The sequence below is a fragment of the Panulirus ornatus genome, chromosome 47 (assembly GCF_036320965.1).
Source record: "Panulirus ornatus isolate Po-2019 chromosome 47, ASM3632096v1, whole genome shotgun sequence".
Taxonomy (NCBI): Eukaryota; Metazoa; Arthropoda; class Malacostraca; order Decapoda; family Palinuridae; genus Panulirus; species Panulirus ornatus.
The window spans coordinates 6,246,941-6,391,119 of record NC_092270.1 but is presented as its reverse complement, the minus strand read 5'-3'; the positions used below and the strand labels follow the sequence as shown (position 1 = coordinate 6,391,119).

Here is a 144,179-nt window from a genome sequence, read left to right as displayed (position 1 = left end):
TACAGAAGGTGACTTTTCACACACAGTGTAACTTCATGCAGATGGAGTCCAGTAACACACACACACAGTTGATAGAATTCAACCAGAGCAAATGCAAAGTATTTTGGATAGGACTAATTGGAAAAAGACCTTAATATTTACAATATCTAGGAGGAAATAAGATTCAGGGTTGTGTGTGTGAGAGGGACTTAGGAGTCAACATCATCCCTAACCTGTCACCTGACCCCCACTTTAGGATTATAGTGAAGGAGAAAAACTGCCTTCTGGCAGATATCAGAATAGCTTTCAGGTGATATAGTTAAGGATATATTGAGCATATCTGCTCATATCTTGCATTTAGGCAGAACTAAAGCATGCTTCTCAAGGTTGGTCACTGCACCTCCACAAGCACAAAGAGATAATAAAAAAGGCCTTGGAGAGTGCAACAAAAATGGTTCCAGAGTTAAGAGAGCTGAGTTACAGGGAAAGGCTAGATGCTTTAAATTTGCCATCCTTAGAAGAGAGTGAGGTGTGATTTGGGCTAAACCTTTAAGTTTTTGAAACAAATCAACAACATAAATATTGAATAGTTCTTCACTGTAGGGATAATGCAGCCAGAGGACATAACATGAAAGTATGTAAGAAACTTGTTAAAATCGATGTAGAGAAATATTTTTGAGTATGTGTGGTGAGCAAATGGAAGGAAGTAGTTGGTAGGCAGCCACTGACCAGGGAATTATATTACTGGTAATACCCACCTGGGTATTGGGAGGGTTAGTGATGGCTGCATAGTGAGCCAGCACTTCAATGTTTGTCAATTTGCAGTCTTTTGACCCAGGTAACTGTCTTTACTTTTTGCCTCACCCACGTGTGGACTACTGTTATTCTGTTCCCAAACATACAATCTCTCCTTTTCACACATAACACTTGACAACACTTAACTCACACAACTCATTCTTTTTAATTTTAGATTTTTCTGTGGTGAGTGCTGTGTGCTGGGTCTGCCTTTTGGCAAAATGGTAGGAGCACTAGATAAAAAGGAGCATTATGTAGAAACATTTGGTAAAAGTCGTAGGTGGGAGCATTAAATAGAAGTAGTTTATTGGAACATTGGAAAGGAAATTTTGGTAGAAGTAGTCGGTGGGAACATTAGGTGGGAGGCTCTGAAAACATTGCACCAGAGAAGCTCTCTGCCAGTGGCCTGATAAGGGTGAGATACTAAAGGCTAAGAAGCAGCAATGGAGTTCAACAGTTAAGGAGAATCTTTTGCCATGGTCACCCCTTTGGGTGAGTTCTCAAAGGGAATGGTTGTTAGAGATGTAGATAGATAGGATGAATGGAATGTAGAGATTAAGGATGTAATCATTACTGAGAGCATACATACATTTAAGAAGTTGATATTGGAGAGTATTGAGGTGGTGCACATGTGCCCCCTCCCCGAAAAGTGTAAAACTCCTGTTCTATATTGTACGAATAGGTTATTAATATTTCACACTACTAGAGTGTTGCCATTCTCAGCAGAATAAAAGTTTGAAATATTGTTCATATAAAGGATATCCTAGGAACAATTATTTTGAGTGGCTGATAAGAGGAGTGAGTAAATTCATTTAAGAACTGATGTGAAGAAATGTCACTGTAAAAATCTAGATGTTGAAATATTTACAACCTTTTGCAAATGTGACAGCTTTCTTTTAAAAGATATCCCCTCTGGACAAGTTCTGTTTGTGTGCCAACTGTCTTTCACTTTTATTCTAGATATAGGGCAGAAGTTTGAGACCTTTAGACCATCTGAACCGAGAAAATAAGAGGCTAATAAGAGTAAGGAAGGTAATTGGCCCAAGTTAGTTTGGATGGTGGACCAATAAAGGCAGTCAAGTTATAACTTTCATATTGCACGTTGAACGTCTTAAATTTTCATCTTTTCAGTTTGATATTAGCTAGAAATGGGTTTAGATACGGGAGAATATTAAGACCAGACAATTGTGACAACAGCCTCAGAAAGGAAGCAAGAGGAAGGGATGAAACATGTATCACTAGAGAAGAAAAGTTTGCAGATAGTTGAAATAAAAGACAGGATCAGATAGTAACAGTTAGAAGTAGAAGTAAAGAAACTCGGAGATCAATCTAAAAATCATGAGATGTGTCATGATATGAGACAGGAACTCAGGGAAGTAAAATTCTGGATAAATGATCCTAAGTTCAGATTGGCATCAGTTGAGGGGGTTAATAAGGCTTGTAAGTAGTGGAATGAAGGTAAAATGACTAAAGAGGAAAAGTCATAAAGATTATTCTAGATGTCCTAGGGCTCATGAACAAGAGGAAATGCCTATAACTGATTACAGAAAATGTTTAAAATAGTGGGAAGGGAGATGCAGTTTTTGGGGCTATTCAACAGACTTAGAGCCTGTTGACTGATGCACTGGAACAGGAACCTAGGAACACTGAAACTAAGGTGGCACGGGCATTGAGTGAAGCTGTATATGAGATGATACTGTTAAAGTTGGGAATTTATGGTTCGTAGATGAGAATTTAAGAAGAGCAAAAGGCATATAGGATCAGTGCCTACGAGTAAAGATGGAGATTTTAGAGAAAGCCAGAGGTATGAGGTTTGATGAACCACAACTGATGGACTTACGTGCAAAGTGAGAGAAAGAATTTTACCTTCATATTCCCCATGTCAAAGAAGGTGGCTAGTGGGGTGGGGGGTGGCTGGAAACCCTCTCCTTGTATTTCAATTTCTTAAAGAGGAAACAGAAGAAGGAGTCGAGTGGGGAGTGCTCATCCTCCTTGAAGCCTCAGATTGGGGTGTCTGAATGTGTGTGGATGTAACCAAGATGAGAAGAGATGAGAGATAGGTTGTATGTTTGAGGAAAGAAGCCCGGTTGTTCTGGCTCTTAGTGAAACCAAGCTCAAGGGTGAAGGGGAAGAATGGTTTTCAAATGTCTTGGGAGTAAAGTTAGGGGTTGATGAGAGGACAAGAGCTAAGGAAGGAGTAGCACTACTTCTGAAGCAGTTGTAGGAGTGTGCGAAAGAGTGTAAGAAAGTAAATTCTTGATTGATATGGGTAAAACTGAAAGTGGATGGCAAGAGATGTGATTATTAGTGCTTATGCTCTTGGCCATGAGAAGAAAGATCATGAGGGGCAAGTGTTATAGGGGCAATTGAGTGAGTATGTCAGCAGTTTTGGTGCACAATACCAGGTAGTAGTGATGCGAAGGTAGGCAATGTCGCATTTAAGGGTATGATTGGTGCACATGGGTCATTCAGTGTTATGAATGGAAACGGTGAAGAGCTTCTGAAGTTGTGTGCTGAAAAATGACTGATGATTGGGAATACCTGGTTTGAAAATGGATATACACAAGTATATGTGTGTAAATACGAGAGATGGTCAAAGGGCATTATTTGATTACATGTTGATTGATAAGCATGTAAAAGAGAGACTTTTGGGTGTAGATGTGCTGAGAGGGGCAGCTGGTGGGATGTCTGATCACTGTCTTGTGGAAGTAAGGGTGAAGGTTTATAGAGGTTTTTAAAAAAGAGGAGACAACGTTGGGTAGAAGAGAATGGTGAGAGTAAGTGAGCTTGGAAAGATTTTTTTTCATACATATTTGCCATTTCACTCGTTAGTGAGGTAGCATTAAGAGCAGACGACTGAGCCTAAGAGGGAAAAGCCTCACTTGGCCCCCTTCTCTGTTCTATCTTTTGGAAAAGTAAGAACTGAAGGGGAGGATTTCCAGCCCCCCTTCCCCTGCCCTTTTAGTTGCCTTTTACGACATACAGGGAATACATGGTAAATATTCTTTCTCCCCATCCCCAGGGGTAAGAAATGAGACGTGTGAAGAAATACCCATAGAGATTGAGTGTAGAATGGCAAAAGGTGAGAGCAAATGAAGAGAGAGGAATGGGAGGTATTTAAGGAAGCAGTGATGGTATGTGCAAGAGATGCATGTGGCTTGTGAAAGATGGGTGGTGGGTAGATTTAAAAGGATAGTGAGTGGTGAAATGAGTAAGTAGAGTTGCTAGTGAAAGAGAAAAGAGAGGAGTTTGAGCAGCACTTACAAGGAAGGAGTATAAATGATTGGGTAATGTAAAAGAGAAAGCAGCAAGAGGATGGTGCAGAGTTAAAAAAAAAGGGCAAATGAGAGTTGGGGTGAGAGAGTATCATTAAACTACAGGGAGGATAAAAAGACGTTTTGAAAGGAGGTAAAGATTGTGTAAAAGACAAGAGAGCAAATGGGGACATTGGTGAAGGTAGCAAAAGGGGAAGTGATAACAGAGAGTGATGGATTGAGAAGGAGATGGAGTGAGTATTTGGAAGGATTGTTAAATGTGTTTGATGATAGAATGGCAGGCATGGGATATTTAGGTTGGGGTGGTATGCATAGTTAGAGAGTCAGGGAGAGTGGTTTTGTGTAGAAAGAAGAGGTGGTGAAAGCCTTGCAGAAGATGAAGTCTGGCAAGGTGTTGGGATTGGATGGTATTGCAGTTGAATTTATTAAGAAAGGGGGGACTATGTTGTTGATTGGGTGATAAGGATATTCACTTAATGTATGGATTATGTTAAAGTGCCTGAAGATTGGCAGAATGCATGTATAATGCCATTGTGTAAAGGCAGAGGGGATAAAGGTGAGTGTTCATAGAACAGAGGCATAAGTTTGTTGAGTATATTTGAAAAATTATATGGAAGGGTATTGAGAGGGTGAAGGTATGTACATAGCATTAGGTTGGAGAGGAGCGGTTTTTCTGAAGTGGTACAGGATGTGTGGATCAGGTGTTTGCTTTGAAGAATGTGTGTGATGAATACTTCGAAAAACAGATGGATTTGTGTATGGATCTGGAGAAGCATATGATAGGTTTGATAGAGATGCTTTGTGGAAGGTCTTAAGAATTACATGGTGTGAGAGTTAAGTTGCTAGAAGCAGCGAAAAGTTTTAACCAAGGATGTAAGGTATGTGTACAAGTAGGAAGAGATGAGAGTGATTGGTTCCTGGTGAAGTTCGGTCTATGGCAAGGGTGTGTGATGTCACCATGGTTTAATTTGTTTATGGATGGGATGGTGAGGTAGGTAAATGCAAGAGTTTGGGAGAGAGGGGCAAGTATGCAGTCTGTTGAGGATGAAAGGGCCTGGGAAGTGAGTCAGTTGTTGTTCACTGATGATACAGCTCTGGTGGCTGATTCAAGTGAGAAACTGCAGAAGTTGGTTATTGAGTTTGGAAGAGTGTGTGAAAGGAGAAAGTTTAGAGTAAATGTACATAAAACAAGGTTATTAGGTTCAGCAGGGTTAAGAGACAACTTCGTTGGAGTGTAAGTTTGAATGGAGAAAAACTGGAAGTGAAATGTTTAAGATGTCTGGGAGCAGACTTAGCAACAAATGGAATCAAGGAAGAGGAAGTGAGTCATAGGATGGGGAGGGGGTGAAGGTTTTAGGAGCAATGAAGAATGTGTGGAAAGAGAGAACATTATCTTGAAGAGCAAAAAATGGTGTATTATATGGTTGAGAGGCTTTAGTAGCTATAGATAGGGTTGTATGGAGGAAGGTGGATGTGTTGGAACTGAAATGTTTATGGTCAGTATCTGGTGTGAGGTGGTTTGATCAAGTAAGTAATGAAAAGATAAGAGAAGTTTGTGGTAATAAAAAGAATGTCGTTAAGAGAGCAGAAGAGGGTGTGTTGAAATGGTTTGGACATATGAAAAGAATGAGTGAGGAAAGGGTGACAAAAGAGAATATATATGTCAGAAGTGGAGGGAACAAGGAGAAGCAGGAGACCAAATTGGAGGTGGAAGGATGGAGTGAAAAAGATTTTGAGTGATTAGGGCCTGAACATGCAGGAGGGTGAAAGGCATGCAAGGAATAGAGTGAATTGGAACAATGTGGTATACCGAGGTCAACGTGCTGTCAGTGGATTGAACCAGGGCATGTGAAGTGTCTGTGGTAAACCATGGAAAATTTTGTGGGGCCTGGATGTGGACAGCTAGAGACTGAGTGTGAATGAATGTGGCCTTTGTTGTCTCTTCCTAGCACTACCTCACACATGCAGTGGGAGGGGGTTGTCATTTCATGTGTGGCGGGGTGGCGACGGGAATGAATAAGGGCAGATGGTATGAATTATGTACATGTGTATATATGTATATGTCTGTGTGTATATATATGTATATGTTGAGATGTATAGGTATGTATATTTGCTTGTGTGGATGTGTATGTATATACATGTGTATGTGGGTGGGTTGGGCCTTTCCTTGCTGGCTTTCATCTTCCGCAAAGCTTTTACTACTTCTTCTCTGTTTACCAAATCATTTTCCCTAACCCTCTCAATTTGCACACCACCTCGACCAAAACACCCTATATCTGCCACTCTATCATTAAACACATTCAACAAACCTTCAGAATACTCACTCCAAATATATATATATATATATATATATATATATATATATATATTTTTTTTTTTTTATTTATTTATTTTATTTTTTTATTTTGCTTTGTCGTTGTCTCCCGCGTTTGCGAGGTAGCGCAATTGTCCAAACATGTTTACCAAATGGCGTCCTAGCTTCGTCTCTTCGATGTATATCAACTGACTGTTATATTCCTCTCTTGTGTCTCCCCTGATGATGTGATTATTACACGAAAGTGCACTTGGGAACTTTTCGTGTTTCATTTTCCCCGTGGACTCATAGGAATATCTTGATAACGCGCAAAATTGTGATCCTTTCCAATATATATATATATATATATATATATATATATATATATATATATATATATTTTTTTTTTTTTTTTTTTTTTTTTTTTTTTCATACTATTCGCCATTTCCCGCATTAGCGAGGTAGCGTTAAGAACAGAGGACTGGGCCTTTGAGGGAATATCCTCATATGGCCCCCTTCTCTGTTCCTTCTTTTGGAAAATTTAAAAAAAAAATGAGAGGGGAGGATTTCCAGCCCCCCGCTCCCTTCCCTTTTAGTCGCCTTCTACGACATGCAGGGAATACGTGGGAAGTATTCTTTCTCCCCTATATATATTTATCTATTTATTCACTTTGCCCCGTCGCCGTCCCCCGCACCAGCGAGGCAGCGCAAGGAAACAGACGAAAGAACGGCCCAACCCACCCACACACACATGCATACACATACACGTCCACACACACCACATATACATACCTATACATCTCAACGTACACATACACATACACACACAGACACATACATATATACCCATGTACACAACTCACACCGTCCGCCCTTATTCATTCCCATCGCCACCCCACCACACATGGAACAACAACATCCTTCCCCCTCATGTGTGTGAGGTAGCGCTAGGAAAAGACAACAAAGGCCCCATTCATTCACACTCAGTCTCCAGCTGTCATGCAACAATGCACCGAAACCACAGCTCCCCCTCCACATCCAGGCCCCACAGAACCTTCCATGGCCCACCCCAAACGCTTCACACGCCCCGGTTCAATCCATTGACACCACGTCGACCCCAGTACACCACATCGCTCCAACTCACTCCACTCCCCGCACGCCCCCCACCCTCCTGCATGTTCAGGCCCCGATAACTCAAAATCCCCCTCACTCCACCTTTCCCCCTCCAATTTGGTCTCCCACTCCTCGTTCCCTCCATCTTCGACATGTACATCCTCTCTGTTAATCCTCCTTACTCATCCTCACGAGTCCAAATTATTTCAACAAAGCCACTTCTGCTCTCTCAACCACTCTTTTTATTACCACACATATCTTTTACCCTTTCATTACTTAGTCAATCAAACCACATATATTTTATTTCATATATATTTGTCATTTCCCATATTAGTGAGGTAGTGTTAAGAACATGAGGATAGAGGACAAAAAGGATATATGCATCAGAAGCTATATATATATATATATATATATATATATATATATATATTCCCTGGGGATAGGGGAGAAAGAATACTTTCCACGTATTCCCTGCGTGTCGTAGAAGGCGACTAAAAGGGAAGGGAGCGGGGGGCTGGAAATCCTCCCCTCTCGTTTTTTTTTTTTTTTCTCCAAAAGAAGGAACAGAGGAGAGGTCCAGGTGAGGATATTCCCTCAAAGGCCCAGTCCTCTGTTCTTAACGCTACCTCGCTATCGCGGGAAATAGCGAATAGTATGAAAAAATATATATATATATATATATATATATATATATATATATATATATATATATATATATATATATATATATATATATATATATATATTTATTATTTGTTATTTTTATATTTTGATTTGTCGCTGTCTCCCACGTTAGCGAGGTAGCGCAAGGAAGCAGACGAAAGAATATATGTATATGTATATACATGTATTTTTGTATATGTGTTTGTATGTATGTATGTATATATACATGTATTTTTGTATATGTGTTTGAGAGTGGATGGGTCTTTCTTCGTCTGTTTCTTGCCTCTGCCTCGCTAATGTGGGAAATGGTGATAAAATATAATGAAAAAATATAAGATATAATGTCTAACTATGAACTTAGCAGATGTAAGTGTTTGATTATTTTGGAATGAATGGAGAACATACAGTAGATAAAGAGTTAACAAGGAATAAATTTTCATTAAAGGGTTGCCAGAGGCAATAGACTTACTAGATGCAGTCTTTGCAATAAAGGAAAAAAAGAATGAGTGGTTATTAAGATATTAAGACTTAATGGGAAGACCAGTTATGGTTACATTTGATTTGGAGTCATCTTGCCAGGATGTACCAAGTGGGGCTAAAACACTTGGAAGCAAGTTGGAATTTAGAATTGTAGTCATTAAACTTGATAGACCAAGGGAAGAAAGAGAAAAGGAAAGGATACAGTCAGAAGGCAAAAAACAGATGCCTAATGAGGCAAGAGGAAACACCATAGTGCCAGTGCTGCAAGAATCAGGAATCTTAGTTGATGGTAGTGTTGGACTGAAAATATTGTATACAAATACTTGTGGATTAAGAGTATATGATAAAGAACTGGAATTTAGGATTGTATAAGGGAAAACACACACAGCCTACTAAAGAGATAAGATCTCACCTTTTCCATCCAGAGGGGAACATATGATTGTTAAAAGGAGGATTGTCTCCTAATGAGAGATAACCGTAGTTCCAGGAAATGGCAGTAGATGGCCCATTCAGACCATACATAATGGAATGGTAGCTGAAGGAAAGAACTGTTTAGTGGTGTTTATGATACATAACCCATCAGAGACCACAAATCACAGCAAAGATACAATGACAACAATGAAGGAGCAATCAGGATGGTACATGAAGCAGTAAAACAAGTATTTCCCAGAAAAGGTAGAGTATTGATAATGGGGGAGTTCAGTTATAATGAGATAGACTGCCCTGATTTGGATTCTCAAAATGACATAGAATCATGGAAATACATTTTTTTAGGATGGGAACTTGAAAATTTTCTACAGCAGTTGAACATACTAAGATTAGAGAAACTGATTCACTGTCATTACTAGATCCTTTTTTCGCATATTTTAATATATTGAAAATATTTCATGATAAACCTCTTGACGAAAGTGATCATGTAATACTTAAATTTGATTATGTAATAAATTAGGAAGTCAGAAGAGCAGAGATGAGACAGGACTTGAGGAGGAGACATATTTGTGGAAACTACGCAGACCTTAACAGTTTCTGTGGTAACACAGATTGGGAAGTGGACATCAGTAGCCAGGTAAAAGGTTACATAAAGTTTATAATGGGGGAACTTGTATACCCTTAGCCTCATATACAGAAGGAAGGTTAAAGAAGAGGAAGAATGAAGGATGTCTAATAGCGAGGGAACTTTGAGATGCGCAGATATAGGCAACCCTTCAGCCAGCCAGATGAGTGTATGTGGTCAAGAAATGAGGAACAGAGAAATTTCTAAAAGAATATATGTGGATAAAGTAGGTGAAAATCTGAAACTTTTATATAATTTTATCAGTAGATTGTCAGTTAAAAGACCAGCTAATCAGGTTTAGGGATTCTAAAGGAAAGATTGTTGTGGGGATTGTCATGATATGCGAGGAACATAATAAGGTCAAAAGTGTTCTTAAAGTGAAAAACGCTATAGCTCCATCACTAGTGAGATGTAATAGGGAGGAAGTTCTACAGATGTCAAGAAAAGGCTTTAACAGAATACTATAAGGTCTTAACTCTTATAAGGAATATGGTCATGATGAAATTTCACCATGTTTGCTTAAAATATGGCAGATACAGTGGATGGATCTCTTGAAATGCTGCCCAAGAATATTGCTGGGGAAAGGCATGCATGTCATACCTATTTGTGGTAAAAGAGACTGGGAAGAGGTACTGAACTACAGATGTGTTTTGTTGAGTTTGATCTGTAAGGTACCAGAAAATTTATTTAGAAAGCAAATGACTGACCTACCGAAGTGAGAGGCAACATGGTTTTGGGGAAAGGAAGTCATGTGTAACAAACCCCCAAAATTTACAGAAAGCTTTGACACTCCCACATAAGAGGCAGATTAAGAGACTATAATACCAGGCAAAAGTAAAGGGAAGACCTTTCCATCAGATAGAAGATTATCTTAGGAGAATCGAACAAAGGACACATGTACGAAGAGCCTTGTAATGGGTGTTCACCTTTGGAGTGCCCTAGGGTTCTCTTTTGGGACTTAATCTTCATGATCTATTTGAATGACTTGCCTCAAGGCATGGACTTCTACCTTGAATATGTATGCAGATAATGGTCATGAGGGAAGTGAAAAGTGAGCAGGATTGCATATACTTACAAGATGACCTAAGCACTCCCCAAAGTTGGTCTGGTATATGGTTTATGAGATTCAGTCTGAGAAAATGCAGAATACTGAGGATGGTGCAGAGTGAACGACAACCTCAGTATGATTATTATTTAGAAAGAAACAAGTCTTAGGGTTGTGTTTGTTTGAGGTACTGTAGAGTCGACATTATCCCTAACTTGTTGCCAGTCCCACCTTAGGAACCAATAAAGGAGACAAACTGTCATTGGCGAATATTGGGATAGCTTTTAAGTATATGGATAAAGAAATATCTAGCAAGCTGTTCATGTCCTGCATAATGCCGAAACAAGAATATGCTATTCAGGGTTGGTCACCACACCTAAAGAAGCACAAAGATCTGAATAATGAAGGTCCAGAGGGTGGCAGGAAAGATGGTACTTGAATTAATAGAGCTAAGTTACAGGGAAGGGCTAAAAACATTAGATGTACCCAACTTGGAAGAGAGGAGAATAAGGGGTGACCTAATCAGAACCTTTAAAAGATTTTAACATGTCATTGACATGGACAGTGAACAGTTATTTAAGAGATTTGGGGATAGCAACCTGAGATATGATTATTATCTAACAGGGAATATACTTTAGGATTGTGTGTTAGAAGGACTTAGTAGTTAGATTTGTTTCTAACCTGTCACAAGAGTCTCTTATTTAGGATAATAGTAAAGGCGACAAACCGTTTTCTTGTAAATATCAGAATAACTTTCCGTTATGTTGATAAGGGAATATTTAGCAAGTTGTCCATAGAGTAAATGATTTGAATATGTTTCTCAGTTTTGAGTATCTCCCCTAAAGCAGCACAAAGAGGAGGTCCAGAGGAGGGGAACAAAGATGCTATCAGAATTAAGATAGCTAAGCTTATTCCCTACCAGATATTAATAATTTTGAGGCCTTCTTTCACTTTGTCATATCCTCATTATCTTTACATTTGCTCTAGTTAGATTCCATCAGCTTCCTATTAGACCACCTTTGGAGTATGTTTAGGTCCCCTTGTCAGCTGAGGCAATCCCAATGCTCTAGCCTCACCAAAGGTGACTTTTTGATATTGTTGTAACCTTTTGTTAGTGGAACATGAATATGTACATGTGTATAAGTCTGTGTATGTATATGTACGTATAAGTTTAGATATATAGGTATGTATATGTGCATGTGTGGGCTTTTATGTATATGCATGTGTATGTGGGTGGATTGGGCCATTCTTTCATCTGTTTCCTTGCGCTACCTCGCTAACGCTGGAGACAGTGACTAAGTATAATAAAAAGAATTATAGAATATATATATATATATATATATATATATATATATATATATATATATATATATCCTCCCCTCTCGTTTTTTTTAATTTTCCAAAAGAAGGGACAGAGAAGGGGGCCAGGTGAGGATATTCCCTCAAAGGTCCAGTCCTCTGTTCTTAACGCAACCTCGCTAATGCGGGAAATGGCGAACAGTATGAAAGAAAAGAAAGATATATATATATATGTATATATATATATATATATATATATATATATATATATATATATATATATATATATATATATATATATTTTTTTTTTTTTTTATACTTTGTCGCTGTCTCCCGCGTTTGCGAGGTAGCGCAAGGAAACAGACGAAAGAAATGGCCCAACCCCCCCCATACACATGTACATACACACGTCCACACACGCAAATATACATACCTACACAGCTTTCCATGGTTTACCCCGGACGCTTCACATGCCTTGATTCAATCCACTGACAGCACGTCAACCCCTGTATACCACATCGCTCCAATTCACTCTATTCCTTGCCCTCCTTTCACCCTCCTGCATGTTCAGGCCCCGATCACACAAAATCCTTTTCACTCCATCTTTCCACCTCCAATTTGGTCTCCCTCTTCTCCTCGTTCCCTCCACCTCCGACACATATATCCTCTTGGTCAATCTTTCCTCACTCATTCTCTCCATGTGCCCAAACCACTTCAAAACACCCTCTTCTGCTCTCTCAACCACGCTCTTTTTATTTCCACACATCTCTCTTACCCTTACGTTACTTACTCGATCAAACCACCTCACACCACACATTGTCCTCAAACATCTCATTTCCAGCACATCCATCCTCCTGCGCACAACTCTATCCATAGCCCACGCCTCGCAACCATACAACATTGTTGGAACCACTATTCCTTCAAACATACCCATTTTTGCTTTCCGGGATAATGTTCTCGACTTCCACACATTTTTCAAGGCTCCCAAAATTTTCGCCCCCTCCCCCACCCTATGATCCACTTCCGCTTCCATGGTTCCATCCGCTGCCAGATCCACTCCCAGATATCTAAAACACTTCACTTCCTCCAGTTTTTCTCCATTCAAACTCACCTCCCAATTGACTTGACCCTCAACCCTACTGTACCTAATAACCTTGCTCTTATTCACATTTACTCTTAACTTTCTTCTTTCACACACTTTACCAAACTCTGTCACCAGCTTCTGCAGTTTCTCACATGAATCAGCCACCAGCGCTGTATCATCAGCGAACAACAACTGACTCACTTCCCAAGCTCTCTCATCCCCAACAGACTTCATACTTGCCCCTCTTTCCAAAACTCTTGCATTCACCTCCCTAACAACCCCATCCATAAACAAATTAAACAACCATGGAGACATCACACACCCCTGCCGCAAACCTACATTCACTGAGAACCAATCACTTTCCTCTCTTCCTACACGTACACATGCCTTACATCCTTGATAAAAACTTTTCACTGCTTCTAACAACTTGCCTCCCACACCATATATTCTTAATACCTTCCACAGAGCATCTCTATCAACTCTTATCATATGCCTTCTCCAGGTCCATAAATGCTACATACAAATCCATTTGCTTTTCTAAGTATTTCTCACATACATTCTTCAAAGCAAACACCTGATCCACACATCCTCTACCACTTCTGAAACCACACTGTTCTTCCTCAATCTGATGCTCTGTACATGCCTTCACCCTCTCAATCAATACCCTCCCATATAATTTACCAGGAATACTCAACAAACTTATATCTCTGTAATTTGAGCACTCACTCTTATCCCCTTTGCCTTTGTACAATGGCACTATGCACGCATTCCGCCAATCCTCAGGCACCTCACCATGAGTCATACATACATTAAATAACCTTACCAACCAGTCAGTAATACAGTCACCCCCTTTTTTAATAAATTCCACTGCAATACCATCCAAACCTGCTGCCTTGCCGGCTTTCATCTTCCGCAAAGCTTTTACTATATCTGGGAGTGGATCTGGCAGCGGATGGAAGCGGAAGTGGATCATAGGGTGGGGAGGGGGCGAAAATTCTGGGAGCCTTGAAGAATGTGTGGAAGTCGAGAACATTATCTCGGAAAGCAAAAATGGGTTGTTTGAAGGAATAGTGGTTCCAACAATGTTGTATGGTTGCGAGGCGTGGGCTATGGATAGAGTTGTGCGCAGGAGGATGGATGTGCTGGAAATGAGTTGTTTGAGGGCAATGTGTGGTGTGAGGTAGTTTGATCGAGTAAGTAACATAAGGGTAAGAGAGATGTGTGGAAATAAAAAGAGCGTGGTTGAGAGAGCAGAAGAGGGTGTTTTGAAATGGTTTGGGCACATGGAGAGAATGAGTGAGGAAAGATTGACCAAGAGGATATATGTGTTGGAGGTGGAGGGAACACGGAGAAGTGGGAGACCAAATTGGAGGTGGAAAGATGGAGTGAAAAAGATTTTGTGTGATTGGGGCCTGAACATGCAGGAGGGTGAAAGGAGGGCAAGGAATAGAGTGAATTGGATTGATGTGGTATACCGGGGTTGACGTTCTGTCAGTGGATTGAATCAGGGCATGTGAAGCGTCTGGGGTAAACCATGGAAAGCTGTGTAGATATGTATATTTGCGTGTGTGGACGTATGTATATACATGTGTATGGGGGTGGGTTGGGCCATTTCTTTCGTCTGTTTCCTTGCGTTACCTCGCAAACGCAGGAGACAGCGACAAAGCAAAAAAAAAAAAAATACATATATATATATATATATATATATATATATATATATATATATATATATATATATGAAGATGAACCCCACTTTGGAAAAACAAAGGAATAATTTTAGGAGCTATTTATTCCTAAAGATGTTACTAGAGCATGGACCAAAATTTAGGGCTCCTTGATTTTTTCCTCTGTCTAGTATAGGTTTTATCTTCATTGATCAACATGACATTATGGTTTTTTACACTAATGCCCTGGTTAGCTCAGCCTCATAGAGCAGTGTTTATTTATAGTGCTGTTAGTGCATCTTAGTGCTCTGATTTTACTAGAAAAAAAAAGGTGAAAAACCTTAAAAGAAGTCAAAATTCATGAGTCCGAACACTGGTCATTAACCTTAAAAGAAGTCAAAAAGTCAGAAGCCATGAGTCCAAACTCTCATAGCACGTTGAAAGCAGCTCACTTTGTTTGTACTCAGTTGGCCAGTTAGAGTGCCATAAAGAAATACACAAATATGCAATCAGCACCAAGTGCTCTCTGTTAGTACAGTACAAATTTTCTGTGCTTACACAGTGCACACAATCTTGCTGATTCACTGATTTTTGGGTATTATTGTGATTATTTTTAAACTTTAATGTATAGAAAATTGCCTACAAGATCTAGTGTACTAGTGCATCTAAAGTGTCAGGGAAAAGTCTGTCCTTGGATGTGAAATTACAAGTGTTGAGGTGGTTGGAAGCTGGTGAGTGTCAGGTTGATGTCGGTGATGGTTTCAAATTGACTACATAAGTGCAGACGAGAAAAGCTTCTGCCATGATGGACATGAAGTTAACAGCAATGAAGGCGATTTGTTCAAGGAGCATTTTGTTAGAAAAATGGAAGGTTGGCTAAGCAAAGCTAGTCAAAGTGACAGGTGTGGTGATAGGTTGACTGTCAGTTGTTGTGAGGAGTGCTTGGCAATGCATTGTTACCACACCTATCTGCTCTCTCTTCATAATACAAGATATTACATAGCAGTGTTGAAGAGATACTTGTTGCTCATTTATACTTGCTTTCAATTTTGTGGGTAGACATTAGCTGTTCGATGGCATCTTTCAGTGCTGTTGCACAGAGAAACCAGTAGATGCATCACTACCTCACCATTTACCACAATCTCCCCCACCTCCATCTCCACCATCACCATTTCCACTATATCACCACCTAAGTCATAATTTCGGTGTTGCAGAGATGGATTATCTTCATCTAGAGCAGAGCCTTATGATATCCTGTGCCCACCTCCCTCCCACCTGCCATTTCTCACTAACACACTGCCTTTTTTTCTCATTCTACTGCAATCATCATTATGATTCATCAAATGACTATCGTTCATGAGACAATACTGTACATTGTTTATTTGTTACTCCGTAATTAGGGAAGATATGTTACTGTAATAATTTTTGTTTATTGTTACCTCTACCCTCAAACACAATACTATATATTTCTTACATGTAAATAAAATGTCAACAGGAGCTCGTCTCCATATATGCAGTAGTATAATAATCCCTTAGAGAAATGTTTCACTCAGCACTCCATTTTCTAGGAACCCATTTTTGCCCTCCCAAATAACAATCTCTCCACACATTCCTTAATGCTCCCAGAACCCTCACCCCCTCACCAACCCTGTGACTCGTGTCAATGGTTCTGTTTGCTGCCATGACCATATCCAGGTGTGTAAAACATTATACTACCTCCAGATTTTCTCCACTCAAACTGACACCCCAACTAGACCAGTTCTGCACTGCTAAACCTAATAACAGTGCTTTTATTCATATTTAATCTTAATTACCTTCCTTCACACACGCTCCTAAACTTCTGCAGTTTCTTGCTTGAATCTGCCACCAGGACTGTGTCATCAGCAAACAACTCACTCACTTCCAAACCCCCCCCCCCCCCCCTTTCACCCACTACAGACTGCTTACATACCCCTCTCTCCAAGACTTTGGCATTTATGTCCAAGACTTTGGCATTTATGTCCCTCACTACCCTATTCATAAATGAATTAAACAGCCATGATGACATTAGACATCCCTTCCATAGACCCACCTTCACCGGGAACAACTTTTGTCTACCTACTCGTATGCATGCCTTACTCGATAAAAACTCACTGCTCCTAGTAGCTGTCTCCTATGCCATATATTTGTCTGTCATCCCTATCATATTCTTTTTCAATATCCAAAAATGTCTAATACTAATCCTTCTGTTTCCCTAAGTATTTTTCAGACATATTAAAGCAAACACCTGATCCACATTGTATCTCCCAATCATATGCTCTGTACATACCCTTACCCTTTTAGTCTCAGTCACCACACTCACATACATCTTGGTACACTTAACAAACTTATCCCTCTTTAGTTTGGATGTTCACCTTTGTCCCAGTGCCTTTATACATAAAGTGGCTCTATACATGCTTTCCAGTAATTCTCGTTCACCTTACCATGATCCATACATACATTGAAAATCCGAACAAACCAGTGGACCGCACAGTCATCCCCATTCTAAAGAAATTCAACAGTGGTACCATCCACTTCAGCTGCCTTGCCACATTTCATCTTATGCAAGGCATTTACCACCACGTCTCTTTTCACCACACCACTTTCCATCACTCTTTCACTTTGCATACCTCCCCAGTCCAAACACCTTGCATCTGCCACCCTATCATCAAGCACATACAGTAGTCCTTCAAAATACTCACTCCATCTCCTCTTCTTATCACTATCTGTTACAAATTCCCCATGTGCCCCCTCTGATGTTCCCATGTTTTTTTCATTTTTTTCACACTATTAACCTCCCTCCAGAACATCTTTTTTTCCCTGAAGTTTGCTGATACTCACTCACCCCAACTCTCATTTGCCCTCATTTTGAACCACTGCACCTTCCTCTTGACCTCACTCACCCCAACTCTCATTTGCTCTCATTTTCAACCACTGCACCTTCCTCTTGACCTCCTTCCACTTTCTTTTGCACATCTCCCAGTTACTTGCAGTCCCTCTCAGTAAGTACCAACCATACAGCTCTCTCTTTAGGAACTGTATTTCATCATCCCATACTTTCTTTCCAACTCACTTGTGTATGTACTCTGTTTATACTAGGTATTCCCAGTCAACAGTCTTCCTTAAGCATGCAAATCCATAAGTTGTTCACTATTCTTGTTCACCTCACTAAATACCTTATGTTCCCCAATTATACTCTCATCTGCTACTTTACTTTCTTATTCAAAGCACCCATTACTAATACCTTAACTTGTGCATCAAAACTGTTGACACAGTTACTCAGCTGTTCTCAAAGTATTTGCCTTTGGGAGCAGCTAGTTGCATGGATGCATAAGCCTGAATAATCACCCATCTCTTAAAGTTCACTTTGATTTTAACCCATATCAGTCTGGAGCTCACCTCCTTACACTGTGTCACCCATTTCCACAACTTCCGCTTCAGCAGTTGTTCTCAAAGTATTTGTCTTTAGGAGCAGCTAGTTGCATGGATGCATAAGCCCTCACAATCACCCATCTCTTAAAGTTCACTTTAATTTTAGCCCATATCAGTCTGGAGCTCACCTCCTTACACTCTGTCACCCATTCCCACAACTTCCGCTTCAACAGTTGTGCAACTCCATTCACACTTGAGCTTTGTTTGACTCAGAGCTTTAGCATCCAGGTTCCTTTCCTCAAACTTTGACCTGTCTCTTCTTTCTTATCATCTTAATTACATCCACACATGTTCAGCCACCCCAGCCAGAGTCTTCAAGAAGGATGAGCACTCCTTGCTTGGATCCTCCTTCTGTTTCATCTTTTCTAAATTAAAACACAAGACCTTAGTGACTTATGGAAATTTTTCCATTAATTTTTATTTCAACATCTCAGAACTGTCATATTTTAAAATACGTAACAGTGCTTGAAACATTAACTGAAGAATTCTACATTTTTATTTAACACTAGTGAGATAGCTTCCCACTAGTTTTTAAGTTTTGCTAACCCTGAAGTGCAGCAGCATTTATCTATTTGGCTAACATACAATGGAAGCAGCCACTTGTTGAATGTTTTTGGTTAATGCATAAATAAAGCATGTTTCTTTCTTTTGTTTTTGAAGTCATAAGTTACTTAGCTTACCTTTTGTTAGCCTGGCTACCACAAGTGAAGCTGCTGCCTATGTGTGTTTGGTTCATATATAGTTGAAAGAGTTCCTGTATTTATTACGTTAGCTGACAAGCAATTAAAACTTTGGCCTTCTTTTGTTAGTGTTGCTAACACAAATTAAGCAGCTTTTTTTTTTAAGGAGAGAAAAGAATACTCACATGTTGTGAAAACATGGATTTGTATATGCCAGCAAAATCAGCTTGAAGAATTTCAGAGCGAATATCTATGTTGAGTCTTTTGCATCCAAAGGCATGGAGTTATTAGTTACAAAAATGTGTTGAAAAGTTATTGTGTGCATTACCCTACTATGAATGTATAATTTGGCATATTTTTACACAATCTATATAGAAGTTATGTATGGTAACGTTGATTGTTGGTCCTGATGAGTTTTTATAGTACATCATATAAGATAGGAAGGCAGCATAATATTATGTTTGTTTTCACTGCAAACCAAGCCAAGAGAAATTTTCAGTAATTTTCCTAGCAGATTTAATAACAGATATGGAACTTAACCACAAATAAGGTAAACTAGCATCTGAATGATACTAAGAGGATTTCACAAGCAAGAATACTTTATTTTTGTTATGTCAAGGCACATTGCACTGCCTTTTAGTGTTTAGGGAATTTCAGTACTTAAATGTAAAGAATTGGGGAAACCACATGGATTGTCAGGCATTTTTATTCTTATAGGGAAATGTCTGGAGCTAATGAATATCTGTCTGCTTTTTGAAAGAAATGCCACACTTAACTGTTTACACTTTTTTCTTATTCATGGACACTTGGACTGTTGGATGCAACATACACACCACCTAGGGCTTGCTCGTTCTTCATTACACAAGGACATCATAGGGACCATGGAACACACTGAGACACTGGTGTAGGACTCTTGGTGCATGGCTGTGTAGCTGTGTGGTGCCACTCGACTCTGGCGCCTGGGGCACTGGTGGTGGAGGCTGTCTAGATGTTTCATGACCACATGGGGAACACATACAACTGACATTTATATTGTAGTTCTCTTTGATATTTTTTATTATCTCATGAGATTTTACTCTGAATTTAAATTCTCTTCTTTTAGAATTATTTGATTTCAAGATGAATTAGTAAGTATTGCATGCTGTACTTTAGAATTCTAAGATAGAAATTTGTCAGTTGTTGATGTGAATGTAGGATGTAGGTGTTCCCCAGATAATGGGAGCTGGCCACCCAGAACCTCTGGTGGGCCAACCCACTGAACTGTGTAGATGTAATCATTTCTCAACTCTTACAGCTGGCAGGATCACCTATTGTAAGCCTTGGCCATTAATTATAAGGCTTGTTTTCTTTTTGTTGTAAATGAGAAAACAAACATTATAGCCACTTTGAGTACTGCTGGCAATGGCTGATCTTACCACAAAGAAATGGGTCTAGTCAGGTTTGAATATTTTCCCTTGTCAACTGCAGACCTCTGTGTAGATTTTTGCTTTGTTTTGCATTTTTTTTTCATCCGATACGAATTTTTTATCTTATATTTTAAAGAAAAAACTTTGATAAAGACATATGGTTATTAAGTTGTGGTGTGAGTTACAAGTAATGGTGGGCTTTATGCAGAATATGCAGTCTTATAGCACATCCTCCTGACAAGACCCTACAGATCTGAGCCACTTGAATTGGTTCTCAGCACACCATTGGTTGCCTCTCTTGAGTGTTCTCTAATGTACCTCTGTAAAGTTCTGCGTATATGTAGACTTCACATGCTACACACTTACGGTTAATGCTATTATTATGCAAGATTGCAAAGTGGATTATATGTGCCACCTAAAAAACTGCCACACCTACATGGTAAAGCCTTTTGGTCAAGGGCCTGGCTTTTAAGCTTCTTTTGTTATTTTTGAGGACTAACCAGTATTTTATTATTACACCATTTTACTGTGTTTGTGTTGGTTTACTTTATTTGTCCAGTACATACCAAATTGTTTTGATAGTTTTATATATATATATATATATATATATATATATATATATATATATATATATATATATATATATATATATATATGTATATATATATTTTAAGTTTAACAATAGAATATCAGAACAATCTCAATTGGACATGACATCTGAGGATTTGTGCTTATCTCATTTCAGGACCAGAATGAGTCAGCTGCCATTCTAAAGATCAAGGAGAGTATGCAAGAAGAAGCAAAGCGATTTGAAAAGGACGTTCCACCAGATCATCCAGACTACTTCATGCCGTGACGTGACCCTCTCCCATCCCCACTTTACCCTTTGAACTAGCTCTCAGCTCCCTGCAGAACCTGTGACATGGCACTAGTCTGGGGTTGACAAGCCCCCCTCATCCCCAGCTGTTGAGGACATGTCAAAGCTCGGTAATGAGGGCAACATGTGAGTGCAAGTGTGTGGTGACTGTGTCTTCACAGTGACAGTTTGCCACATTATTATGGTGATGTGATTCTGTGTGCGGTGGAGTGATGATGGGACGATGGGTCCTTGCTTACTCTCACGAGGAACTGGTATCTCAGCCCTCAACACAGTTCTCATCAAGTGAATCAAAACGCAGAACTCCGGTGATGGAGTGCTATCCTACAGTGGAAATGACGTGTGATTAGAAACACTAGTGATTTACCTTACAAAGTCTGGAAAAGGCAGGATGAGCACCAAAAGAAAATGGCTTAAAAGTATGACTTCTTGCATACCCAGTTCTAAGAGAAGTGAAAAAAAAATGGCTCTGATTTCTGCTGTTTGATGATAAGTCTGTTGTGTCATTCATTGTGCTTTCTATGTGAATCTTGTAGGAAACAAAATTATTATTATCATTATTTGATATGTTTTCTCAATTTCACTCATTTAAGATCCAAGAACCATAACCTGAACAGCAGTATCAGGAGACTAGGGCAGCCAAGGGTAAAATGGAGATGTAGATATTTTCATAGACCTTCATTGCTCATGGGTGTCCACATGCCTCAACTGGACAACCAGTGCTGCCTGTCTCCTGGCTGGACCCTTGTAAGAGTGCCCACAATTTTCTCCTCATGAGAAAACTCCCCAGTCCCAGGCATCAGCAGTTCCCCCTCACTACCACCAACGTCACCCTGGGATGTGCTCCTGGGAAGGACCGGAACATGGACCCGACCCCCCAGGGTGTTGGCCCAGAGCCAGCTGGAACCTGAAATTTAGGGCCCAGCACTCATGTACAAATCCCCCAGCCTGGGACCTCTGGGACCTTGGCACGTGATCTGCCCTCCACATGTGCAAAAGACAGCAATGTCTGTTCTCACTAGTATTACTCAGACTGTTCTGGCCTCAGGCCCAACTCATGTAATATCAGATGGGAAGTCTTTTATTCAGACTACTTTGTGTTAGCTTACGTACCGGACTGGAAGTGATGACCTGTCTCTATTCTGTACAGATCTATCCAAGTGTTGTAGATGTAGGAATAATTTATTATTTGTCATGTCCAAATCTATCTCTTTATCTTTCTTCTAGACTCCCTATGTTAAACTGTTTTAACCACAACGGCCACCCCACCCACTCTGTCCATGACCCAACACCACCATTATTACCTCTTCAATCACCACCACCACCATGACTATCACCACTTCCACCACCTCACCACCACCTCACCACCACAAGTACCACCACAACCCTTAGTTCAGCAGTATGATTTACTTCACTGCTGCCCATTCAACCAACGCCAAATGTAAATCACTAAATATTATTGCCCAGGATGCACCACCACCGCCAGACTCGACTACCACACCTGGGGTGTTGACTCTGCAACACATTCTGTTATCATCTTGGGTATATGATTTTATCATCACCAACCCCTTATCTGCTTGAGAGATTTCACTGTTATGTGTGTGATACAATGACCCATTATTAATTTATTGAACTTACAACCTTGAATCCAACCTCATCTCACTACACTTAGCTAGCCACAAAACACCTCACAGCCTAGGTTAATCTCACCTCCTCAGCAACAAATCTCATCTTGGCCTAGGTTAAATCACACTTTCATCAACAACAAACTGACTCATGACCCAGTTGAGTCAACTGGGTATGACTCCCTGGGTGTATGTCGCTCTGGTGGTGCGACTGCTCGGCCCGGTTTGTCTGTTCTGACCAAGACCCCTTGTACAGTAGAACATAGCAGATATATTATGTGTAGCAATTTTCAATAAAATGGCTAAGGCAATAAGACATCCAACATTGAAATTATCCTTTTCACATTTCTATCCATTATTTGAATAAATATCTTCTATTATTACATTTACAGTAGAACCTTGAAATCCTGTGTAAATATATGAATTGCGAACTTGAAATTTTCTTTCAGAATTTTTTTTTGTAATAGCTAGTTTTGCTTGTCATGTGCTCAGATTTTCACTCAGCTGATGCAGCCAGTAGCCCAGTTTCACTGTTTATTCATTTGATCCACTTCAGGTTTTTATACTCTAAATGTTATGTTTCCAGTAGGTGTACTACGGTGTCATTGTGCTACTCGGTAAATTTTAAGGACCAATTGTTTGTCCGAATGTAAATATAGCATGAGTGACAATGAACTATTCCATATGCATCAGGTGATAATAGTGTCATGAGCACAATGAGAAAGCACTGTACTTAATCTGAGTATTAGCTATCTCATATTCATTTATAATGCTATTGTTTATTCTTTTATTATATGTTTATTTACATATTATCATTATAATGTTTATCTTTCAGGGAGACATTACTGCTGTTGAATGCAAACAAAATAAAGTTCCTAATTTCTTGTGGGTATACCCCTGAGTGTATCTTGGATATGAATGCCACACGTCAAAAGATATTTGATTTCATAAATTTGAAGGTTCTACTGTACTGAATAAGAAACATGTCGTTACTTCAGACATAAATTCTGCTTTTATGATTTTACTAATTTTGATTTTTAACACTAAATGCTTAAGAGTTCATCCTACTCCTAGTACAATTTAAGATAATTTTGAGACATGATTATACTTTTGAATTTTATGTAATCCTTATCATTAGAGTTTATGTCTGTGGTTGCGAACAGTTGTAAACTGTATCTTCTAGAACCATATTCAGTGTAATCCTCAGGATGACAGATGAAAAAGTTACTGTATGTCTACTTCCAAAATATATTTTGAAGTGGTGCCGTTGGTGGAAATAAATAATATAGTTATATCAAGTAATTATGCTAGGTTTATAATATCCCAGCAGAACACCAGGAAAATAGTTATAGAAAGAAGGAAAATGGGAATCCTCTTATATTTGAATTCACTTCATAATTGTATTTTCATTTAGAAATGGTGTTTAGTTTTGTACTATTTTCATATAGAACTGAAACCATGGAAAGAGCAATATTAACAATATAAATGAATTTATTGAATATATAGTTATATGGTTTTTATTTGACTTCATCAGAACTATCAAGATACATTAACATACTATCAATGGTCATCATACTCCATAACACAGTCTTGAGTATGTGTTGACCCAAGATTTTGCACATTTCTTGCATATTTCCCTATGTGCCTTTCATCAGAATATTACCATATGTCCCATGTTCAAACCAAATTCCAGTTTGATTCATTGTATAGTAAATATCTGCATTTTAGTTGTTATTGTATACAAGGCTCTATTGACACGAATAACTATCTGGCTTCTGTGATTAGTATACTGAAATTGGAACATACCATCCATAGCCAAGCCCTGCAGATAACCCTAGTTTACTTTGACTCCATTCATTCTATCCAATACATACCTCTCACTGTCCTTCATGGTCTGGCCCTAATACTCCCAAGTCCATCCATCTCCCAGGTCTCCCTATCCCCCTTGCTTCCTCTACTTTTGGCGCATAGATTCTGTTAGTCAGTCTTTGTGTATCTTTTCTATATTTGAGTAACGCTTTGCCACATCCTGGTCACCTCCTCAATAAGTTGCACTGCACTTACTACTGCACCCATCTCTTACACCTCACTCTTCACCCAGTCAATTCAGTTTACACATCATGTCATCTTAAGGCATTTCATTTCCAGTACATTCACCCTCCTTTCATTTGCATTCAAGCCCTAACACTTGCTTCCATGCAATACTTTCAGGACTGCTATATCTCCAGACACCCTTTTGCCCTTATAGACAGCCACTGTCCCATACCCTCAAACAGGCACCATAAACCTTTCCAGGCTTTCCTCAGCTTCTTTATATGCCCTGGTTCAGTCCATTTACAGTACTTTGCCCAATGTATACCACATCACTGCAGTTAACTCTACCTCATAAATGCTTTTCACCCTCCTGTATGTTCAGGCCCCAGGCATTCAAAATCTTTTTGACTCCATCCTTCCAACTTCAATTTGGTCATCCCTTCTCCTTGTCCTTTCCACTTCTGACACATATCCTCTTTATCAGCCTCTCCTCACTCTGACTCCTATATCCTTTCTGTTAACCTCGCTTTGCTTATTCTCTCCATATGTCCAAACCATTTCAGAACATCAGATTGAGCTTTCTCAACCAAACTTCATATTACCACACCTCTGTCTTGTGTTTTTATTATTTTCTGAGTCAAACTGTTTCTTGCTCTGTTTATTTATAATTACCCTAGGGTTGATTTCTATGAAGTAGTTCTTGTAGCTGGTAGGCAGCCTCCAAGCAGGGAGGTATATTACCGGAACTACCCATCTGGGTATTGAGAGGGTTAATGACGGGTACATAGTGAGCCAGCACATGGCTGTCATGTTGCACTCCTCTAACCCAGGTAGCCATCTTTTCTTTCTGCCTTACCCACACGTGAACTACTGGCATTCAGTACACAAACATGCAATCTCTTCTTGTTATACATAACATTTAACAACACTTAACTCATATATCTCATTCTTCTTAACTCTAAATTTTCTTGCAGTGAGCACTGTGTGCTAGCCCTGCCCGTGGCAAGGTGATAGGAGCAAGAGATAAAAGCAGTGGCTAGGAACATTTAGGCAGGAGCGTTTGATAGAAACATAGATAGGAGTATTAGTCAGAAGTAGTCAGTAGGAACATTAGGTAGGACCCTCTGCAAACACTGTGCTTGAGTTGCCCTGTGCCAGTGGCCTGTTAAGGATGAGGCATGAAAGGCTAAGAACTGGAGTTCACTCGTTATCAACTCTATTGTCATGGCCACCCCTTTGAGGGAGTTGCAGATGGGAACATGCATCAGAGATATAGGATAGATAGAGATGGTATTCTGTGATATGATTGGAAATTTTGAACAACTTGTCGAGTTGTGTGCTGATAAAGGACAGATGATAGGGATACCTGGTGTAAAAAGAGGAACATACATAAGTATACATGGAGGGAATAGGAAAGATGGTAAGCGGGCATTATTTGATTACATGCTAATTGATCGGCATGCTAGAGTGACTGTTTGAAGTGATTGTGCTGAGAGGGGCAGCTGGTGGAAAGTCTGATCTTCACATGGTGTAGATGAGGGCAAAGATTTGTTAAGCTTTCAGTAAAATGGAAATGATACAATCGAGAATAGAATGAAGAAAGTAAGTGAGCTTGTAAAAAGAGGTTTGTATGAAGAGATACCAGAAGAGATTGAGTGAAGAATGGCAGAAAGTAAGTAAGGCTAAGGGTGTGGGTGAGGAATGAGAGGTATTTTAGGAAGCAGTCCTAGCATTTACAAGAGAAGTAAGTGGTAGGTAGGCATGTGGTAAAGGGTAGCTAGTGGTGACATGATGAAGTTAAGATGATAGTAAAAGAGAAAAGAAACATACATAGGCATTACATACTCGGAAGGAGCATGAAGGATGGAAGGTGTACAAGAGAAAGCATCAAGATGTCAAGAGGAAGAAACAAGGACTGAAAAAGGGAGATAATGAGGTTTAGGTGAGTGAGTATCAGAGAATAAGAAAATGTTTTGGTTGGAGGTTGATAGTGTAAGAAAAACAATGGAATGAATGGGAACATGAATGAAAGGGGAAAACGGAAGTGTTAACTGATAGAGATTAAGTGAAGAGAAGATTGCATGAATATTTTGAAGGTAGTCTACAAAATGTGTCATGGAAGATGGTTTGGTGAAAAGAGAAATGGTGAAAACTTTGTGTCATGAAATGTGGCAAGACGCTTCAAGTGAATAGTAATGTGATTGAATTTCTTGTGAAAGGCAAGGAAAACAAAGGTGCTCAAATTAGTTATAATTTTGTTGAATGTACCCGATAAGTAGTATGGAAGAGTGGTGATTGACAGGGTGGTGGGATGTACAGAGCATCAGACTGGGGAGGAACAATGTCATTTCAAGAGTAGCAGGAGATATGTGGATCAGCTGTTTGCTTGACTTTCCAGTCTTTCTAGTAACAGTCTATATTAACAGAAAGGTGTGGCAATAAGAAAAGTATGCTTCAGAGAGCTAAAGATGATGTGCTGAAATTGTTTGGACATGCAGGGAGAATATGTAAGGTGAGGTTGACAAAATGTATATTTACATTTATGTCAGAAGTTGGAGGGACAAGGAAAATGGGTAGGCCAAGTTGGAGATGGCATGTGGGGTGGATAAAGTTTTGAGTGCTTGATCCTAAACATGCAAGAGGGTGAAAGGCAGCATGCACTGGATTTAATGAACTGGGGCAATGTGGTGTATGGGGTTGAGATGGGGTGACATGCCATCAGTGGACTGAATTAAGCCAGAATGAATTGGAACGATGTGGTGTACTGGAGTCGATGTGGTGTCAATGGATTGAACCAGGGCATGTGAAGCGTCTAGGGTAAACCATGGGAAGTTCCGTTGGGCCTGGACGTGGAAAGGGAGCTGTGGTTTCGGTGCATTACACATGACAGCTATAGTCTGAATGTGGACGAATGTGGCCTTTGTTGTCCTTTCCTAGCGCTACCTCGCGCGCACGCGGGGGGAGTTGGGTGGCATTCCATGTGTGGCGGCGGTAATGGATGAAGGCAGTATGAATGAATATGTGCATGCGATATATGTATATGTCTGTGTAGTATACGTTGAAATGTATGGGTATGTATATGTGCGTGTGTGGGCGTTCTTATATATATATATATATATATATATATATATATATATATATATATATATATATGTGTGTGTGTGTGTGTGTGTATGTTGGTGGGTTGGGCCATTCTTTCGTTTGTTTCCTTGCGCTACCGCGAAAATGAAACACGATACGTTAAGTGCACTTTCGTATAATCTCATCGTCAGGGGAGATACAAGAACGAGATAGAAGACTTAGAACAGGCATTAGTAAACAAGGGTTACCGGATGTCTACCCCTAACGATGTGATCAGTACTCGAAAGCGCACTTAAAGTTACCGTGTTAATTTTCTTGGTAGTCATATGCATACACTAGATCACGCACACCGCTGTGACCTCTCTCTCTCTCTCTCTCTCTCTCTCTCTCTCTCTCTCTCTCTCTCTCTATATATATATATATATATATATATATATATATATATATATGATTTAAGTGCATATGAACGCACACCATAGAACATACAAACCTCCATCAGCCAGGATCGAACCCGGAACCCCTGTCCAAGAGGCAGGAATGCTGTAACCGCTAGGCTATGGGCCTGGCTAATTAGACATAACTATTCCAATACTAAGTACTCGAATACCCTTCGCCTCACGTTGGTGAGCAACGGGGTTTACACCGGTCATTTCTCATAGCCAGCAGATGGCATTTTACCGAACCTAACTGTACAACGCGGAGGTATATGAATAAAGTGCATATGAACGCGCACCTTAATATAACATACAAACCTCCAACCTTTAGCAAGGCTGTATTGTCACCTTAAGAAGTAGTCTCGTCTAAGAACCTCTTACTCCCAAGGAATGTACATTTCCCTACTACTGAAAGTAGCACAGTCTTGGGCAGCAGGAGCATTCAGAAATGGATCCTGGGTAACACCAGGGCTTTGCTGTAGAATTTTAAACTTCCGTTGAACCATATATTTAATAAAAACAAAAAATCAGGCTGTTACAACAGAACTGCAGATTGGCATGTCGACAAGGCGAAATGAAAACACCTTTTTTTTTTTAGGATTTGAGTCACATAGTGTATAGAATACATAGGCCACATGTATGATAAGTGTATAAGGTTGTAGAATTAACTATAGTGTATAGAATACATAGGCCACATGTATGATAAGTGTATAAGGTTGTAGAATTAACTAAGATATGAGAGAGAGAAATGTTTCTGAAATATTCCAATCGTTCGTTATAGGGTTGCGAGCACAAGCAGTCAACCGAGCAACAGAATGCGGTTCATGGTCCATATACAGAGAGTGTCTCCAGTCACAAACATTATCTTTGATCCATGAAGATATTCTTGAATTTTCCGGTTGTTAATGATAAAAACGGCCTTAATGATCCTGGTGGTCGATAAGCTTTCATTTAACCCAACCAACCTTTAGTTAAGGTAGCTTTTCAAAATGATCCACTAGTGAACCAGTCGCAAGTGGCTCAACAATAAGTTTTAGCCTGAAATAATGAAATTGTAGCTATGATAACTTGTATCTGATTCACCTTCATGATACCTTTGCTGCCTTGGTGAAATATATTTAGAAGTTGATGCGCCACAACCACGGTAGCACTTTTAACTTTCATTGGGTCCAAATAAGTTGAACCAAAATTGTGAAATAAGTTGATGAAGGCCCATATTTATTTCATTCGCAATCAAAGTAAGAATGGTGAAAAAAATCCCATTACTCCATATACACGGAAATATAGGTGCAATGAGCATCTGCATAATAAATTACGTGTTTGGAGCAATTTTTTATTCGCCATGACATACGCAAAAAAAGAATGAGGATCGGTTTGAAATTTTGAATACATGAATAAAGAATAGAATTTATTTATGTATTCATTTTTGAAAAAAGGACAATCCAGGTGTAGCAAATGCTGTACCCTCTACGCTAGTGGTCGCCATTGTGGAACTTCAAAATAAGATCAGATAAAATTTCCAGGTCAGTAACCTCATACAAGTTTGTTTCATAAAAAAAAGATAGTTAGTGACAGGGTATTTTCTTTTCCAGATGTATTTGTTTGTTTGTCATTTGAAATTTGTTTTGGGCTCGAGGGGATAGGTGGCGAAGTTGGAGGAATACTTTTTGTTGCTATATTGTATGCACAACGATGCTTTGGGCACAATGGTTAATATTAGGCATTAGGTTTGATTTATTTGAGATTTTCCACCGGACCCTAATCAATCAGGTGGAAGGTTACGCCACCATACTCGTGTGTGGTGGTTAAGAGTTTGAAGACCCCAAGCATGTTGACTGGTATGGGGTCCTTCGGTCAAGGTATTAAGTCAAAACACCGAGACTGCAGATGAGCAGTTATCAAAGCTCAAGATATTGAAATGCCATAAATCAGACAAATTACCCTAATGACACACCCCATACCTATTGTTTTTAATGAGCATGGCCAATATCTCCCCAGTAGGCGAGATTGCGAAAATGGCGGGCAGACTTTAACGTAAATAATTGAACAAGTGGAATTATTTTGTCATCTGTTGGGTAAACTATATGACCCGTTAGTTCAGGTTAACTGTATTCCAACTTGAGATGCGATTTCCATTGAGTTCGGGTTTCAAGAGATTTTCATGAATCTAACTTTCGTGAAATTATCTGGCTAATAACCTTTGATTGTGTTTTATTTAGTTAACAGATCATTACATGTTAGTAAAACTAGTATTGAATTTATACTAATAAAACTAGTTTTGAATTTATATACTTTCGTAGATGAAAGTACTTAAAAGTGGTGAACCCAATACGTTATTTTCTAATTTTGAAACCAGGTATGAATTGGACCTAAAAGATCTTTAATATTATTCAGAATTTAAGCTATTTTGGGGATATATATATATATATATATATATATTTTTTAAAAATCTCTTAAGACGCTAATGATAAAAATATCTTGGTGTGTCAATGATGGTGGAGATCGGTGTTGACATGGCATAGTGAAAAGTACGAATCTCAATAGTATATTTTCTTAAAAAGTTAAATAAGAAATCTTTGCCTCCCTGATTAAACATGAAGCAACACATCGGTACATATATATATTACAAAATAATGTGGTTTTGTAATGAGCAGCTGAATTTTTATTTTTTAAGTAATGATCCTGGTCACGCATGCAGAGGAGGTGCAATTAATAAATTTAGGTCTAATATTGAGACTGATATCCATCGTTATGTTATTAAATCTTCAAGTGATTATATTATCCATGATATCCATCGTTATGTTATTAAATCTTTAAGTAATTATATCATCCATCATGGTATATAACAAATTATGAAACGCGAGTGGAGTTCATTTCCTAGAATGAACGATGTATTATAAAAGATTTTGAGATGTAGAGCAAATGTAGAATACACAGACTGACTGAGGATGTTGTTATGGTATCTGCTTTATGAAATAATAATCTTTATATATTGTGAAGTCATAGCTTATATGTTAGGTAATGATAATGATTATTATATGTTAGGTAATGATAATTCGAATTACATAGTCATTTGAGTATTGCCTTCCTAGGTCGTAGACATCACTTACAGAACATTTCTACGTGTTATATATATATATATATATATATATATATATATATATATATATATATATATATATATATATATTATATAATAAGTTGACTGAGACGATTTTAAACTCCCAAATAATGATAGACGGTGCGTGATGCTGTTCGTTCGTCTTGGGCGAAGAACAACGCTGTGGTTTAGTGATCCCGTTGGAGGTCGGGTCATGTGTTGACATTCACTCAGTGAGGGAGAGCTATTACCCCCCCAACCATCCCACGTCCGTAGACCGTCTTAAGTAACTTGCTTGGTTTTTTTCAAGATGTTCGGCATCGTTAGGAACACCGCTCGCCTACATCAGGTCAGTATTCCCTGTCTGTGTGAGATTTAGATTATACCCAGCATCACTCTCGGCGAATCCCATGTTAAATCATGTTGTCCAGTGGTGCATTGTTATGTATTGCCTGTGTTTAAAGTAGTGGCCAGAGCCATGTTGTAGACTGCAAACCCGTCTCATCGAGTCGTTATGTCTGTGATAGTCTCGTTATTTAAGTCTTATGTTGCTCTACATACTTCATCGTGTACGTAATGGCGGAAATTGATATGTTTATCAGAACGAAGGAAGGTATGTCAGCGGTGGGTGGCTGCCATGAAACGGCATCACCCCAGAAGATGATAAAAGGGGGCGAATTATTCCATGCAAATTATCGTTACTCTAACTTCCAGTATCTTTCAACATGGTGCATGCATGAATGTGTTACCAGAGAGGGAATGAGTGATAATCAGTGACTAGTATGAAATGACGTGAAATATGTTACCAAGTAAATGGTTTAGGGAATGATAATCTTCGTTTGTTTAGCCTGCAGGTTTACTGACTTAAGTGGTCCTTGTTGACAGTAAGCCCAGTCATGTACATCTGGCTCTGGGGGATGGGTAGTCCAGTAATATTACTATTTCTGCTTCACAGAGGATTTTTTCCGGTGTGCTACGTTATGTGTTCTAACGAACCTTATCTAACCACACCAGGGGGATGAGTGTAACAAATTTCTTGATTGCTGTGATGCATAAACTGTAAATATAATGGTATTTTCAATATCAGCATGTATTGCGGAAGTCATGCTTAGCTTCGCATCTGAGTTTGCATTGGATTTTATTCTGCATCTTTGCTGTTTTAATTAAAATGTGGTAACTTAGGGTTCATTACATTTTATTCATTTATATTAAGGTTATAAGGTGATAATAGTGAGGGATATTTATATCATGGAAATTGTTTGTTAATGCAGAAATGGGTAATACTCTTGTAAAATTTCCACAATGCATTTATACCTCACATAATTGTATCGAGTAGTCAAAAAGGAAGTAGAAATATACCAATATAAAATCAGACTTTTGCCGAGGATTGCATGGCCATTTGCTTTATTTCCTTTTTTTTTTTTTTTTTTTTACATCTGAAGACATAATTATGGTGGTTAAGTGATTACTGTGTGGGAGAGTTTTAGTCATGATGTCCCATCTCGTAGCCATGTAAATGTGCACCATGTCCTTACTCCTATGTCTCTACATATATATAAATGTAGTCTCCGTAGTCAGGACATTGTTTCTAGTTATTACTGTATTGCAATTATATTTAGTTGATAGTTCTTGGGTAATATGAGAAAAAGGAAATTTTTATCCCATAAACAAAACTTTTTTAACATGCATGATAACCAAGAGGGTGGATTAAGTGTAGATTCCTATTGGTGAAACATAGTTTTGTCTAGTTATAGTGTAATTATACTTTCATCATGAAGAACTGTCCTACTTTCTGATGTAGCTAATCCATGTTAATGTCACTTGACTTATTTTTGTATGAGTTTTTTAATAGTTTAATTGATATATTTTCATCTTGGTTTCCTTTATGCTCTGTAAATTTCATGTTTTCCAGTTTTTTTTACAAAATCTTTAGTCTTAAAGTTTCAGATATTCATTAAATGCTCCAAGAGTATAATTTGATTAATTATTATCACAGTGATATAGAAGTTTTGTAGGTGTTTCATGCTGTGCGTTAAGTTTGAGAGGAAGTCCTGAGTGTCAAGTGATTTTTATATTTCATCATTTTACCTACACTGAAAAATAGATCTTTGGTTATATTATGTTTTATGTACTATGATAGATCTTTGCTTCTCATAATTAGTGTTTTTCATTGTTAAATTTTTCATTAAAGCAAAATTATAAAAGTTCATAAAATTACCAGCTGCATCACTTGCATGTAGTGTTTACAAGATCATGCCAACACTAGCAGGACTACCTCCACTTGTGTTAGCAAGACCTTTTATTACCTTGGTCAAGTTTCAGTGGTAGAATTCACTGCTCCTACAATTACTCTCCTACAGATCCAATGATAGATCATCCTTAAGATTGTCTTCTGCTTGTTCCTGTAAATCTAGCTGAAAGCCTGGAAAGAATGAATGAGGAAAGATTGACCAAGAGGATATATGTGTCAGAGGTGGAGGGAACGAGGAGAAGTGGGAGACTAAATTGGAGGTGGAAAGATGGAGTGACAAAGATTTTGAGTGATCGGGGCCTGAATATGCAGGAGTGTGAAAGGCGTGCAAGGAATAGAGTGAATTGGAATGATGTGGTATACCGGGGTCGACGTGCTGTCATTGGATTGAACCAGGGCATGTGAAGCGTCTGGGGTAAACCATAGAAAGTTCTGTGGGGCCTGGATGTGGAGAGGGAGCTGTGGTTTCGGGCATTATTACATGACAGCTATAGACTGAGTGTGAACGGATGTGGCCTTTGTTGTCTTTTCCTAGCGCTACCTCGCACACATGCGGAGGGAGGGGGTTGTTATTTCATGTGTGGTGGGGTGGCGATGGGAATGAATAAAGGCAGACAGTATGAATTATGTACATGTGTATATATGTATATGTCTTTGTGTGTATATATATATATGTATACACACACTTTACCAAACTCAGTCACCAGCTTCTGCAGTTTCTTTCACGAATCAGCCACCAGCGCTGTATCATCAGCGAACAGCAACTGACACTTCCCAAGATCTTTCATCCACAACAGACTGCATACTTGCCCCTCTTTCCAAAACTCTTGCATTCACCTCCCTAACAACCCCATCCATAAACAAATTAAACAACCATGGAGACCACACACACCCCTGCCGCAAACCAACATTCACTGAGAACCAGTCACTTTCCTCTCTTCCTACATGTACACATGCCTTACATCCTCGATAAAAACTTTTCACTGCTTCTAACAACTTGCCCCCCACACCATGTATCTTAATACCTTCCACAGAGCATCTCTATCAACTCTATCATATGCCTTCTCCAGATCCATAAATGCTACATACAAATCCATTTGCTTTTCTAAGTATTTCTCACATACATTCTTCAAAGCAAACACCTGATCCACACATCCTTTACCACTTCTGAAACCACACTGCTCTTCCCCAATCTGATGCACTGTACATGCCTTCACACTCTCAATCAATACCCTAGGGATAGGGAAGAAAGAATACTTCCCACGCATTCCTCACGTGTTGTAGAAGGCGACTAAAGGGGACGGGAGCGGGGGGCTGGAAACCCTCCCCTCCTTGTATTTTAACTTTCTAAAAGGGGAAACAGATATATATATATATATGTATGTATGTATATGTGTATATATATACATTCCCTGGGGATAGGGGAGAAAGAATACTTCCCACGTATTCCCTGCGTGTCGTAGAAGGCGACTAAAAGGGAAGGGAGCGGGGGGCTGGAAATCCTCCCCTCTCGTTTTTTTTTTTTTTTTTTTTCCAAAAGAAGGAACGGAGGAGGGGTCCAGGTGGGGATGTTCCCTCAAGGGCCCAGTCCTCTGTTCTTGGCGCTACCTCGCTATCGCGGGAAATAGCGAATAGTATGAAAAAAATATATATATATATATATATATATATATATATATATATATATATATATATATATTTATTTATTTATTTATTTGTTTATTTATTTTGCTTTGTTGCTGTCTCCCGCGTTTGCGAGGTAGCGCAAGGAAACAGACGAAAGAAATGGCCAAACCCACCCCCATACACATGAATATACACACACGTCCACACACGCAAATATACATACCTATACATCTCAATGTACACATATATATACACGCACAGACACATACATATATACCCATGCACACAATTCACACTGTCTACCTTTATTCATTCCCATCGCCACCTCGCCACACATGGAATACCATCCCCCTCCCCCCTCATGTGTGCGGGGTAGTGCTAGGAAAAGACAACAAAGGCCTCATTCGTTCACACTCAGTCTCTAGCTGTCATGCAATAATGCCCGAAACCACAGCTCCCTTTCCACATCCAGGCCCCACACAGCTTTCCATGGTTTACCCCAGACGCTTCACATGCCCTGATTCAATCCACTGACAGCACGTCAACCCCGGTATACCACATCGATCCAATTCACTCTATTCCTTGCCTGCTTTTCACCCTCCTGCATGTTCAGGCCCCGATCACTCAAAATCTTTTTCACTCCATCTTTCCACCTCCAATTTGGTCTCCCACTTCTCCTCGTTCCCTCCACCTCCGACACATATATCCTCTTGGTCAATCTTTCCTCACTCATTCTTTCCATGTGCCCAAACCATTTCAAAGCACCCTCTTCTGCTCTCTCAGCCACGCTCTTTTTATTTCCACACATCTCTCTTACCCTTACATTACTTACTCGATCAAACCACCTCACACCACACATTGTCCTCACACATCTCATTTCCAGCACATCCACCCTCCTGCGCACAACTCTATCCATAGCCCACGCCTTGCAACCATACAACATTGTTGGAACCACTATTCCTTCAAACATACCCATATATATATATATATATATATTTTTTTTATACGATTCGCCATTTCCCACGTTTGTGAGGTAGCGTTAAGAACAGAGGACTGGGCCTTAGAGGGAAAATCCTCACCTGGCCCCCTTCTCTGTTCCTTCTTTTGGAAAATTAAAAAAAGACGAAAGGGGAGGATTTCCAGCCACCCGCTCCCTCCCCTTTTCGTCGCCTTCTACGACACGCAGGGAATATGTGGGAAGTATTCTTTCTCCCCTATCCCTAGGGATAACCCATATATATATATATATATATATATATATATATATATATATATATATATATATAATGGTATGTAAGTTTGCTTCTTGGATCACACTTTCCATGAACACAAGGTGATGGAAGGCTTATGGATTAACCAGTGGTTAACTGCATTATTATTATTATTATTATTATTATTATTATTATTATGGCATTTTTATTACTTTAGGTTGCTGGACGCCGATTGCAGTCAACACTGGTTATAGCGGAACATGACAACAATGTAATCGCACCCATTACATTAAATGCAATCTCTGCAGCCAAGAAGTTGGGAGGAGATGTTTCCTGTTTGGTGGCTGGGAACAACTGCGTTAATGTAAGAACAATTCCCCATGTTTACACCAAATTTTTGAAATAGCTATTATTTATAGGGGCTTGTATGTGACATGTGATATCCTTTTGGCAATAATTAAGTTTAAATATGTATAAGAACTACAGTATTTTGTCTTCTGTGATTGTATCCACACATGGGTTGTATGACAAGTATGTTCTCTGCTGTAGCTAAGATGTGCTGTTTTTTTTTAATGGTTCCCCAATTGGTACAGAATGCAAAATTCCCCTTTAGCTTTTTGGTTCTGTGACTCATTGTAGGTTTATGAGATAAAATATATGATTTTTGAACAAGGGAATACAGCATGTTTATCTCAGTAGTCTTGTATGAAGCTGGACTTATTCTGTAGACATAAACTAAAGCTGAGTTATGAAAGGTGATTGTCCAGCTATGTGTCTGTTTCATCTTGCTCTTATTTGTTACTCAAAGGCTAAAGATGAGATTTAAAGGTTTCTTATTTCTGTAAGATTTTATCTGGGTTCAGTCTGCTCTGCAATTTTTGAAAGATTCTCTTAAGATTCCATGGAGTCAGAAATGCTAATCCTCTGCCCTCTTGGTAAGGATTATGCCTCTCACCCCACACTGACAACCTTTTTGGCAGTTTTGGCTAACAACTTTGTCCAAGTCTCCATGTCTGTCAGAAGCCTCCACTTATGATGATTTCATCTCTGACTGACTAGGCACAGTCACCTCATAACTCTCAGGATCCCTGGATGATCGGGATGTCTGCTGGGTTTCTCTCTCTCTCTCTCTCTCTCTCTCTCTCTCTCTCTCTCTCTCTCTCTCTCTCTCTCTCTCTCTCTCTCTCTTCCATGTTAACATAGATAAGAATCCATCTGCATTTCATTTATGGTGTAGTTTATGGTTGTGTTTTTACCTTTCTTGAATTGTTGAAGTCATTGAAGATATTTTCTCACATTTATGATTATGAGGCATTCATGGTGGGCATCATGGTGGGAAACAAGTTAAAGAATTTATAGGTCTAGCTGGTATATAGAGGTTTAGCTAGCTTAACCTTTTTTGATACTTGATCTGCTTAGGACTGTGTTATCTCTTTTAAGGTTTTTGCTCTCCTTGAGCTGTTACTATTTATAAAGTTGGTTAGTGAGGGTTAGGAGGCATTAACCTTTCCAGAAAGCAGGGTTTAAAGGTATCTAACTCCTGAGGATCACAACGACTCTCAAAGCTCTCAGATGCCATGCTGGAGATAAATAGTTTTTTGCTCTTCAGAACTAGTTTTTTTTTTCTAAAAATGTATTAAACACTTTGTATTTTTGTGTCAAAAGTGTTGATTGGGAATATGTGTGTTTATGATACATACATATGTATATATGTGTCTGTGTATATATATATTTTTTTTTTCCATATGTATGTATACATATGTATGTATACATTAATATGTATATGAATATTCATGTATATATATATGTGTATATGAGTGGTTGGACCATTCTTCATCTGTTTCCTTGCGCTACCTCACTGACGCAGGAAACAGTGGTTGATTATGATAATAATAAAATTCCCGTAGTCTGTATGGTATAGATGTAGCATCAAAGAGCTTAAGTAAAGGGACTGAAAACATATAATGAGATTCTTTGACATAAAGAAAAGCAATAATACTTATTGACATGCTTAACTTATTTAGTAGTAATGAGATGAATGGATGGGTAGGAGACACTTTGGAAAAGGAAGTGATAGTTTGATATCAGTGGTAATGAGATGAATGGATGGGTAGGAGACACTTTGGAAAAGGAAGTGACAGTTTGATATTGGTTCTAAGGAGATGTCATCAGTAAAAGGATGGATGGAAAGTTTGCATCATTTGGTATAAGTATTGTTCATATTTATTTTTGCCTTGTGAATATACCTTATTTATTTATTATCCTTGATCACTGTTTCCCGCATCAGTCAGGTAGTGCGAGGAAATGGACGAAGAATGGCCCATCCACTCATACACACACATATATATATATATATATATATATACATTCTCAGTGAATGTAGGTTTGCGGCAGGGGTGTGTGATGTCTCCATGGTTGTTTAATTTGTTTATGGATGGGGTTGTTAGGGAGGTAAATGCAAGAGTTTTGGAAAGAGGGGCAAGTATGAAGTCTGTTGGGGATGAGAGAGCTTGGGAAGTGAGTCAGTTGTTGTTCGCTGATGATACAGCGCTGGTTGCTGATTCATGTGAGAAACTGCAGAAGCTGGTGACTGAGTTTGGTAAAGTGTGTGGAAGAAGAAAGTTAAGAGTAAATGTGAATAAGAGCAAGGTTATTAGGTACAGTAGGGTTGAGGGTCAAGTCAATTGGGAGGTGAGTTTGAATGGAGAAAAACTGGAGGAAGTGAAGTGTTTTAGATATCTGTGAGTGGATCTGGCAGCGGATGGAACCATGGAAGCGGAAGTGGATCATAGGGTGGGGGAGGGGGCGAAAATTCTGGGGGCCTTGAAGAATGTGTGGAAGTCGAGAACATTATCTCGGAAAGCAAAAATGGGTATGTTTGAAGGAATAGTGGTTCCAACAATGTTGTATGGTTGCGAGGCGTGGGCTATGGATAGAGTTGTGCGCAGGAGGATGGATGTGCTGGAAATGAGATGTTTGAGGACAATGTGTGGTGTGAGGTGGTTTGATCGAGTGAGTAACGTAAGGGTAAGAGAGATGTGTGGAAATAAAAAGAGCGTGGTTGAGAGAGCAGAAGAGGGTGTTTTGAAGTGGTTTGGGCACATGGAGAGGATGAGTGAGGAAAGATTGACCAAGAGGATATATGTGTCGGAGGTGAAGGGAGCAAGGAGAAGAGGGAGACCAAATTGGAGGTGGAAAGATGGAGTGAAAAAGATTTTGTGTGATCGGGGCCTGAACATGCAGGAGGGTGAAAGGAGGGCAAGGAATAGAGTGAATTGGAGCGATGTGGTATACCGGGGTTGACGTGCTGTCAGTGGATTGAATCAAGGCATGTGAAGCGTCTGGGGTAAACCATGGAAAGCTGTGTAGGTATGTATATTTGCGTGTGTGGACGTATGTATATACATGTGTATGGGGGGGGGGGGGCCATTTCTTTCGTCTGTTTCCTTGCGCTACCTCGCAAACACGGGAGACAGCGACAAAGTATTAAAAAAAAAAAAAAATAAACAAACACCCATACACACTCATATGAATATCAACATATGCATACATATACATAGACATACACACACATATTCATACTTGCTTGCCCTTATCTATTCCTTGCACCACCTCAACCCACAGGAAACCACAATTGCTACCCCCTGCTTCAGCAAGGTAGCGCCAGGAAAACAGATGAAAAAGGCCACATTTGTTCACATTCATTCTCTAGCTGTCATGTGTAATGCACCAAAACCACAGCTCCTATCCACATCCAGGGCCCGCAGACCTTTCCATGGTTTACCCTAGATGTTTCACATGTCCTGGTTCAGTCCATTGACAGCACACTGACCTCAGTATACCAGATAATTCCAATTCACTCAATTTCTTGTACGCCTCTCACCCTCTTGTATGTTCAGGCCCCGGTCGCTCAGAATCTTTTTCACTCCATCCATCCACCTCCAATTTGGTCTTCTCCATGTTCCCTCCACCTCTGACATATACCCTCTTTGTCAAACTTTCCTCACTCATTCTCTCCATATGTCCTAACCATTTCATCACCCCCTCTTCTGCTCTCTCAACCTCACTCTTTATATTTCCACACATCTCTTACTCTTTCATTACTTAATCAAACCACCTCTTACCACATCATGTCTGACTTTTCATTTCCAACACATCCACCCTCATTTGTACAACCCTATCTATAGCCCATGCCTCGCAACCCTGCAATATTTTTAGAACTACTGTTCCTTCAAACGTACCCATTTTTGATCTCCAAGATGACGTTCTCTCCTTCCATACATTCTTCATCGCTCCCAGAACCTTTGGCCCCATCCCCCACCCTGTGACTTGCTTCCACTTCCATGGTTCCATTCAAATCCACTCCCAGATATCTAAAACAATTCACTTCTCCATTTTTTCTCCATTCAAACTTACATCCCAATTAACTTGTCCCTCAACCCCACTGAATCTAATAACCTTGCTCATATTCACATTTACTCTCAACTTTTTTCTTGCACACACCTTCCCAAACTTAGTCACCAATTACTGCAGTTTTTCACTTGAATCAGCCACCAGAGCTGTATCATCAGCAGAAAACAAACAACTCACTTCCCAGTCCCTCTTATCCTCAACAGACTGCCTACTTGCCCCTTTCTCCAAAAGTCTTGCCTTTACATCCCTAACCACCTCATCCATAAACAATTGAACAACCATGAGGACATCACACATCCCTGCTGCAGACCGACCTTCACCGGGAGCCAGTGGCCCTTCTCACTTCCTACTCGTACACATGCCTTACATCCTTGGTAAAAACTTTTCACTGCTTTTAGCAGCTTACCTCCTACGCCATATACTCTTACGACCTTCCACAAAGCATCTTCATCAACGTTATCATATGCCTGAGAACCAATCACTTTCCTCTCTTCCTACACGTGCACATGCCTTACATCCTCGATAAAAACTTTTCAGTGCTTCTAGCAACTCACATCCCACACCATATACTCTTAATACCTTTCACAAAGCAATTCTATCAACTCTTATCATATGCCTTCTCCCGATCCATAAATGCTACATACAGATCCATCTGTTTTTCTAAGTATTTCTCGTATACATTCTTCAAAGCAAACACCTGATCCACACATCCTCTATCACTTCTGAAACCACACTGCTCCTCCCTAGTCTGATGCTCTCTACAGTGTGGTCATAATCAGTACCAGATGGATCTCAGAGACTCCTACCAATATATCTGTATATAGAACTCAAATGGGGAAAAAGAGGAACAGCTTGAGAGAATGAGTATATTAAAAGTGATGAAGAGAGAGTGCTTGGAAAGAGCTGAAGGTTTCATGGAAAGGGTTAGGAATGTAAAGTACGATGGAAAATGTGGGGTCCTGGATGAGGTACAAGATGTTGACTTCAAGAAAGGTACTGTGAATAGGATTTTTTTTTTTTTTTATCAGCCTAATTCATGAGTTAGATTCAGTCACAAATTGTTACCAGGATGAAGTCAACTGCATGTGTTTTTAACCAGCATTCCCATGAAGTACTTCGGTGAAAAACAGTCATCTAATACACGTGTGAAGTTTGTTTAAACTTATATTAACTTAGTTCTTAGATACTTTTTTATTCATTATTATTATACTTAGTCTATGTCTCCCGTATCAGCGAGGTATTGCAAGGAAACAGAAAAAAGAATGGCCCAACCCACCCACATACACATGTACATAAACATCAACACACGCACATATACATACCTATACATTTCAACATATACATACAGACATGTACATATATACTCATACTGCCTTCATCCATTCCCGTCACCACCCTGCCACACATGAAATGGCACCCCCTTCCCTCGGCTAGCGTGCGAGGTAGTGCTAGAAAAAGACAGCAAAGGCCACATTTGTTCACACTCAGTGTCATGTGTAATGCACCAAAACCACAGCTCCCTTTCCCTTAGATATATTAGTGCTTAATTCGTAGATTTAATAAAGCACTAAACTCTTTGAATTTTATTTTTAGGTTGTAGGAGAGTTATCTAAAGCTGCTGGTGTGAATAGAATCCTTGTTGCTGATTCAGAGGCTCTGGCAGGCTTCTTACCTGAGCGCCTCACTCCACTTGTCCTTGCCACACACAACCAGTTCAAGTTCACGCATATTGTTGGTAAGTTACTTTTTTTTTTTTAATTCTAGGTGAGACTCCATCTGTTGTGTACAGTATATGTTACTCACATCTTTAGTGTTAAGTAGAAAATTATATTATTGTAAATCATTTGCTAGCTTATCTTTTTAAGTTACCATTATTTGTTCATGCTGTTAGTACATGTATGATAAGGTTATTAGTATCCTTAAATGGTTCCACTATTAAACCCTACATTCCTAATCATGTGTAGTATATGGTTGACTGGTAGCACTCTAACCTTGTATGCCGAACATTCTGAAATTTTCCGCACTCAATCCTTCCACATCCTCCTTGGCTTCCCTTTTACCCCCGTTCCTTCCACTTCTGACATATTTACCCTGTTTGTCATCCTAATCATATGTCCAAACCTTTTCAGCATATTCTCTCCAGTCATATACTCCTCCTCAGATGCATATAATTATTTAATAATGTTTTGACATGGATATTTAAGCTTACTGTATAGTAACAGGTATGTGTACATTAGGTGTTACTAGGCCCAGCCTGCTAGTGGTTACACTGCAGGTGAAAAGTTACCTTTGGTATGCTTTATCTTTAGGAAAATAGTGTTAAAGAACTATGGGATACACACAGTCAGCTTCCATATGTGGGATATCATCAGTCAGTGGGTTAATATTTTGGTTGTTTTATTTATTGCTTATTGATATACCAGCCACTGGTGACAGAAAAAGGTGCAGTGGGATATGATGCTTCCAGTTCAAAAATTTGTATTTACAAGCTCATTCCATTTCAGCTGGTGCTTCTGCTCTGGGTAAGTCTCTCCTACCCCGAGTGGCTGCCAAACTGGATGTTTCACCAATTAGTGATATCATTGAAGTGAAGACTTCAGATACTTTTGTTCGTACTATTTATGCTGGCAATGCTCTTATGACACTGAAGAGCAAGGACCCTGTCAAGGTTGGTTTAAAGTAAATTACTTAATTCATACTAAATAATCATAGCCCATCACAGTTTGTAGATGTTTTGAGTCCCAGGAATTATATAATGATTTTGATCTTGGAATTTGGGTAATGAATACAGACCTTAAGGTTTGCTTTAATTTTTACTATGATTTTTAAGTCTGAAAAATATCATGCAAGTGAAATTCTTAATTTTTAATAATTTCTTATATTTGTACTGATTGGTAGATAATACTCATGATTTTTCTTGCAAATTTAGGATATAGCAAATGAAAACATGAAATTAGAGATAGATCTATGCTCCCAAATACATACTTCTTGGGATTTAAGACATGTTGAACACATTGCAGTTCATGAATAAGTCTGTGATTAGGGCTGTGTACACAAAAGAGCAAGTGACTAACCTTCCAGATCCCCTCATATCCAAAAGACTGCAAATCTGCCCCTTTTTATAATATTCACTTCCCTCTCCATCCCAACTATAAACAAATTTGAACAAGAATGTGCCATAACACTCTGAAGATCTATGTATACCTGGAACTATTCACCCTTCTCACTCCCTATTCCCAGACATTGCATTCTTGATGGAAGCTCCGTACTGCTTCTAGTAGATTTCCATACACACCATATATTTGTAACATCATCCACAAAGCATGTCCATCAACCCATCATATGCTTTTTCCAATTACTTAAATGATACAAATCCTTCTCATTAAGTATTTCTCTCACAGGTCCTTCAAAGGAGACATCTGGTCCACACATCCTCTACCACTCCTGAAGTCACATAGCTTCTTTCCAATCTGGTGCTCATAATCACCACTCTTTCATACAACTTATCAAGTATACTCAACAAACTTTTTTTTTTTTTTTGCTTTGTCGCTGTCTCCCGCGTTTGCGAGGTAGCGCAAGGAAACAGACGAAAGAAATGGCCCAACCCACCCCCATACACATGTATATACATACGTCCACACACGCAAATATACATACCTACACAGCTTTCCATGGTTTACCCCAGACGCTTCACATGCCTTGATTCAATCCACTGACAGCACGTCAACCCTGGTATACCACAACGCTCCAGTTCACTCTATTCCTTGCCCTCCTTTCACCCTCCTGCATGTTCAGGCCCCGATCACACAAAATCTTTTTCACTCCATCTTTCCACCTCCAATTTGGTCTCCCTCTTCTCGTTCCCTCCACCTCCGACACATATATCCTCTTGGTCAATCTTTCCTCACTCATTCTCTCCATGTGACCAAACCATTTCAAAACACCCTCTTCTGCTCTCTCAACCACGCTCTTTTTATTTCCACACATCTCTCTTACCCTTACGTTACTTACTTGATCAAACCACCTCACACCACACATTGTCCTCAAACATCTCATTTCCAGCACATTCATCCTCCTGCGCACAACTCTATCCATAGTCCACGCCTCGCAACCATACAACATTGTTGGAACCACTATTCCTTCAAACATACCCATTTTTGCTTTCCGAGATAATGTTCTCGACTTCCACACATTCTTCAAGGCTCCCAGAATTTTCGCCCCCTCCCCCACCCTATGATCCACTTCCGCTTCCATGGTTCCATCCGCTGCCAGATCCACTCCCAGATATCTAAAACACTTCACTTCCTCCAGTTTTTCTCCATTCAAACTCACCTCCCAATTGACTTGACCCTCAACCCTACTGTACCTAATAACCTTGCTCTTATTCACATTTACTCTTAACTTTCTTCTTTCACACACTTTACCAAACTCAGTCACCAGCTTCTGCAGTTTCTCACATGAATCAGCCACCAGCGCTGTATCATCAGCGAACAACAACTGACTCACTTCCCAAGCTTCCTCATCCCCAACAGACTTCATCCTTGCCCCTCTTTCCAAAACTCTTGCATTCACCTCCCTAACAACCCCATCCATAAACAAATTAAACAACCATGGAGACATCACACACCCCTGCCACAAACCTACATTCACTGAGAACCAATCACTTTCCTCTCTTCCTACACGTACACATGCCTTACATCCTCGATAAAAACTTTTCACTGCTTCTAACAACTTGCCTCCCACACCATATATTCTTAATACCTTCCACAGAGCATCTCTATCAACTCTATCATATGCCTTCTCCAGATCCATAAATGCTACATACAAATCCATTTGTACCTCTGAAATTTGAATATTAAATTTTGTCCCACTTCCCTTTACAGAATGGTGCTAGATGGGCATTCGGACAATCTCATGCCTCACTCCTCACATTGTCCTCAAACATTTCACATTCAACTCATTCATGCTCCTCCATATATGCCTGATATGTATGGGACTGCTATACCTTCAAACATGCCATTTTTGCCTTCCTAGATAATAGCCAGTCTTTCCACTTATTCCTCGATGCTCCCAGAGTCTTAGACCCCTCACCCACCATACAAATCACTTCTGCTTCTATGTTTCCATTTGTTGCCATGCCCAGCAGACTCCTCACCCACCATGCAAGTCACTTCTGCTTCTATGTTTCCATTTGTTGCCATGCCCAGCTATGTAAAATGCTATCTTGAAATTTTCTCCTTTGTTTTGCTTGTCCAAATCTGATGCCAGTTATTGTTGTCAGAGCATTTAGTTTGTGTTAATGTTATTGGTGTAGAGAGTGAATGTCCTCTGTGTTTTAGAATGGTTGGTGTTTTCTTAGTGAGATAGACAATCCATTCGAGGTGACTGGAGGGTGCAAGATGGATTCATGTATGTCTGGGATTTGATTAAAACAGTGATTGATGACATTTGTGGAGGTGCAGACATTTTTTCTGCTTCACCTGCCTGGTCTTCCACTCCCTGGAAAGTGTATATACCAAAGCTGCAAACCTCACAAAATGTTCCCTCAGAACAATCATGGGCTGCCAAGCAACCACAAACACTCAACATCTTGACAATGAAACAAAGGCCCTCTTAGAACAGTCCCACCCTAACATGCCCAGCACTCTGTTCCGTGCAGCAGCAGCAATAGACCATTCTCATCCAAACCCCTCCATAAGCAACCACCAACACCAAAGTAGAAATAGAAAGCTTACCCTTGCCTCATACTTCAGTAACTTCAGCTCACAGATTCCCCCATCCCCTAAAAATTTAAGAATAGTAGAACATACACATACACACTACAATAAATTGAGAAGCTATAAACACCTGCCCTCCTACTCAAACCAAAATTACACCTGTTAGAAGTTGCACTTTCCCATTTACACTGTGGACATCCATCCCAACTTTGTAGCATTTTCTAAGACTCTTCATGCCCATTATACTGAGCCCTTAATACTCAGTTGCTTTGCACGGAGATGCACACACAGCATCACAACACTTTCATCTTTGGCCCAAACTAGTGGATTTGGCCAGTTTTAGTGCTGCAAGAGCCTCTTATAGTGTAGCACCAGAAACATGAAGAAATGGCCTCAGTTGCTCTCATCCATTCCCTTACTTTAGTGTATAATGCACTGAAACTACAGTACCCTATCCACAACCAGGCTCCAGAGGCTTTTCCATGGCTTTTCTCTGACTGCTTCATATTCCTAGGTTCAGTTCAGTGGTAGAATGTTGCCCCATGTATACCACATCTCCAATTTACTCTATCCCCTGCACCCTCGTGTATGTTCAGACCCCTAGCACTATTAACCTTTTTCACTTGATCCTTCCATATTCAGTTTGGTCTGCCATTCTCCTTGTCTCCACCACTTCTGTTACTTATACCAACATTTTCAATCTTTCAAAGACTGAGTCAGTTTTTCGTTGATTCTTGATGGATGGCAGTCAAGTGAGAATCTACAGATGGTGTATGAAGTTAGGAGGGCAGGAAAGAAGAAAGGTGTGAATAAATGTGAATTAAAGCAAGGTTATTAGATGTACCAGTGATGAGAGACAGGTTATTTGGAGTGTGAGTTTGAAAGGAGAGAACTTAATAGGAATTGAAGTGTTTAATTACCCGAGAGTGGATATAGCTGCAGTGGGAGTAGAAAAGATCCATATGGTGGGTAAGGAGGGGAGCATTGTTCCTGGGCATATTAAGGAATTTGAGGAAAGGTCACTGTCTTTAAGGGCAAAGGTTGGTATGTGATGGTATGATAGTCCAGTTTTTGCTTTTAAGGGCAAAGATTGGTATGTCTGATGGTATGGTCGTCCAGTTAGTGCTGCATGGATATGAGGTATGGTCCTTAAACCATGTAACAGTGGGTGGATGTGTTGGAAATGAAATATATGAAGACAGAGAGAGGTTTAATGACAAGAAGGATGAATGAACGAGATGAAGAGGCTGTGCTGAAATGGTTTAGAGATAGGGAGAAATTGAGAGGAAAGGATGACTAACTGCGCATATATGTCAAATCAAGGAACAAGGAAGATGGGGCACCAAGGTGGAGGTGAGAGGTTGTGCAAAAGTTTTGAAGGTTTCGGGCCTGACTATGCAAGGTAATGAGATGTGCAAGGGAAAAAGCAAGTTGGAGTGATTTGGTATACAGGGGCTGACTTGCTGTTAGTTGGTCGAATCAAGGCATTTGAAGCAGTTGGGGTAAACCACAGAAAAATCTGTGGGGACTTGGTTTTAGATAAGGGGCTTTAGTTTTGGCACATTATGCATGACAGCTTGAGTAGATTGTAGTGAGTGAGGCCAATTCTTCACCTGCTATTGATTTCCCTTTATATTCCCCTTTCAAGTGATTATGTGACATTTCATTTCTCAGGTTATCACTGTCCGTGGGACCAGCTTTGAGGCAACTGGCCTTGAGGGTGGCAGTGCTAGTAGTGAGAATGTTGCTGTTGCTGATCTGCCACTTGATATGTCTGAATTCATTGGCCAGGAATTATCCAAGTCTGATCGCCCAGAACTGACTGCTGCAAAGGTCAGTACTTGGGTGGATTTCCCTACCACCACCAGTGGTTACTTTCTTAAAGTATCTTTTCTTGTAAATTCATACATGGTATGAAATCGTAAAAATTTTGATATTGCATAGATTTAGTTAGAAAGTAATGTTAGTGTAATTGCTACAATGGGCAGATGTGTACATGTTTATAATACTTATGATTTATTCCAGACTGTCATTAGCGGAGGTCGAGGAATGAAGAATGGTGAGAACTTTGAGTTACTGTACAAACTTGCAGACAAACTCAATGCTGCAGTAGGAGCATCAAGGGCAGCAGTTGATGCAGGTTTTGTTCCTAATGATATGCAGGTATAGTTACAGTATTTTATTAGCATTAAGTACAGAATTTCATCAATATATACAGTATCTGTCAACAATTTTTTTTTATTGAACATGATTAACCCTTTCACTGCAGTGTTCTTGTGATTCATCCTCCCCAGTTGAATATTCTCAAATATTGAAAAATTTAAAAGATTCACATTTGCTATTTTGATACCACAATCCTCCAGTTTCCATAAAATATATTCCTGAAAACCCTGTCACATATCAAGGCATCACAAACTGAGCAATTGAAATTCATTTTTATAATGGACTTGTGTGGCTGTAGCAGTTAGCGTTCCTGACTTTGATGCATTCATAGGCTGCCCAGGGGTTGAGTTTGAATCTTGGTTACGGCAGTTGGTACACAGTCAGTTGTTTGAGGTTGGTCAATAAAATGGGTACCTGGCTCAGGCTAGGGTATATATATATATATATTTTATATTTTATTATACTTTGTCGCTGTCTCCCGCGTTTGCGAGGTAGCGCAAGGAAACAGACGAAAGAAATGGCCCAACCCCCCCCCCCCATACACATGTATATACATACGTCCACACACGCAAATATACATACCTACACAGCTTTCCATGGTTTACCCCAGACGCTTCACATGCCTTGATTCAATCCACTGACAGCACGTCAACCCCGGTATACCACATCGCTCCAATTCACTCTATTCCTTGCCCTCCTTTCACCCTCCTGCATGTTCAGGCCCCGATCACACAAAATCTCTTTCACTCCATCTTTCCACCTCCAATTTGGTCTCCCTCTTCTCCTTGTTCCCTCCACCTCCGACACATATATCCTCTTGGTCAATCTTTCCTCACTCATCCTCTCCATGTGCCCAAACCACTTCAAAACACCCTCTTCTGCTCTCTCAACCACGCTCTTTTTATTTCCACACATCTCTCTTACCCTTACGTTACTCACTCGATCAAACCACCTCACACCACACATTGTCCTCAAACATCTCATTTCCAGCACATCCATCCTCCTGCGCACAACTCTATCCATAGCCCACGCCTCGCAACCATACAACATTGTTGGAACCACTATTCCTTCAAACATACCCATTTTTGCTTTCCGAGATAATGTTCTCGACTTCCACACATTCTTCAAGGCCCCCAGAATTTTCGCCACCTCCCCCACCCTATGATCCACTTCCGCTTCCATGGTTCCATCCGCTGCCAGATCCACTCCCAGATATCTAAAACACTTCACTTCCTCCAGTTTTTCTCCATTCCAACTCACCTCCCAATTGACGTGACCCTCAACCCTACTGTACCTAATAACCTTGCTCTTATTCACATTTACTCTTAACTTTCTTCTTCCACACACTTTACCAAACTCAGTCACCAGCTTCTGCAGTTTCTCACATGAATCAGCCACCAGCGCTGTATCATCAGCGAACAACAACTGACTCACTTCCCAAGCTCTCTCATCCCCAACAGACTTCATACTTGCCCCTCTTTCCAAAACTCTTGCATTTACCTCCCTAACAACCCCATCCATATTTGGGTGAGAAGCTGCAGAATCTGGTGACTGAGTTTGGTAAAGTGTGTGAAAGAAGAAAGCTGAGAGCAAATGTGAATAAGAGCAAGGTTAATAGGTACAGTAGGGTTGAGGGACAAGTCAATCAGGAGGTAAGTTTGAATGGAGAAAAACTGGAGGAAGTGAAGTGTTTTAGATGTCTGGGAGTGGATTTGGCAGCGGAAGGAACCATGGAAGCGGAAGTGAATCATAGGGTCGGGGAGGGAGCGAAAGTTCTGGGAGCGTTGAAAAATGTGTGGCAGTTGAGGGAATAATTGGTATACATGGGGTGTTCAGTGTTGTAAATGGAAATGGTGAAGAGCTGGTAGATTTATGTGCTGAAAAAGGACTGATGATTGGGAATACCTGGTTTAAAAAGCGAGATATACATAAGTATACTTATGTAAGTAGGAGAGATGGCCAGAGAGCGTTATTGGATTACGTGTTAATTGACAGGCACGCGAAAGAGAGACTTTTGGATGTTAATGTGCTGAGAGGTGCAACTGGAGGGATGTCTGATCATTATCTTGTGGAGGCTAAGGTGAAGATTTGTATGGGTTTTCAGAAGAGTGAAGGTTGGGGTGAAGAGGGTGGTGAGAGTAAGTGAGCTTGGGAAGGAGACTTGGGTGAGGAAGTACCAGGAGAGACTGGGTACGGAATGGAAAAAGGTGAGAACAATGGAAGTAAGGGGAGTGGGGGAGGAATGGGATGTATTTAGGGAATTGGTGATGGATTGCGCAAAAGATGCTTGTGGCATGAGAAGAGTGGGAGGTGGGTTGATTAGAAAGGGTAGTGAGTGGTGGGATGAAGAAGTAAGAGTATTAGTGAAAGAGAAGAGAGAGGCATTTGGACGATTTTTGCAGGGAAAAAATGAAATTGAGTGGGAGATGTATAAAAGAAAGAGACAGGAGGTCAAGAGAAAGGTGTAAGAGGTGAAAAAAAGGGCAAATGAGAGTTGGGGTGAGAGAGTATCATTAAATTTTAGGGAGAATAAAAAGATGTTCTGGAAGGAGGTAAATAAAGTGCGTAAGACAAGGGAGCAAATGGGAACTTCAGTGAAGGGCGCAAATGGGGAGGTGATAACAAGTAGTGGTGATGTGAGAAGGAGATGGAGTGAGTATTTTGAAGGTTTGTTGAATGTGTTTGATGATAGAGTGGCAGATATAGGGTGTTTTGGTCGAGGTGGTGTGCAAAGTGAGAGGGTTAGGGAAAATGATTTGGTAAACAGAGAAGAGGTAGTAAAAGCTTTGCGGAAGATGAAAGCCGGCAAGGCAGCAGGTTTGGATGGTATTGCAGTGGAATTTATTAAAAAAGGGGGTGACTGTATTGTTGACTGGTTGGTAAGGTTATTTAATGTATGTATGACTCATAGTGAGGTGCCTGAGGATTGGCGGAATGCGTGCATAGTGCCATTGTACAAAGGCAAAGGGGATAAGAGTGAGTGCTCAAATTACAGAGGTATAAGTTTGTTGAGTATTCCTGGTAAATTATATGGGAGGATATTGATTGAGAGGGTGAAGGCATGTACAGAGCATCAGATTGGGGAAGAGCAGTGTGGTCTCAGAAGTGGTAGAGGATGTGTGGATCAGGTGTTTGCTTTGAAGAATGTATGTGAGAAATACTTAGAAAAGCAAATGGATTTGTATGTAGCATTTATGGATCTGGAGAAGGCATATGATAGAGTTGATAGAGATGCTCTGTGGAAGGTATTAAGAATATATGGTGTGGGAGGCAAGTTGTTAGAAGCAGTGAAAAGTTTTTATCGAGGATGTAAGGCATGTGTACGTGTAGGAAGAGAGGAAAGTGATTGGTTCTCAGTGAATGTAGGTTTGCGGCAGGGGTGTGTGATGTCTCCATGGTTGTTTAATTTGTTTATGGATGGGGTTGTTAGGGAGGTGAATGCAAGAGTTTTGGAAAGAGGGGCAAGTATGAAGTCTGTTGGGGATGAGAGAGCTTGGGAAGTGAGTCAGTTGTTGTTCGCTGATGATACAGCGCTGGTGGCTGATTCATGTGAGAAACTGCAGAAGCTGGTGACTGAGTTTGGTAAAGTGTGTGAAAGAAGAAAGTTAAGAGTAAATGTGAATAAGAGCAAGGTTATTAGGTACAGTAGGGTTGAGGGTCAAGTCAATTGGGAGGTGAGTTTGAATGGAGAAAAACTGGAGGAAGTGAAGTGTTTTAGATATCTGGGAGTGGATCTGGCAGCGGATGGAACCATGGAAGCGGAAGTGTATCATAGGGTGGGGGAGGGGGCGAAAATTCTGGGAGCCTTGAAGAATGTGTGGAAGTCGAGAACATTATCTCGGAAAGCAAAAATGGGTATGTTTGAAGGAATAGTGGTTCCAACAATGTTGTATGGTTGCAAGGCGTGGACTATGGATAGAGTTGTGCGCAGGAGGATGGATGTGCTGGAAATGAGATGTTTGAGGACAATGTGTGGTGTGAGGTGGTTTGATCGAGTAAGTAACGTAAGGGTAAGAGAAATGTGTGGAAATAAAAAGAGCGTGGTTGAGAGAGCAGAAGAGGGTGTTTTGAAATGGTTCGGGCACATGCAGAGAATGAGTGAGGAAAGATTGACCAAGAGAATATATGTGTCGGAGGTGGAGGGAACGAGGAGAAGAGGGAGACCAAATTGGAGGTGGAAAGATGGAGTGAAAAAGATTTTGTGTGATCGGGGCCTGAGCATGCAGGAGGGTGAAAGGAGGGCAAGGAATAGAGTGAATTGGAGCGATGTAGTATACCGGGGTTGACGTGCTGTCAGTGGATTGAATCAAGGCATGTGAAGCGTCTGGGGTAAACCATGGAAAGCTGTGTAGGTATGTATATTTGCGTGTGTGGACGTATGTATATACATGTGTATGGGGGTGGGTTGGGCCATTTCTTTCGTCTGTTTCCTTGCGCTACCTCGCAAACGCGGGAGACAGCGACAAAGCAAAAAAAATATATATATATATATATATATATATATATATATATATATAGCGACAAAGTATATAAAAAAAAAAAAAAAAAAAAAAAAAAAAATATATATATATATATATATATACATAAGTATGCACATGTAAGTAGGAGAGATGGCCAGAGAGCGTTATTGGATTACGTGTTAATTGATAGATGCACGAAAGAGAGACTTTGTGGCATGAGAAGTGTGGGAGGTGGGTTGATTAGAAAAGGCAGTGAGTGGTGGAATGAAGAAGTAAGATTATTCGTGAAAGAGAAGAGAGAGGCATTTGAAAGATTTTTGCAGGGAAAAAATGCAAATGAGTGGGAGAGGTATAAAAGAAAGAGGCAGGAGGTCAAGAGAAAGGTGCAAGAGGTGAAAAAGAGGGCAAATAAGAGTTGGGGTGAGAGAGTATCATTAAATTTCAGGGAGAATATAAAGATGTTTTGGAAGGAGGTAAAGTGCGTAGGACGGGGGAGCAGATGGGATCTTCAGTGAAGGGGGCTAATGGGGAGGTGATAAGATAACAAGTAGTGGTGATGTGAGAAGGAGAAGTTTTGTTGAACGTGTTTGATGATAGAATGGCAGATATAGGGTGTTTTGGTTGAGGTGGTGTGCAAAGTGAGAGGGTTAGGGAAAATGATTTGGTAAATAGAGAAGAGGTAGTAAAAGCTTTACGGAATATGAAAGCCAGCAAAGCAGCAGGTTTGGATGGTATTGCAGTGGAATTTATTAAAAAAGGGGGTGACTGTATTGTTAAGGTTATTTAATGTATGTATGATTCATGGTGAGGTGCCTGAGGATTGGCGGAATGCTTGCATAGTGCCATTGTACAAAGGCAAAGGGGATAAGAGTGAGTGCTCAAATTACAGAGGTATAAGTTTGTTGAGTATTCCTGGTAAATTATATGGGAGGGTATTGATTGAGAGGGTGAAGGCGTGTACAGAGCATCAGATTGGGGAAGAGCAGTGTGGTTTCAGAAGTGGTAGAGGGTGTGTGGATCAGGTGTTTGCTTTGAAGAATGTATGTGAGAAATACTTAGAAAAAGAAATGGATTTGTATGTAGCATTTATGGATCTGGAGAAGGCATATGATAGAGTTGATAGAGATGCTTTGTGGAAGTTTTAAGAATATATGGTGTGGGAGGCAAGTTGTTAGAAGCAGTGAAAAGTTTTTATCGAGGACGTAAGGCATGTGTACGTGTAGGAAGAGAGGAAAGTGATTGGTTCTCAGTGAATGTAGGTTTGCGGCAGGGGTGTGTGATGTCTCCATGGTTGTTTAATTTGTTTATGGATGGGGTTGTGAGGGAGGTGAATGCAAGAGTTTTGGAAAGAGGGGCAAGTATGCAGTCTGTTGGGGATGAGAGAGCTTGGGAAGTGAGTCTGTTGTTGTTGGCTGATGGTACAGTGCTAGTGGCTGATTCATGTAAGAAACTGCAGAAGCTGGTGACTGAGTTTGGTAAAGTGTGTGAAAGAAGAAAGTTAACAGTAAATGTGAATAAGAGCAAGGTTATTAGGTACAGTAGGGTTGAGGGTCAAGTCAATTGGGAGGTAAGTTTGAATGGAGAAAAACTGGAGGAAGTAAAGTGTTTTATATATCTGGGAGTGGATCTGGCAGCGGATGGAACCATGGAAGCGGAAGTGAACCGTAGGGTGGGGGAGGGGGTGAAAATTCTGGGAGCCTTGAAGAATGTTTGGAAGTTGAGAACATTATCTCAGAAAGCAAAAATGGGTATGTTTGAAGGAATAGTGGTTCCAACAGTGTTGTATGGTTGCGAGGTGTGGGCTATGGATAGAGTTGTGTGCAGAAGGGTGGATGTACTGGAAATGAGATGTTTGAGGACAATATGTGGTGTGAGGTGGTTTGATCGAGTAAGTAATGTAAGGGTGAGAGATGTGTGGAAATAAAAAGAGCATGGTTGAGAGAGCAGAAGAGGGTGTTTTGAAATGGTTTGGTCACATGGAGAGAATGAGTGAGGAAAGATTGACCAAGAGGATATATGAGTCTGAGGTGGAGGGAACGAGGAGAAGTGGGAGACCAAATTGGAGGTGGAAGGATGGAGTGAAAAAGATTTTGGGTGATCGGGGCCTGAACATGCAGGAGGGTGAAAGGCATGCAAGGAATACAGTGAATTGGAACGATGTGGTATACCGGGGTTGACGTGCTGTCAATGGATTGAACCAGGGAATGTGAAGCGTCTGGGGTAAACCATGGAAAGTGTGTGGGGCCTGGATGTGGAAAGGGAGTTGTGGTTTCAGTGCATTATTACATGACAGCTAGAGACTGAGTGTGAACGAATGGGGCCTTTGGTGTCTTTCCTACCGCTGCCTTGCACACATGAGGGGGGAGGGGGTTGTTGTTCCATGTGTGGCGAGGTGGCGATGGGAACAAATAAAGGCAGACAGTATGAATTATGTACATGTGTATATATGTATATGTCAGTGTGTGTATGTATATACATTGAGATGTATAGGTATGTATATTTGCATGTGTGGATGTGTATGTATATACATGTGTATGTGGGCGGGTTGGGCAATTCTTTCGTCTGTTTCCTTGCGCTACCTCGCTGACGCGGGAGACAGCGACAAAGCAAAATAATATATATATATATTTTCTTTTTCTTTTAAACTATTTGCCATTTCCCGCGTTGGCGAGGTAGCGTTAAGAACAGAGGACTGGGCCTTTTTTGGAATATCCTCACCTGGCCCCCTCTGTTCCTTCTTTTGGAAAATTAAAAAAAAAAACGAGAGGGGAGGATTTCCAGCCCCCCGCTCCCTCCCCTTTTAGTCGCCTTCTACGACACGCAGGGAATACGTGGGAAGTATTCTTAATCCCCTATCCCCAGGGATAATATATATATATATATATATTTTATTTTTTATTATTATTTTGCTTTGTCGCTGTCTCCTGCGTTAGCGAGGTAGTGCAAGGAAACAGACGAAAGAATGGCTCAACCCGCCCACATACACATGTATATACATACACGTCCACACACGCAAATATACATACCTATACATCTCAATGTACATATATATATATACACACACAGACATATACATATATACACATGTACATAATTCATACTGTCTGCCTTTATTTGTTCCCATCGCCACCTCACCACACATGGAATAACATCCCCCTCCCCCCTCATGTGTGCGAGGTAGTGCTACGAAAGACACCAAAGGCCCCATTCGTTCACACTCAGTCTCTAGCTGTCATGTAATAATGCACCGAAACCACAGCTCCCTTTCCACATCCAGGCCCAACACACTTTCCATGGTTTACCCCAGACGCTTCACATTCCCTGGTTCAATCCATTGACAGCACGTCAACCCCGGTATACCACATCGTTCCAATTCACTCTATTCCTTGCACGCCTTTCACCCTCCTGCATGTTCTGTTCAGGCCCCGATCACCCAAAATCTTTTTCACTCCATCCTTCCACCAACAATTTGGTCTCCCACTTCTCCTCGTTCCCTCCACCTCTGACACATATCCTCTTGGTCAATCTTTCCTCACTCATTCTCTCCATGTGACCAAACCATTTCAAAACACCCTCTTCTGTTCTCTCAACCACGCTCTTTTTATTTCCACACATCTCTCTCACCCTTACATTACTTACTCGATCAAACCACCTCACACCACATATTGTCCTCAAACATCTCATTTCCAGCACATCCACCCTCCTGCGCACAACTCTATCCATAGCCCACGCCTCGCAACCATACAACATTGTTGGAACCACTATTCCTTCAAACATACCCATTTTTGCTTTCCGAGATAATGTTCTCGACTTCCAAACATTCTTCAAGGCTCCCAGAATTTTCGCCCCCTCCCCACCCTATGATTCACTTCCGCTTCCATGGTTCCATCCGCTGCCAGATCCACTCCCAGATATCTAAAACACTTTACTTCCTCCAGTTTTTCTCCATTCAAACTTACCTCCCAATTGACTTGACCCTCAACCCTACTGTACCTAATAACCTTGCTCTTATTCACATTTACTCTTAACTTTCTTCTTTCACACACTTTACCAAACTCAGTCACCAGCTTCTGCAGTTTCTTACATGAATCAGCCACCAGCGCTGTATCATCAGCCAACAACAACTGACTCACTTCCCAAGCTCTCTCATCCCCAACAGACTTCATACTTGCCCCTCTTTCCAAAACTCTTGCATTCACCTCCCTAACAACCCCATCCATAAACAAATTAAACAACCATGGAGACATCACACACCCCTGCCGCAAAACAACAACTGACTCACTTCCCAAGCTCTCTCATCCCCAACAGACTTCATACTTGCCCCTCTTTCCAAAACTCTTGCATTCACCTCCCTAACAACCCCATCCATAAACAAATTAAACAACCATGGAGACATCACACACCCCTGCCGCAAACCTACATTCACTGAGAACCAATCACTTTCCTCTCTTCCTACACGCACACATGCCTTACATCCTCGATAAAAACTTTTCACTGCTTCTAACAACTTGCCTCCCACACCATATATTCTTAAAACCTTCCACAGAGCATCTCTATCAACTCTATCATATGCCTTCTCCAGATCCATAAATGCTACATACAAATCCATTTGTTTTTCTAAGTATTTCTCACATACATTCTTCAAAGCAAACACCTGATCCACACATCCTCTACCACTTCTGAAACCACACTGCTCTTCCCCAATCTGATGCTCTGTACACACCTTCACCCTCCCAATCAATACCCTCCCATATAATTTACCAAGAATACTCAACAGACTTATACCTCTGTAATTTGAGCACTCACTCTTATCCCCTTTACCTTCGTACAATGGCACTATGCAAGCATTCCGCCAATCCTCAGGCACCTCACCATGAATCATACATACATTAAATAACCTTACCAACCAGTCAACAATACAGTCACCCCCTTTTTTAATAAATTCCACTGCTGGCTTTCATCTTCCATAAAGCTTTTACTACCTCTTCTCTATTTACCAAATCATTTTCCCTAACCCTGTCCCTTTGCACACCACCTCGACCAAAACACCCTATATCTGCCACTCTATCATCAAACACATTCAACAAACCTTTAAAATACTCACTCCATCTCCTTCTCACATCACTACTACTTGTTATCACCTCCCCATTAGCCCCCTTCACTGAAGTTCCCATTTGCTCCCTTGTCTTGCGCACTTTATTTACATCCTTCCAAAACATCTTTTTATTCTCCCTGAAATTTAATGATACTCTCTCACCCCAACTCTCATTTGCCCTCTTTTATACCTCTTGCACCTTTCTCTTGACCTCCTGCCTCTTTCTTTCATACATCTCCCACTCATTTGCATTTTTTCCCTGCAAAAATCGTTCAAATGCCTCTCTCTTCTCTTTCACTAATAATCTTACTTCTTCATCCCACCACTCACTACCTTTTCTAATCAACCCACCTCCCACGCTTCTCATGCCACAAGCATCTTTTGCGCAAGCCATCACTGCTTCCCTAAATACATCCCATTCCTCCCCCACTCCCCTTACCTCCTTTGTTCTCACCTTTTTCCATTCTGTACTCATTCTCTCCTGGTACTTCCTCACACAAGTCTCCTTCCCAAGCTCACTTACTCTCACCACTCTCTTCACCCCAACATTCTTCTTTTCTGAAAACCCCCACAAATCTTCACCTTCGCCTCCACAAGATAATGATCAGACATCCCTCCAGTTGCACCTCTCAGCACATTAACATCCAAAAGTCTCTCGTGCGTCTATCAATTAACACGTAATCCAATAATGCTCTCTGGCCATCTCTCCTACTTACATACGTATACTTATGTATATCTCGCTTTTTAGACCAGGTATTCCCAATCACCAGTCCTTTTTCAGCACATAAATCTACAAGCTCTTCACCATTTCAATTTACAACACTGAACACTGCATGTATACCAATTATACCCTCAACTGCCACATTACTCACCTTTGCATTCAAATCACCCATCACTATAACCCGGTCTTGTGCATCAAAAACACTAACACACTCATTCAGCTGCTCCGAAACACTTGCCTCATGATCTTTCTTCTCATGCCTAGGTGCATATGCACCAATAATCACCCATCTCTCTCCATCAACTTTCAGTTTTACCCATATCAATCTAGAATTTACTTTCTTACACTCTATCACATACTCCCACAACTCCTGATTCAGGAGTAGTGCTACTCCTTCCCTTGCTCTCGTCCTCTCACTAACCCGACTTTACTCCTAAGACATTCCCAAACCACTCTTCCCCTTTACCCTTTAGCTTCGTTTCACTCAGAGCCCAAACATCCAGGTTCCTTTCCTCAAACATACTACCTATCTCTCCTTTTTTCTCAGCTTGGTTACATCCACACACATTTAGACACCCCAATCTGAGCCTTCGAGGAGGATGAGCACTCCTCGTGTGACTCCTTCTTCTGTTTCCTCTTTTAGAAAGTTAAAATACAAGGAGGGGAGGGTTTCTGGCCCCCCGCTCCCATCCCCTTTAGTCGCCTTCTACGACACGTGAGGAATGCATGGGAAGTATTCTTTCTCCCCTATCTCCTACATATATATATATATATATATATATATATATATATATATATATATATATATTTTTGCTTTGTCGCTGTCTCCCGCGTTTGCGAGGTAGGGCAAGGAAACAGACGAAAGAAATGGCCCAACCCACCCCCATACACATGTATATACATACGTCCACACACACAAATATACATACCTACACAGCTTTCCATGGTTTACCCCAGACACTTCACATGCCCTGATTCAATCCACTGACAGCACGTCAACCCCCGTATACCACATCGATCCAGTTCACTCTATTCCTTGCCCTCCTTTCACCCTCCTGCATGTTCAGGCCCTGATCACACAAAATCTTTTTCACTCCATCTTTCCACCTCCAATTTGGTCTCCCACTTCTCCTCGTTCCCTCCACCTCCGACACATACATCCTCTTGGTCAATCTTTCCTCACTCATTCTCTCCATGTGCCCAAACCATTTCAAAACACCCTCTTCTGCTCTCTCAACCACGCTCTTTTTATTTCCACACATCTCTCTTACCCTTACGTTACTTACTCGATCAAACCACCTCACACCACACATTGTCCTCAAACATCTCATTTCCAGCACATCCATCCTCCTGCGCACAACTCTATCCATAGCCCACGCCTCGCAACCATACAACATTGTTGGAACCACTATTCCTTCAAACATACCCATTTTTGTTTTCCGAGATAATGTTCTCGACTTCCACACATTCTTCAAGGCTCCCAGGATTTTCGTCCCCCTCCCCCACCCTATGATCCACTTCCGCTTCCATGGTTCCATCCGCTGCCAGATCCACTCCCAGATATCTAAAACACTTTACTTCCTCCAGTTTTTCTCCATTCAAACTTACCTCCCAATTGACTTGACCCTCAACCCTACTGTACCTAATTACCTTGCTCTTATTCACATTTACTCTTAACTTTCTTCTTTCACACACTTTACCAAACTCAGTCACCAGCTTCTGCAGTTTCTCATATATATATATATATATATATATATATATATATATATATATATATATATATATATATATATATATATTATATTTTTTATTTTGCTTTGTTGCTGTCTCCCGCGCCTGCGAGGTAGCGCAAGGAAACAGACGAAAGAAATGGCCCAACCCCCACACACATGCACACACACACACACGCAAACATACACACCCACACATCCCAACGTACACACATATATACACACACATGCACATAATTCACACTGTCTGCCCCTACTCACCCCCATCGCCACTCCGTCACACACTGAATAACATCCCCCTCCCCCCTCATGTGCGCGAGGCAGCGCCAGGAAAAGACAACAAAGGCCCCATTCGCTCACACTCAGTCTCCAGCTGTCATATAATAATGCCCGAAACCACAGCTCCCTTTCCACATCCAGGCCCCGCACACTTTCCATGGTTTACCCCAGACGCTTCACATGCCCTGATTCAATCCATTGACAGCACGTCGACCCCAGTATACCACATTGATCCAATTCACTCTATTCCTTGCGCGCCTTTTCACCCTCCTGCATGTTCAGGCCCTGATCACTCAAAATCTTTTTCACTCCATCATTCCACCTCCAATTTGGTCTCCCACTTCTCCTCGTTCCCTCCATCTCTGACACATATATCCTCTTGGTCAATCTTTCCTCACTCATTCTCTCCATGTGCCCAAACTATTTCAAAAAACCCTCTTCTGCTCTCTCAACCACGCTTTTTTTATTTCCACAGATCTCTCTTACCCTTACATTACTTACTCGATCAAACCACCTCACACCACATATTGTCCTCATGCATCTTATTTCCAGCAAATCCACCCTCCTGCGCACAACTCTATCCATAGCCTACGCCTTGCAACCATAAAACATTGTTGGAACCACCATTCCTTCAAACATACCCATTTTTGCTTTCGGAGATAATGTTCTCGACTTCCACACATTCTTCAAGGCTCCCAGGATTTTCGCCCACTCCCCCACCCTATGATTTACTTCCGCTTCCATGGTCCCATCCACTGCCAGATCCACTCCCAGATATCTAAAACACTTTACTTCCTCCAGTTTTTCTCCATTCAAACTTACCTCCCAATTGACTTGACCCTCAACCCTACTGCACCTAATTACCTTGCTCTTATTCACATTTACTCTTAACTTTCTTCTTTCACACTTTTTACCAAACTCTGTCACCAGCTTCTGCAGTTTCTTACATGAATCAGCCACCAGTGCTGTATCATCAGCCAACAACAACTGACTCACTTCCCAAGCTCTCTCATCCCCAACAGACTGCATACTTGCCCCTTTCCAAAACTCTCGCATTCACCTCCCTAACAACCCCATCCATAAACAAATTAAACAACCATGGAGACATCACACACCCCTGCTGCAAACCTACATTCACTGAGAACCAATCACTTTCCTCTCTTCCTACACGTACACATGCCTTACATCCTCGATAAAAACTTTTCACTGCTTCTAACAACTTGCATCTCACACCATATATTCTTAGTACCTTCCACAGAGCATCTCTATCAACTCTATCATATGCCTTCTCCAGATCCATAAATGCTACATACAAATCCATTTGCTTTTCTAAGTATTTCTCACATACCACTTCTGAAACCACATTGCTCTTCCCCAATCTGATGTTCTGTACATGCCTTCACCCTCTCAATCAATACCCTCCCACATAATTTACCAGGAATACTCAACAAACTTATATACCTCTGTAATTTGAGCACTCACTCTTATCCCCTTATATATGTCTGTGTGTGTATATATATGTATACATTGAGATGTATAGGTATGTATATGTGTGTGTGTGGACGTGTATGTATATACATTTGTATGTGGGTGGGTTGGGCCATTCTTTTGTCTGTTTCCTTGTGCTACCTCGCTAACACGGGAGACAGCAACAAAGTATAATAATAATGATAATAATAATCTCTTTCTTTTCTTTCATACTATTTGCCATTTCCCACATTAGCAAGGTAGCGTTAAGAACAGAGGACTGGGCCTTTGAGGGAATATCCTCACCGGGCCCCCTTCTCTGTTCCTTCTTTTGGAAAATTAAAAAAAAAAATGAGAGGGGAGGATTTCCAGCCCCCCGCTCCCTTCCCTTTTAGTCGCCTTCTACAACACGCAGGGAATACGTGGGAAGTATTCTTTCTCCCCTATCCCCAGGGATAAATAATAATAACAATAATAATAATATTTATTTATTTTATTATACATAATTGCTATTTCCAGCATCAGCAAGGTAGCAACAGGAAACAGATGATGAATGGCCCATCCTCTCATATACACGTATATATACATATACGTGCTTATGCATATATACACATGTACTTGATTGCCTTCATCCATTCCTGTTGCTTCTCCTCCCAACAGGAAACAGCATCGCTACCTTCCCCCCTTGCTTCAGTGAGGTAGCGCCAGGAAAACAGACAAAAAGGCATTTGTTCCCACTCAAGTCTCTAGCTGTCATGTTTATTGCACTGGAACCTCAACTGCCTTGTTTAGGGGCTCAGCAAAGATTTGCTTCGGATAGGGCCTTTAATCCTTAGCACACAACCTTTGTTTCTTTTTTTTATTTTATTCTTTCTCCTTCAGGCTTAGCCTTAGGAAGTGGCTTTTTGGAAATAACTTTTAATTGAAGTGCATTTCTCTTTCAGGTTGGGCAGACTGGTAAGATTGTGGCCCCTGAATTGTATATAGCTGTAGGCATCAGTGGAGCAATTCAACACTTGGCTGGAATGAAGGATTCAAAGACTATTGTAGCCATTAACAAGGATCCTGAGGCCCCCATTTTTCAGGTAAGTGCCACAGTGTACTTTTAAGGATTTGGTCAGTTGATAGTTGTAGCAGAGTTCAGTGAACTAGTTTATCAATTTTATGACGTGATATTTGTAATTATAGTATTGATAAAAACTTTGGGATAGGAGGGAGACAGGTAGTTGTGCATACTCTTGGTGTCTCTTAAGGATTAGTTGTATTATGGTTGCATTGTTTTATGACTTACGGTTTTTCTTATTCTTCACAGCAAGTATACTAAGTCTTCTCCACCTCTCCATCCTGCATTATTAACCCTCAAAGGTTTTCAGTTGGGCCGGAGTCAAAATCTTTAAAAAACCAGTCAGTCCAGTGGATTGCAGGAATGACAGAGAACCAGTGTTTCACAAAACCCGGCTGGTGTGGATGGAATATCAATCTTGCATGAACCATGTTGGCAGTGCAGCCCTGGGATAGCAGAGGCATGCACAGATGTCAAGAGAGAGGTCTCCAAAGTATTAATTTATGCCTAGTTCTTCAAATTCCCCTCAGTTGTTAGTACCTTACTAGGTTTGCTAGCAAGCACAACATCCGACACTAACGACATTATATATAGGGGAGAAAGAATACTTCCCATGTATTCCCTGCATTTCGTAGAAAGCGACTAAAGGGGGAGGGAGCGGGTAGGCTGGAAATCCTCCCCTCTCGTTTTCTACTTTTCCAAAAAAAGAAACAGAGAAGGGGGCCAAGTAAGGATATTTCCTCAAATGCTCGGTCCTCTGTTCTTAATGCTACCTCACAAATGTGGGTTTGGATGGTATTGCAGTGTAATTTATTAAAAGGGGGTGACTGTATTGTTGACTAGTTGGTAAGGTTATTTAATGTATGTATGACTCATGGTGAGGTGCCTGAGGCTTGGCAAAATTGAGTGCTCAAAATAGAGGTATAAGTTTGTTGAGTATTCCTGGGAAATTATATGGGAGGGTATTGATTGAGAGGGTGAAGGCATGTACAGAGCATCAGATTGGGGAAGAGCAGTGTGGTTTCAGAAGTGGTAGAGGATGTGTGGATCAGGTGTTTGCTTTGAAAAATGTATAGAAGAAATACTTAGAAAAGCAAATGGATTTGTATGTAGCATTTTGATAGAGATGCTCTGTGGAAGGTATTAAGAATATAAAGTGTGGGAGGCAAGTTGTTAGAAGCAGTGAAAAGTTTGTATCGAGGATGTAAGGCATGTGTATGTGTAGGAAGAAAGGAAAGTGATTGGTTCTCAGTGAATGTTGGTTTGCGGCAGGGGTGTGTGATGTTTCCATGGTTGTTTAATTTATGGATGGGGTTGTTTGGGAGGTGAATGCAAGAGTTTTGGAGAGAGGGGCTAGTGTGCAGTCTATTGTGGATGAGAGAGCTTGGGAAGTGAGTCAGTTGTTCGCTGATAATACAGCGCTGGTGGCTGATTCGGGTTAGTAACTGCAGAATCTGGTGACTGAGTTTAGTAAAGTGTGTGAAAGATGAAATCTGAGAGTAAATGTGAATAAGTGCAAGGTAATTAGGTACAGTAGGGTTGATGGACAAGTCAATTGGGAGGTAAGTTTGAATGGAGAAAAACTGGAAGTGAAGTGTTTTAGATATCTGGGAGTGGATCTGGCAGCGGATGGAACCATGGAAGCGGAAGTGGATCATAGGGTGGGGGAGGGGGCAAAAGTTCTGGGAGCGTTGAAGAATGTGTGGAAGTCGAGAACCTTATCTGGGAAAGCAAAAATGGGTGGAGGAGGGTGGATGTGCTGGAAATGAGATGTTTGAGGACAATATGTGGTGTGAGGTGATTTGATCGAGTAAGTAATGAAAGGGTAAGAGAGATGTGTGGTGGTAAAAAGAGTGTGGTTGAGAGAGCAGGATAGGGTGTTTTGGAATGGTTTGGTCACATGGAAAGAATGAGTGAGGAAAGATTGATAAAGAGAAGTGGGAGACCAAATTGGAGGTGGAAAGATGGAGTGAAGAAGATTTTGAGTGATCGGGGCCTGAACATGCAGGAGGGTGAAAGGTGTTTAAGGAATAGAGTGAATTGGAATGGTGTGGTAATCCGGGGTCGACGTGCTGTCAATGGAAACAGAAACCACAGCTCCCTTTCCACATACAGGCCCCACAAAATTTTCCATGGTTTACCCCAGACGCTTCACATGCCCTGGTCCAATCCAATGACAGCATGTCGACCCTGGTATACCACATCATTCCAGTTCACTCTATTCCTTGCATGCCTTTCACCCTTCTGCATGTTCAGGCCCTGATTGCTCAAAATCTTTTTCACTTCATCTTTCCACCTCCAATTTGGAGCCTGGATGTAGAAAGGGGGCCTTGGTTTCAGTGTATTGTACATGACAGTTAGAGACTGAGTGTGAATGAATGTGGCCTTTGTTGTCTTTTCCTAGCGCTACCTTGCACACATTTAGGGGGAGGGGGTTGTCATTTTATGTGTGGCGGGGTGGCGATGGGAATGAATAAGGGCAGACAGTATGAATTACATCCCTGGGGATAGGGGAGAAAGAATACTTCCCATGTATTCCCTGCGTGTCGTAGAAGGCGACTAAAAGGGAAGGGAGTGGGGGGCTGGAAATCTTCCCCTCTCATTTATTTTTTTATTTTTATTTTCCAAAGGAAGGAACAGAGAAGGGGGCCAGATGAGGATGTTTCCTCAGAGGCCCAGTCCTCTGTTCTTAACGCTACCTCACTGAGGCGGGAAATGGCGAATAGTATGAAAGAAAGAAAAAGTATGAATTATGTACATGTGAATATATGCATATGTCTGAGTGTGTATATATATGTATACATTGAGATGTATAGGTATGTATACGTCCATGCATGGATGTGTATGTATATACATGTGTATGTGGGTGGGTTGGGCCATTCTTTCGTCTGTTTCCTGGCGCTACCTCGCTAATGCGGGAGACAGCAATAAAGTATAATAATATATATATATATATATATATATATATATATATATATATATATATATATATATATTATCCCTGGGGATAGGGGAGAAAGAATACTTCCCACATATTCCCTGCGTGTCGTAGAAGGCGACTAAAAGGGGAGGGAGCGGGAGGCTGGAAATCCTCCCCTCTCGTTTTTTTTAATTTTCCAAAAGACGGAACAGAGAATGAGGCCAGGTGAGGATATTCCCTCAGAGGCCCAGTCCTCTGTTCTTAACGCTACCTTGCTAACGTGGGAAATGGCGAATAGTATGAAAGAAAGAAAGATATATATATATATAATTTATGTATACATGTACACATGTATATGTATATACATGCGTGCGTGGCTGTTTCCCGTATCAGCAAGGTTGCGCCAGGAAGCAGATGAAGAATGGCTCATCCACTCATGTATATACATAAATGCCCATATCCATGTACATACACAGATCTTTACATATATACACATGTACATATTCATACTTGCTTGCCTTCAGCCATTCCTGCACTACCCCGCCACACAGGAAATAGCATCGCTACCCCCTGCTTCAGCATGGTAGTGCCGGGAAAACAAAACAAAAAAAAAAAAAAAGCCCACATTCATTTACAGTCTCTAGCTGTCTTATGCTTAAAACCACTGGTCCCTTTCCATAATCAGGCCTCAAAGACCTTTCCATGGTTTACCGCAGATGCTTCACATGCTCTGGTTCAGTCCACTGACAGCACATCGACCCCGGTATATCACATTGTTCGACTTCACTATTCCTTGCATGCCTCTCACCCTTCTGTACTCACCCTCCTGTATGTTCAGGCTGTGATTGCTCAAAATCTTTTTTATTCCATCCGTATGGACTTCACATGGCTTACCAAACACGTACTAGATGATTTCCAACTTATGACCATCCGTACATATGACTGGAAAAAGAATATATCTCGTTAAAATAATGAAATAACTAAGAACCTTATATAAAAGTTCAAAAGAAGCTACTGACTCATATAATAAAGGTGGTTAATAAAATAAATGAGATAACCATGATAAAAATTGAGGAGGATAAAACATTTGATATTTAGGTACACAAATTCTACTTGCTGTGCTGATGTATATGCGACTTGCATCCTCTTCAAGATCCAACTGGTATGTCTGAGCGTATGTTAGTGAGGGAGTGTACTTTAATGCATGTTAACAGTTGGCTGACATTTTACTACTTTCATAGTAAGTACTAAAGGCTAATGTCATTTTCTGTTTTCTTCAGGTTGCAGACTTTGGTCTTGTGGCAGACCTGTTTAAAGCCGTCCCGGAAATGACAGAGAAGTTGTAAACAGCCAGATTGGTTTATTGAATCCTGCTGGAGTGAAAGCTCAAGTCTTAGTAATGAAGAAATGTACCTGCAAGGGCAACTTGTTGAAGCAGTATATAGCTTTTATTGAGGGATTTTGTTCATAAATGGATTTTAAACAAGATACCAACTGTAATACTTGCACAAAATTTTTTCTGCTCTGATACAGGTTAAATATGTATATAATATTGTTTTGATGGGAAACCAATGTCATTTGTAATGCGTAAACTGGTAGAATGTTTCCATAAATACAGTTTGTTAAAGGCCATTACATATTTAACATTCACTAGCTTTTTTCACATTTTGCTTAATCAGATAAATTATGAAATAAATGTAATATTTTAATTTTCACTTTGAAATACATGACACAATAGAGAATAAAATCACACCTTGAAATGTTACACATAACATCAATGATAAATAATTGTAGAGTCCTATCTTGTCTTGTAATCATGAAGGGATAATACTCTTTTGTACATGGCCTCTGTTACTTGAAGTTTTTCTGGGTCATGGCAATGTTTCAGTATTATCTTTAATTATAGTAAGATTCTGATAGTCAAATATATGTAATGGTGTTGCACATGTAATTTAGGGCTTCCATTCTGAAGATGAAATGTTAAACATTAATGAGTGATGTAGTAGTCATCTCGATGTAGTTCATGTTGTTTTCAAGCTCACAACCTTCAAATGGGCAGGAGTACTAGTTAGCTACATTGGTAGGCTGTGGTGGGTCATTGGCTTACACAGTCTACCAATGCAGTTTACAAGTACACCTTCCCACTTGAAGGTTGTAAACTTTAAAACAATGTTACCCATATTGGTATGACTACTACATAACTCTGTAGATACTCAACACTTAATCTTGCAAAAAGTGGCCCTAAACTACATATACAACAGCAACGTAAAATTGGTGTCATTCATTGGCATCTTACTGAAAACATAATACTGAAACATTACCATGACCCCTACAAGACTATAGGGTAACAGAGGCCATGTACCTAAGAGAAAATAATCCCTTCATTAAAGTACAGAACAAATGAGAACTCTACACTTATTTTCAAAAGCACCCCAAATGACCCCTCTCTGCATTCACACATGTGGAGAGACCTTAGGTGTTTTATAATTTAGTCATTTTGACCAGTGAAAATAATTATAATTCATTTTCTGATGAAGCATAACATGATAAAAAAAAAATGTTAAATATGCACTGGCCTTTATACATAAAAGAGGTTTTCAGTTAACTTATGACATTGTTTGGTTCATGAAATGAAGTTGATCAATAGTGGAAGGGAGAAAAAGTATGATAAAGTTGCAGAATTTATTTTATGCTGTTAATGGAAGCTGTAATATTTCTGTGTGGTTTTAATGCCATGTGAATCAATGCAATACATTTATTAAGATTTCTAGTTTAATAAAGATTAATATATAGTTTACATACCTCCACCATCCCTCAGTCATTTTCTTGTCTATAGTTTACATACCTCCACCATCCCTCTAAGTCATTTTCCTGTTGTCTTAACCTCATCTATTACAACTGCTGCCAACATGAAGTAGCTAAAGTTAAAAAAAGGCCTAGATATCATATGTTGAAGTTCTTTTGTGGTGTTAAGGTCCTGAAAAATACATCAAGGTTACAACAGAAACATTACTAGATGATTTTTGAAAATTATCTATACAAGATAATTAAAAAGAACTTAAACAATATGGTACATAGGGGTCAGCATGCTATTAATGGACTGAACCAGGGCATGTGGGGTAAAACATGAAAGAACAGTACAACTCATTGCCAAGAAAGTACAGTATAGTAAATAAATAGGGAGGTACAAAAAAAATCTAAATTGAACCTTCAACACTATTTGTGCCCAAAAACCAACTGGGTAATTAACATCTGTACCTTATATCTCAACATTCAAAGCATGATTCATAATGGTTTAAACACAAATAACAATGCCCCATCAGTTAACCTATTGTTGATTTGCCTTACAAAACCAATTATCTGACATTCAAAATAATGGTTCTAACATTACAATAAAGATGGAGCACTTGCTAATGACAAAATCAGTACTAGCCTATACAAGACTTTCAAATATGGATAATTTTGTATGCATTCATGTTTACTGCAGTATCAAGTTCAAGTAATTTCTAAATTTCAAATTTGTAAACTTTATAAAGAATACCAAAGTTACAGTGGGATGAATTAGTCAAAGATTTCAAAATACATTAATATGACAAAGTTTTAACATAAATCCTCAAAAAACTTTTGACCTAGCAATATATGCCATACCTGGTTCATTCTCTCGACAGGCGCATGCATGCACAAGTAGCTATACCCGCTGATGTGTTGCAATCTCCACCTCATTTTCTCTCTCCTACCTGTCAATACTGACACTAATATATATATATATATATATATATATATATATTTTTCGTATACTACTATTTGCCATTTCCCACGTTAGCGAGGTAGCGTTAAGAACAGAGGACTGGGCCTTTTGAGGAAATATCCTCACCTGGCCCCCTTCTCTGTTCCTTCTGGAAAATTAAAAAAAAAAAGGGGGGGAGGATTTCTAGCCCCCCCCCCCCCTTCCATTTTAGTCGCCTTCTACGACGCGAAGGGAATACGTGGGAAGTATTCTTTCTCCCCTATCCCCAGGGATAATATATATATATATATATATATATATATATATATATATATATATATATATATATATATATATATATATATATATATTAGGTAACACCAAGAATGGAGGACCGAGCCTTGGAGGGAATATCCTCACTCGGCCCCTTCCCTTCTCTGTGACTGAGTCACAGAGAAGGGAAGGGGCCGAGTGAGGATATTCCCTCCAAGGCTCGGTCCTCCATTCTTGGTGTTACCTAACTAATGTGGGAAATGGCAAATATGTATAAAAAGAAAAAAATATATATATAATGTATATACATACATACATATTTTCTATATATATATATATACATACATATATATATATATATATATATACACACATACATACATCATGATCATAGCCTAGAGGTAATGCTCCCACCTGCCACGCAGGGGTCCCTAATATATATATATATTTTAGGTTGATTTGCCTTACAAAACCAATTATGTGACATTCAAAATAATGGTTCTAACATTACAATAAAGATGGAGCACTTGCTAATGACAAAATCAGTACTAGCCTATACAAATGACTTTCAAATAGGGATAATTTTGTATGCATTCATGTTTACTGCAGTATCAAGTTCAAGTAATTTCTAAATTTCAAACAAATTTGTAAACTTTAAAGAATACCAAAGTTACAGTGGGATGAATTAGTCAAAGATTTCAAAATACATTAATATGACAAAGTTTTAACATAAATCCTCAAAAAACTTTTGACCTAGCAATATATGCCATACCTGGTTCATTCTCTCGACAGGCGCATGCATGCACAAGTAGCTATACCTGCTGATGTGTTGCAATCTCCACCTCATTTTCTCTCTCCTACCTGTCAATACTGACACTAATATATATATATATATTTTTCGTATACTACTATTTGCCATTTCCCACATTAGCGAGGTAGCGTTAAGAACAGAGGACTGGGCCTTTTGAGGAAATATCCTCACCTGGCCCCCTTCTCTGTTCCTTCTGGAAAATTAAAAAAAAAAGGGGGGGAGGATTTCTAGCCCCCCCCCCTTCCATTTTAGTCGCCTTCTACGACGCGAAGGGAATACGTGGGAAGTATTCTTTCTCCCCTATCCCCAGGGATAATATATATATATATATATATATATATATATATATATATATATATATATATATATATATATATATATATATATTAGGTAACACCAAGAATGGAGGACCGAGCCTTGGAGGGAATATCCTCACTCGGCCCCTTCCCTTCTCTGTGACTGAGTCACAGAGAAGGGAAGGGGCCAAGTGAGGATATTCCCTCCAAGGCTCGGTCCTCCATTCTTGGTGTTACCTAACTAATGTGGGAAATGGCAAATATGTATAAAAAGAAAAAAATATATATATAATGTATATACATACATACATATTTTCTATATATATATATATATATACATACATACATCATGATCATAGCCTAGAGGTAATGCTCCCACCTGCCACGCAGGGGTCCCAGGCTCGATCCTGGCTGTTGGAGGTTTGTATGTTATATGAAGTGCGTGTTCATATGCACTACATTCACATATACATGTGGCAACATTAGTTCAGAAATTACATGTCCTGATAGTATGAGAAACACGATTTGTGTTGGTTAATGAGAGCCCAGCATCTGACACTTTTATTGAAAAACTGAAGATTCTGGTAAGTACTATCCAAAACTGTTTTGCCCAACAGATTTTGGTCCCAGCTGAAATGTGCTACATGGTGAACTCAACAGTCACGCACTTAGTCTCTCTTCAATGAGTAAAGGCAGAAGTGATTCTGCCAACAAGGGCAGTTCTAGATCACTAATATATATTTATATTTATTTATTATTTATTTATTTTACTTTGTCGCTGTCTCCTGAGTTAGCGAGGCAGTGCAAAGAAATAGACGAAAGAATGTCCCAACCCACCCATATACACATGTATATACATACACGTCCACACACGCACATATACATCTCAATGTATACATATATATACACACAGACATATACATATATACACATGTACATAATTCATACTGTCTGCCCTTATTCATTCCCATCGCCACCCCACCACACAGGAAATGACAACCCCCGCATATGCGCGAGGTAGCGCCAGGAAAAGACAACAAAGGCCACATTCGTTCACACTCAGTCTCTTGCTGTCATGTATAATGCACTGAAACCACAGCTCCCTTTCCACATCCAGGCCCCACAAAACTTGCCATGCTTTACCCCAGACGCTTAACACACCCTGGTTCAATCCATTGACAGCACGTCGACCCCAGTATACCACATCGTTCCAATTCACTCTATTCCTTGCACGTCTTTCACCCTCCTGCATGTTCAGGCCCCAATCACTCAAAATAATTTTCACTCCATCCTCCCACCTCCAATTTGGTCTCCCACTTCTCGTTCCCTCCACCTCTGACACATATATCCTCTTTGTCATTCTTTCCTCACTCATTCTCTCCATGTGAACAAACCATTTCAAAACACCCTCTTCTGCTCTCTCAACCACACATCTCTCTTACCCTTTCATTACTCACTCGATCAAACCACCTTACACCACGTCCTCAAACATCTCATTTCCAACACACCTACCCTCCTCCGCACAACTCTATCTATAGCCCACGCCTCGCAACCATATAACATTGTTGGAACCACTATTTCTTCAAGCATACCCATTTTTGCTTTCTGAAATAATGTTCTCGCCTTCAACACATTTTCAACGCTCCCAGAACTTTCGCCCCCTCCATCATCCTGTGACTCATTTCCGCTTCCATGGTTCCATCCGCTGCCAAATCCACTCCCAGATATCTAAAACACTTCACTTCCTCCAGTTTTTCTCCATTCAAACTTACCTCCCAACTGACTTGTCCCTCAACCCTACTGTACATGATAACCTTGCTCTTATTCACATTAATTCTCAGCTTTCTTCTTTCACACACTTTACCAATTCAGTCACCAGCTTCTGCAGTTTCTCAAATGATCAGCCACCAGCGCTGTACCATCAGCAAACAACTGACTCACTTCCCAAGTTCTTTCTTCCACAACAGACTGCATACTTGCCCCTCTCTCCAAAACTCTTGCATCAACCTCCCTAAAAGCCCCATCCATAAACAAATTAAACAACCATGGAGACATCACACACCCCTGCCACAAACTGACATTCACTGAGAACCAATCACTTTCCTCTCTTCCTGCTCCTACACATGTCTTACATCCTTGTTAAAAACTTTTCACTGCTTCTAACAACTTGCCTCTCACTCCACATATTCTTAATACCTTCCACAGAGCATCTCTATCAACTCTACCATATGCCTTCTCCAGATCCATAAATGCTATATACAAATCCATTTGCTTTTCTAAATATTTCTTACATTCTTCAAAGCAAACACCTGATCCACACATCCTCTACCACTTCTGAAACCACACTGCTCTTCGCCAACTTGATGCTCTGTATATGTGCCTTCGCCCTCTCGATCAATACCTTCCCATATAATTTCCCAGGAATACTAACAAACTTATACCTCTGTAATTTGAGCACTCACCTTTATCCCCTTTGCCTTTGTACAATGGCACTATGCATGCATTCCGCCAATCTTATTATAATTGCTGTTTCCTGCGTAAGCAAGGTAGCGCCATGAAACAGACAAAGAATGGCCCATCCACTGACATACACACATATATACATAAATGCCCACGTATTCACATGTACATACATATGCATATCAACATATACATAAATACACACACACATATATATCACATACTTACACATGTACATATTTACACTTGCTTGCCTTCATCCATTCCTGTCGCTAACTCGCCCCCACAGGGCGTGCTAGGAAACAGCCGAAGAAGGACCCATCCACTCATATGCACATACATATACAACCATACACACACATATACATATATGTACAAATCAACACATACATACATGTACATACACATACACAGACATATACATATGTACATATCCATACTTGCTTGCCTTCATCCATTCCTGTCGCTCTCCCGCCACAAAGGAAATAGCATTGTTACCGACTGCTTCAGGGAGGTAGTGCCAGGAAAACGGACAAAAAAAGACCACATCCGTTCACACTCGGTCTGCAGCTGTCATGTGTAATGCACTGAAACCACAGCTCCTTATCCAAATCCACACCCCACAGACCTTTCAATGGGTTACCCCAGATGCTTCACATGCCCTGGTTCAACGTCCATTGACAGCACATCGACTCCAGTATACCAAATTGTTCCAATTCACTCTATTCCTTGCGTGCCTCCCACCCTCCTGCATGCTTAGGCCCTAATCGCTCAAAATCTTTTTCACTCCATTCTTCCACCTCCAATTTAGTCTCCCGCTTCTCCTTGTTCCCTTCACATCTTACACATATATCCTCTTTGACAATCTTTCCTCACTCATTCTCTCCATATGTCCAAACCATTTCAACATATCCCTTCTGCTCTCAATCACACTTTTTATTTCCACACATCTCTCTTACCTTTTCATTACTTACTCGATCAAACCACCTCACACAGTGTCTCAAACATTTCATTTCCAACACACCCATCCTCCTCCTCACAATCCTATCTACAGCCCATGCTTTGCAACCATACAACATTGCTGGAGCTATGATTCCTTCAAACATACCCAGGTTTGCTCTCCAAGATAATGTTCTCTCCCACATATTCTTCATCACTCCCAGAACCTTTGCCTCCTCCCCCAACCTGTGACTCACTTCACTTCCTCCAATTTTTCTCCATTCAAACTTCTATCCCAATTTACTTGTCCCTTAATACTACTAAAGCTAATAACCTTTCTCTAATTCACATTTACTCTCAACTTTCTCCTTTCACACACTTTTCCAAACTCACTAACAAACCTCTGCAGTTTCTCACCCGCATCAGCCACTAGAGCTGTATCATCGGCAAACAACTGACTCACTTCACAGTCCTCATCCACAACAGACTGCATACTTGCCCCCTCTCTCCAAAACTCTTCCATTTACCTGCCTAACCACCCCATCCATACACAAATTAAACAACCATGGGGACATCACACACCCCTGCCACAAACCGACATTCACTGGGAACCAACCACTCTTCCTACTCATACATGCCTTACATACTTGGTAAAAACTTTTCACTGCTTACAGCAACTTACCTCCTGCACCATATACTCTTAAAACCTTCCACAAATCATCTCTATCAACCCTATCATATGCTTTCTCCAGATCCATAAATGCTACATACAAATCCATCTGTTTTAATAAGTATTTTTCACTTGCATTCTTCAAAGTAATGACCTGATCCACATCCTCTACCACTTCTGAAACCAAAATGTTCTTCCCCAATCTGATGCTCTGTACATACCTTCATCCTGTCAATCAATACCCTCCCATAAACTTCCTTGGAATACTCAACAAACTTATGCCTCTGTAGTTTGAACACTCACCTTTAACCCCTTTGCCTTTGTACAATGGCACTCTGCATGCATTCTGCCAATCCTCAGGCACTTTACAATGATCCATACATACACTAAATGTCATTACCAAACAGTCAACAACACAAGTCACCCCCTTTTTTTTAATAAATTCCACTGCAATACCATCCAAGCCTTACTGGATTTCATCTGCAGTGCTTTTACTACCTCTTCTCTGTTTACCAAACCATTCTATCTGACCCTCTCACTTCGCACACAACCCTGACCAAACACCCTATATCTGCCACACTATCATGAAAAATATTTAACAAACCTTCAAAATACTCACTCCATCTCCTCACTTCATCACTACCTGTTATTCCTTCCCCACTTGCCCCTTCACCAATGTCCCCATTTGTTCTCGTGTTAGGCACGTTATTTACCTCCTTCCAAAACATCCATTTTATTTTCCCTAGAATTTAATGATACTCTCTCACCCCAACTCTCATTTGCCCTCTTTTCCACCTCTTCCATGTTTCTCTTGACCTCCTGCCACATTCTTTTATATATCTCCCAGTCATTTGCACTACTTCCCAGCAAGTATAGTCCAAACGCCTCTCTTTTCTTTCACTAATAACCCTCCTTCTTCAACCCACCTTTTCTATATTTTTTTTTATTATACACAATCGCTGTTTCCCACATCAGCGAGGCAGTGCCAGGAAACAGACAAGGAACAGTCCATCCACTGACACACACGTATATATACATAAATGCCCACATACGCACGTATACATACATATACGTATCAACATATACATACGCATATGCACACATACATACACATGTACATATTCATACTTACTTGCCTTCATCCATTCCTGTCACTACCCCACCCCACAGGAAACAGCATCGCTACCCCCTGCTTCAGTGAGGTAGTGCCAGGAAAACAGACAAGAAAGGCCACATTCTTTCACACTCACTCTAGTTGTCATGTGTAGTGCACCGAAACCACAACTTCCTATCCACATCCAGGCCCCACAAACCTTTTCATTGTTTACCCCAAACTTCACATGCCCTGGTTCAGTCCATTAACATCACGTCGACCCTGGTATACCACACCATTCCAATTCACTCTATTACATGCACATCTCTCACCCTCCTGTATGTTCAGGCCCTGGTTGCTCAAAATCATTTTTACTCCATCCTTGCACCTACAATTTGGTCTCCTGCTTCTCCTTGTTCCCTATGCCTGTGACACATATATCTTCTTTGTCAATCTTTCTTCACTCAATCTCTCCATGTTTCTAAACTATTTCAACACACCTTCTGCTCTCTCAACCACGCTCTTTTCATTCCCACACATCTCTCTTACCCTTCCATTACATATTCGATCAAACCTCACACCACAGAGTGTCCTCAAACATTTCATTTCAAGCACATTCACCCTCCTGCCTCACAACCATATAATATTGTTGGTGCTCCTATTCCTTCAAACATACCCATTTTTGCTCTCCGAGATAACAACAATCTCTCCTTCCAAACATTCTTTACTGCTCTCAAAACCTTCACCCCCCCTCCCCCTTCCTTAGACTTGCTTCTGCTTCCATGGTTACATTGGCTGCCAAGTCCACTCCCAGATATCTAAAACACTTCACTTCCTCTAACTTTTCTCCATTCAAACTTGCATCCCAATTAATTTGTCCCTCAACCCTACTGAACCTTGCTCTTATTCACATTTACTCTAAGCTTACTCCTTCACACACTTTTCCAAACTCATTCACCAACCTCTGCAGCTTCTCACGAATCACTAGTGCTGCATCATCAGCAAACAATAACTGACTCACTTCCCAGGCCCTCTTATCCACAACAGACAGCATACTCAGCCCTCTCTCCAAAACTCTTGCATTTACCTCCCTAACCAACTCATCCACAAACAAATTAAACATCCATGGGGACATCACACACCCCTGCCACAAACTGACATTTACTGGGAACCAATCACTCTCCTCTCTTCCTATTCGTAAATTGCTTAGAGCAACTTACCTCACACACCAAATACTCTTAAAACCTTCCACAAAGCATCTCTATCAACCCATCATTTGCCTTCTCCAGATCCATAAATGATACATACAAATCCATCTGTTTTTCTAAGTATCTCTCACATACACTCTTCAAAGCAGACATCTGATCCACACATCTTCTACCACTTCTAAAACCCCACTGCTCTTCCCCAATCTGATGCTCTGTACATAACTTCGTCTTCTCAATCAATACCCTCCCATATAATCTCCCAGGAATACTCAACAAACTTATGCCTCTATAGTTTGAACACTCACCTTTATCCCCTTTGCCTTTGTATAATGGCACTATGCATGCATTCCACCAATCCTCAGGCAATTTACCATGGCACATACATACAATGAAAATCCTTACCAACCAATCAACAACACAGTCACCCCCTTTTTTAATAAATTCCACTGCAATACCATCTAAACCCGCCACCTGGCCAGATTTCATCTTCCGCAAAGCTTTCACTTTCACTACCTCTTCTCTGTTTGCCAAACCATTCTCTTTGACCATCTCACTTCACATACCACCCTGACCAAAACACTCTATACCTGCCATTCTAAAATCAAACACATTCAACAAACCTTCAAAATACTAACTCCATCTCCTCACTTCATCACTACCTGTGGTTCCCTCCTCACTTGCCCCTTCACCAATGTTCCCATTTGTTCTCATCTTGTGCATGTTATTTACCTCCTTCCAAAACATCTTTTTATTCTCCCTAAAATCTAATGATATTCTCTCACCCCAACTCTCATTTGCCCTCTTTTTCAACTCTTGCACCTTTCTCTTGACCTCCCGCCACTTTCCTTCATATATCTCCCGGTCATTTGCATTATTTCTCTGCAAGTATCGTCCAAATGCCTCTCTTTTCTCTTTCACTAACAACCTTACTTCTTCATGCCACCTCTCACTACCTTTTCTAATCTGCCCACCTCCCACCTTCTTATGCCACATGCATCTTTTGTGCAAGCCATCACTGCTTCCCCAAGTACGTCCCATTCCTCACCCACTCCCCTCACGTCATTTGCCATTCAACACTCAATCTCTCCTGTTACTTCCTCACACACGTCTCCTTTCCAAGCTCACTTACTCTCATCACTCTCTTCTCTCCAACATTCTCTCTTCTTTTCTGAAAACCTTTACAAATATTCACCCTTGCCTCCAAAAGATAGTGATCAAACATCCCTCCACCTGGACCTCTCAGCACATCAACATCCAAAACTCTCTCTTTTACATGCCTTTCAATTAACACGTAATCCAATAATGCGCTTTGAACATCTCTCCTACTCACATACGCATATTTATGTATATCTCCCTTTTTAGACCAAGTATTCCCAATCACCAGTCTATTTTTCAGCACAAAAATCCACAAGATCACCAATTCCATTTAAAACATTGAACACCCCACGTACAAAAATTATACCCTCAACTGCCACATTACTCACCTTCACATTAAAATCACCCATCACTATAACCCTGTCTCACGCATCAAAAGCTGCTAACACACCCACTCAGCTGCTCCTAAAACACTTTGCCTCTCATGATCTTTCTTCTCATGACCAGGTGCATAGGCACCAATAATCATCCATTTCCCTCCATCCACTTTCATTCTTACCCATATCAATCTAGAATTTACTCTTTTACACTCTATAACATACTCCCACAGCTCCTGCTTCAGTAGTGCTACTCCTTCCTTACCTCTTGTCCTCTCACAAATCCCTGACTTTACTCCAAAGACTTTCCTAAACCACCCTTCCCCTTTACCCTAGAGCTTCATTTCACTTAGAGCCAAACATCCAAGTTTCTTTCCTCAAACATACTACCTATCTGGTGTGCGTAATCCTAGACCGCTTTATACTTGGTAGTATGGTTCAAGATCAGTGAATGCTACTAATTGTGGTCTCACATCACTAGATACAATGCCAAGTACAAGAAAATACATAAAATTAAAATAATTACCACTATGCTGCCCTAATGAGGTGCTGACTGATACATCTGAGGATAATAAATACTCTATGTATTCACTATAAGCAAATGTGAGAAAGGGGTGTGGCCATCTTGTTTGGGATGACCAAGTAAAGTATAAAGGATTTATAGGTCCTAGCTGTTTGGATCAAATTACTTATTTCTTAAATGGGCACAGCACTGGTGGTGAATAACATGAAAATCTATAAAAATACTACAGTTAGCACAAGAAATGATGCATGAAAACTATACCGACTACTTTAGTCAACAACTCATTGAAATAATTAAACTCCTATGATGATACCATCATTCTCAATCACCCAAGAATTATATCCATGAAAACTGGGTACAGTTGAGTAAAATCTAATAATGTCAACAGAATGGCTGAACATGTGTACAGAGGGATGTGCAGGGTCAGGTACCTCCCTACCTTACTCCTGATGACATCTAGTTTAACAAATTAACAATATATTAAATGATGGAATACCCAATTTAATAAGAGGGATATACATCAATACATTTGGTCTAGTGGAACGGATGGTAAATCTTCTGAGAAGGGTATCTAATGGGATGTCGAGTAACTTCTTTGTGGAGGTAAGAGTGAAAATTTGTAAAGGCTTTAGAAAAAGAGAAAATGACAAGGGCAGGAAAATGGTGGTGAAAGTGAACTCAGACCCACCTTGACTGGCCCAGCCTAACTTCGACTCACCTGACCTGGATGGCTTTGCCCTGCCTAGGCCACCAATGACTGGCAAAACCCAGGAAAGACCACATTTAACTGGCACAGCCTAACCTATCTAATGGGATGTCAAATAACTTCTTTGTGGAGGTAAGAGTGAAAATTTGTAAAGGCTTTAGAAAAAGAGAAAATGACAAGGGTAGGAAAATGGTGGTGAAAGTGAACTCAGACCCACCTTGACTGGCCCAGCCTAACTTCGACTCACCTGACCTGGATGACTTTGCCCTGCCTAGGCTACCAATGACTGGCAAATCCCAGGCAAGACCACATTTAACTGGCACAGCCCAACCTAGACCATCCTTAACTAGCACAGCACAGCCTAGACCAACTATGACTGGAGAAGCCCAACCCAGGCCATCCTGGACAGCCTTGACTATTAAAAAAAAAAATTGGGTTTAAAGTTGCATCTAAATGCACCTTAAACATTACTGCACAATGCTAACGCAGCTTGAAGGGCAAAAATACTGGGTGGGGAGATGACACACACACACACAAACACACGATAAAAAATAAGGCTCTTGTTGGGCAATTCGTTTTTTGAGTTGTTGGTACATATGATTTGTGCAGTGCTGTATGAGGGTGGGCTACTCTCTGAGTACTGAATTCTAATTATTGTTAATGGTGCCCTAAATGCTGACACCTTTCTAACTGCCAGGCAATGATATGATCATGACCAATTTGTTATGCACAATCACCTCATATGCCCCAAGGAGAACAACCATAATTTGCTCCTGCAGAATGCACAATGCAATAATTGATTAGATTCCTAAATCAAATATACTGTAGTCTCCACATACATTGACATTTGCAAAATAACTTCATAACACATATAAATAAATGCTCAGTGTTTATGAGGCATTTTTTACCCATGATATCTTTACAGTGATAGCAGGTAGATGAAGTCCAACTGTGTATTTGCTTTTGAAATGTTCACGTGGTATCCATTCACTGCAACTTCATCTCTATGTTGTAGTACAATAAGTCTCGGGAAGTACTTCCAACCAATATCTTCTTTTCCTGTAGGAAGAAGTCAAAATATTTAGCATTATTTTAGGATCGTGTGAGGAACTTAATCATGCACAACTTTGGGCAAAATTTTATGATGGTATGACATGGCAAACTGGGAGGTTATAAGACCGACTAGAGGGGATAACTTAAAAGAGGCAACTATGGTGGAGTGTCTAGCAGCAGACTATTTTTCTGGAAAGTCCATGATGTGAAAAGCAATGGGGGGGAGGATATGCTAGGTTTTTTTTTTTCATTACTATCACAGGCTAGGTTTTTCACTACATAAGATAGGCTTTTGCAATTACTATCAGTACATCAGTCCCTTTCATTACTATCAATACATCTGTCCCAGGTTTAACAATAGGTACATTTGTCCTAAGTTTAAATTTTTTTTTTTTACCATCACTACATGTGTCAGGTTTAACCACTGGTACATTTGTCTAAAGTTTAAGCGTCCCAGATGTAGTTCAAATGTTGCTTGATCTTTTTCAATCCAGTTTCATGATTGAGTGTGCAACAATCACTTTTTTTTAATATTTACTATTGAAACAACTTCCCCATTTAACAAGAAATTCTTTTTTTGAGTAAAATCACATGAACTGAGTTTATTTGTGCAAAATCTAATGCAAATATTCTTGGAGCCATTACCACACAGACCCAGAGAAGCAAGACAACACTGGTCACTATACAATAATGCAGCAACAAAAGCTAATTTGTCGGGCAACGTTATGGATGATACGGGAAAATGCAACATACAAAAAAAAAAAGGAAATGTTATGGTTATTTAAAAAAAAAAAAAGTGCATATCTAGGTATGGGGGCTGTCACCTAAAGGGCACGTTATGAACAATAGGGGCTGGGAATGTTCTGTATCATTAGAAAGGGGTAAAAAAAAAAAAAAAAGATAATACGGGCAAACACTATGTACGTATAATTTGAGAAGGGTGGGATAACGGGAAGGCCATCATTATCAGTACTAGGATAATCAGTCAACCTAACCTAACCTACCACATTATGTCTTTCCATTCACTTCCCTGACCTAAACGCACCTGATTCATCAAACGAAGCCTATAAAACATAATCGATAAAAAATATGAAAGAACACCGTATTAAATGGCTTTCAGAAGGTTCACGCCATGATGTAACACCCTGATCAAAATACAACTTGAGTGAACATCTAACGTTGCCCCGCATCGTAACTACCTCTGGGAAATGGCTCATTGGGTACTTTCATTAGTCTAATGTGATGGAAAAAAAAAATAAAGTACCTGCGGTGCATAATTTCCAGCACTACAATCTGATTTGTACTACATAAGATACCTAAAACATAAACATCTACCAAAGATTTTTTCGATGGCTGCCTAACATTAAGATTTTTTAGCACTTGCTTACCTTAATCATTTAACGTACGAAGAATCTCTCTCTCTGAGGCATTCACAATGATGTCCACTGATATATATAAAAGGGGGGCAGGCTTGTTTATGTGCATTCGTTATCCCGCCATCACTCACTCAGCACCAACCCTCACAGAGGAAACGTTCACTGTTTCTGGGTTACCAAGCCACCACGGACTGAAAACGAGAGACACCACTAATTAGACACATTTCGGGGTAATAATGAATTCATGGGTCGAATTGAATACACGAATTCCGGGGTAATAACGAAAGGGTGGGTGAATTTGATAAGAAATTCACCCCATCCACCACCGTTCAACTTCCTCAAAACAAAAACAGATACGCGTCGGTATGCGCCTGTGACCAGGGACGAAACTGGCCCTCTGGTGGCAGATGGTTTCGTTCATTTTACTTTTACTCAATAGATGGCATGACAAGCGATTATTTTTGTCTGTTATATAGAAGAGTTATTTTCCTATGTAATAAAAGCCATAGCGTTAGAAATAAAGTCATTTGCAGATCAGTGGAAATTCTTACGTATGCTAAAAACAATAAGAAACGTGAGATGTGAATTATATTTCGCTTGTAAAGCTTAGACGTTTTACAACTCTCGTGCTTTGTTACACCATAACTCCATCTTTGTAACAATGTGTTATGCATCATATAAACTATATATTCAGTGATTGTTAGAGAAAAAAATCACCCATGAATATAAGTATAAAAATGTAAAAAGAACGCATACATCTGGTGCTTTTAGTCAACGTGAACACGTTTTCTAGTGGACATAATTATGTTCGGATATTTCGTGTGTAGAATAACGTTAAGTTAAACAATACTTGCCCATATCTTTCAACTCGAGAGCATAGCTCCACACACACACACACACACAACTACAGAGTCACCAACAGCGCGCCATTATAAAGGCATTGTTCTTCTTGAACAATATAAATGACTTGTCGGAAGGACTAGCCTCATACTTGATTTTATTGTAGTTGATACCTGGGTAATGAGAGAAGTACAGACTAACGAGGACTTTTCTTACATGGGTAACTTAAACGAAGGCTATGGAGTGAATTGACTGCAATCTTTAACGTTTTAATAGAATTCAGTTACCCTAACAATAAAAGGTTCTTCAAAAGATACAAGGATAGAACAACCATAACATGAAATTAACTGAGAAACTTGTAAGTCAGGAAATGAAGAATTGCTTTTAAAAAGTAGAAGGGTACTAGAGAATGGAACTGAGGAATAGAATTGTGAATGTGAACAGGAAGAAAAGTTGTACAGAGTTATATGACAGTAAAAGAAATTTAGAAAGTGGAACCCTCATGAGTGCAGAACTGCATAACTGCAAACACTCCAGCAAGCTCCAGACAGAACCCCACACACTTCTCCAACACAATCCACTTACTCTAGTACTCTAGCGCAACTCGAAGCTCCAAACACAATTCAAAACACTCCAGCATTTCTACAAAAACCCACACACGCCGGCACAACTCTACGCACTCCTACACAACTCTAAACACTTAACAAGCTCCAAACTCAACTCTAAACACTCAAGCACAGTTCCATAAGCTCCGACACAATTCTACACACCCCTGCACAACTCTGTACATTCCTGTACATCTCCAAACTATCCTGCACAACTTCACATACTCCAGTACAACTGCAAAACTCGGCACACTCCTGCAGAACTCCACAAGCTCCTTCGCAACTCTACACATTCCTGCACAACACATCTTGAGCAAGCAGTTCATATTCTATATGAAGCCAAAACTAGAATATGCTTCTCAAGAAACATAAAGAGCAAATAGAGGTGTAGAGGAGCTTGACAAAGGATTAAGAGCTGAATTACAGGGGAGGGTTAGATGCCTTTAATATCCACATCATGGAAAAGAGGTGACTTAACCATAACTGCTATGTACACAAAAATCAGTTCAAAATTGCAGGGATTGAACAACCATGGGATATAACATGAAATTAAGCAAGAAATCTGTTCAAAAAGATGCAAAGAAGTACTTTTATAGTGAAATATATGGATGAACTGAATAAACTGAGTGAGGATGTAGTAAATAAGGACAGTATATAGAAGTTTAAGATTGTATATTAGCATAGAATGTTCAGGAGTTGGGGCCTCACAAGTGTAAAACTACCTTTCTAAACCATACAAATAGGTAATTACATTTCAGACCATCACACAAACCAGAATAAGTCTGCACTCTTCAGCAAACTGCACACACTCCTTTAGACCTCTACATACTCTTGCACAAATCCATGCACTTTAGCAAAAATACACATATTGCTGCTTGACTTCACATGCTGTCTTCCTCAATTTCACACTCATAATCCTTCACAACATTTCATCCATTCCTGCACAATATAAACACCATAAGGGTATAATGCAACCACGTTTTATATTAGCTGTAAATCTTTACAGAAAACTTCCCATCTTCAGGGAATAGTCTCCTGCCCCTTAACATAAAATGTTTTATGGAACAGCAATTAGTAAATACTTTTCCTTTCAGTTACTTAATCAGCTATTACTGACATCAATCATATAATCTTATTCAAATTTTGCTGGGATACCAGTAATTTTATTAATCTTTTCTATAACCAGTCATATTTACCTTGAAACCAAACTTTTCTTCCATACATTACAATTGCATCAGCCTCATCCAAGAACCTCTTGAGTTCTCAACCTTAAATCATATTATACCTATCACAACTTTATATTACAGCAAACACCTGGTGATGAAAAACACATCTGACATTGTGGTCATGACATTCATAATATGTTTAAATCTGATTGCTATATTTTGATTCTACAAGTAGACAATGAGGAACTATTAACACAAGGTATTCATTTCTGTAAAAATTTACTTTGCCAGTACAAACATACTTAATGTGAGAAGTGGTATTAAACTTTATGATTTTATATCCCTTGAGCAACCAACAAAAGATGGACATCATTTCATAAGAATCATTCACTTTGCCTCTTTACCTTAGGGTAGCATATCTTCATATAAAGCATATGAAACACTGCATATAAGTTATGGATTGCATTTCCAAAATTTAAGCTTTTGCTGCAGAATTTGATTTCATGTTGGTTCCCAAAGTGTCAGTTATCCACCAAGACATAAAATCATTGAAATGACTTGTATTAGTGGTTCAACATTGAAAGAAGTTGTATTTTCTGTGTGGCACCAATATTCCTTAAAAACCACCTTTAAAAATAATTAGTAAAAAGTAAAAATATTTTCAATTATACCAACTAAAGATAATAGTATCTAAATGACATTTAGTATTACTTTTCAAACACTCAAAGAAGTCTTTTCTATACCTGGCATTAATATACTTAAAAAAAAGTGAAAAATAATGTAAAAAATAAAAAAAATAAGAGAAAAGTGTTCTCCAACAAATGGTATAGATATGGGCATAACTAAGTCAATCAAAGACGGGGATAGCAATGCTGTTTCCCGTGGGGTGGAGTGGTGCCAGGAATGGAAGAAGGCAAGCAAGTATGAATATATACATGTGTATACATTCTTATGAGTCCACAACAGACCGCATACTTGCCCATCTCTCCAAAACTCTTGCATTCACCTCCCTAACAACCCCATCCATAAACAAATTAAACAACCATGGAGACATTACACACCCCTACTGCAAACTGACATTCACCGGAAACCAATCACTTTCCTCTCTTCCTACTTGTACATATGCCTTACATCCTCGATAAAAACTTTTCAGTGCTTCTAGCAACTTACATCCCACACCATATACTCTTAATACCTTCCAAAAAGCAACTCTATCAACTCTATCGTATGCCTTCTCCAGATCCATAAATGCCACATACAAATCCATCTGCTTTTCTAAGTATTTCTCACATACATTCTTCGAAGCAAATACCTGATCCACACATTCTCTACCACTTCTGAAACCACACTGCTCCTCCACAATCTGATGCTCTGTTCATGCCTTTACCTTCTCAATCAATACCCTCCCACATAATTTCCCCAAAATACTCAACATACTTATACCTCTGTAATTTGAACACTCACCTTTATCCCCTTTGCCTTTGTACAATGGCACTATACATGCATTCTGCCAATCCTCAGGCACTTCATCATGAACCATACATACATTGAATATCCTTACCAACCAGTCAACAACACAGTCACCCCCATTTTTAATAAAATCCACAGCAATGCCATCCAAACCTGCCACCTTGCCTGCTTTCATTTTCTGCAAAGCTTTCACTACCTCTTCTCTGCTTACCAAATCATTCTCCCTGACCCTCTCACTTTGCACACCACCTCAACCAAAACACCCTATATTTGCCAATCTATCATCAAACACGTTCAACAAACCTTCAAAATACTCACTCCATCTCCCTCTCACTTCACCATATATATATATATATATATATATATATATATATATATATATATATATATATATATATATATATATATATATATATATATAAAGTTTTTTTTATTATACTTGGTCACCATTTCCTGCATCAGTGAGGTAGTGCCAGGAAACAGAAGAACAACCCATCCACTCATATACACATATATATAAGTAAATGCCCATACATGTACATATACATACATACATATACAACATATACATACACAGAAATATACATATGTACACATGTACATATTCATACTCCTTCGCCTTCATCCTATTCCCAGCAATACCCCACCCCCACAGGAAACAGTATCGCTACCCCCTGCCTCAGCAAGGTAGCACCAGGAAAGCAAACAAAAAAAAGGCCACATTTGTTCAAAGTCAGTCTCTAAATGTCAAGTGTATAGCACTGATATCGCAGCTCCCTACCCACATCCAGGCCTCACAGACCTTTCCATGGTTAACCCAAACGCTTCACATGCCCTGTTTCAGTCCACTGACAGGACGTCAACCCCAATATACCACATCATTTGAATTCACTCTATCCCATGAACGCCTTTCACTCTCCTGCATGTTTAGGTCCAGATGGCTTGAAATCTTTTTCATTCCATCCTTCCATCTCTAAACTGGTCTCCTTGTTCTTTGTCCCCTTCACTTCTGACACATATCCTCTTTGTCAAACACCCTCCCCCCCCACCCCCTTAGTCATTCTCTCCATATGTCCAAACCATTTCAGCTCACCCCCTTCAGCTTTCTCAACTACACTCTTTTTATTCCTGCACCTCTCTCTCAGCCTTTTATTACTTGCTCGGTCAAACCACCTCATGCCACATATAGTCCTCAAACATTCCATTTCCAACACTTCAACCCTCCTTACATCCTCATTAATAGTCTGTCCGTCACATCCTTACATCATTGTTAGGACCAATATACCTTCAAACATATCCAATTTTGCCCTCCCAGATACTGACCTCTCTTTCCATACATTTTTCAATGTTCCCAGAACATAACCCAAGGCTGTGCCACTTCAAGTAGCAGGGAAATGTAGACTCACTTGGAATGATAAGTTATTTGACAAGACTGTTCTCTCAATGATACAGACTCACTAAAGGTGAATTTCACTTGCAGTATAACCTCTTGCATGTAAACTCACACTTGTAACTTACCTAATAAAGAAATTGAACCAACTCAAAACATGGAGAGTTAATGGCCACATTCACCATATGATCAGTGAAACCTAGGATAGCAGAGATCAGTCGACACCAGTGCAAATATGGGGGAAGTATTAGGGTCCTTTGGATATTCCTGCATGCTGCAGTGGAGGGAAAGCAAAAGGTTAAAATACAAAATATAGCTTTAGGTTAAAGTATGTGTTTTTTCAAAAGTTTTTGCACCAGATTCACACTTCAATTTCAACTCTCATGCCATTTATCATATTTCATTGATGATTGTCTTGAAAGTTTTACATAAACATGAAATCTGTCTCATGACATTTGAGGCAAGATACTTCATAAGTAAGATTACTGCACAACAGTTCTTCAAAATCTAATCTTTTTGCTCTTTCATAAGTACTATATTCATCTTAAACATATTTTAGGTGCAATGAAGTAAATTCCATATAATCTACAGTGTTACATATTAACACGCTCCATTATTATTCCTTAAGCAAATCTTAGGAGGAATTTTACTTGTATGGTTAATCCTTACACAAAGTCTCTTCATCCTGCAGCTGTATTCCATGCAAGAGGAAGGGAATGATGGACTCCTCTTGTGAGAGGTCCTTCATGAGACTGTAGTTCTTTTTATCCATTGATGATGACATAGCCTCACCAAAAGGGCTTTGCACTTGTGGTGTAACCACTTGCAGGTAAAGTCTGATAACTCCTCTTATATAGACGTCATGTATACTTGCATGGTAAATCAATAATTACTTCAAAATCGTCAAGCACTGATATGTATTGATATCACATGTTCCTTGGGTGGGAAAAGGCAAGCAGGCACTAAAAAACCTTTTTCTTACATAAAAGACCAACTACTTATTTTTCATACTGATGTGTCCATTATTTCAAACTCTCAAATAAGGACAGTAAACAAAAGAATTCAATGAGTGAATAAGTTGTGCAATAAAAAGCAAACATTTGTTTCACATACATTAAACATCTATTTCAAGTGATAACTATGAAGAGTTAGTTTTAACACTCCTCTTCCACTTGCATAAAACAGCTTCTATCCTTGATAGACCTGAAAGAAAAAATATCTTTCAGAAAAACTATATGTAAAACATATACAAATGAAAACACCATTCTCATAAATCCTAAGTTTCCTTTATGTACTGTACTAACAATACAGACAATCATAAGAATAACTGAAAGATGTATGAACTGGTTGAATATGGAAGCCCTCAAGTCAGCAAACAAACATAAGGATGGATTAGTTGAATATGAAAGCCCTCAGACATGCAACAAACAAAAGGAGAGGTTAAATTTTGGGTAGGCAGCTTCCACTCTGCTTTTGGGTGGGCATTACTCTGACTTCAGCATGCCATTCAGAACACAAAATGATGAACTCAACCTCATGTAGCTGGCTTTCCTGATCCCTGAACTACTTATTAACAAATATGATCCAATCAGCTGGCTAGTAACACTAATTCACCATGTGATCCATGTCTAACTATGGTAAATGAGGTTATGTAAAAACAGCCATAATGAACAAAATTTTGTGAGAAATATAAAAACGGAGCTCAGAGTTACAAATCAAAACCTGGTAAAAAGTGACGAGATCATGATGTGAGTGAAATGAGAAGCCCTGCACTTAATCTCAATGTAATAGTGGTGATGTGAGAAGGAGATGGAGTGAGTATTTTGAAGGTTTGTTGAATGTGTTTGATGATAGAGTGGCAGATATAGGGTGTTTTGGTCGAGGTGGTGTGCAAAGTGCGAGGGTTAGGGAAAATGATTTGGTAAACAGAGAAGAGGTAGTAAAAGCTTTGCGGAAGATGAAAGCCGGCAAGGCAGCAGGTTTGGATGGTATTGCAGTGGAATTTATTAAAAAAGGGGGTGACTGTATTGTTGACTGGTTGGTAAGGTTATTTAATGTATGTATGACTCATGGTGAGGTGCCTGAGGATTGGCGGAATGCGTGCATAGTGCCATTGTACAAAGGCAAAGGGGATAAGAGTGAGTGCTCAAATTACAGAGGTATAAGTTTGTTGAGTATTCCTGGCAAATTATATGGGAGGGTATTGATTGAGAGGGTGAAGGCATGTACAGAGCATCAGATTGGGGAAGAGCAGTGTGGTTTCAGAAGTGGTAGAGGATGTGTGGATCAGGTGTTTGCTTTGAAGAATGTATGTGAGAAATACTTAGAAAAGCAAATGGATTTGTATGTAGCATTTATGGATCTGGAGAAGGCATATGATAGAGTTGATAGAGATGCTCTGTGGAAGGTATTAAGAATATATGGTGTGGGAGGCAAGTTGTTAGAAGCAGTGAAAAGTTTTTATCGAGGATGTAAGGCATGTGTACGTGTAGGAAGAGAGGAAAGTGATTGGTTCTCAGTGAATGTAGGTTTGTGGCAGGGGTGTGTGATGTCTCCATGGTTGTTTAATTTGTTTATGGATGGGGTTGTTAGGGAGGTGAATGCAAGAGTTTTGGAAAGAGGGGCAAGTATTAAGTCTGTTGGGGATGAGAGAGCTTGGGAAGTGAGTCAGTTGTTGTTCGCTGATGATACAGCGCTGGTGGCTGATTCATGTGAGAAACTGCAGAAGCTGGTGACTGAGTTTGGTAAAGTGTGTGAAAGAAGAAAGTTAAGAGTAAATGTGAATAAGAGCAAGGTTATTAGGTACAGTAGGGTTGAGGGTCAAGTCAATTGGGAGGTGAGTTTGAATGGAGAAAAACTGGAGGAAGTGAAGTGTTTTAGATATCTGGGAGTGGATCTGGCAGCGGATGGAAACATGGAAGCGGAAGTGGATCATAGGGTGGGGGAGGGGGCGAAAATTCTGGGAGCCTTGAAGAATGTGTGGAAGTCGAGAACACATCTCGGAAAGCAAAAATGGGTATGTTTGAAGGAATAGTGGTTCCAACAATGTTGTATGGTTGCGAGGCGTGGACTATGGATAGAGTTGTGTGCAGGAGGATGGATGTGCTGGAAATGAGATGTTTGAGGACAATGTGTGGTGTGAGGTGGTTTGATCGAGTAAGTAACGTAAGGGTAAGAGAGATGTGTGGAAATAAAAAGAGCGTGGTTGAGAGAGCAGAAGAGGGTGTTTTGAAATGGTTTGGTCACATGGAGAGAATGAGTGAGGAAAGATTGACCAAGAGGATATATGTGTCGGAGGTGGAGGGAACGAGGAGAAGAGGGAGACCAAATTGGAGGTGGAAAGATGGAGTGAAAAAGATTTTGTGTGATCGGGGCCTGAACATGCAGGAGGGTGAAAGGAGGGCAAGGAATAGAGTGAATTGGAGCGATGTGGTATACCGGGGTTGACGTGCTGTCAGTGGATTGAATCAAGGCATGTGAAGCGTCTGGGGTAAACCATGGAAAGCTGTGTAGGTATGTATATTTGCATGTGTGGACGTATGTATATACATGTGTATGGGGGTGGGTTGGGCCATTTCTTTCGTCTGTTTCCTTGCGCTACCTCGCAAACGCGGGAGACAGTGACAAAGCAAAAAAAAAAAAAAAAAAAAAAAAAAAAGAGAAAGGAGTTAAGGGTAATAAACAAAACCATATAGATGAAAAAAACATGTGAGGATATGAAATACAGAGACACTCTTTCATGCTTAACAATGCTTCTACCTGAGACAAAATTACTGAATCATATATACAATGTAAAATGAGGAGCACTTTATAAGGATTAATGCATAAGACATGGACTATTATGAAAAAATATATTTTGTCATATCTCACCATGGGAAAGAAAATGCTTCTTTGAACTAAAATTTAAGAAGGTGGAACAAATGAAATGATAAATCATAAAAACTAACTGGGGAATACTGCAGCAGCCAGTCCATAGTTGACCCAGCTGTTCATCCTTCCCTACGGGTAGGTGAATAAAATGGGTACCTACAATAGGCTAGGATATATTATTATAAGTATTATTATACTTAACTGCCATCACCTGTGTTAACGAGGTAATGCAAGGAAACAGACGAAGAATGGCCCAACCCACCCACATACACATGTATATACATAAACACCCACATGCACATAAACATACATATACATTTCAAAGTACTCATACATATACATACACAAACATACATACATATATACACATGTACATATTCATACTTGCTACTTAGTAATATACAATATACATATATTTCATATATAAAATACATAATATATATATTATGCTGTGGTTTTGGCGCATTATACAGGACAGCTAGAGACTGAGTGTGAACGAATGTGGCCTTTGTTGTCTTTTCCTAGTGCTATCTCACATGAGCGTGGGGGAGGGGGGGTGCCATTTTATGTGTGGCGAGGTGGTGACAGGAATGGATGAAGGCAGCAAGTATGCACATGTGTATATATGTCTATGTCTGTGTATATATATGTATGTATACGTTGAAATGTATAGGTATGTCTATGTGTGTGTGTGTGGGCATATATGTATATACATGTATATGTGGGAGAAAGAACACTTCCCATGTATTCCCTGCATGTTGTAGAAGGCGACTAAAAGGGGAGGGAGCGGGGGGCTGGAAATCCTCCCCTCTCGTTTTTCTTTTAATTTTCCAAAAGAAGGAACAGAGAAGGGGGCCAGGTGAGGATATTCCCTCAAAGGCCCAGTCCTCTGTTCTTAACGCTACCTCGCTAATGCGGGAAATGGAGAATAGTTTGAAAGAAAGATATATATATATATATATATATATATATATATATATATATATATATATATATATATATATATATATATATAAATATATAAAATATATAAAAATATATAAAATATATAAAAAAATATAAAATATATAAAAAAATATAAAAATATATATATATATATATATATATATATATATATATATATATATATATATATATATATATATATATATATTTTATCCCTGGGGATAGGGGATTAAGAATACTTCCCACGTATTCCCTGCGTGTCGTAGAAGGCGACTAAAAGGGGAGGGAGCGGGGGGCTGGAAATCCTCCCCTCTCTTTTTTTTTTTTTTCCCAAAAGAAGGAACAGAGGGGGCCAGGTGAGGATATTCCAAAAAAGGCCCAGTCCTCTGTTCTTAACGCTACCTCGCTAATTCGGGAAATGGCGAATAGTTTAAAAGAAAGAAAAAAAGATATATATATTCATTTTTTATTTTGCTTTGTCGCTGTCTCCCGCGTTTGCGAGGTAGCGCAATGAAACAGACGAAAGAAATGGCCCAACCCACCCCCATACACAATGTACACACACACACGCAAATATACATACCTATACATCTCAATGTACACATACATATACACACACAGACACATACATATATATCCATGCACACAATTCACACTGTCTGCCCCTATTCATTCCCATCGCCACCTCGCCACACATGGAATACCATCCCCCTCCCCCTCATGTGTGCGAGGTAGCACTAGGAAAAGACAACAAAGGCCCCATTCGTTCACACTAAGTCTCCAGCTATCACGCAATAATGCCCGAAACCACAGCTCCCTTTCCACATCCAGGCCCCACACAACTTTCCATGGTTTACCCCAGACACTTCACATGCCCTGATTCAATCCACTGACAGCACATCAACCCCGGTATACCACATCGATCCAATTCACTCTATTCCTTGCGCGCCTTTCACCCTCCTGCATGTTCAGGCCCCGATCACACAAAATCTTTTTCACTCCATCTTTCCACCTCCAATTTGGTCTCCCACTTCTCCTCGTTCCCTCCACCTCCGACACATATATCCTCTTGGTCAATCTTTCCTCACTCATTCTCTCCATGTGCCCAAACCATTTCAAAACACCCTCTTCTGCACTCTCAACCACGCTCTTTTTATTTCCACACATCTCTCTTACCCTTACGTTACTTACTCGATCAAACCACCTCACACCACACACTGTCCTCAAACATCTCATTTCCAGCATATCCATCCTCCTGCGCACAACTCTATCCATAGCCCACGCCTCGCAACCATACAACATTGTTGGAACCACTATTCCTTCAAACATACCCATTTTTGCTTTCCGAGATAATGTTCTCGACTTCCACACATTCTTCAAGGCTCCCAGAACTTTTGCCCCCTCCCCCACCCTATGATAAACTTCCGCTTCCATGGTTCCATCCGCTGCCAGATTTACTCCCAGATATCTAAAACACTTTACTTCCTCCAATTTTTATCCATTCAAACTTACCTCCCAATTGACTTGACCCTCAACCCTACCGTACCTAATAACCTTGCTCTTATTCACATTCACTCTTAACTTTCTTCTTTCACACACTTTACCAAACTCAGTCACCAGCTTCTGCAGTTTCTCACATGAATCAGCCACCAGCGCTGTATCATCAGCGAACAACAACTGACTCACTTCCCAAGCTATATATATATATATATATTTTCTTTTATACATATTTGCTGCTCCACACGTCAGTGAGGTAGCACCAGGAAACAGACAAAGAATGGCCCATCCACTCATATACACACACACACACACACACACATATATATATATATATATATATATATATATATATATATATTTAGTATTCATTTATTTATTATACTCTGTCACTGTCTCCCGCGTTTTCAAGGCAGCACAAAGAAACAGACGAAAGAATGGCCCAACCCATCCACATACACATATATATACATACACGTCCACACAAGCACATATACATATATATATATATATATATAAAGCATCGCTTCCCCGTCATTACGGCATTCAACTGCCTGTTCTGTCTTAGTTAACACAAATAAAGCCACAACTAATACATCCATCTCCATCCTTTTTCAGTATCTATGTACTTCCTTAAGTTCTCCACTGAGACCTCATAGCAATCATGTGACTTCCAAATAACCTGAAAGACAAACATGCTTTTTATTATACCATTTTAACTCACCTATTTCCAATTCTTCATTTGTCACAGCAAACACTATTCTGAACCAACCAGGGTTTGAACAATGTAGCATCTGGCCTGGTGATATAATGACACCGCCATTTAGCAGAGCCGTAAAGAGAGCTGTTGAAGAGGATAAAGCACAAACTTATCAAACAGTGAGACTGAGTGATGAATGGCATAATAAATAAGTAAAGGAAAATAGAGAGGAGGGTGAGGTGTGGAAAGAATTTAGGGAAGCATTGCTTACAGGCACAGATGAAGTGTGTGATAAACAGAAAGTGGGATGTGGACACAAGATGAAAAAGGGTAGTGACTATTGGGATGAGAGAGTTGATTTGCCAGTGAAAAAAAAGAGAGGTGTATGAATAATACCTGCAAAGAAGGAAGGTGAATGATTGGAAAAGTACAAGAGAAAGTTGTAGGAGGTCAAAAATATGGTGCAAAAGCTAAAAAGAAGGCAAATAAGAGATTGATGAGAAAGTATGGCCAACTTTAGGGAGAATAAGATGTTTTGGAAGGAGGTGAATATTGTGAGGATAGTAAGTGATCAAAAATTAGAGTGAGTGAGGGAAGCAGATGGGAAAGAGGGGGTAGGCAAAAAATAGGTGGGGTGAGTATTATGGACTACTGAATGTGTTAGACGACAGGGAGGAAAATGTGGAACGAGGTACTGGATAAATGGTTTGGTGAAAAGAGATTGGGTAACAAAAGCCTTACTCAGTGTGAGGTTACCAAAGTACTAAGAGTGGATGGACTTGGAGTTGAGTTTCTCAAGAAAGTGGATGACAGTGTTCTTGATTTGTCAGTCAGTCAGGCTTCCTATTTCTGTACAGCCTAAGGGGAGATACTTGAGAATTGGAAGAATACCTGTATAGTGCCATCATATAAAGTTTTTTATGTTAGCTGATACGGCATGGGTAACTGAAGCCCTAATCAAAGCCATCTGAACCAGGGCATATGAAGCATCTGAGGTAAACCATGTAAAGGTCTATGGGGCTTAGATGTGGATAGGGATCTGTGGTTTCAGTGCATTACAGATGACAGATAGAGACTGAGCGTGAACGAATGTGGCCTTTTTTGTCTGTTTTTCTGGCACTACTGGCCATTTCTCACTCCATCCTTCCACCTCCAATTTGGTCTTCCTCTTCTCCTCATTCCCTCTACCTCTGACAAATATATCCTCTGTCAATCTTTCCTCACTCATTCTCTTGATGTGACCAAACTTTTTCAATACACCCTCTTCTGCTCTCTCAACCACACTCTTTTTATTACCATCTCTCTCACCCTTTCATTACTTACTCGATCAAACCACCTCAGACCACATATTGTCCTCAAACATTTCATTTCCAACACCTCTTCCACACAACCCTATCTATAGCCCATGCCTTGCAACTATATAACACTGTTGGAACCACTAGTCCTTCAAACATACCCATTTTTGCTCTCTGAGATAATGTTCTCACCTTCCACACATTCTTCAATGCTCCTAGAACCTTTGTCCCCTCTCCAACCTGTGACTCACTTCCGCTTCCATGGTTCCATCCGCTGCTAAATCCACTCCTAGATATCTAAAACACTTCACTTCCTCCAGTGTAGTTTCTGTTATAGAAAAAATCTTTCTATCTTTACATGGACTGGACTGATAAAACCCATAGTCCAGAATTCAAGCTTCCAACAAATCACCAAAGTACTACAAATGGCTCCAAGATTAGTAATCTGCTGGCATTAATCAAATTAATGATTTTCCCATCAATGAATTATATCAACTTAACCTCTTATATTTACAAAAAAAACCCTGATGTCATTAGCCTCAACTTACCATTCTCATTGTCTGCATTACAAGGTTGCAAGAAAGCTTGCATGTTTGCCCAGAGGAAAAGGCCTGCCACAGACTTCTTCACCACCACTCCCATTGCCTCTAAACGTTGGCGAGCTTTATGGTATGCTTCAGCAAGCCTCTTCTGGGATGTAGGAATGTAGAAACTATCACACCATTCTGCTCATAAGAGAATTGTTGAATATTATGAAAAATCAAAATTCTAATACGAGATGTAAATTCTTTGAGAGTTTCTTATAATCATGGGGTCATCATACTCATATACCACTACCTCTCCAAGTAAGTCTCCCATTATCTCTCACAATACCTCAAAGATAATTATCACGCTTTTAATCTGTTTGTTAAACTTTAACCTAAACTACACAAACACACACAAGGCTAGAAATATCATTATTAGTAACACTCAGAAATAGGATAAGAGGTTACAAAATGAGGTCCCAAATCAAAGGCTATGAAGCGTCATTTGTTGGATATGGAAATTAGGGAACTGAAACAATCAAAGAGCTCTATAACAGAGTCAAACCAGTTAAAGGGACTTAGAAGGAGTTTAACCAAAAGACAGACGTTGCAATGAATAAAACCACCAAAAAAAGGATTAGAAGGATCTCTGGATTCCCTTAAATCACATTACACAGAAATGTCCATGGCACAGAGACCTAAGTCTATTTAGAATGGAGGTCAGGGAGAGAGAAGGAACAAATTCTGGTACTGTTAAACAAGCTTTGAGGGTACTGGCTGATGATTGTTGGATAACAGAGCTGGGGCAGTAAGAATAAAGGTAAATTGGAAATTAATGAACTGTAAGGATAATGATATGCACAATTTAACAGAACAATCAAGGAAATATATGGTCTAATGGGTGAAAGGTACAAATACAAATAATCTAAAGGAAACCAGATACATTGTGTTTGATAAATCAGCAACATGGAACTTGGTTGATGAGTGAGTTATGCCAAACTAAAGATCATTAGGAAAGGAGGAGGATGACAGGAAAATTACTTATGATTTTTGGACTGAAAGAGGACCACGTTCAAGCTTAAGGGAAAAGGATAAAAAAGGAAATAATACAGAATAAAGACTATCAGAGGCTCCATACATAGCAAATGGAGTTTCTAGATATACGGAAATAAAGAAAATTGGTATCGTCAAAACCTAAGGGGAAAACCACTAATAATAACTTTCAAAATGGAGTTTTATACCCAAAAGGTACAAAATCAAGAAGTGAACTTTAAATATATGGAGGAATTCAATAAAGCATTCATCAGGGATATTACATCAGGGAAAGAAAGAGAAAGAAGTAAAGACTTAAGGCAGAAGGCAAAAAATGGAGGACACCAAAAGTGACTTGAAGATGATATATCCCTGCCAGTGCTAACGAGAGTTCAGGAGCATTAACTGAAGTGGATCTCAGATTGAAAATAACATATACAAAATGCAAATGTATTAGTAATAAATGCTAAAGAACTGGACTTCAAAGATCAGAAAAAGGAAAACAAACTTGATTTTGTTCAAACTTTCTATAGAGGTATAATCACACTGTTTTGTCCTGAGGTACACATGACAGAAAGGAAATAAAGAGAAGAAAAAGGGAAGGAGGAATGACCTTCTTAATAGGGGACAGACTTACTTTCCAGGAACAAGTGGTAGATGTTCCTTTTAAACAAATCACAATGAGTAAAGTAACTATAGGAAAAACTACAAAGTGGATTAGATAATATATGATCATCCAAAGAAATGCAATGAACCAGAAGAAATATACATAGAAAACAACAAAAGAACAATTAGAATGGTATATATGAACCAATTAGACAAACACTTCTCAAAGGAAGTATGGTTCTAATCCTGGGAGATTTCACTTGTGGATATAGACTTAGACAATTTAGATTCTTTTGGAGACAAGTTCTGAAAGTTAGTCCTTTCCGTTGTTTCTGCTGACCATATATGATCTAGTTCTGCCTACTGACACCATATTGCCTCCTGTACACCACATCACTCCAATTCACTCTGCTCCATGCACACCTTAAGATGCATAAACAACAGTTCAGGCCTGGTGGGTTTGAGTTGGGTCTCTAATTGAAATACTTAAGGTTCCCTATTGATCTATTAAAAATCATGAATGAACATTAACTCTGAAATCAACCTAATTACTGTGTATGCACTTTAGGGATATATATATATATATATATATATATATATATATATATATATATATATATATATATATATTTTTTTTTTTTTTTTTTTTTTTTTTTCTATACTTTGTCTATATGGTAGAATGAGAAAAAAATTCATATGATGTACAGAGCATGCCCTCTGTGTCACATGGCATATAGCAGTGAAGGGGCTAAAGAACGACTAAGGAGTTTCAGAGGCACTACCCTTTTTCCTGTCAGCTATGGTAAATATATTTCAGGGTAAACTGTAAAAATAAGGAAGCAATTGAATTTTGACGACCAAATTGGCAGAGGGCAAAACTGACCCGTGGATGCATTGGAGATGTAATGAAGCTAAGCAACACCACACATCCGATGGAAATTATGTAATTTCAAAATGATGGAAACATTAATCAAGAGCTGGTTACAAATGTTTAATGATATAACCATATAACAATGCTACTTAAAACCATTTAATCAAAGGCTACATGTAGTTAGGAAGAGGCCTGAAAATTCAAGTACCGATTCTTTTTTTGACAGACAGAAAGTTATAAGCTGAAGATTCAAAATTCATTATCAAGTATATGACTCACCCAATGAGTTATAAGATAGCGAAATTCTGGTATATGAACTGTTGCTACGCGACAGGTAACTGTACTTAGACCTGTTGGTGATTTATATTATAAACACATAAAAAGTTAAAATATCTGTTTGAAAGAAGAGGGAGCTGCAATGTTCTAACTCTTGATAAGGTGCAAATGAGATAAAAGGAGACAAAATGAGACTGGGCATCTGGTTCTAAGACAAGTCATCAATATTATCATCATACAACCCTAGGACCCCTTTCATAAGGCTCCCAGAACTTCACGGCCACACTCCATGAAAGAAAAAGGAAATGATGGATTCTTGAAGCAAAATAGTCCTTGATGAGAAAACTCTTTTGTGTCCACTGATTATATAGCCACACAAAAGGTGATCTCTTGCTTGTGGCATAACTGCTTGCAGGCAGAGTCTGTTAACACCCCTCAGTAAGGAATTAATTAAAGAAAGGAGTGTAGAGATGGTTGTGACACATATACACACTGATCATGAAAGGGTAAGAGTGAAAATGAATCAGGTGACTGAAATAATATGAAAGTGATACAAAAAATCAGACATGGGGGAGGAAATGAAAATTGTGGAAATACATATGGCAGCTATATCATTTTTCAAGATAAGAATATACTGCAGCTTGACGCAGACCTGCATCCTACCTTTATCATTAATAATGGTAGCGGCAGCATGCTGGATGAGTTGAGGAGAGGAGTGGTAATGAGATACAGTCTTGAGGCAAGACAAAACCAATGGATTTGTACTATGAATCACACCCAGTCGAAACCCAGGAATTGAGAAATCCTATAACAAAGCGAAATTAAACATAATGAGATTAGTTATTATCACATTAAGGATTTCAGAAGTATATAAGCATTCCAAAATTTTACATCGAAAATAGTTATTAGTAGATAAAGAAATAACATAAACTTTAAATGACTTTTTCAATCCAAATGAAACATGCAAAGACTCATAACAGGTTGTATAAAAAGGAATAAGTATTGTAATGTACATCAAAACCTAATAAATAAAAGCAAGAAATGTTGATCACTTTGGTGTATAGAATTTCAAACATACAGTAATCTGCTTTGCACAAGAGCAAAATAAGCTCACTGCTATATATCATTTCCTCACAACAAAAAGAGAACAACCTTATATTCTTATATTTCAGTTAAAAGAATAATTATAATATGATCCTCACCTTACTGAAACCCCATAGGACATGTGTACGAAGTGGATCGGGCACTGACTCCATTCTGAGGACACTATTGAACTCTGTCTCCTTGTCATATATTGAAAAGGCATAAATCTCATCAACAATGACATGGATCTCATGTCTGAAATATCGTAAAACTAGATAAAGGACAGGTTACTTCAGTGAACTAATTTCCTGAAAATCATTCACAATCTGCAGACAGCAGGATTATCACACAACATAAATAAACCTCTGTATCACATACTGGTAGGCTTGCATTACCCAAGGAATTACTACTAAAATTAGACATAATGTTTTCAAACAAAAGATCCACAGCATTATCTTACTGAGCACATATTTCCATAATACTTCGTAAGTAACTGGTTGAGGAGACACAACCAAGGGGATTGTTGGGGTGCAAAATCACACATGCACGAACAGACTGTCCTTCACTCTTAATCTTCAGGATGAGCTTCTCCATATCCTGGGGTTGTAATTCAAAGTTCTCCTAATGAAAGATATGAAACTATATCTATGATATCTATGATTATATTTTTAATCCACACTTATGATAAACAATACCTTTTTAACTAAAACAATTACAACAAATCCAAGCAAACCACGAATCAATGGTATAAATAATTGAGCAAGAAAATACATATTCAGGTAAAGATGATGGGATGATGCAGTTACTGACAAAATGAAAAATAATTTTCTCCATACTTGTCTTTAAAATCTATAGCTTAAAAATCATCTAGTTTTAAGAGCATACGCTGTATTTAGTTGTTTCATATCAGATATCATTCTTAGCAGGGTCATCTGTACAAACACTTTTTTTTATCACACAAATCATAGTACAGGTTCATCTATTACTACTTAAAAGAAAGGAGTTACTTTTTATCAAGAAGTAAGAGCAAATTATGGACAATAACATGAAAAATATAAGATCTATATACTCTACTCATCCTTCTTGAAACAAATTAGCAAAGGTACTGGAGAGTTTATGATTTAGCTTACCTCTTGCAAGGCAACAAGTGGCACTACAGAAGCCCTTGAACGATCCTGAAAATCTGTAAAGATGCGGCCATATACAGGTGTTGGAGTAATGACCACATCATCAGGATCACAGAACGTGTGGGACAGAGCATCTAAACAGGCTGTTACCCCATTCATCACTATTAACTGGAGAAGCAAATGATATGACATATGAATGCACTTCTGTAATTCATGTGAATATCTGTTATTTATTACCATCAACAGAAAAAAATATTTCAGTGCAATGCAAATGTGTTGAAAAAGTTTCTAGATTATCAATGAAGGCAATAAATTCTTATTTTCTTAGCTAAAGCAAGAGAAAAAAAATAACTATATCAACATTACTTTTACTGTTTTTGGATTAATAACTTTTTTATATTAAAACATGAATGGCAAAGTACACAATGACCTGTGTAAGTAACAAACCAATATCCTTTTACAGTACATTTACTGTCAATTTTGCCCTAGCCCAACCACAACTTTTTTTTACAGAGGGTAGGGAATAGCTACCTCCTCGAGATAGAAGTGCTACCCTGTGCTCAAGACCATGAAATGCTGTACAAAATTATCACACATTTTAGCCTAAACTGAGTGAAACCAAGAATGAATGCATTTGAGTCATCTGTTCAGCATGAATCTATTACTATGAAACACTAATCTAAAGCATTACATTATCAGGGTTGATTGCTTTATATGGTTTATGGTGGCGAGTTAGCAAGCTTGCAACAGCCTGCCGTAACTCAAGAATACCAAAGCTGCAAAAGTAGTACTGATATCGAGCTGTCATGGTTAGTGCATCTCCCTTGTTTAATCGTGCCAATACTTCCTCCTCCATGAGCCGGTTGACAGCCTGGCCCATATTGATGATGCCCTGGGGGAGGAGAAAAAAAAAAAGATCAAATCCAATTCAAAAGAATCTTAGAATTCTCTGCCTTCACTGATTATCACAATCCCCAATACCAGAATCATATACAGTAGCAGAACAATTCAAGATTCCTTACCATGTAAATCTATAAGTGATCTATCTATCTATCTATTATCTATCTATCTAACTATATATATATATATATATATATATATATATATATATATATATATATATATATATATATATAATTTTTTTCATTATTATACTTTGTCGCTGTCTCCCGCGTTAGCGAGGTAGCGCAAGGAAAAAGACGAAGTAATGGCCCAACCCACCCACATACACATGTATATACATACACGTCCACACACGCACATATACATACCTATACATCTCAACGTATACATATATATACACAGACAGACATATACATATATACACATGTACATAATTCATACTGTCTGCCCTTATTCATTCCGTCACCATCCCGCTACACACGAAATGACAACTCCCTCCCCCCCCGCATGTGCGCGGGGTAGTGCTAGGAAAAGACAACAGAGGCCACATTCGTTCACACTCAGTCTCTAGATGTCATGTATAATGCACTAAAACCACAGCTCCCTTTCCACATCCAGGCCCTACAAAACTTTCCATGGTTTACTCCACACGCTTCACATGCCCTGTTTCAATCCATTGACAGCACGTCGACCCTGATATACCACATCGTTCCAATTCACTCTATTCCTTTCATGCCTTTCAACCATCTGCATATATATATATATATATATATATATATATATATATATATATATATATATATATATATATATATATATATATATATATATATATATATATATATATATATATATATATATATATATATATATATATATATATATATATATATATATATATATATATATATATATATATATATATATATATATATATATATATATATATATATACATACATATATATGTGTGTGTGTGTGTGTGCAAACGATTTGCCACTATAACCATTTGATCGCCATTTCCTGCGCTAGCTACGAAGCGCCAGGAACAGACGAAGAAAGGCGGCATTCGCTCACATCCATTCTCTAGCTATCCACGACCGCGCCCCACAGAACTTTCTATGGTTCACCCAAGCCGCTTCACATCACCTAGTGCAGTCCACTGACCCTTGTATTCCACATTTATCCCGTGGACGCCTTTCCCCCTCCTGCATATTCAGGTCCCGATCACTCATACTCTTTTTCTCTCTACTCTTCCAGCTCCAATCTAGTCTCCCCGTTCGCCTTGTTTCCTCCACTTCTGACACATATATTCTTCTTAACCTTCCTTCACTCATTCTCTCCGCATGTCCCAACCATTTCAGCATATGCTCTACAGTTCTAAATCACATTCTTTTCATTACTACATCTCCCTCTTACCGTTCTGTTAATTGATCAAACGACCTCACATCACATATTGTTTTCAAAACATTTAATTTCCAACAAACACACCCTCCTACGCACATTCTCATCTATTGCCCATGCCTACTGTACCTTCACACATACCCATTGTTACCCTCCCACATAACGATCTCTCTCTCTCTCTCTCTCTCTCTCTCTCTCTCTCTCTCTCTCTCTCTCTCTCTCTCTCTCAACACATTCTTTAATCCTCCCAGAACCTTCGCCCTTCACCCACCCAATGATTCGCTTCCGCTTCCATTTGCTGTCATGTCCACTCCCAGGTATTCAAAACACTTCACTTCCTCAATTTTCTTCCTTCAAACTCATCCCGCCTCTCCCCAAGAAAACTGTCTGTCAACCTTGCTAAACCTAGTATCCTACGACCCTACATGCCTTCGTTACAACTATCATAATGAAGACACCAAGCACTCATACAAAACTATCTGGCACACATATTATCACATTGCTTTATGGCCTGTGGTCCCAACCCTGTAGCATCTTCTTGAATGTAGCAGGTGCCTCGCAAAGATAAAAGAACGAACGGATATATATATATATATATATATATATATATATATATATATATATATATATATATATATATATATATTATCCCTGGGGATAGGGGATTAAGAATACTTCCCACGTATTCCCTGCGTGTCGTAGGCGACTAATATATACATATATATATATATATATATATATATATATATATATATATATATATATATATATATATATATATATATATATTTATATATATATATATATATATATATATATATATATATATATATATATATATATATATATATATATATATATATATATATATGGGAATGAATAAAGGCAGACTATGAATTATGTACATGTGTATATATGTATATGTCTGTGTGTGTATATATATGTATGTTGAGATGTATAGGTATGTATATTTGCGTGTGTGGACGTGTATGTATATATATGTGTATGTGGGTGCGTTGGGCCATTCTTTCGTCTGTTTCCTTGCGCTACGTCGCTAACGCGAAAGACAACGACAAAGCAAAATAAATAAAATATAAATATATATATATATATATATATATATATATATATATATATATATATATATATATATATATATATATGTGTGTGTGTGTGTGTGTGTGTGTGTGTGTGTGTGTAGAATGTGTTAAACTCCCCCACCCAGCACGAACTATATAAAAAAGTGATCAGGGCAATCTCTTCACATGGCAGGGAAGAATAAAACCAGATACATAAAAAACAGATACATAAATTATTCCACAGACATAGGAAATGAAGGAATAATCTTTAGAATTATCTTCCTGCCCCGACAAAAAAAAAAAAAAGAAAAATGGTAAGGAGTGTGTGTGTGTATCTTCCGATACTGAAGAGAAAGAACTGTGACGTCGTGGGTGGAGGGAAGGGGCGTGGCGTAGGGCGTTCCTGGGTGGGGATGGGAGGAGGAGCTACAATCTGGAAAACCCTCGAATGGCGCGAAAATAAAAGTCCTTCTAATCTCATGACAACCAGATTCACCTGTAAACTGTGGCAGTTGTGGTATAACAAGTCATAAGCACACCTCTCACGCTCACAGGGATCAATAACCCATAGAGTGTGAGGCAAACATATACATATATATATCAACTTACCTCCGGGTTGTCATATTTGTCGTACATGTTTCCCTCAACTTGCTTCCCGAAGCGTGCGTAGAATGCCGGATAAGAGATCGTCTGGTGTGCCCGACGAGATATAGTCGTAGCATCTTCCTCGGCCCCGTCATTCTGCTGTAGCTGGCTTTCGTTACGAGTGGCCATAGCTGGAGGGTGTGTGCTGAAAGCAGTCTGTCATGAAACTAAATACTGTAACGTCGACGCTGTGTTTGGCACTGTAGTGCCTCACCACGTGATCCAATGTCTGTTGGTGAAATTCATCCTTGTAACGGAGATATTTTTTTTTGGTTAAATTCCATCTCATGCATATCTAATGTCATTTATGAATGCAACCGAAATAGAAGATTTTTTTCCGAGGTTATCTAATGTCTTTAATTCTACAGAGATATGTATGGAATAATTGTATTTAATTTTCTTGCAGGTACTTTCCTGAAATCGAGCTGGGAAAGTTGCCAGCGATTGGTTTTTGCATACTCGTGTCTAATTAACCAATTTATTAAGTTTGAAAAGATACACTGGACAGTGAAGATATTTCTATATTTTACCGAGAATAACATGTAAAGTATATACGAAATTCTTATATCCAATGTGGTACTCATAGTACAATAGAAAAGGATTAATGGCACAGAGCAAGAATTATTATAGGGTACATATGATAATTGAGCTAGACAACGTACACACACATACACACAGTAACTAGGGATTGATATCAAAATAATTTCATAATGAATAATAACTAATATCAAAGTGCTGAACACAATTACTTGACCAGTGTAATTAAAAATTCTACACACATGAGCGCCAGACACTTAGTCTATTCCACAGAAACGATTTTACTTGTTAAAAAATAATTAGAATGACATTGTTGGAAATATAGTCGAAAATATCAATAAAAATAACTACCGGTAATACATAAATGAACTCACACCAGAACCCCTTACTTTAGAGGTATAACACGTAATAAATCAGTAGCTCCTGTTCATTTGGAACACTCAAGTCAACCTTTAACTCATTTACTCGATCAATAAGTGACAGGATTGATACAAATCTATAATCATGACAGACAGAAAAATTACCTGTAAATTATTTTTGTACGTTGCCTAGATTGTAAGGATCAAAACATCAACCAATCAGATTACTTAAATGAATACAGCGCCAACCACAGTATGCCTATTAGCACAGTACAATGACTTTATCGTAAAATGTACAGTTTATATATCGTGATTTCTGGAGATTAAAGTCAACAATGATGATCGAAAATGATATGTTAAGAGTTCATCGCTCCCAAGGTGAGTGATACATATCTTCCACATTGTTATCCATATTTCGTTCTCGATGGTTAAACTTTGTTACCATTAACCTAAAAAAAAGAAAAAGAAATAGCCGCAATATCATTTCTATATTAAAGAATGGCAACTGAATCTCATTTTCGCTGATGACTTTATAAAGATCCTGGTAGTTGAAAGTTCCTTTAACTTTGGTACATAAATGGGTAAGTACATGATCTCCCTACTTATTAGAAGCCTTCCACTTTCATTTATTTATGTTTCCCTGAAATTCAGATCACAAACGAAAGACTGTCAGCAGCATTTTCATCTAGGGTTGTTCTTTTCTTCAAACTGGTCTCAAGTTCTGCCATAGCACGGACACCAAAAAGGATTTCTCCTATGATGTTTTGGAGAAAATGCTTCATCGGCATTGCCAGCAGTATCACTGACTTTTTTTCCCCCTAATTCTTTTGACACATTTGTGGTCTACTTCAGGGAAATTACCTTTACATTCGTCAAAATGTTCACGGGTTACATCCAAATTGGTGGGGTAACGATGTCTAGTCCTGCAAATGTACTCAAGGTTATCTATACCCACTGTAGGATCTTGTTAATTTTGTGGAACTTATTCAGCACATGATTGGAGACTTCTATCTAATTTCACAAGCATGAGATCCCCTCTTGCATCAGCCTTTTTAACGTTATCTTTGTGAGTGACCAATAACTGAATTATAGCTATGGGCTATAGCACAAGTAGCCTTTACGTGAGTTAACCATCTGGTGTTTGAGAGACGGTTTTGTATAGGGATATCAAGATCTAACACTAAACTCAGTATAGCCCAGCAATTTGTTGAGGCACAGGAAATACATCGTGGTCAGAAATGAAAACCAGAGGTTCATCTTAGTCACACACATAAACATATTATATATATATATATATTTATTTATTTTTTTTTTTGCTTTGTCGCTGTCTCCCGCGTTTGCGAGGTAGCGCAAGGAAACAGACGAAAGAAATGGCCCAACCCACCCCCATACACATGTATATACATACGTCCACACAAGCAAATATACATACATACACAGCTTTCCATGGTTTACACCAGACGCTTCACATGCCTTGATTCAATCCACTGACAGCACGTCAGCCCCGGTATACCACATCGCTCCAATTCACTCTATTCCTTGCCCTCCTTTCACCCTCCTGCATGTTCAAGCCCCGATCATACAAAATCTTTTTCACTCCATCTTTCCACCTCCAATTTGGTCTCCCTCTTCTCCTCGTTCCCTCCACCTCCGACACATATATCCTCTTGGTCAATCTTTCCTCACTCATTCTCTCCATGTGCCCAAACCATTTCAAAACACCCTCCTCTGCTCTCTCAACCACGCTCTTTTTATTTCCACACATCTCTCTTACCCTTACGTTACTTACTCGATCAAACCACCTCACACCACACATTGTCCTCAAACATCTCATTTCCAGCACATCCATCCTCTTGCGCACAACTCTATCCATAGTCCACGCCTCGCAACCATACAACATTGTTGGAACCACTATTCCTTCAAACATACCCATTTTTGCTTTCCGAGATAATGTTCTCGACTTCCACACATTCTTCAAGGCTCCCAGAATTTTCGCCCCCTCCCCCACCCTATGATCCACTTCCGCTTCCATGGTTCCATCCGCTGCCAGATCCACTCCCAGATATCTAAAACACTTCACTTCCTCCAGTTTTTCTCCATATATATATATATATATATATATATATATATATATATATATATATATATATATATTTTCTTTTTTTTTTGCTTTGTCGCTGTCTCCCGCGTTTGCGAGGTAGCGCAAGGAAACAGACGAAAAAAATGGCCCAACCCACCCCCATACACATGCCTTGATTCAATCCACTGACAGCACAACCCCGGTATACCACATCGCTCCAATTCACTCTATTCCTTGCCCTCCTTTCACCCTCCTGCATGTTCAGGCCCCGATCACACAAAATCTTTTTCACTCCATCTTTCCACCTCCAATTTGGTCTCCCTCTTCTCCTCGTTCCCTCCACCTCCGACACATATATCCTCTTGGTCAATCTTTCCTCACTCATTCTCTCCATGTGCCCAAACCACTTCAAAACACCCTCTTCTGCTCTCTCAACCACGCTCTTTTTATTTCCACACATCTCTCTTACCCTTACGTTACTCACTCGATCAAACCACCTCACACCACACATTGTCCTCAAAAATCTCATTTCCAGCACATCCATCCTCCTGCGCACAACTCTATCCATAGCCCACGCCTCGCAACCATACAACATTGTTGGAACCACTATTCCTTCAAACATACCCATTTTTGCTTTCCGAGATAATGTTCTCGACTTCCACACATTCTTCAAGACCCCCAGAATTTTCGCCCCCTCCCCCACCCTATGATCCACTTCCGCTTCCATGGTTCCATCCGCTGCCAGATCCACTCCCAGATATCTAAAACACTTCACTTCCTCCAGTTTTTGTCCATTCAAACTCACCTCCCAATTGACTTGACCCTCAACCCTACTGTACCTAATAACCTTGCTCTTATTCACATTTACTCTTAACTTTCTTCTTCCACACACTTTACCAAACTCAGTCACCAGCTTCTGCAGTTTCTCACAAGAATCAGCCACCAGCGCTGTATCATCAGCGAACAACAACTGACTCACTTCCCAAGCTCTCTCATCCCCAACAGACTTCATACTTGCCCCTCTTTCCAAAACTCTTGCATTTACCTCCCTAACAACCCCATCCATAAACAAATTAAACAACCATGGAGACATCACACACCCCTGCCGCAAACCTACATTCACTGAGAACCAATCACTTTCCTCTCTTCCTACACGTACACATGCCTTACATCCTCGATAAAAACTTTTCACTGCTTCTAACAACTTTCCTCCCACACCATATATTCTTAATACCTTCCACAGAGCATCTCTATCAACTCTATCATATGCCTTCTCCAGATCCATAAATGCTACATACAAATCCATTTGCTTTTCTAAGTATTTCTCACATACATTCTTCAAAGCAAACACCTGATCCACACATCCTCTACCACTTCTGAAACCACACTGCTCTTCCCCAATCTGATGCTCTGTACATGCCTTCACCCTCTCAATCAATACCCTCCCATATAATTTACCAGGAATACTCAACAAACTTATACCTCTGTAATTTGAGCACTCACTCTTATCCCCTTTGCCTTTGTACAATGGCACTATGCACGCATTCCGCCAATCCTCAGACACCTCACCATGAGTCATACATACATTAAATAACCTTACCAACCAGTCAACAATACAGTCACCCCCTTTTTTAATATATATATATATATATATATATATATATATATATATATATATATATATATATATATAGCTGTCATGTATAATGCACCGAAACCACAGCTCCCTTTCCACATCCAGGCAACACAAAACTTTCTATGGTTTACCCCAGACGCTTCACATGCCCTGCTTCAATCCATTGACAGAACGTTGACCCCGGTATACCACATCATTCCAGTTCACTTTATTCCTTGCATGCCTTTTACCCTCCTGCATGTTCAGGCCCCGATCACTCAAAATCTTTTTCACTCCATCCCTCCACCTCCAATTTGGTCTCCCACTTCTCATTCCCTCCACCTCTGATACATATATCCTCTTTGTTAATCTTTCCTCACTCATTCTCTCCATGTGACCAAACAATTTCAATACACCCTCTTCTGCTCTCTCAACCACACTCTTTTTATTACCGCACATTTCTCTCACCCTTTCATTACTTACTCGATCAAACTACCTCACACCACATATATACACATACATATATACATATTTATCCCTGGGGATGAGGGAGAAAGAATACTTTCTACGTATTCCCTGCGTGTTGTAGAAGGCGACCAAAAAGTGGGCCTGGAAATTCTTCCCTTCTGTTTTTAAATTTCTAAATGGAGGAACAAAGAAGGGATCCAAGTGAGAATATTTCCTCTAAGGCTCAGTCCTCTGTTCTTAGCACTACCTCGCTATCGCAGGAAATGGCAAATATGTGCATCTCCTGGTACTACTTCGCTAAAGTGGGAAACGACGATCAAGTACAATAAATAAATAAATAGTAAATATATGTAATGAAATAGCCTTGATTAGGACATTAAGATGCATAGGCAATCTGTTTATAAAAAGAGTGCAGGTATATTTGGCAAGTTAATGAGAAATACAACCCTGAACATTCAAAGTGTTGGCTTTGCTGACTGCTAGTCAGTGATATCAATCCTCAAGGACTGGTGTATGGAATACCTTAAGATAAATTCCCTGACATTCATGCTTTTGAAGATACATAATTTTCCTGTTACACTTAATGTTTGATATATGCTGAATCATGTAACTTCTGAGACTGTCACTGTTCCTGCGTACCGTTTATCATATCCCTTGCATTCAAATGAAATCACTCTACTGTACCATTACTAATACCCTTACTTTCTGTAATTACCTACTTGTGAAGTACAGAAGGCGTTATTTTACATTCATGGATCCCTATATCTTGAACTTTTTTTCATCAAGTTGCTTTCAAAATATTTGTATACTGCAGACATTAACAGTTTCACTGCTAAATCTCACCACTCCTGTACTAAAACTGCTTCTTCATGTCCTTTCTAATAAGCTTCTTGCTTGGCTTCTTGTCATGGCCTCTGGAATTGCATTTCATGAACTGTTCAAGGAAGACAACAGCCAACTGATGTTGAACCCTCAAGGCTGTAATCAGGTCAAAAGAATTCAGAAATGAGAAAACATGGTAAAAATGATAATTTTTCATAATTTTCAAAAGCATGATTTACCATAATTACGATTATAGACACATTGAGGGCATATCAGCTGAGCAAAGTGATATACAAACCATTTATTTTTCATGAAGTGATATACAAATAATTCATTTCTTATTACAAAGAATAAACTTACGCTTGTTAGGTTCAAATAACTGTAACAACTTTACCAATATCTCTATTCATTAAAATTCTCATTCATAATACCATGTACACCACCTTGGATTCACATGACCTTGTGGCTAGTAAAGTCTAAAGAACTATTACATTATGAAAATTCTAAAGAAAGTTGTGAAGCTCCATAAACAACATTGAAATACTTTATATATTAAGCTCCACATTCAACATATACAGTACAAAATGTACAAGATACACTACAGTTGTAATTGCTGGCATAAATTTTCTATTTGGACATTAAAGATAAGAATAATCAAGTATATAAAGGAGCCAAGTGAATCAACTGGCCTTTTACACCTACATTTACACATACAACATGAGACATAATGGCCTGATGATCAACTCAAAATGAGTCTTTCCAATAACAAACTACATTTAATATCCTTCACACTAATATCATGCCCGACTAGAAATGATCCATAAGGTTTAGTTCGGTAATCAATGTTCCTATCAATGGGCATTACAGTCACAATACATAATTTACATATACACATTTTTACAGAAGTACATATCTTCATAAGGATTACAGTTTTTGTGAAATTTATTTACCAGATATGTTTCCTATTGCATAACATACAATTATCTAATGAAAAAACCTAATCTGGATAGTGAATCTTGGCCTTTTCTTACATCAAATCATATATCTGATCATCTCTTATCCTTGTGAGAAGCTACAGACTTGAATCCCGCTCACATCCTCCAGGTGTCATAATTATATTTGGAAAATCACACCCGTGGATTATAGCACCAACCATTCTCAACATCAAATGACATTCATTCAACATCATAACATTAAACAACATAATAACTACACAAAAGCATACCACAAAGTAAATGCTGTTAGAACACTAACTGGAACCAGACTTGAACAAGAAAAAGAATCGAGCATCCTTCACGAACAGTTCATCTGTTCCACCGTAAACTATGTCTCACCTACCCGGTCATCCACCCTCTTAAAAGAAGATATAAAGAAACTGCAAAGAACACAGAATAGTGCACTCACAACAATCGAAGGCTGCTTAACAAAAACCCATCAGAAACCATACTCCCCAGACAAATACAAGTCACGCTCTCCTGCATACACTCTGGACATCACCCATCACAGTGAAACAAGGATCCTACAAATACAATACCACCTTAATTCTATGCAACTGCACTTGATCCCTTTCATATTAACCCTTCTATAACTAATTTGCAACCCCCAAGTAAAAATTAAAAGGTTACCCCTACTGCACACTTCAGTAACTTCTACTCACAGATATCCCCTATGCCCAACAAATAGTAAACTGGCAAATCAGGCACACACTGAAAGAACTCGGCAAGCACTAAACAACTAACCACTGAACTCAGTCTTAAACTCCAAACATACACCCATCAAAAACCATACTACCCAGACAATCACAAGTCACACTCTCCCACACATACTCAAGACATCACACATCACTACACATAACAATTCAACATACCCTTAGATCTTTTATGCCCTCAATGCATCTACCATTAGGAAGAAACCAACCACTTGCTACTCAATTAACCTGCACTTTCTGTACATCGACGCACACAGGTCACAACACTTTATGACCTGTGGACCTGACTGGTGGATGTGGCTAGCTTCCAGAGTGCTGCAGAAGCCTCATAAGGAGAGAAGGGACTTCGGGTGCAGGAAGGTAAGTATATATACATGTATATATATATATATATATTTGCCATTTCCCATGTTAGCAAGGTGACATCAAGAACTGAGTGTGAATGAATGTGGCCTTTTTGTCTGTTTTCCTGTAGCTAACTTGCTGAAGCAGGGGGTAGTGATGCTGTTTCCTGTGGGGTGGGGTAGCACAAAGAATGAAAGAAGGCAAGCAAGTATGAATATGTGCATGTGTATATATATGTATATGTCTACGTAAGTGTATGTATGTATATGTGTATAAGTTGATATGCATATGCATCTGTGCATGTACGGGTGTTAATGTATATATATGTGTATATGAGTAGATGGGCCATTCTTCGCTGCTTCCTGGCGCTACCTTGCTGACACAGGAAACGGCAATCGAGTATAATAAATATATCTTTTCTTTCAAACTATTCGCCATTTCCCGCGTTAGCGAGGTAGCGTTAAGAACAAAGAACTGGGCCTTTGAGGGAATATCCTCACCTGGCCCCCTTCTCTGTTCCTTCTTTTGGAAAATTAAAAAAAAATAATGAGAGGGGAGGATTTCCAGCCCCCCGTTCCCTCCCCTTTTAGTCGCCTTCTACGACAAGCAGGGGATATGTGGGAAGTATTCTTTCTCCCATCCCCAGGGATAACATATATATATATATATATTTCTTTCTTTTCTTTTTCTTTCAAACTATTCGCCATTTCCCGCATTAGCAAGGTAGCGTTAAGAACAGAGGACTGGGCCTCTGAGGGAATATCCTCACCTGGCCCCCTTCTCTGTTCCTTCTTTTGGAAAAAAAAAAAAAAAAAAAAAAAAAAAAAAAAAAAAAAATGAGAGGGGAGGATTTCCAGCCCCCCGCTCCCTCCCCTTTTGGTCGCCTTCTACGACACGCAGGGAATACGTGGGAAGTATTCTTTCTCCCCTATCCCTATAAATATATATATATATTGGTGCAAACAGACTCTATGTAATTAAGGTTACTCAACAAGTGGAAGGTCACCTTTGACAAAGTTGTACCATTAAGAGTACAGTTTTGTTAAAGAACTTATCACTCCAAACGAGTCTACATTTCCCTGCAACTGGAAGTAGCACAGCCTTGTGGGATGCAGGAGACTTTAAAAAGAAGCCTTGGAAATTGGTCCTAGGGTAGTCATGTATGAAATGAATATCAATATAACACTTTATGACCTATGGTCCTGACTGGTGGATGTGGCAAGCTTTCCGAGTGCTGCAGGACTTCTGGGGCATGAAGGTATGGTAAGATTCATTCTGTATATATGAAGAATTAACGAGGCAAAACAACAATCCATGCTAGCACCAACCCTCTCATGAAGAGAATGAGTGAAGAAAGGTCAAAAAAGAGGATATATGTGTCAAAAAGGAGGGAACAAGAATGGGGAGACTAAATTGCAGATTGATGGATGGAGTGACATAGATTTTAGCAACTGGGTCCTGAATATGCAGGAGGGTGAAAAGTTTGCATCAGATAGAGTGCATTGGAACAATGTGGTATACTGGGGTTGAAATGCTGTCAGTGGACTTAACCAGGGCATGTTAAACCTCCAGGGTAAACCATGAAAAAATATGTTGGGCCTGGGGGTGGACAAGGAGCTGTGAGTTTTTGCTATTTTATCCAAGACAAGGTAGCATCAAGAACAGATGACCAAGCCTATGAAGAAAATTCTCCATTGGCCCCTTACCTTCCTGCTCAAGGAGTCCCTTCTATGGGATTCATGCAGCACTCAGGAAGCCAGTCACATCCACTGGGCAGGACCATAGGTCAAGAAGTGTGGTGATGTATGTATGTTTGTGTATGGTGAATACAGGAAGTTAAGGACTAAATGTTCAGTGATTTCACAATGAAAGCTACATCTTGGGGATGACAGGTCCTGTGATATTTTGAATCTGTGTTTGTTGTGCTGTGTTGATGAAATGTGGTGTACAGAATGCAGATGATAAAGCGTCACTTGTACATGCCTGGGGAGCGTAGTTTCACATGGGTGTGTGTCTGGCATGGTAGGATTTAGGAAGAAGTTGAGAGTATGCTTGTCTAAAGTTTGTTGAGTCATTTATGTGTGTATAAGTAGAGTTAGTGCCACACTTGTTGGAAGAGTAGGAATCTATGAGAATAAGTTGCTTAAGTAGGAATTAGATGTATAACTTTTGTTTCTACTAAAGGGCTAACAGTTGGTTATCGTGTGGTTTGGGTGGGAGGTGGTTTAGGGATATAAGTTAATGAATGCTAAGCTTAATGAAGTGAAACTGTATTAGAATGTTTATGTTTCACTGTGCCAGTGCTAAATGCTTGTCGTTGCTAGGTAGCCAGTGAGTTCTGACTGCCTTATTTGTGTTGGTTCTTGTTTTGTTTGCTTTTGACAGGGTGGATGAACAGACAGGTGAGGTGTGCTTTAGGGTGGAGTGGATGAACTTTTTGTACAGGATGATGCATTATAAGCAGCAGCAAGGACACAAAGGATTCCTTTGAAGGGAGAAGTTCTTTGATGAGACTGTACTCTTTTTTGTAATCATACGATGATACAGCCCTGCCAAAGGTGACTCTTCACTCTCGACATAACCTTAAACAGGCAAAGTCTGGAAACATCAAAATATACATTTCTTTCTTTCATTTTGTTTCACACTTGCTTGCCATCTCCTGTGTTAACAAGGTTGTGCCAGGAACAGACGAAAACCGCTTCATTCACTGACACACACACACACACACACATTTTTTTACCCCAGGTGTTCACTATTTCCAGCATGAGCAAGATAATGTCAGAATATATGACTGAGCCTTTTGGAAAGTAATACGGGAGGGTATGATTTCCACCTCCCCACTTCTGTCCCTCAGGAGCAAGTCGGGGCTGGTAGTTTCTCTCTCTAGTACTATTACTTTCCAAACACAGGAACAGAGGAGACATGCAAGATCCTCCTCAAAGGCTCAAACTAGAGTAACAAAATATGCATGGATGTAACCATCTTTGTGGGATACACTATATGGCATGAAATACAAATTTCCTTAAAAGTAAAATTAAAAGAAAATTGAAGCATATATACAATATTCAGCTCCTATACACTTTCTCTGAAAGATCCAAAAATATTCAGTATTTACACACTTCTTATTAAGCAACATTTCCTGCATATTAACCAGTTCTGTTTAGAGCTACATTTAGTTCAGATCTATCCACTTTCACTCCCTTCCCATTTCAGTGGGGTGGATCAGGTACACGCAGTCTCCACAAACATAATTCATTTTCCCCTTTTTTAATGTCATCAACCATTTCAGTACCTCCAGAACAGTGAGCATTACATAGGTGAGTAAAGTTTTCAAAGACCTGCCAATTGCTGATTTTATATAATATGTGTGAGCAGTTACAAATAGACTTGTTAAAATCTGATGAGTATATTTCACAAAAAAAAAAAAAAAAAATACTCAAAAAGCATTTCACAGCATAATACAATATATCGTTTTAGGCTAAATAGAGGAGGCAGGTGTTGCACAACCCAAGTATCTACATAGCATATAAATGTTTTCTAGCATTTATTACCATCCTCATTTGCCCTTAACAGTGGAGGAAATGTAAGCAGTTTAAGGGACCAGTTGCATTCAAAACTTAGGGAAAATCTTGAACACAGTTTTAATCAAAAATAAAACTAGAATTCATGATCTTAGATTGTAAATATTCAAAATGAATACTCAATTGTTAGAAAATATCAAAGCAATGTCTATATTTTACACCTACATGATACATAAACATTTATCCAAGTCTAATTTGCAGGTTTTGAGACTTGAGGGGATGTGGACTTGGACACAAAAATGAAATTCAAAGGTACTTGGAAACTAAAGTTAGAACTGAGGAAACATACATATTGATCACTCTTTAATGAATCTCAGCACCTACATATATCACAAAGAATTTAAAGACAATATGTTTATATAGAAAGGATGAGCAAAGAAAGACTGACAAAAAGCATCTACATGTCATAGGCAGAAAAAGAGAGGAAGGGAAACTAAGAAGGAAATGGAAGGTTGGAGTGAAAGATGCTGGGCACTGGGGGTATGAACATTCATGAAAGTGCAAGGTGTGCATGAGCCAGAATAAACTGGACAAACAAGGTATCGTGGGGGCAACATCCTGTCAGAGGGCTGAACCTGGGCACATAAAGCAGTCAAGGGAACCATGGAATAGTCTATAGGGCCTGGCTACTGTTGGTGGGCTCCAGTTTTGGAGCATCATACACATCATTCAGAGAGAGGATGAAAGGAAATGAGGTTGTGCATTCATTTCTTGCAATAACTCACTAGGGTGGATGAAACAACTATACAAGTATAATGAAAGGCTTATGCACTGCTGACACATGAAAGACGCTTAGGAATATATTCATTACAGTGGCCACAATAATCACTGTTTAAGCGAGCATTGATGATAGCTGACTGATGGAGGCAAATCATTCAGCTGCTACGAATAATCGCAAGTCAAGAAAAACTCTTAAGTTTAAAGTCTCGAACAGTAATCATCAGAAAGACAAATAACTGCTGTGCTTTGTGTATGAAACATGACATACCACTTTAAACCAGGTACCCTCAAACGAGGAGACATTTCACAATGTAAGCATTGAAAAATGACATTTTTTTTTTTTTTTTTTTTTTATACTTTGTCGCTGTCTCCTGCGTTTGCGAGGTAGCGCAAGGAAACAGACGAAAGAAATGGCCCAACCCCCCCACCCATACACATGTATATACATACGTCCACACACGCAAATATACATACCTACACAGCTTTCCATGGTTTACCCCATACGCTTCACATGCCTTGATTCAATCCACTGACAGCACGTCAACCCCGGTATACCACATCGCTCCAATTCACTCTATTCCTTGCCCTCCTTTCACCTTCCTGCATGTTCAGGCCCCGATCACACAAAATCTTTTTCACTCCATCTTTCCACCTCCAATTTGGTCTCCCTCTTCTCCTTGCTCCCTCCACCTCCGACACATATATCCTTTTGGTCAATCTTTCCTCACTCATCCTCTCCATGTGCCCAAACCACTTCAAAACACCCTCTTCTGCTCTCTCAACCACGCTCTTTTTATTTCCACACATCTCTCTTACCCTTACGTTACTCACTCAATCAAACCACCTCACACCACACATTGTCCTCAAACATCTCATTTCCAGCACATCCATCCTCCTGCGCACAACTCTATCCATAGCCCACGCCTCGCAACCATACAACATTGTTGGAACCACTATTCCTTCAAACATACCCATTTTTGCTTTCCGAGATAATGTTCTCGACTTCCACACATTCTTCAAGGCCCCCAGAATTTTCGCCCCCTCCCCCACCCTATGATCCACTTCCGCTTCCATGGTTCCATCCGCTGCCAGATCCCAGATATCTAAAACACTTCACTTCCTCCAGTTTTTCTCCGTTCAAACTCACCTCCCAATTGACTTGACCCTCAACCCTACTGTACCTAATAACCTTGCTCTTATTCACATTTACTCTTAACTTTCTTCTTCCACACACTTTACCAAACTCAGTCACCAGCTTCTGCAGTTTCTCACATGAATCAGCCACCAGCGCTGTATCATCAGCGAACAACAACTGACTCACTTCCCAAGCTCTCTCATCCCCAACAGACATGACATGTATATCCTATTTTGGATTTGAATAAATGCTGTAATAAAGACTAAAGCGCTAATGAATATGGTAGCTATCAATTCTGAGAGAAACAGAGAATGATAAAAATGCACATTGAGAGTTTTGGCAAAAACTAAAAGCTAATGTTATGCTGATCTACAATCTTGCCAAGGGCTCTGACAATCTGGATGTGGTGATGGAACACTGCCATGAATGAATGAATGAAACCAATGTATCAACACAGCAACATGCAGGGTGTTTTACCCTGTTGCATTTATATCTGTAACTTCCTTCAGTTTCATAATGATTTTAGATAGGTAGCAACTACCCTGTTTATACTCTTTTGTTTCACATTTTTCTATTCCCCATCACTGTATTCATTACAATGTATGGTGGTTACCATCAGATCAAGTCAGGAACTACCATGATCAAGAGAAATCACTTTGCAACTTGGCAATCAATAGAAACGTCCTGCAATGCAAGACATGGGTTATACTGAAAACTGAGCTACTATTATTAGTGTACATGATTAAAACAAACCTCAAATAAATTCCTAACAAAAAATTATATCACTTAAACATGTATGTCGATTATGCATTAGCATTATCATATAAGAATCAGCTGTCACTTCCAAGAAAGGATAATAAACCAAGATACTAATATGAATTTTGTCCTAACCAAGTTTAATTCAACAACACAAGGTAACTAATGCAATCTTTTTCTTTTCTTTCATGATTGCCTCATGTTTCCCATGTTGGAAAGGTGGTGCCAGGAACAGAGGAGGAAAGGCAATAGCTCACATCCACTTTCAAGCTGTCATAAGCAATACACTGAAATTGCAGCCCCCTTGCCACAAACAGGCCTATATAGACCTTTCCATGAATTTCCCGTCACTTCACAAGCCCTGGTTCAGTCCACTAATGGCATGTTGCCCCCTGTATACCATGCCATCTCCATTCATTCTCTTATGTGCATTCTTTTCATCTTCCTGCATGTTCAGGCCTTGACCACTCAAAATATTCATACCCATGAAAAAAGATAAAAAAGAAATATTCATACCCATGAAAAAAGATGAAAAAGAATGTCAGCTTCAAGCAAATGGAAAGTCTAAACTAAAGCTTGACAACTTGTTTCCACCTCATATACTCATCTCACTGATGTTGGGTTTATCTCAGGCAGTTAAGGAAAATGTATGTATCTATCTATATCTCTAATGCCCATTCCTTTCGAGAACTCCCTCACGCGCGTAGCCACAGCAAAAGTGTCCATAACTGGTCAACTCCAGTGCTGCTCCTTAGCCTTTTGTGCCAAATCCTTAACAGGCCATAGGCAGAAGGCAGCTTTAGTGCAGTGTTTTCAGAGGTTCCTACCTAATGTTCCTACAGACTACTTTTATCTAATATTTCTGCGTAATGTTCTCACTTACTACTACCTAATGCTCACACCTAATGTTCCTAACTGCAACTTTACCCTGTGTTCCTGTCTTATGTTCTTACCCACTACTTCTATTTATTGCTCCTACCACTTTGCCAAAAAGTAAGGGCTGGCACAGAGTGCTCACAGCAGGAAGATCTAATTACGAAGAATGAGTTGTGTGAGTTACTTATTGCCAAAAGTTATATGTGACAAGGAGAGATTGTATGTCTGGGGGCAGAATACCAGCAGTGCATGTGCAGGTGAGGTAGAGAGAAAAGACAGTTACCTGGATCAGAGAAGTGCAACATGACAACCACTAAAGTGCTGGCTTGCTACACAGCTGTCAATAACCCTCCTGATACCCAGGAGGATATCCAAAATGTGTCATACCTATTCCAAGCAAAATATGTAGCTATAATGTACTTTAAGGTCCATCTAAATATATTACTTTAGGATAATGATGATATAATTATAGAGTAAGCCGCGACCATCTCCTTTCCTGGCCATCCTAAATAAATGCTGGGTCCCCATTTGACAATCTCTGTAGTCTGATATGAGTCTTGGTGGAGTGAGGTCATGGATGTCACTGATAGCTGCACAAGGAAGATGCAGCTTATTCAGTAACTGTGTCATTGCTTTTAGGCATGATTTTCAAACCAGTTCCATTTTTTGCACATATCAAAAGTGGCTGTAACATTTCTGATCATATTCACGAACAGCTGTAAGAAGCCTACATGAGGTGGGGGCAAGTGAGGGTTAGCTCAAAAAAGAAATGAATTTAAAGTCACAACTTGAGCTATCTTTGAAAACATTATCACCTTTACATAATATTTTGGAAAAACTGATATGTTATCTAGTGTAAGTTGTAGAAAATTTTATGGAGTTATTGTTCATGCATATGAAAACCAAAATGAGATGCAAGTATGCATATTAATCTCATCTCATTGTACTCTCAGACTCAAACACTTGCAAGGGCATAACATATGACATCCTCTTTACTGGGTCTTATCACTGTACTACCCTATCCATATATCAAAATATATCTATCAAGTGAGTCTCTGTCATTAAATGATTCACATTTAAAGTACTGCAGTATTTTTACAAGAGAGTATAGAAAACATAAAAGATGATATACATTTATGGCTACTGTGAAAAATGACGAGTAATGGAAGTACTGTAACAGATTTTTCTGTTTAACTGATCTGACCTTTCACAAAGACAATGCTATGGTCCTGATCATCACCCAGTTTAATGCATCCAGTGCAAATCTAATGAAATTAGTCGTCTTAAAGCTGAAATAAGAACCGTACAGGGTTTCTGAACAAGTCAGCTTTAGAATGGTCATTATTTCATCAAAACAATGCTCTCATCAATTTGCATATGGAAACACTAAAGAAACTGAGCACAAGTTCTGAGTATTAACAAACTTATCAGTGCCAAATTTACATGCATACAAACAAGAAAGAAGGCATTTAAAATAATCATGAGTGTCAGTATACAGACCAGTGGTTTCCAAACTTTACTGACTCCCAACCTTTCATTTTGTACAGCTTTCATCACACCCTCCCCCTATCCAAAATATGCACACATATACTATATAAAATATATGGTTAAAGCCATGATTGATCCAGTACACCAAGATGAGTATATGACTTTTTCTAACACTGATTCTTTTTTTTTTACAGTATCATTTGTGATCCTTTTACATTTAGAGTACTCATGACTCTATCACCTGTCAGCAGTATGCACCCCCCTAGGGGGAACACCTAACGGTTTGGACACCACTGATATAGACCACTGTTTCACACACTGTAATAATATCTGTAATCAATGCTACTGTTCTGCCTCTTTAAGTAGTAATGTTACACTTTCAAAACTGACATTAATGGAACAATAACAATATCAATTAAATTTTAATCCAATTCTGTGCATAAAAATCAAACATGGCAAAACTTACACATAAGTGGGAAGTTTCACAATGGTCACAATTACACTAAAACAATCAGTTGCATAAAGAAGCACTGGTTACAGAACCTGAGCACAAACTTGAGTAAAACAGGCAAATCCTTAGCAAACTTACCAGGATACATGAGAATATCAGTATAAACATCTTTGTTTTACAGACTGTAAGAATATTTGTAATTAGTGCTACTCTTCTATCTTTTTAAGTAATGATGCTACTTAATATCTTAAATGACATTCACGGAACTACTGCAATTTAGAATATTCTAATTCAGTTCTGAGCAACACAAGAAATATTTTAGTCCAACTCTTATGCCCCCTGTATATTGTTTTGTAACCCCTTACCATCATTTTGAGATCTAGAACTTTTGACCACAAGCTCCAAAACTTAAGCAGATGTAAAACATTCTATGCTGTATCTGTGGTACAAGCTTGCTATGCTTTTAATAGCTGTTTTCAGATTCTGTTTACTTAAAATGTACTTTCCCTGGTTATATTTAAAGTGTAGATAGAAAAATTAAAATGGGTTTCATCTGAATTTCATAGGTTTAATCTTCCATGGCTAAGAATAAAGTAGAGATTCTACATGAGATAGAATTGTCTTCATTATGGCCAGAATTCTTTTCAGATCATTTTAACCAAATTCTAGTGTTCAGCTCAAACAGGCATTCACATATCTTTAATATATTTTATCTCCACTGAGCTGTACGTATACACAAACAATAGGCAAAAATAGTTTACCTATTAATAATAGCACAGGTTAACTACTAATAGTTACAGGTTAACCATTGATATTAAGATAGTGGAAGACAACAACGAAATGTACAGTCACTGCAGTAGATTCCTAGAATCTCTGTTCAAAAAGAGCAAAAAAAAAACATAAGGATGCAAATCAAATGATGTAACTATTTTTACATTTTGGATGAACACTGTATCTTAAGTGGGAACAACCTCTTTTGCTTCCTACATACTGACTTCTATTTCCTCTTCCTTTTAATTTTCGTGTGTTCAGATTTTAGTAAAGATTAATCTATAACTCATTACATACATCAACCGAGTAGGGAAACTTTCTTTTTCTATTTTAGATACCTCTTATGAATGATGGGATATATCATCAAAGTTCGCATTAATCAACCAGAACCTTACTCACAATAGTGAGAAAATGAGAAGACAATATAAATTTTCTGCCATCCCAAAACAACAATTTTCACAATGCAATTAACCATAGGTGTCATAAAAATAACAAAAGGAACTACTTTATCCTCCTAATCTATACTGAAAATATAAATGAAGACTAGACAATACTACACAAAACTACTTGATCATCCCCATGACTCTCATGTTGTCTGTCAGAGTCTTAATGTTGTCATTTTGGTGATTATCCAGTTTAAGTGTCCGTGAAGGGTTCTTGGCAGTGCGAGTGTGCCAAACCAGGATGTTTGTGCACCCATCAGCTTTCACTTCAATGTTCTTCAGGCTGAGATTCAGAGACTTAAGAAATCCATCTTCCTCATGTCCTGCTATATAGGGCATGGTTGCTTTCTTCTGAAAATAACAATATACTAATTACAGCTGTGAGTGCCTTAGAACAAACCAGAAAAAAGTAATGTAAAATCTCAATGACTTAAGAATAAAAATACAAACGAACTGAAACTTATGTGATATCTAAAAGGTGAAAGTGCTTAAAACATAATCTTTTTTTTTATATACTCAATGCATCGAGAAGGGATAGGCAATGAAAATATTGCAGAGTATAAGGACATTAAGGTTAATTAGTAGCTTAACAGCACCAAAAATATAAGCTCTGGAAGTGAAACAAAGTCACATAACTGGACATCTAACACTTTGCATAAGTGATTTAGAGGGTGATGATGAGATATAATCCATTCCGTTTATCCAGTGATGTAAATTAAACTGATAGTGAACAGGACTACAAAGATCACATGAAATCTACAAACGAGTTACAATGTGCATCATTCTAGGACCCTGTGCCCCTAACTCAGTATTTCTCACTAAATTAATATGTTGTCATTCAAGATGTTTCCAAGGAATACAGCCTTTACAAAATGCTAAGGAAACATGTACATGCATGCACAGAAATAACCTTCAGCCATAGGATGATTTAGGCAGGAGCAATAGGCAGCAACATTACATAGAAGTAGTAGGTAGAATGAATAAAGGCAGACAGTATGAATTATGTACATGTGTATATATGTATATGTCTGTGTGTGTATATATATATATGTATACATTGAGATGTATAGGTATGTATATTTGCGTGTGTGGACGTGTATGTATATACATGTGTATGTGGGTGGGCTGGGCCATTCTTGCGTTTGTTTCCTTGCGCTACCTCGCTAACGCGGGAGACAGCGACAAAGCAAAATAATAAATAAAACAAAAATAAATATTAGTAATACTATGTAGGAGCCACTGCAAACACTGCGCTAGACTTGCCCTTTGCCAGTGGCATGTTAAGGGTAAGGCACTAAAAGCTAAGAAGCGGCACTGGAATTCTTTAGATATGGAGACTCCACTGCCGTGCCACCCCTTTGAGGGAGCTCCAATAGGAACAGGCATCAGAGATATATATAGATAAACATTATTTAAATATACACTTTTCTTATTCTATATTTTTTCACCTACAACACTAATGACTACTTGTCTTTAGCATATAATGATCCTGGGAAATCATATGGAAGGGTGTTGATTGAGAAGGTTAGATGCATGTACAGAGCATTAGATTGGGGAAGAGCAGTGTGGTGTCAGAAGTGGTACAGGATGTGTGGATCAGGTATCTGCTTTGAAAAATGTATGTGAGAAATACTTGGAAAAACAGATGGATTTGTATGTAGCATTTATGGATCTGGAAAAGGCATATGATAGGGTGGATAGAGATGCTCTGTGGAAGGTTTTAAGAGTATATGGTGTGGGAGGTAAGTTGCTAGAAGCAGTGAAAAGCTTTTACCAGGGATGTGATGTTTTTTTTTTTTTTTTTTTTTTTTATACTTTGTCGCTATCTCCCGCGTTTGCGAGGTAGCGCAAGGAAACAGACGAAAGAAATGGCCCAACCCCCCCCCCATACACATGTACATACACACGTCCACACACGCAAATATACATACCTACACAGCTTTCCATGGTTTACCCCAGACGCTTCACATGCCTTGCTTCAATCCACTGACAGCACGTCAACCCCTGTATACCACATGACACCAATTCACTCTATTTCTTGCCCTCCTTTCACCCTCCTGCATGTTCAGGCCCCGATCACACAAAATCTTTTTCACTCCATCTTTCCACCTCCAATTTGGTCTCCCTCTTCTCCTCGTTCCCTCCACCTCCGACACATATATCCTCTTGGTCAATCTCTCCTCACTCATTCTCTCCATGTGCCCAAACCATTTCAAAACACCCTCTTCTGCTCTCTCAACCACGCTCTTTTTATTTCCACACATCTCTCTTACCCTTACGTTACTTACTCGATCAAACCACCTCACACCACACATTGTCCTCAAACATCTCATTTCCAGCACATCCATCCTCCTGCGCACATCTCTATCCATAGCCCACGCCTCGCAACCATACAACATTGTTGGAACCACTATTCCCTCAAACATACCCATTTTTGCTTTCCGAGATAATGTTCTCGACTTCCACACATTTTTCAAGGCTCCCAAAATTTTCGCCCCCTCCCCCACCCTATGATCCACTTCCGCTTCCATGGTTCCATCCGCTGACAGATCCACTCCCAGATATCTAAAACACTTCACTTCCTCCAGTTTTTCTCCATTCAAACTCACCTCCCAATTGACTTGACCCTCACCCCTACTGTACCTAATAACCTTGCTCTTATTCACATTTACTCTTAACTTTCTTCTTCCACACACTTTACCAAACTCAGTCACCAGCTTCTGCAGTTTCTCACATGAATCAGCCACCAGCGCTGTATCATCAGCGAACAACAACTGACTCACTTCCCAAGCTCTCTCATCCCCAACAGACTTCATACTTGCCCCTCTTTCCAGGACTCTTGCATTTACCTCCCTTACAACCCCATCCATAAACAAATTAAACAACCATGGAGACATCACACACCCCTGCCGCAAACCTACATTCACTGGGATGTGATGTATGTGTACAAATAGGAAGAGAGGAGAGCGATTGGTTCCCAGTCAATGTCGGTTTGCGGCAGAGGTGCACGATATCCCCATGGTTAACTTGTTTATGGATGGGGTGGTTAGGGAGTTGAATGCAAGAGTTTTGGAGAGAGGGGCAAGTATGCAGTCTGTTGTGGATAAGAGGGCCTGGAAAGTGAGTCAGTTGTTGTTCGCTGATGATAAAGCACTCGTGGCTGATTCGGGTGAGAAACTGCAGAGGTTGGTAACTCAGTTTGATAAAGTGTGTGAAATGAGAAAGTTGAGAGCAAATGTGAATAAGAGCAAGGTTATTAGATTTGGTAGGGTTGAGAGACAAGTCAATTGGGAGGTAAGTTTGAATGGAGAAAAACTAGAGGAAGTGAAGTGTTTTAGATATCTGGGAGTGAACTTAGCAACAGATGGAACCATGGAAGTGGAAGTGAGTCACACGGTGGGGGAGGGGGCAAAGGTTCTGGCAGCGTTGAAGAATGTGTGGAAAGTAAGAACATCTCAGAGCAAAAATGGATATGTTTGAAAGAAAAGTGGTTCCAACAATGTTATATGGTTATAAGGCATGGGCTATATATGGGTTGTATGGAGGAGGGTGGATTTGTTGGAAATGAAATGTTTGAGGACAATATGTGGTCTTAGGTGGTTTGATCGAGTAAGAAATGAAAGGGTAAGAGAGATGTGAGGTAATAAAGAGTCTGGTTGAGAGAGTAGAAGAGGGTGTGTTGAAATGGTTTGGACACATGGAGACAATGAGTGAGGAAAGACTGACAAAGAGGATATATGTGTCAGAGGTGGAGGGAAGAAGGGGAAGCAGGAGACAAATTGGAGATGGAAGGATGGAGTGAAAAAGATTTTGAGTGATTAGGGCCTAAACATACAGGAGGGTGAAAGGCATGCAGTGAATACAGCGAATTGGAACAATGTGGTATACAATTTCATCATTTACAGCAATTTTCACTTTCTTAGTACATACCAGCTCTCCTAATGTTTTATAAATATGGAAAATTCAACTATCTGAACAAATATGAATCTAAACCAAATCTGACTTACAGAACCTAATGTCTGCTATATAAAATGAAAGAAAAAACCTGCTTTACACCCCTTAATCAAGCAAGTGTTATTACACTAATGTTTACTACTCTCTACATCAATAACTCCATTAAGCTATCACAGACATAACGTATAGGTGTAAGTGTGGAATCAAAGAGAGGATAAGTCACAGAGTTCAAGAACTCAGGTGTCAAAATAAGTTATTTGAGAGTACATGGTTATCCCTGGGGATAGGGGATTAAGAATACTTCCCATGTATTCCCTGCGTGTCGTAGAAGGCGACTAAAAGGGGAGGGAGCGAGGGGCTGGAAATCCTCCCCCTCATTTTTTTTTTTTTTTTCCAAAAGAAGGAACAGAGGGGGCCAGGTGAGGATATTCCAAAAAAGGCCCAGTCCTCTGTTCTTGACGCTACCTTGCTAGCGCGGGAAATGGCGAATAGTTTAAAAGAAAGAAAAAGAGAGTACATGGTAAGACTAGAAGGAATGAAGAAAGTAATGAGATGTATGAGAGATTTGGTATGGCCTGGAATGCAAAGGAAATTAATTATGAGGTAGTAGAATGAGTGAACCATTATATTCTGAGGTGGTTTGGGCATTTGGAAAGAATACAAGATGGGTAGTTCACAGGAAAAGGGTATAATAGGACAATTAAAGGAGTTATTGTGAGAGGAACAGCACCTGTAAAATGGGGAAATGAAGAGGAAGAGGACCGGAGGGAGAGAAATCAGGGAAGAATGTGCGGAATAGTGTATGCAAGGGAAGCATGTAAGGACAGGGATAAATGTAGGTTCCTTTGTGGTGGCCACCCCCTCAATGAGAGTTCCCAGAGGGAATGAGCACAAGATATATACATAGATATATATAAAGTACAACTTATATACAGCTTGGTAATCCCTGTTTACCTGCATTTAACAGACAACAGAAACACCTTTTGAAAGAAAAGCTGATACAGCAACAGGCTATACCTTAAGTTCAGAGTCCAAAAAATGTTGGGATTCTAGATAACATTTATGTCAAAAATCTTTGATTTTTAGCATTTTATACTTCATTTATCTATAAATCATAAACTGCATGTCTCAGTTATTTCCACTTTTCCACTTCTCTGAAAATTCTACTCTAGTCACACTAAAGTCAGCACTAATGTCATTCTGAAAATGATATAGTGCCAGCAGATTCTGAATGCCCTGCTACATTCATATTCAATAACAACTTCTAGTCCTGGGTAATCAAAGCATCATCAGATTTCAAACAAGTATGAAAACATTCTCAGTTGCGTATCATCATTTAAAGACTGAAAGTTTCATATTTCTCCTTTTACTTATAGATTTACAAATTCCTGTATGAGCAATTGTGCAACAAAACAATTTGTCTAATAGTAATATGTCCATCAATTATTCTATAGCATGCAGATCTTAAAACAAAACATTACCTGTTTCTTTAGATAGCCAACCCCAACTGCAAACCCAGCCATGTCCACCTGGAACTTTCTACCTGCTGGCCAGCCATCATAAAATCCAATCACTTTTCCCTAAAAAGAAGGATGTCCTGTGATTTCAAATGTATATTATCTCTCAGTCAAGTTGAAACTTTTTTCAGAGTCAAGTGATAACATTAAATACAGTAATAGAAAGCGTATCCTAAACATCAAAAATTATCAGATGGATAAGAGAAGGAAGTGGAAAAAAATTGTAAGACTTACATCTTTAACAACAGGAGAACTAACAGTATAGTCGCCAATCAAACCAACAGGCCACATTGAAACAATTTCTGTTGATCTCATTTCTTCAAATAGTCGAATATCAACGGCATTGTCATCATCCAAAAAGAAGAGGACACCCTTGTTTTCACCATTTTCACGCACCCACTGCAAGGCAGCTCTACGATTGGAAACACCACGTGGCACATAACGCTCTTTGCGATACACATCTGGCATTGGACTGGCCAGGTGTGTGTAAGGAAGCCCTAGGAATATAAATGAATTATAAAACTAACTTTTACCTTCAAGAAATCAACTTCCTATTTTCAGTTAGATTAGTGAGACTCTAAGAAAGTTTTATAGAAACTATCCTTCCGCACAGCCAGAGATTTTGACCCTAATGCAAGGGCTATAATATTAGCTCCAAACATCAATAATTCAGCCTTAGGACCAGGGTGTTATAGCTCCATTTAAATAACTATGCATAAAAGTAATTCTATGTCAAATGTTAAACACCTGAAACATATATGACACCAAAAACACGATGGTTCTGAAAGTCCTACAACATGACAAATACAATATTTAGCTGAAAAGATTGTTTTAAAGGTTACTAAGTGAAGCCTATATACCAGTTTTCACAGGCTGATGCACATACTGCAAAAGAAGAGAGGTAATATTGTAGATATTTCAGAATGTAATAACAAAGTTCAAATGTACAAAAGTATTAACCATTCATCTAGCTAAAAAAAAACTTAATGGACATCAATGGCTTCATAACTTTTTAGCATCACTTTAACATTGAGCTTCTAGAAGGATATCTTGCTTTGACCAAAAATAAAACTCACCAAGTCTCTGTAGGAGACTTGCTATTGGAGCAGAACATGTAGCACTGTCCTCAGCCACAATCCAATGTATCCTCTGTACCATTGTTAGAGTCTGACCAAGTCTAGTTAGCTCTGCCACCATCTCTGGTCTTCTGTATGTTGGTGTCACCACATAAATTATAGGGGCATTCTCATCTTCAACCTGGCAAAGAATCACTCAAGCTGAATTCACATTTAAATACACATAGAGCACAAACAGAGGTATAAAGTCATCAGACAGCTCTGAATGGCTAACATAAATCAGTCTTGAAGAGATTAATGAAAGAAACTAAAAAAAAAATTGACTTGGGACAATATAGTAGCAAGGTGAGTGACAGCTGAGATGTATTTCTTAATAACTGCAAGAATTAGGGACATGAAAATTATGATGAAGCACAGAAAGTCAGAGATGTATTTCCTTAGAAATGCAAGTAAAAATATGTAAGTGGACTAGGCAAAGTAAGGAAATATACGTGAGATACAAAGTTATGAGGAAGCTGATAAAAAAAGTAAGAGATACAGTGATGACCTGCATAAAGAGCAGATTTGGATAAAATTCATATGGATGGTATGCCAAGAAAAAGGAACAAGGAAAATTAAAGGTAAAGCTGCATGGAAGAAAGAGACAGCAGGTATGTATGAATGCCCATGTGGGTTAATGTACAGATTCTATAGTATGACTTTTGTGTCTAAAGGAGAGATTCTGATATAAATATTCTCCCAAATAGCTAGTACAATGTATGTATGCTATATAAATATCAACCTCTGACACAGCCTTTACCTTTAAGAAACAGTACAAAGCATATCCAATACATCTCAAACTAAGTGGCCCAATGCAGAGAATTCTCCATGCATTCTTATTCTTGCAATAAGCTAAACACTTTTCTGTGCTCTCAATGACAACATCTCTTACTTCATCCTTCAATATTACTCTATACCTTTCTTTCATCCTACTCGTATACCATCTCTTAATCAAGCATAATGCAAAAACTTTTCCTGTCCTGTTCTTCACTATCACTACCATTACTTTTCTGTCATATTTTGATTTCATTACTCTATCCAACATTCTTACCTCATATCCTAAATTTAGGATATTCACTCTAGAATTTGTTTGTCCTTAGCCTATATGGGTACTTCAGTAACCCACTGCATGTTAGTGAAGCTTCTCTGGCTTCATGAAGTACACATTTATACAATGCTGTGCATCACACAATGTAACTAAGTTGTGGCTGACAGAGGCCTCTTATTTAACAACAACCATCTCACCATCAGGCACTCACAAAAGTGTTACTTCACATTTATTGTATCCCTCAAAAAACTACTTCAATCATATTTCACTGTGCTATCATGACTGTATGGTCCATGAATCTGTGAGAATGCACAGAACACCAACAAATTTGGGCATATTTAGCACAACTCTGTTTTTCAACAAGTAAATAAAGATCATTTCAGTGTGCTGCATGAATCAAATAAAGGCATACCACAGACCTTGGAAGCTACAAAAGTCAGAGATCAGCATGAATGGCCATGACACAAATTTAACTGAACTAGGTCTGAGCATTCAAGATTTTCAGATACTAAGAAATTGAAACTCAAGGTTAAGCATGTGTAATGAGACTATAACATACCAAAACCCATGAGATGCAAAACTTTAGAGTAGTGCAAATGAAACACATCTGGCTCTATTTTCTATCATGATGAAAGGAACTAACTGCATTACCAACCTTGCTGATATGTATATATAATTACCTAATCATCACGAATAATGTACAAGTTCTATAATCATAGGACCCCATTTCCTTCCTTCTCTTTACTTTAATGCAACTTTTTACATTTCTGTATACAGTCTGAATTAGCAGTCTCATGACTTAACTCACTCTATTCATCCACCAGTCTACTATCACTGAAATGCTTTTTACATATGGCAAGTTTCTTGCTATGAAATGCTAATGACTGTCTTAACCAATTTCAATGACTTGCTCACTCATGACACTGTCAATTATGTCTCCTCTTGTAGTCTTCTTTCTTCCACCAGGAGATATTTCATTGCTTCTAAAATTGCTCTGTAACTCACCTTCTTCATTTCAGTTAACAACTTTGGTGTCTTCTGTCATATCTTCTTTATTAACCCTTTCACTGTCCTAATATCCACTGTATCCTCCGAGCTGGATATTCCTAAATATACTAAAAAAAAAAATCCGTTCTTTAATTATAATTAATTACAATGTAATTTTCTTATGATAATATAAACCTTAACCTGGTGAAACACTGTTTAAGTGTACTTTGTGTCCTTGAATTAATCTTGCTCTGCTGCCAGGTATATGAGGCACTCAAGAAGAAATATTGTCAGGCATACCCATGGAGACATGTGTGGTATTTTTTGCAAGAATATAGAGTGAAATGTGTGGTATTTTTGGCCATATTTTTCTCACATGTATGTCACACCTTCACAATCTACTACAGAACACAATGGCAAAGATTTTGTAGAGGCCTCTTTGAGATCTCTACCTAAAATAACTAGTGTATGGAAGAAAGTTAGGTTAAAGGATCTGGTAGCAATGAAGGGGCTGTCATTACAAGCATTACTGGCCATATATTTCACCTGTTGCCAACAATGTTGCCAAGATATCAAGGACTATAAAAGCCTCTCTACAGAGGACTGAAAGTAGCTTAAAGGCTCATCTTAAAACTCGTCTGATGAGCTATAGCTAGAAGTAATCCAAAGCTGTTTCATGAAAGGATATGATTCACAATAGACAGAACTTTAGAACTTTAGAATGACAAGCAAGAAAAAGGAAGTAAAACAACTAGCTGTCCTTCCTCACGTATGGAGCAAATCTAGAGAAGGTCCAAGCCCGACTGAGGATTCTCATTCCCAAAAGCAGCCTTAAAAATGCTAAATATGTGTCAGAGTTTATCACTCAAAGAAAAAGGAGGCCTGTGAGGTTGAAGAATAGCCTCTGTCTCTCCCCAAAAGCAGATATGACAAACTCAGGGTTCTTGAATATATCCTCAACAAAATACAGACTAGCTGTCTAACTTCAGTAGGGAGTTGCTAGGTATAAAACATGTTCTGCCTCTAAGGAAAACAGTAGTGGAGAAGAAAAATCTGAGCAACCAAATATCAAGCTCCCTACGAACTAATGGCAACTTACATGATTGAACCTTTTATGCCAAATCCAACTGTCAAAATTCAAAGAGAATGGATGTGTCTTTTAAAATGAAGTCTTCTATGGGCAACTCCTCTGAAGCTACTTCATCGTAAGAAGCCCCCAAGTCAGAGTCCTCAACCGAAAATAACACAGAAGGGACCCATGGACTACATGGACCTGGCATGGGTTTTAGATCCCTAAAAGAGGTCTAAACATATCCTAAGAAGGTAAACACAAGACATACGACATACCAGCATTGTGCATACAGATGTAACCAGGTTTCCTTACAGTGGCAGTTTAAGGGCTTAAGATGGGGCTGAATATCTTTGTAAATATGATGACTAAAACTTTGCAGATGAATAAAACCTGGAACTTATCTAATGAAATGCAACATCAATATATCCTATGTAAAATTTTTGAAAATGAGCTGAAAGTACACTAATACCACAGAATTTGCCTGGAGCCCAAATTCTGGAATGATAAAAAAGCTTAAATTTGGATGTGTTAATTTTTGTTTGAAACAATGCAGTGCATTATCCACCGATGAATGAACTGTGTGGGGAAGTAGGATCCCAGTTATGGTGTTAAAGGTAGGGATCAGCAGCAGAAAAGTCTAATTAGGGGCTTCAATTTTTCCAAAACAATCTTAAAGGTGCGGGTGTGGGATGGATCATGCCACATTCTACAGGATGAATTTGTATCATAGCATCTTGTGGTGGGCAACATTTGCATGAACTATCACTGCAATCCCTTCTTGAGATTAGATTTTATGGTATGGACACAGACATGCCATGACCTCAGCCATAAGGCTGAAGGTAAGCCCTCACGGTGGGTTACAGCACACTGTTTGGTGATAGTTAACACTTGAACAAAGACACCCCCCCCCCCAACCGGTCCCCCACTGCCTTCAAAGTTATGGAGAAGAGAGAAGAAAAAAAAAAGTACCATGACCCCTTCAGCTGTAACTCTGAACCTGACGGTGCACACCTGGAGATGTGTCATGACATATTGTCTACCAGTTGTTTAGACGTGTGTACAGATTTGCATTCTAATCTAACAAATGCTTCCAAAATTATGGAGCAGATATAAAAACATCTTGACCCCTGCTGTGAACAATGACTCCAGCTGTGACCTTGAACTTGACGGTATAATAATGGGATGTGTCATGACCCATCATCTGCATGGGGGTAAAACTTGTACAATATAACAGTGTAACAATTTCCCCTCTCATTCAAACACTAAGGAGTACAAACAAAAAGTACCATGACCCCAAATAAGGAAAACGGAGCTTGAGGAAAGAACCTAGGATGGTGAATAACATTTGTGCAAACTATCTTTCCAATTCCCACTCTGGTTCACAAGATATGGATTGGAAAAAGAATGTGATGGACACATGGACACACAACTACTACAACCACACTCTTTAAGTAGGGTCTTATGAGGCAACTTAAAGAAAAGCAAATATAATCCATGTTAAAACAAACAAACAATGAAAACAAAATCTACCCATTTTGGTACACAACATACAAGCTGTGCTGGTGACTGATCAAACCATTAAAGCAGAAGAGTGCTAAAACTTCAATAAAATCTTAAATGCATAACGATAAATTAAATTTCATAAGTAGCTTATTCACATGTCAGGAATATCCACAAAATAGCGTTTACAGTATATTTCCATACCAATCTCTTCTTCAGGCAGTTCTGTGATACCTTGAACATGAATTCAAAATAATCATTAATATAATCATTACCAAAATACTAATAATATCAATCATCATCAGGAATATTATTATAATTTTCAATAAACATTTGTATGACACACACACAAGCCTTTTGAGGGAAGAAGTTTAATTACTTACAGAAAAAGTTTAACACTTAAAACTAAAAATTCCACTGAATATCCATGAATCTGAATGGTATTAACATTAAAAAGCAATGCAACTTACTGCAAGGTTAACATTCTTCTTCAGCATGGCTGAGCAGAACTTTCGCACTTCTGGCTGTACAGGCTCTCCTGGTGCTCCACCTAACATATGTACAGCCTGGAATATGAAATAAATCTTAATGTTTCTTAACTATCATATATATCACCTTGCTGCATTCTAAGCTGTATTGTATAAAAGTTTCTTCCTCAGAAATTAACAGTTTGCTATTTCTTTCCATCTATCTATCTATCCCTTTATCACTTATGCTTCATTGTCAGTATAATGGGGTCAATCAAATGCATACAGGCATTATTAGATTCCACTTGCATGTGGTTAAACTGCGGGTGAAAAGTCAGCTTCGATGGAAATTTCTTAGTCCAAAGAAATTCATCACTTCCCTGCTACTAGATACAACACAACCTTAAAGTTGCAGAAGCAGAAGGGGTCCTGGTTTATACAATTAAAACAAAAATGAGTACATACTTCATAATATCACACACACATTCTCAACCCATGCCTTATGTATGAAATGAAACATGGGCTTCATATGAAAGTGCTTATTATTCCCTTTACTTTCTAAACTGATTTGTTAAGACCAATACATCCATTCATATCAACTCCATACACATTTCTACACTCTGAGAATATTGAAAAATCCAACAGAAGCAAATGCTCAAGGAATCCGCTTAAGCCTTAAAATGTGACACACTTTAGTCATTGGTATAGAATCATCTGTCACACATATTACCTAAGAAAATGTTGCATTCACAAGTGCAGTCGTAACTTTACCACTCCGCCTAGACAAAACAAAGGTAGACAAAGGATTCATTTTCTAATTTTTCAAACTTTTGCAGGAATATCTTTAATCTTATAAGAATATGTTTTAAGACTTTTTTTTCTGCATGCCAAACGTAGCATTCATAAACAAATCATACACGTCAACACTTTGCAGTAAAACAAAGGTGAATAAAGGATTTCTTTCTTTTTCATACTTCTGTATGCATATCTTTACTTATATATGAATTTTACACTCCTTCATGTCCTTACATACAAAATAATTTAGTCAGTTGTTAAGATTGTTCTGTGTTTTGAGGCATACAGGGGTAGCCAGGATTTCCTGTAGTCATAGCTTTAGGGTTAAGAATTCTGCATGTTGATCAATCATAATGTAAGTAGTCACCACCTTGTTTACAATAAAAATAAAAAAGTGAGAAGGATTAGTATTTCCTCTGCAAAGTACAAATACATCTTTCCCCTAAGATGCACTGGTCCAATATGCATGGTTTCACTTGGGAACATTTAATTTTTTTATACATTTTTCAGAACACATGCAGTGTGTTTCAGTTGTGAGTAATAAATGCAATGACAGGTGCAGCATGTTGTCCATGCCCGGACCATTATCAGGATTTGGGAAAATTATCTTTGACCTTAAAGCTAATTCTGATTCTGGGTCTCTTAATTGTCCCCTTCCTTTAACCTTCAACCATCTATACAATCAACAGTTTCCTCCTGATAAGACACTTCAGTCAATTGTATTTGTTTTCATACTTTATCTGTCATCTGAATTCCACAACCTTGAAGCTACAAGTGCACCATTAAAGTGGTCCCAGGGTAATTTGAATAAAATTCAACTGAAATCATACTTGCAAAGAAAACAATAATCATAAACTAGCCACATGCCTGCCTTAATATCAAGCTGTCCATTACAACCCTAAATATAAATACTGAGGAAAACATACTACTACTTTATTAGCAGTTTTCTTTACTTACAGATCTTATGCACAGATTCTTTTCTTTCCTCTTTTTCTTTCATACATATTCACTCACTCCTGTATCAGCAAAGTAGTCAGAAACAGCGAGACCACACAATACTCAGCAAGCTGCTGCAACACATGATTATTGGGCAGCTGCTAACAACTCAGGGATGGTCTGTTTTGATGACTGTTTCTTTCCTTTCACCTCAAAGCTTTGGAACTCTCTACCCTCTCATGTCTTTCCTAATATCCATGGCCTGGCACATTTTAGAAGACAAGTTTTTCACTTCCTCCAAAATTTGCAAATACTTTGCCTTGGCTCTTGCTCTTCACTTTCATTAATCTTCCTATATTTCAATGAAGGCCCATATGCGAAGTGGACTTCTGTCTGTGACTGGAGCCTCTAAGAGCAAGGTTATCAGGTACAGTAGGGTTGAGGGATAAGTCGATTGGGAGGTAAGTTTGAATGGAGAAAAACTAGAGGAAGTGAAGTGTTTTAGATATCTGGGAGTGGATTTGGCAGTGGATGGAATCATGGAAGTGGAAGTGAGTCACAGGGTGGGGTGGGGGGGGGGGCGAGAAAGTTCTGGGAGCATTGAAAAATGTGTGGAAGGCAAGAACATTTTCTCAGAAAGCAAAAATGGGTATGTTTGAAGGAATAGTGGTTCCAACAATGTTGTATGGTTGCGAGGCGTGGGCTATGGATAGAGTAGTGCGCAGGAGGATGAATGTGCTGGAAATGAGATGTTTGAGGACAATGTGTGGTGTGAGGTGGTTTGATCGAGTGAGTAACGTAAGGGTAAGAGAGATGTGTGGAAATAAAAAGAGCGTGGTTGAGAGAGCAGAAGAGGGTGTTTTGAAGTGGTTTGGGCACATGGAGAGAATGAGTGAGGAAAGATTGACCAAGAGGATATATGTGTCGGAGGTGGAGGGAACGAGGAGAAGAGGGAGACCAAATTGGAGGTGGAAAGATGGAGTGAAAAAGATTTTGTGTGATCGGGGCCTGAACATGCAGGAGGGTGAAAGGAGGGCAAGGAATAGAGTGAATTGGAGCGATGTGGTATACCGGGGTTGACGTGCTGTCAGTGGATTGAATCAAGGCATGTGAAGCGTCTGGGGTAAACCATGGAAAGCTGTGTAGGTGTGTATATTTGCGTGTGTGGACGTATGTATATACATGTGCATGGGGGGGGGGGGGTTGGGCCATTTCTTTCGTCTGTTTCCTTGCGCTACCTCGCAAACGCGGGAGACAGCGACAAAGTATAATAAAATATAAATAATAAGTTGAAATGTATAGGTATGTATATGTGCGTGTGTGGACGTGTATGTATATACATGGGTATGTGGGTGGGTTGGGCCATTCTTTCGTCTGTTTCCTTGTGCTACCTCGCTAACATGGGAGACAGCGTCAAAGTACAAAAGAGAGAGAGAGAGAGAGATACAGAGAGATAGATAGATAGAGATAGAGAGAGAGAGAGAGAGAGAGAGAGAGAGAGAGAGAGAGAGAGAGAGAGAATGTGACTGAGCTAGTCTTGATTCATATGAAGGCAAGTTTCATGTAAAGCATCACTAAATACAAAGTATTTCTAAGACAGCAATCTGTTAATGATATCTCCCTGACAACAAATATGTGACTGAGCTAGTCTCGATTCATATGAAGGCAAATTTCAGGTAAAACATCATGAAATACAAAGTACTTCCAAGACAGTAATCTGTACACTGGTTACGTGTTAATATGTCTGAAAATAAAATCTGATAAAAAAATTAGTTTCATACAGTTCAAGAAATAACAACCATTAAATCCATTATATGTTAAAGAAACATAGGGTTTGATTATTCTATGGATTCTATGGAGAGCTGTGTAATCTTTTAATCGAATGTAATCTTATCTCTAACTGATAGTGCCAGCATCAGACCATCTTGTCTGATAAATAGGTGGGAAGCTAGTCAAAGTCATAAGACTCATAAATAATCATATTCTGTCAAGGTATGTATTTCCCAAACCTATCAAAGAGACGTGAACATTCATGTGACTTTAAACAGTGTTCAAGCAAAACAAACACAACTCATTTTGGTTAAATGTTTCGGCTTTGAGAAAATAATCTTCAACCAAAAGCACAACAGTAGTATCTTAATCACAGGTACCAAGAATTCCCTTTTATCCATTAAAAGTTCTTGCGATGTTGGCCAGGCAGAGTAGTATACATTTAAAAATAAGACAGAAAATTGCTGCTTTGTGATCTGAAAGACATGAAAATCAGTTTGGGTAAATATTTTGATGAACCAGTTCTAATATCAGCTATCTATCTATATCTCTGATGCATGTTCCCTCCAGGAACTCCCATGAATGGAGTAGCCATGGCAACCTTCAATCACCCAAGCTTACATACATCATAAAATATACTTGCAATCTTCTGTAGCTCCTTTTCACTCTAAGCCAACAACAAAGTATTACCCCCACACAGGCTTGTTACTAGCCACCATACCTCATCACCACACTCCATCTCTACACTCCTTTTCTGGAGTTTTGCTTTTATAAAACAAAAGCTATGATATCATATGGACTTGCTTGACACCCAGATATATCCCAAAACTTATGCCCAACATCATCCACTTTTACACATGGATTTGCTATTTGCTCCTATATACATTTTCACACCATTCAACAGATGTCCTCCACCCCATATATCCTTAACACATCCTGTCAAGCATTCTGCTCAATCTGTCATATGCTTTCTCCAGATCCATAAAAGCTACATACAGCTTCTCACCTTTCACTAAATACTTTTCCAGTTGTTCTCACTGCAAATATCGGATCCACACATCCCCAACTTTCCTAAAAACCCTCTTGCTCCTCAATTATTCTGCATTAAGTTATTTTCATCACTCTTGCATATACTTTTTCTGGTATACATAACAGACTTATTCCCCTATAATTTCTAAAAACATCCTTAGCACCTTTTCTTAATAGCACTTAAAAAGCAAAAGTATGCATGACTTTGATTAATCAGTCTTATCAGTTTAAACTTGGCTCTGATGCCCATCCTATTGAAATGATGCTGTCTCTGTTGAGCAGCTATTACCAGCCTAAAATACTTTTACCAGATTTCTTATTACTCTCCATTAGCCTCTAAACCAAGCTGTTTGTAACACATAACCACATCTCATGAGCAAATCAATGTCACCCCTTTCTTAAGATCTGTACTAAATAACCTATCCCGTATTTTGCTAGTACGTAACCCCCTTCTTTCTTTTTATGGGTAAGTCAAAAGCAGGACAAATGGATAACTTGCACAGAATGGCTTTGGAATCTTGAGGATAGATTGAATGTATAACAAGGATGTGAGGAGAATATGTGCAGCAAGATCCAGATTTCAAAACTTTATTCTTAAGAAAAAAGAGATTCCATCCACAACAGAATGGAAATCATTAGGAAGAGGCATGGATGAAAACCATTAAAGATGTTAAAGTAAAACAGAACATAAAGTAAATGATAGGTTGGTCAAGGAGATATATAATAGTAGAGTGGCAGGTTCAAGGAGGAGAGGCAGACTGTGAAAGAGTTGGATAGATGCAATGAGAGAGCTTATTTGAGCTAGGGATACTTCAGATGAAGATAAAAGGTGGATGACTTGGAATGAGATTCATAAGGAAACATTTTTTAGTACATAGGTGGTGTGAATGGAGACATGGTCTCACTTGAATAGTAAATTTGGTGTGCAAAGTAAGAGTAAGATGAGCCTGTGTAAACAAGGAATTCCATGTTCCACTATAACACAGTCAATGAATTTTAGGAATAGACTTAATGATGGCTGACAGATAGACAGAATTTTTTTTGTAAGTTTTGTATTGCTGGTTTAGCAAAGTATTACATCTTCAAAATTAGAGTAAAAATTCATGTAGAAAGGTTCTAATGGCCTGATGTCCTACCATGTCTCTGCCTAATGCATATATGTTACAGACTTAAGGATAAAAACATTTACCCCTATCAATACACTAACAGATACAACTACTTGCCCCAAATTCTATCCCATTTGTCATTATAGGAGATAAGTAATAAGGTTTCTATCATGTAATGTTCTTGAGCTACCCTGCGAACAAGAATGGGTCTACAGACAAACAGACAGATTTAGGGGTGACAACATAATGTCCTGCAACGCTTTAGTAGTGGGGAAACTTAAAGAAGTGGAACCCTAACTGACATGAAGGGGATTATCCAAATGGATCTAAAACTCATGTAATAGTTGATAAATGTGCTGGAACAGCTCCACATCCTTCTATGAATAATTCCCTCCTATAAGAGGTTCCTCATACAGGATAAAGTTGATGCTACCTGTCTAACATCAACAGTATACACCCTACATCTGTGAAATTTGTCAGTTAAATACTTTGAAATTTCTTTGTATTTTCCTTTTCTTTCTTTCAAAGGGATTAAAAATTGGTTGTTATTCCCTAACCTATTTCCTCAACTCTTTAACTCAATTCAATTCAGGTACAACTTTATTCAGATATAAGCACAAATACCTTGTGGTTACCAGTAAAACAATTTTTCTGAGTAGCACCAGAAAACAGATGAAGAATGGCCCATCCACTCACATACACGTATATATACGTAAATGCCAACATACACACATATACATAAATATACATATAAACATATACATACATACACATGTACATATTCATACATGATTGCCTTCATCCATTCTTGTCACTACCTTACCCCACAGGAAACAGCATCGCTACCCCCTGCTTCAGTGAAATAGTATCATTAAAACAGACAAAAAAGGCTACATTCGTTCACAATCAGTCTCTAGCTGTCATGTGTAATGCACCGAAACCACAGCTCCCTATCCACATCCAGGCCCGACAGACCTTTCCATGGCTTACCCTAGACACTTCACATGCTCTGGTACAGTTCATTAACAGCATGTCGAACCAGGCATACGACATCATTCCAATTCACTCTATTCCTTGACGCCTCTCAGCCTCCTGTATGTTCAGGTCCCGATCTCTCAAAATCTTTTCCACCCTATCCTTCCAGCTCCAATTTGGTCTCCTGCTTCTCCTTGTACCCTCCACCTCTGACACATATATCCTCTGTGTCAATCTTTCCTCACTCATTCTCTCCATAGGTCCATACCATTTCAATACACCTTCTGCTCTCTCAACCACACTCTTTTTATTTCCACACATCTCTCTTATCCTTTCATTACTTACTCAATCAAACTACCTCACACTACATATTGTAATCAAACATTTCATTTCCATATATTTTATCATATCTATCATACATAATATCTACTTATATTATTTATGTTTATTATACTTTGTCGCTGTCTCCCACATAGTGAGGTAGCGGAAGGAAACAGATGAAAGAATGGCCCAACTCACCCACATACATATGTATATACATAAACATCCACACACACACATATACATACCTATACATCTCAACATATCCATATATATACACACACAGATATATACATATATTCACATGTACATAATTCATACTTGCTGCCTTTATTCATTCCTGTCGCCACCGTGCCACACATGTTGTATGGTTGTGAGGCATGGGCTATAGATAGAGTTGTGTGGAGGAGGGTGGATGTGCTGGAAATGAGATGCTTGAGAACAATATGTGGTGTGAGGTGGTTTGATCGAGTAAGTAATGAAAGGGTAAGAGAGATGTGTGGTAATAAAAAGAGCGTGGTTGAGAGAGCAGAAGAGGGTGTTTTGAAATGGTTTGGTCACATGGAGAGAATGGGTGAGGAGAGATTGACAAAGAGGATATATATGTCAGAGGTGGAGGGAACAAGGAGATGTGGGAGACCAAATTGGAGGTGGAAAGATGGAGTGGAAAAGATTTTGAGTGATCGGGGCCTGAACAGGCAAGAGGGTGAAAGGCATGCAAGAAATAGAGTAAACTGGAACGATGTGGTATACTGGGGTCAACATACTGTTAATGGATTGAACCAAGGCATGTGAAGCATCTGGGGTAAACTATGGAAAGTTTTGTAGGGCCTGGATGTGGAAAGGGAGCTGTGGTTTCGGTGCATTATACATGACAGCTAGAGAATGAGTGTGAACGAATGTGGCCTTTGTTGTCTTTTCCTACCGCCACGTCACGCACATGCTGGGGGA

The 144,179-nt window shown here is 39.3% G+C and overlaps 4 protein-coding genes and 1 long non-coding RNA gene across 26 annotated transcripts in view; 2 read left to right on the top strand and 3 right to left on the bottom strand.

Annotated features, from left to right (window-relative positions):
- Ssdp (Sequence-specific single-stranded DNA-binding protein) overlaps positions 1–23,098 on the top strand; it is a 326,860-nt gene extending 303,762 nt beyond the window's left edge. For all 20 annotated transcript variants that reach the window (XR_011716166.1, XR_011716165.1, XR_011716159.1 and 17 more), the window contains one exon: positions 21,026–23,098. Coding sequence is in view for 5 of the 20 variants with exons in the window: in XM_071689593.1 (XP_071545694.1) it covers positions 21,026–21,136 (111 nt within the window). In the remaining 15 variants the exon portion in view is untranslated. The remainder of the gene's footprint in view (positions 1–21,025) is intronic.
- Positions 23,099–29,304: 6,206 nt separating this feature from the next.
- Positions 29,305–69,339, top strand: wal (electron transfer flavoprotein subunit alpha wal). The gene is made up of 9 exons (XM_071689581.1): positions 29,305–29,854; positions 31,570–31,780; positions 36,737–36,883; positions 42,526–42,667; positions 43,437–43,600; positions 48,324–48,482; positions 48,675–48,812; positions 63,509–63,649; positions 67,828–69,339. Exons 2-9 carry the CDS (start codon positions 31,742–31,744, stop codon positions 67,891–67,893), a joined length of 996 nt encoding a protein of 331 aa, XP_071545682.1. The 5' UTR covers positions 29,305–29,854; positions 31,570–31,741; the 3' UTR covers positions 67,894–69,339.
- Positions 69,340–74,543: 5,204 nt separating this feature from the next.
- Positions 74,544–83,814, bottom strand: LOC139763483 (uncharacterized). Its single transcript, XR_011716155.1, has 2 exons — positions 83,167–83,814; positions 74,544–81,784 (listed from the first exon to the last, which is right to left on the bottom strand). It is a non-coding gene; the product is annotated as an uncharacterized lncRNA (long non-coding RNA).
- Positions 83,815–84,173: 359 nt separating this feature from the next.
- Positions 84,174–106,719, bottom strand: LOC139763482 (1-aminocyclopropane-1-carboxylate synthase-like protein 1). Its single transcript, XM_071689579.1, has 9 exons — positions 106,446–106,719; positions 103,143–103,343; positions 102,455–102,619; positions 101,785–101,945; positions 101,444–101,579; positions 100,905–101,046; positions 97,481–97,657; positions 95,662–95,781; positions 84,174–89,828 (listed from the first exon to the last, which is right to left on the bottom strand). Exons 1-9 carry the CDS (start codon positions 106,608–106,610, stop codon positions 89,764–89,766), a joined length of 1,332 nt encoding a protein of 443 aa, XP_071545680.1. The 5' UTR covers positions 106,611–106,719; the 3' UTR covers positions 84,174–89,763.
- A 14,007-nt stretch (positions 106,720–120,726) lies between these two features.
- LOC139763480 (galactosylgalactosylxylosylprotein 3-beta-glucuronosyltransferase S-like) overlaps positions 120,727–144,179 on the bottom strand; it is a 99,322-nt gene continuing 75,869 nt past the window's right edge. For all 3 annotated transcript variants that reach the window (XM_071689577.1, XM_071689576.1, XM_071689575.1), the window contains 5 exons: positions 136,300–136,395; positions 131,184–131,364; positions 130,342–130,604; positions 130,072–130,170; positions 120,727–124,987 (listed from right to left, as the gene is read on the bottom strand). In XM_071689577.1, the coding sequence (XP_071545678.1) occupies positions 124,757–124,987; positions 130,072–130,170; positions 130,342–130,604; positions 131,184–131,364; positions 136,300–136,386 (861 nt within the window). In that variant the 5' untranslated portion in view covers positions 136,387–136,395 and the 3' untranslated portion in view covers positions 120,727–124,756. The remainder of the gene's footprint in view (positions 124,988–130,071; positions 130,171–130,341; positions 130,605–131,183; positions 131,365–136,299; positions 136,396–144,179) is intronic.

What these genes read in the sequence shown, in the direction of transcription:
- wal (XM_071689581.1), top strand. Translation starts at nt 31,742, where the DNA reads ATGTTCGGCATCGTTAGGAACACCGCTCGCCTACATCAG. An exon ending in ACACCGCTCGCCTACATCAG is followed by an intron (nt 31,781 to 36,736) that starts GTCAGTATTCCC and finishes TTATTACTTTAG; the next exon opens with GTTGCTGGACGCCGATTGCA. An exon ending in CTGAGGCCCCCATTTTTCAG is followed by an intron (nt 63,650 to 67,827) that starts GTAAGTGCCACA and finishes TGTTTTCTTCAG; the next exon opens with GTTGCAGACTTTGGTCTTGT.
- LOC139763482 (XM_071689579.1), bottom strand. Translation starts at nt 106,610, where the DNA reads ATGGCCACTCGTAACGAAAGCCAGCTACAGCAGAATGACGGGGCCGAG. An exon ending in TACCATTATTAATGATAAAG is followed by an intron (nt 97,658 to 100,904) that starts GTAGGATGCAGG and finishes TCTTATGAGCAG; the next exon opens with AATGGTGTGATAGTTTCTAC. An exon ending in AAATGAAGAATTGGAAATAG is followed by an intron (nt 89,829 to 95,661) that starts GTGAGTTAAAAT and finishes TTTTTCTTTCAG; the next exon opens with GTCTATCAAGGATAGAAGCT.